Source organism: Cajanus cajan, chromosome 7, assembly GCF_000230855.2.
Source record: "Cajanus cajan strain Asha chromosome 7, NIPB_CcT2T_4, whole genome shotgun sequence".
Taxonomy (NCBI): Eukaryota; Viridiplantae; Streptophyta; class Magnoliopsida; order Fabales; family Fabaceae; genus Cajanus; species Cajanus cajan.
In genome coordinates this window covers 6,573,195-6,717,373 of record NC_138523.1, presented here as the reverse complement: position 1 = coordinate 6,717,373, position 144,179 = coordinate 6,573,195, and the positions used below count along the sequence as shown (strand labels likewise).

At 32.9% G+C, this 144,179-nt stretch overlaps 6 protein-coding genes and 1 pseudogene across 8 annotated transcripts; 4 read left to right on the top strand and 3 right to left on the bottom strand.

The window, feature by feature from the left end:
* The first annotated feature begins 27,171 nt into the window (after window positions 1-27,171).
* Window positions 27,172-45,176, top strand: LUH (LEUNIG-like protein). 2 transcript variants are annotated; one of them, XM_020377974.3, is made up of 18 exons: window positions 27,172-27,571; window positions 27,697-27,754; window positions 27,888-27,985; window positions 28,212-28,321; window positions 28,473-28,753; window positions 28,837-28,912; window positions 29,029-29,143; window positions 30,678-30,727; window positions 30,824-31,096; window positions 35,924-35,998; window positions 36,136-36,363; window positions 36,892-37,033; window positions 37,114-37,223; window positions 39,674-39,823; window positions 41,073-41,228; window positions 41,319-41,435; window positions 41,552-41,749; window positions 44,452-45,176. In XM_020377974.3, exons 2-18 carry the CDS (start codon window positions 27,723-27,725, stop codon window positions 44,593-44,595), a joined length of 2,355 nt encoding a protein of 784 aa, XP_020233563.1. In that variant the 5' UTR covers window positions 27,172-27,571; window positions 27,697-27,722; the 3' UTR covers window positions 44,596-45,176. The 2 variants fall into 2 exon arrangements, with proteins under 2 accessions (XP_020233563.1, XP_020233562.1); XM_020377973.3 differs by having other exon boundaries at window positions 36,886-37,033.
* A 17,883-nt stretch (window positions 45,177-63,059) lies between these two features.
* On the top strand, window positions 63,060-63,843 carry LOC145949783 (F-box protein At2g32560-like). Its single transcript, XM_083060664.1, has 3 exons — window positions 63,060-63,503; window positions 63,594-63,655; window positions 63,816-63,843. The coding sequence occupies exons 1-3, from the start codon at window positions 63,060-63,062 to the stop codon at window positions 63,841-63,843; spliced, it is 534 nt and encodes a 177-aa protein (XP_082916790.1).
* A 298-nt stretch (window positions 63,844-64,141) lies between these two features.
* LOC109813720 (F-box protein At2g26850) lies at window positions 64,142-67,449 on the top strand. The gene is made up of 4 exons (XM_083060494.1): window positions 64,142-64,501; window positions 64,733-64,807; window positions 65,401-65,582; window positions 66,801-67,449. Exons 1-4 carry the CDS (start codon window positions 64,315-64,317, stop codon window positions 66,828-66,830), a joined length of 474 nt encoding a protein of 157 aa, XP_082916620.1. The 5' UTR covers window positions 64,142-64,314; the 3' UTR covers window positions 66,831-67,449.
* A 12,918-nt stretch (window positions 67,450-80,367) lies between these two features.
* On the bottom strand, window positions 80,368-91,591 carry LOC109813728 (F-box protein At2g26850-like; annotated as a pseudogene). Its single transcript, XR_014428165.1, has 7 exons — window positions 90,911-91,591; window positions 90,750-90,811; window positions 84,822-84,994; window positions 84,404-84,478; window positions 82,980-83,161; window positions 82,509-82,584; window positions 80,368-82,292 (listed from the first exon to the last, which is right to left on the bottom strand). The product of XR_014428165.1 is annotated as an F-box protein At2g26850-like (transcript).
* Window positions 91,592-97,511: 5,920 nt separating this feature from the next.
* LOC109813729 (uncharacterized) lies at window positions 97,512-102,097 on the bottom strand. The gene is made up of 4 exons (XM_083060454.1): window positions 99,864-102,097; window positions 98,837-99,697; window positions 98,563-98,706; window positions 97,512-98,371 (listed from the first exon to the last, which is right to left on the bottom strand). Exons 2-4 carry the CDS (start codon window positions 99,689-99,691, stop codon window positions 98,132-98,134), a joined length of 1,239 nt encoding a protein of 412 aa, XP_082916580.1. The 5' UTR covers window positions 99,692-99,697; window positions 99,864-102,097; the 3' UTR covers window positions 97,512-98,131.
* A 16,172-nt stretch (window positions 102,098-118,269) lies between these two features.
* On the top strand, window positions 118,270-125,701 carry LOC109813730 (F-box protein At2g32560). Its single transcript, XM_029274437.2, has 7 exons — window positions 118,270-119,361; window positions 119,456-119,517; window positions 121,102-121,274; window positions 122,660-122,731; window positions 123,692-123,873; window positions 124,056-124,128; window positions 125,540-125,701. The coding sequence occupies exons 1-6, from the start codon at window positions 118,918-118,920 to the stop codon at window positions 124,107-124,109; spliced, it is 987 nt and encodes a 328-aa protein (XP_029130270.2). The 5' UTR covers window positions 118,270-118,917; the 3' UTR covers window positions 124,110-124,128; window positions 125,540-125,701.
* A 1,719-nt stretch (window positions 125,702-127,420) lies between these two features.
* LOC109813735 (pyruvate kinase 1, cytosolic) lies at window positions 127,421-142,319 on the bottom strand. Its single transcript, XM_020377982.3, has 16 exons — window positions 142,040-142,319; window positions 141,156-141,252; window positions 140,680-140,777; window positions 138,274-138,429; window positions 135,828-135,905; window positions 134,546-134,677; window positions 133,687-133,767; window positions 132,944-133,015; window positions 132,735-132,824; window positions 130,468-130,612; window positions 130,181-130,269; window positions 129,963-130,058; window positions 129,758-129,825; window positions 129,303-129,402; window positions 128,411-128,470; window positions 127,421-127,933 (listed from the first exon to the last, which is right to left on the bottom strand). Exons 1-16 carry the CDS (start codon window positions 142,106-142,108, stop codon window positions 127,781-127,783), a joined length of 1,584 nt encoding a protein of 527 aa, XP_020233571.2. The 5' UTR covers window positions 142,109-142,319; the 3' UTR covers window positions 127,421-127,780.
* Window positions 142,320-144,179: the final 1,860 nt, after the last annotated feature.

The window sequence follows — 144,179 nt, the reverse complement described above, 5'->3', positions numbered from 1 at the left end:
GTGGGTCGATCTTCCTTGGTGGAACATGAGCTAGAAGTTTGGCTTCTACTAGCTTCGGAAGGAGATCGCTATAAGTGGTCGGAAGTTTATCAAACTTCTTCACAGGGATGAATTGCGATCTTCCTGACTTCGAAGTGGAAGAAGCCGAGGATATGGTTATAGCATTGACTCCTCCCTCATTCTTCTTCCTGAAGGTCTTCTTAGCCTCGAATGATTGGGAAGGCTTAGCTAGCTTCCCACTTTTCAATCCTTGTTCCACTCTCTCCCCAATAGTGATGATGTCCGAGAAGAGTGTCGTTGTGTTCCCTATCATTTTATCGTAATAGGGACCAGTCAACGAGTTGATGAATATGGACACCATCTCCTTATCTGACAGCGGGGGTTCTATCTGTGCCGCCAACTCCCTCCAACGTTGGGCGTATGCCTTGAAAGATTCATCATTATTCTTGCTCAAGGCTTGAAGATCTGACCTATCGGGTGTTAGGTCGATGTTGTATTTGTAGCGCTTGAGAAAGGCGTCGGCCAACTGCCTCCATGTGTGTACTAGATTTCCATCTAGCTGCATATACCAGTTGAGTGCAGTTTCAGCCAAGCTCTCTTGAAAGCAATGAATTAAGAGCTTTCCATTGGTGGCATATGCAGCCATCTTGCGACAGTACATGGTGAGATGACTCTTGGGGCAAGTCGATCCCACATATTTCGGGAAATCTGGCACTTTAAATTTAGGAGGGAATTGAATGTCCCTCACTAAGCACATATCGGCGGCATCTTTGACATCAAAATCATGCCCCTCCATAGCCCTCAACCGATCCTCTAGGGCGTGGAATTGTTCTTTTGAAACCTCGGGCTCTTTGATCATAATTCCAGCCCCAAGAGGTATGGCATGTGGAGGATCTTCTTCATGCTCCTCCTCCTCTCCCTCATGATGGGACCCATGGTCACTGTGATGAGATCCATGAATGTTATGGTGACGCATGAGTTCCAACATTTGCGCCATCTGCTCTTTGAGCTGTGAAAGCTCGGTCGTGAGCTTCTTGTTTTGTTCCTCTAGCGCTTCCATTTTCTTGATTTTCTTTGCGCGTGTGAGGACAGAGAGATGACCAGCCACTTTCTAAAATGAATGTTTATTCTAATTAGCTTATTTATGATATGAATACATTCTTGATGTGAGCTTGATAATCTTTCATCTTTGAGGCGCTGCCTTTTTAAGATGAAAGTTTATCACCCTCCTTAGGCTATTATCTCTCCACAACGGAGAATCCAATAGTGACGGGTCTCTTTCACTCACATCGAGAGAGTATTAGTGAACCTATAAATGATGATGAGGATGCATGAGGTATTTTTGATAATGATGCCTATGCTCCTTACTTTTATTATATTTTCACACATTGGTTTTTCCTCTCATGTCATGACATTTTCATGCATGGGGATTATTTTTTAGACCTTATCACGAGGTTATTTATTAATGCACAAACAATTGCACATAAGCATTTACACAAACAATTCACTCATCCACGAACAGTCACGAGTGAATCACGAGGTAGGGGTCTCCTGCAGAAAAGTGCATATTCAAGGAGGATCTAACTGTTCTCACTTGGTCAAAGGCCCCCAAGGTGCCCCCATTATAGGGACCCAATTCCTCTCATCGTAGGTCGATGGAAAGCTCCAACGCACCGTCGGACTCAAGTTCATGGTTATCACCTTGAGTGATGTTTTCCGACAACGGTCTACGGGCACCTATAGACCCATTCGACAACCGGCCGTACTAACATCCACTCCCTATGGTTAATCACTCATGCCCCCGGGTATAGAGGGAACTGTTGTGTGCAAAGGTTTGTGTGCAGTTTTTATTTCAAACAATTGCGGAATTTAAACATACAACAGTTATTTAAAAGCCACATAGATAAACATGTTATCATACAAGCAAGGGGTAACGAAGTAATTTTAACTATTATTTGTTAAAAATAATCTGTCACTAAATGGGACTGACTCTCGAGGCTTCCCCAGTGGAGTCGCCATCTGTCGCCACCGGCCCAAACGGGCCTCGGCGGTCGCGAAGACGGTCGAGCTCGCTTATTATTTTAGTTTTGAAAATGTATTGGATTATTAGAACGACTTGTTCTCAAACTGAGACCTTGTCGATCTTATCCAATTTATTTATTAAAATGTCTCACCAATCCATATTAATCCCAAGCGGGACCCTCCATGGATTAGTGGTTTTCGTAAAAGGAGGGTTCGTGGAGTCGCCACCAATGTTTTACTCAAAACATTGGAAAAAGGGATAAGGCAATTGATTTTATAAATCAACTTTGGCCATTACAACCAGAGTTGGGTAAGGGAGTCGGTTACGCGTGGGGAAGGTGTTAGCACCCCACAGCGCCCCTTTCGGGTTCCCTATGACAGATTATTTTCTAAAATAACAGCGTAAAATTACTAAATTACCCCTATTTATTATAAGCGATTATAAATTAACTATCTACATGATGACAGTTTAAATATGCACACAGAAAGCAGTAAAAGGAAGGATTTAAGAAGAAACCTCTTGAAGCGTGCTTTTATATATTGAGTAAAACTGGGAAGCTTTTTGGCGTTCCCTCGCTCTACAAGCTCGCTCGCTCTCTCCTATAAAATTTTGACTATGGAAATCCGGAGGATTTCCCTTCGACTAGGTTCGAATCTCCAAGCTAAGTGCTCGGAATTCCAGAACTTCGTCGGATCGACTCCCAGAGAGATTTCTAGGGCAGAACACTGCTCAAAAACCCCAGAATACTCAAGGAGGGAGTCAAAACTGAGTGAAAAAGTGTGGAATGACGTCCAATTGACGTCATATTTATAGGGAATAGGCGCAATACGGCCTACAGGAGCAATACGGCCGTATTGAAATTTTTGAACTTCAATACGGCCGTATTGAGTTCAATACGGCCGTATTGAAGTTCAGAAATTTCAATACGGCCGTATTGAGTTCAATACGGCTGTATTGAAGCTTCAATACGGCCGTATTGATTTCAGTACGGCCGTATTGAAGTTTCAGAAACTTCAATACGCCGTATTGAGTTCACTGCGGCCGTATTGAAGCTTCAATACGGCCGTATTAAGTTCAGTACGGCCGTATTGGGCTTCATTCCCTCCACTTCCTTATTTTGAGCTATTCTAAGACCTCTAGACCTACAGAGAACCCTCCTAGGGCCTTCCAGGAGTCCTTCTGGCTGATCTTCCTTCAGTCTTCGAGAGTCTTCAAGCTTTATTTCCGACCCGGACAATTTTAGGGGTCTACATTACTTGACGAATTCTCTCTTCCACTGCTCTTTTTTGTTTATGATAGTTTCGTTTTTCATGATATTGAATTTTCGATTTGAATCCTAAACAAAAATAAGAAGATGTAATTTCATATTTGAAATACCCTAAATCTCCTAATTCAATCGATTATCGTTCTTGAATTTTGTTAGAACCATAAGTTTGCGATTGTAGTTCTTATTTTAATGGAATTCATAATCTAGATTTAGATTTTTGTATTGATTAATTTCGAATTGAATTAGGTTGATTGAGAATTTGTATTTGTTTTGAACAATGAAAATTACACCGTAGGAATTGAAACCTTGAATCGGTAATTGATATATTGAAATTCTATGTTGAGATTCTATCTTCTCTTTTTTTGTATTATTGTTTACAATCTTTTTGAAACAAAATCCCCCAAACCTGACCTAATTGCATGATAAAAACTGAAAATAGATTGAACTTGTGTCCTTGAGAGATGACATAGGTTAGTTCTCTGTATTACATAATTTTTTAAAAGCCTAGTTTTGTTTCAAAATAGACCTAACTAATACCTTATTTAAGACATGACATGCAATATTTATGGCATCAACCCAAAAATATTTTGACAAGTTATTTTCATTTAACATTGTTCTTGCCAATAAACAATCCACCAAAATTGAATCTTCTTTAAGGATGCCTTGTGAGTCTATTTTATTGTTCAAGAAACCCTGAGCTCATAGACCTTCTAGTCAAATTAAATATTGTTGAAACACTTGAACAAACGTATTACCACACAAATGAGAACTCTTCTATTCTAAAATTTGGAACTAAGAATTTTTCACTATTAAAACTATATTTAGGTAGGATTCAACATTGCCTTCCTCAAGAACTCACGCTCCAAGCTACTAAATAGTAGAATAACCCCCCATACCAGGAAGAATACATTAATACACACATATGAATGGGCAAGAATACATTTCCTCACCTAGGTACACGGGTCGCCCTCAAAGTAAGGGCAAATTACAAACAAATGAGCTTGAGAAGGCACAAACAATGCACAACTATCAAGCAATGCCACCACAACTTCCTTTGTATCCAAATGGACCTTATGCCAATTCACCTCACTCTTCACCCACTCATAACCTTCCTTACACAGCATCCCCTTGCTGTCACCTTTATCCAAATCCTCCTTGAAAGCTTTTGTGGTAGAAGTAGTAGGCTTAAAAACCTCCACTCGTTTGACGGTAACCAACTCCATGTTAATTGTCCTAGAAGCCCCCTCAAGAATAAGGGTCGAGGTCTATTTGCCAAGAAACTTCATGGCCTCCTCAAAAGAATCACTCTATCGATAATACCAAAGATTGAGAATGTGGAGGATCTTCTCCAATTCGAGAAACCCCTCTAGTCAACAATGAGCGTTCCTTTCCCATTAATGAAAATAGAGTGAAATGAAAACAATAAAGGAAATATCAATGAAGGAAAAAAAAGGAGTACCTATAACTCTAAGAATCCCATGAACGTAAGAAGAAATCTTGGCAAACAAAATGATGGACTCCTTCCACCAAGGGGATGATCAAACATTCAATGGTGAAGAGAAGCTCCTTTCCAAGGCCAAGATGGTGACCTTAGAGGGTGGACGTTACTTCAAGGGTGAGGCTAAGTGATGGTTGGCGTGAAATGTGGAGTCTTGGGCAAATAGGAGAAAGGTTGGGAGGATGGTGTTTTAGGTGTTCTAGTTGGCTCTCTTCACTAAGTGGAGGTGAAGGCCATTCAAGGTAACCCTAAACTCACTCTAAGGAGGAGATAAAAGAGGTAGGCCAAATTCACCTAGTGACTAAGCAGAGGATTTGAGGAAAAAATGCTCACTCAAATTCATGTATTCCAAAGTATTTACATGATGCATAGCCTAGGATATTTATAGGAGTGGGAGGCATCTAAGGTTGCATTTGGAGAGTGCATGGACGAAATTCACAAGCCAAATGCACACCAAATGAAATGCAAATGAACCCTAGATGGAACTTGGTGGCCAAGGATGGAATCTTTGGGATTAGTTAAGCTACATTTAGGTGCATGATAAGACCATGCAACCTTTGCCCTCCACTTGGGCCTAAGCCTTTCTAACACCAAAAATAGGTCCAAGAGCAACAAAAAATATGTCTAGGTTTTGTTCCCACCCTAATCAAATACCTTAGCCCAAAAATAAAAACCTATGATCTAAAGCACCCCATAATACAAGGGTAAAATGAGAAATATAAAAGAAAATAAATCCTATGACTAAAATACCCCAAAATACAACGGTAAAATTGGAAATACAAGTAAAATAGATCCTATGTCTAAGATACCCCAAAATACAAGGGTAAAAATGGAAAATAAAAGACAAGGGCAAAATAGGCATAAAGATAAATTCTAGGCTATCAAAGCTTAGGAGAGTGATTAATGTATTTTAATCTTGAGAAGCATGTCTTCTAAGGTTTTGACTTCCCTATCCTCTTCTACTCTCCTAGCCATTGGCTTAGTGATGGGTCTCACATGAAGCTCCATGGATGGTCCTCCATCATCCCCTCCTTCTTGAGAAGGATTTGACCACAAATCTTCAAGCTCAATCATTCCATTGGTACCTTCAAGAGATGTGAGACCACAATTAGGAAAAAAAAACTACTTAAAACTTAGCTATGCAATCCTTAAGTACACAATTTGTTGAATGAAAGTACTAGGGGAAGGAGAGAGCCAAAGAGGCATCACCATAAAAAGTTATTGACCCCATGTAATTCATTCACTAAATCATCTATCTTAGGGATTGGGTGCCTTTTATTCAATGATGGCTTCTTTTAAAAAAAAAAAGGTGTTCATCCTCCATTGCCATCTTTCTTTGGCACCAAAAAGAATGAGGATGGCACAAGGGTTAAGGTTCTCTAGAACCTAGCCCTTTTTCTTCAAAGGAAAAATTCTTTTTTTCTTTTCTTTTCTTTTTGTTTTTGTTTTTGCTTTTTTCCTCATCTTTCTTAGCTTTTAATTTGAGTTGGTCCTCATTCACTTGAGAAGGTGATAGAGGACACCACACAAATTTCTTTCCCAAGTGTTGGAAACTTATTTTATTGGTGAGGCCATCATGGATTGTTTTCTTGTCAAATTGCCATGGCCTCCCAAGCAAGACATGACTAACCTCTAATGGCACTATGTCACATAAAACTTCTTCTTTATACTTGCCAATAGAGATTGGTATGCTTGCTTGTTGGTTAACTACAACACCTCTTTCCTCATTGATCCATTGCATTTTGTAAGGTTTAGGATGATGTTTTGTAGTTAAGGCTAGCTTATCAACCAATCTAGTACTACAACAATTAGAAGTAGACCCACTATCTACAATGAGAGAACAAGTGCTTTCTAAGACCTTGCATTTTGTTTGAAACAAGTTCTCTCTTTGTGATTGGTCAATTTCACTAGATTGATTGTTAAGGAGCCTTCTAACCAACAATAAGTCTCCTTCACAAGGTAAGATTTCTTCTTCAGACTCTAAAACTTCTTCTTCATCACTTGACGATGAGGAAGTAGCTTCATCACGACTACTATAGTGATCTTGGCCCTTTAAAAGCATGGTTTTCTTGGTGGGACATTGTGAAGCAATGTGCCCACGGCCAAGACACTTGAAACACTTGATGTCACTTGTTTTAGTGTCTTTGGAAGATGCCTTAAAAGATGATTTTTCTTTTTCTTCCTTGGGAGAAGGTTAGGAAGAGTGACCCTCCTTCTTAAAACTCTTGGGATAAGAGGGAGTGGAGTCTTTTCGAAAAGATTTTCTTTTAAGTTGATGCTCCACCCTTGAGCAAAGTTGAACAAGTTCATTCAAATCTCTATATGGCAAAAGTTCAACTTTGTCTCTTATCTCAAGGTTTAGACCACTTTGAAATCTAGAGATTGTGGTCCTCTCTTCCTCCCTAATCCTAGCCCTCATCATTAGCAACTCCATAGATTGCCTATATTCTTCCACACTAGAGGATCCTTGTTTCAACCTTTGAAGCTTGTCCATAAGCTCTCGATCATAGTATGGAGGAATATGCCTCCTTCTTAAGGCACTACGGAGCTCATTCCAATATTGGATTGGGGGCTCATGGTTATTCTCCTTTCTTTTTCTAAGGAGGTCCACCAATACATAGCATGCCCTTGGAAGCTAAGGGTTGCTAAAGAAACCTTCCTATCTTCAGTCACTCCATGGCAAGAGAAAAGTTGTTCAACTTTCATTTCCCAAATCCAAATAATTTTCAACATTATCCTTGCCATGAAATGGGGGAAGAGTGATGTTAGGTTCCTTATTGGAGGACTCCCTATGTCTATGTTGCCTTGGGGTCTTTGATAGTAATCATCATTATGATGACTACTATAGAAGATACCACTTGGAGGTTGGGTATGATGCCCTTCCTCCTCATGAACACTTGAGGGTATCATATGCCCCTTGCCTTTTGAGGATTGAGGAGAAGTGACTCTTGGTCTTGAACCAGTAGCCTCTCCTCCCACAACTAGCCTAGTAAGCAACCTTTTTATTTCTTCATTATTTTTCTCAAATTCTTTTTCTCTTTTTCTTAATTCCTCATCTTTTTTTATATTTTCCTCTTCTTTTTTTCTTAGGTACTCCTTTAATTGTCTAAGTTCATCCCTAACACTAGACCTAGAACTACATGAGTTATGACCATGTACACTAGAATGATCACTCATCTTTGATCAAAATGGTTTTCACAAAGTTGTTTTCAAAAAGGTTTGAACAAGGTTTTCACAAAGAATGAGTGATAAAAAGGTTTTCACAAATGGTTTTCAAGGTCCAAGATAAGTAGAAAAAGGCCTAAGTGTACAAAGTGAACTATCAAAGGGAGGTGGACTACTAGGAATCACTTAATAACCAAGCCTTATCAAGTAAAAATCACTAAGCCTTTTCAACTTTTCTCACAAAACAATTTGGCACAAAAATAAAGTGCATGTGTGCACGTTACCCCTAGTAGGCAAAAGCAAGCCTTCTAAACGAAAATTGAGACAAAAATAAAGTCCTAAGCAATTATACTACTAAAAGCTTTAAAACATGCAAAAGAAAAACACTTAAAGCATATACTAGTCAAAGTCCTAGGTGAAGGTTTTCAAATCACCTTCAACTACACGAACTAAAACCAAAATGAAGAGGTTTAAAAATGGCCAATTACAAACCAAGATAAAAGAAAGCAAAGGCCAAAATACAAAAGGCCAAAAATTCACAAGAAAGAATCAATTAGGAAAACAAAATTTTCAAGTCTTCAACTCCTCCAATTTGGCTCCCCTTCACAAGGAACAAACAAAGTTAGTCCTCTCCTTTGGTGTTTGCACTCTTTGAGATATGATATCCTTCTCCAAAGCACTTGGGACCTCACGGATTTAGTCTCCACTCAATCCCCCAAAAAATTTTGCTAAGGGTATCTTGGAGATAGTACTTCACCTACACTCAAAGACAACAAACCAACCAAGAACAAGAAGGAGGCCAAAGGAATAAAAACTGAAAAAAGCTCAATTAAAAAGCTAAACTCAAAGAGAGATTAATGAGACAAACATAAGAATTTCAAGGAAGACAAGCAAAAATTAAGACACATTAAAAAGGCGAGCACTCAAAAGAGAAAATCCTAGAATGGCACTAGAATGGAATAAGTCTTTAAAGGTTTTGCAATTGTAAACTTAAGTCCTTTTTGGTAAAGGTCCAGCCACGGTTTTGTGTCTCAAAGAGGGTCCAATAAGGTCCAAAAATTCAGTCCAAGTCCAACTCCAATGTGCAAGGGTAATTAGGTTAATGTCCACAAGTCTAGCAACAAGTCTTTTTTGTTTTTCTTTCTTTTCTTTTAGTCTTTTTTGGTCACCTGTTTTTTATTTTTATTTTTTCTGTCTAGATTTTTCTTCTATTTTCTTTTTAAATGTTGCTTGGTTTTTACACTTGAGGGTGATTAAAAATTCAGCACATATAAGGAGTAAAAAATAGAGAGATAAGTGGCAACACATAAGTGGGTATAAAAGCATTTTGTGAGTGGAGTGTGTCTTGTACTATTTTCTTTTTGGTGCAGATTTTTTTCAAAGATTCCAGCACTCACACACAAAACTTATCACTCACACATGTGCATAAAAGGACAAAAGAATAATCATGTAACATGTGCATGGAAAGGTTGCCAATCATGTATGTGTAGGAAGGAAATAACACATAGATTTCAACACAAATTTGGAGCATGCCAAGGACTAGTTAACATGCATGAATGAACTCTAAATGGTGCAACAAAATTTCGGCTACCTCATGGAAAAACAGATACATTTCATATTCTCATGGTTTCATACATCAAATGGGTGCATCATACATCAAGATATTTGTCTTTTTGAGATGAGTGAGAGAAACACAACTTTTGACAAAACTTGAAAGGTAAAAAGATCAAAAAGAGATGTAATGCATGTTCTTCATGTTCTTGAAATATTTTTCCAGCAACAAGAGTAAAAACAAAAATGGCACACAAGAACCTAAAACTCAAGAAAAACCCTAAAGCACAAAAGGAGGCTCATGAACAATGAATGAACCATAGAATAATATGATGAGACCATATGGTAAAACTTTCATGGATGACAAGAAGACACAAAGATGACGCAAATCAAGACTCAAGAAATAAAGACTCAAAGAAAATGGAAAGGAAGCTAGTTACCCTTGAAGATAACCTAAGCTCTTGATACCAAATGATGGACTCCTTCCACCAATGGGATGATCAAACATTCAATGGTGAAGAGGAGCTCCTTTGCAAGGCCAAGATGGTGACCTTAGAGGGTGGACGTTCCTTCAAGGGTGAGGCTAAGTGATGGTGGGCGTGAAAGGTGAAGTCTTGGGCGAATAGGAGAAAGGTTGGGAGGATGGTGTTTTGGGTGTTCTAGTTGGCTCTCTTCACTAAGTGGAGGTGAAGGCCATTCAAGGTACCCATAAACTCACTCTAAGGAGGAGATAAGAGAGGTAGGCCGAATTGACCTAGTGACTAAGGAGAGGATTTGAGGCAAAAATGCTCACTCAAATTCATATATTCTAAAGTATTTACATGATGCATAACCTAGGTGTCGCCACCCGCCGAAACGGACCTTGGCATTCGCGACGATGGTTGGACTCGTTTTTATAGTTTGAAAAGTGGTGTATTGTTAGAACGACTTATTCTCAAACTGAGACCTCATCGAACTAACAATTTTATTAAATGATTCACCAATCCATGTTAATCCCAAGCGGGACCCTCCATGGATTAGTGGTTTTCGCAAAAAGAAGGGTTCTTGGAGTCGCCACCAATGTTTTACTCAGAACATTGGAAAAAGGGATAAGGCAATTGATTTCATAAATCAACCTTGGCCATTACAACCAGAGTCGGGTAAGGGAGTCGGTTACGTGCGGGGAAGGTGTTAGCACCCCACAACGCCCCTTTCGGGTTCCCTATGACGGATTATTTCATAAATAATAGTGTAAAATTACTAAATTACCCCTATTTATTATAAACGGCTATGAATAAGATATCTACATGATGAATAAATTAAACATGCGATGCAACAATCAGAAAGCAGTAAAAGGAAGGATTTTGAAGAAGAAACCTTTGAAGCGTGCTTTTATATATTCAAATGTTAGGAGGCTTTTTGGCGTTCCCTCCCACTACACGCTCGCTCGCTCCTTCCCTAAAAATTAATCTTTACTATGGAAATCAGAAAGATTTCCCTTCGACTAGTTCGAATTCTCAAGCTAAATGCTCAGAACTCAAGAACTTCATCGGATCGGCTCTCGGAGAGACTTCTAGGGCAGAACACTGCTCAAAAACCCCAGAATACTCAAGAAGAGAGTCCAAGAAGTGTGGAAAAGTGTGGAATGACGTCCAAATGACGTCCTATATATAGGAGTGAGGTGCAGTACGGCCTCTGACATCAATACGGCCCGTACTGAAGTTTTGAACTACAGTACGGCCGTATTGAATTCAGTACGGCCGTACTGAAGTTTCAAAAACTTCAGTACGGCCGTATTGGTTTCAGTACGGCCGTACTGAAGTTCAAAAACTTCAGTATGGCCGTATTGGTTTCAGTACGGCCGTATTGTAGTTCAAATTGTTCAGTACGGCCGTACTGAACTTCTAGGAGGCCGTATTGAGCTTCAATTCTCCCACTTCCTTATTTTTGGCTACTCTAAGACCTCTAAACCTACAGATAGTCATCCTATGGTCTTCTAGGAGTCCTTCTGACTGACTTTCCTTCGATCTTTGAGAGTCTTCGAGTCTTATTTCCGACCCGGACAATTTTAGGGGTCTACAGCTGCCCCCCCTTTACTTAGTCAAACGGCTTTTTAGTGTACCGGTTGACAAGTAAAGGAGTTGACCCAATTGTCCGGGGAATAAGCCATCCTTCCGACTTGTAGTGTCTTCCGGTGGAAAATTGTTGAGTAGCCTCTCCAGGTTGAGTACCGCCTCTCCAGGTTGAGTACCGCCTCTCCAGGCTCTGCTTCCGTTGTTTCTGACGACGTTAGCAGTTGCACACCTCCGTTGTTTCTGACGACGTTGGTGGCTGAGTACCGCCTCTCCAGGCTTAACTTTGCTCGACGCCCGAGCCGGAAACTGCATACCTCCGTGTTTCTAACGACGGGGGTAGCGTGAGTACCGCCTCTCCAGGCTCTACCTTGGTGTTTCTAACAACCTCAGTAGCGTGAGTACCGCCTCTCCAGGCTTAGCTTCGCTCGCCGCCCGAGCTGGAAGCTGCATACCTCCGTGTTTCTGATCACTTCGGTAGCGTGAGTACCGCCTCTCCAGGCTTAGCTTCGCTCGCCGCCCGAGCTGGAAGCTGCATACCTCCGTGTTTCTGATCACTTCGGTAGCGTGAGTACCGCCTCTCCAGGCTTAGCTTCGCTCGCCGCCCGAGCTGGAAGCTGCATACCTCCGTGTTTCTGATCACTTCGGTAGCGTGAGTACCGCCTCTCCAGGCTTAGCTTCGCTTGCCGCCCGAGCTAGAAGCTGCATACCTCCGTGTTTCTGATCACTTCGGTAGCGTGAGTACCGCCTCTCCAGGCTTAGCTTCGCTCGCCGCCCGAGCTGGAAGCTGCATACCTCCGTGATTCTGGTCACTTTGGTAGCGTGAGTTTGCCCTCTCCAGGGTTAACTTCACTCGACGCCCGAGCTGGAAGTTGCATACCTCCGTGTTTCTGACGATGGTGGCAGTGTAAGTTTGCCCTCTCCAGGGTTAGCTTCGCTCGACACCCGAGCCGGAAGCTGCATACCTCCGTGTTTTTGACGACGGGGTAGTGTGAGTACCGCCTCTCCAGGCTTAGCTTCGCTCGACACCTGAGCCGGAAGCTGCATACCTCCGTGTTTTTGACGACGGGGGTAGCGTGAGTACCGCCTCTCCAGGCTTAGCTTCGCTCGACACCCGAGCCGGAAGCTGCACACCTCCGTGTTTGTGACGACGGTGGCAGTGTGAGTTTGCCCTCTCCAGGGATTTGCAATGACTTTGTCTCCACAGTCCACGATGCTGCTTCGACGGTTGTTTTTGCTTTTGATGCCGCTGAGGGCTGGATAACGCAGGGATCCGTCTGGGGGATGTGCAGTTACTCATAGGTTCTTGTGTCCCAACTTTCCATTGCGTAGTTGGTACCCATTGGGGAATTTCTGATTCCTTGGGGTGTAGACACAAAGATGCTCTTTTCTGATGTGAGCGATGCCTTATGATTGGCTGACGTCCTTTCGACGTTGGTGGAGTATCCCGGTTATCCTTATTCGGGTGACTCTTTTGATTTTCCAGTTTTTGTTGCCTCTGTGTAGGCTGTTATCCACTGAGGGATTCTGTCGTTGATTTTGATTGGCATCTTCTGTTAGGCGGATCATCTTGACGTTTAATGATTGGCTCGATGCCGAACTCCGCTTGGGGAATGATTATTGATCTTTTCGATTTTTTCTCTTTTTGAAAGAGTGCCTCTGAGTAGGCGAATGATCTTGATGTTCAGTGTTCGGCTGAGTGCCGGATTCCGCTTGGGGAATGGTTATTGATGTTTTGGATTTTCCTTTTTTGGAGGAGTGCCTCTGAGTAGGCGAATGTGAATTGAGGATTTTATGTATCCCAGAGTATTATTTAGAAAGCCTCTGCAGGCTTAGCTTCACTCTTCGCTTGAGTTGGAAAGCTATCTTCCACTGAGGAAATCTGAGTCCTTTGACTCAGATATTTCGTTTGGATGATCATTGCTTCCATTGGGGGATCTTATTGATCTTGCTTTGATAGCTCTTACTGGGGATTTGGTCCAAGAGTGTGAGCTGAGAAGTCTCTGGGGAGTATTATTTCGGCAAGCCTCTCCAGGCTCAATTATTCTGTATAATTTTTGGATTTTCTGTTCAGCCCAAGAGTGCAAGTTGAGATGTCTCTTGGGGAGTATTATTTCGGCAAGCCTCTCCAGGCTCAGTTATTCTGTATGATGAGGGAGTATTATTTCGGCAAGCCTCTCCAGGCTCAGTTATTCTGTACAATGAGGGAGTATTATTTCGGCAAGCCTCTCCAGGCTCAGTTATTCTGTACGATGGGGGAGTATTATTTCAGCAAGCCTCTCCAGGCTCAGTTATTCTGTACAATTTATTGTTTTTCTGAATTTCTGCCTTTTTTGTTGATTTCGGATTTTTCTGTATTTTTGCCTTTTTTGTTGATTTTTGGCTTTTTCTGTACGGAAATTAAAGTGCTAAAGAATTTGGATTCAAAAGTGGGAAATTTCATTTATTAAATAGAATGAAATTTGTACAATGGAAATGAAGAGAAGTGGGGCACAGCCCGATCAATCAAATACATAAAAAGCAAGAAAGATAGCCGGTCTTCACTCCTCTACCGGCGGATCCTGTGGAGGGTCTGGGAAGCGACGGTGCAGCCAGACCGACAGGCTGTCAAACTCTTGTCTAAGGGCGTCGATACTGTGCTGAGCAGTATCGAATCGAGTGTCGATGCTCTGCTGCAAGGCGTCGAAACGAGCATCGAAGTAGGCCCTGTCCTGCTGTGAGGTGCCGGCCTCTGGCTGCGGGTCCACGTCACCTGGGAGCTCGATGTTCTCGAAGAGCTCGCTGAAGGTGTCGTGTGTGGTCGCCCGTACAAATTGCCTCCCTGCCCTGGCAATGATCTTCATGTTGATCAGGGTGGCAGCATTGATGGGCTTGGGCGCCAACTCCCCTGCGTCTATGCCATCGGGGCATCCCCAAGTCTCGGCGAGTCGTGAAAGGAACGTGGAGACCATGATGTAGCCTCGCCGAGCGTCACTACCCTCTCTTGCCCCCAGATTCTTTATGTGCTCGAGGAAAAGGAATCTGGGGTTGGCCTTTTGTCCAGTGACCATGCAATAGAGAGCCAGTAGATCCTGTCGTGTCACTGACTCTGGGCTCTTTGGTCTGGCATGGATGGAGCCAGTGACCAGCTTGTGGCAGATGCGGAGCGCTGTCGGGAGCCGAGTACCCTTCACTCCGGCGTGGTAGTCCATCTGACCCGTAAGCTCTCTCCACATTTCGTTCGTGGTCAAATTATCAGGGCACTCGCAGATGGCGTCCCGATACTCCAGCTGATCGGCTCGCTGGAAGCAGCCAGCCTAGACGTTGAATTCGTCCAGCGTTAGGGAGCGGTATCCTCCCATCATCCAAAAGTCCACTGAGTAGACCGTCGCACCATAACTTTTCGTCGACTCTGTCATGCCGACGGTAGCTAGGAACTCCTTCGTTGCTGTCGGATAGATCTTAGAGTGGGGGTCAAGGAGGAACCCCCATCTTATGGCGTTGATGTAGCCAACGACCTCATCCTCTCATTCCATCGCTCGAAGGATGTTGAGATCGAGCACCCTTGACGGTTGGAATATGAACGACTCAAGGAGTTCCAGCCTTTCTTGATGTCGCGCGGTCATCTCGATTTGCGCGGGGACCCTGTGCCTCTTTCTTGACGATTCGGCCATTTCTCGGAATTTGGGAAGATCTCAGACACACTCACAAAGAAGGTATGCAAAGGAGTGAAGAATGCTGTGCAGAAATGAGAGGGGAAGGGGCCTATTTATAGAAAAAAGTACGGCCCATACTGAATTCAGTACGGCCGTACTGATCTTATTGTTGATGTACAAAAGAATGGGCCAATATGGGTCGTATTGAATTCAATACGCCCGTATTGGTGTGGACGTTTATGGCCAATACGGCCGTATTCATTTCAGTACGCCCGTATTTGAGTTGAAAATTTGTTCATAACCCTAATTTTAGTACGGGTGTACTGAACATGGTACGGGCGCATTGTTTTTCTGTTTCTGAAGTTTATATATATTTTTTTTTTTTGTTTTTTTTTTGTTTTTTTGTTTTTTGTTTTTGAATAAACAAAGAATAAGTGATCTTCCATTACACCTATCATCTGTATGCATGTATGCGGTATGATGCACCTAATTCTATTTGATTCATTTTTCAAAAGAATTAACCGATGCGTTTCTCTGTTTGGATTTTTGCCATTCCTCTAGACGGGCTGTGCGATGCCGATTTCTGTAACCGAGGAATGATGCGTGTTATATTGAGATGGGCGTCATCAACCCAGTGATCCTCCCCTTCCTTTAGAAGACGTGTCAACCCTCCTATTGACCACTATATCTCCATGTTTCCACTAGATTATCCCAAAATCGTTTGGGACAAGAGAGAAAAGAAAGGAAAGATATTTTTGTTCTGAAGTTTGTGTTTTAGAGGGGATTTATTTTTCAAAAATGGTTTTTGTAAGAATGGCTGGCCAAGGTAGGCTTATGTGTTTAGGCTTGTTTGATTAAACACTTATGAAGTTAAGAAAATCTTGTTATTGACGTTGTGATTTGACAACTTAGATAGCTTTCCTTGAACCTTTCTTTTTGAATTCGGTTCATGGTACCATCATGGATTTCTTTTGCTTTTTGATAGTCCTTATTTTTTGCCTAAAACACCCTTTTGTGGCGTCTCAGCGGACCTTTGTTTTTGTTCTTTTTTGCAACCCTAACTTTTGCCTAGGTCACCCTTTCGTGGGATTCCTAGCGGGTCTCTTGCTCTTATTTTTGCGCAGCCCCCTTTTTGGGTTTCCTGCCGAGCTTTTTTTGTTTTTATGATTTTTGTTTTTAAAGGATTTCTTTTTTATCCATGATGGTACTTGTCGAGGCCAAGGAAAGGTGCTCCAAGTTGTCACACACACTTCCACATAAAAATGATGCGGGTTTATTATTATTAAGATGATTTTAACCTCATTTATGCTTATTCAAACAGGGTTAAATAATGCGGCCTAGAAGTTTATTGTAAGCAAGAAGAGAAGCAGTAAGAAATAATAAAGAATGATTTTATTATAATCATAATGGAAACATGTGCCCTATCGAGGCTCGGGGATCGGGCTGTCCCCGAGGAGTAATCTCTAATAGTCATCAGGTCTATACATCCCTATCAGAAGGAGAAAAACACTTGACGACGACGACCGGCCTTGACGCTTGTGAACCGGCCTTCCTAAAGATCTGGCTTAAAGAACGTCGAGAAGGTCCTTTGATCTTTATTAGGGTTGTATCCTAACCCTTGTTTCCCCGGATTATCCTTGATAGTAGGTAGCTCGGGAATTCCTTGGGAATCCTTGCCAAGTCCTTGTCCCGGCAAGTATCCGTTCTTGGTGAGCATGGAGGCTACCTTCTTCATTTCTCGGGGAAACGTTTCAACATTGGCAATCTCCAATGCTTGGAAGGCGGTTTCTAGAGCTTCCTCCGCTGCATCCACGTAAGGTATGGTGGATGGCTTGCTGATGAGTATATCGTCTTCAGCTTGTACAGTCACTAGCTTGTCACCCACAATGAATTTGACTTTCTGGTGGAGCGTAGAAGGAACAGCTTTTGCATCATGAATCCAAGGTCGGCCAAGGAGACAGCTGTATGCGGGAGTAATGTCCATCACTTGAAATTCGACGTTGAAGATGGTGGGCCCAATTTGGATTGGGAGATTGACTTCTCCCACCACTTCTCTTTTAGAACCGTCGAAAGTTCGGACGATCATGTTGCTCGGGCGCATTTGGATTCCCTTGATTGCCACTTGATCGAGCGTTCTTTTTGGCATTACGTTCAAGGAAGACCCATTATCTACCAAGACTTTAGCGATGTGATACTCCTTGCACTTTACAGAGATGTGCAAGGGCTTGTTATGATTTGGTCCCCCAGCGGGGATTTCTTCATCGGTGAAAGTGAGGTGATCATTAGCCGTGATGTGACTAACAATCCCCTCAAATTTGTCTTGGGAGATAGTGTGCGACACATATGCCTCGTTCAAGACTTTCAACAGAGCTTGTCGATGCGGTTCGGAGCTTAGGATCAACGATAATAGGGTAATCTTTGCGGGCGTCCTATGAAGTTGATCCACGATGGAGTACTCGCTCTGTCAGATAAACTTTAACAGCTCATCAGTCTCCTCCTCGGATTCTTTGTTTTCCTCGGTTTTCTCTTTTTCTTTTTCTTTTCCTTTATTCTTGGGAGCTTTATCATGAAGATCTTCGGGAGTGTAGATCCTGCCACTCCTAGTCATGCCCCCAAGTCCAGCGATGTTTAGAGATATCGCTGTCGGCAGAAGAATGGATGTCGTATATCCATGGCACAGCCTTATTCGATTCGTAGGGAAAAGGTCTTGGAGCAGTGATCCTTAACGGTGTCGGACCTTCCCCTTTGTTTGTCTTGATTACCAACAACGGAGTTGACGTGTGTTCGCTTGGCGCGGTTGTTGGCTTGCATTTAATAACAAATGGCGTGCGATCCATTCTGAACATACGCATCGCTTAATCCTTTCTTTTTATTACTATTATTAATGAATTACTAGGAGGGATGTATGAAATGCAAACCTAGATCCCTCCATGATCTTTGATAAGAATGCATGATATGAGATGATGGCGATGAATATGCATGCATTGTGTTTATTCAACTAAGCATTATCATGTTTTCGGGATGTCCCTAAGACGATGCATGATATTGCTTGGTTTGGATAAATAACCATTTTTTCTTTTTTTTGGGTATTTTGTTTTTTGTATTTTTTTGGGTGAAAAGGGAAACTACCTATATGAATGTGATGAAGGTAGATGTTAACACCATGTAATGGAAGATTCTTATTCCTATTTATTTTTATTTTAAAAGGGAATGTTGTATGTTTAAAGAATGCAATGTATGCTCAAACAATGTCACATAAACAATGCACAAACAATTCACTCATCCACGAACAGTCACGAGCGAATCACGAGGTAGGGGTATCCTGCAGAAAAGTGCATATTCAAGGAGGTTCTAACTGTTCTCACTGGTGTGAGGCCCCCAAGGTGCCCCCATTATAGGGACCCAATTCCTCTCGTCGTAAGTCGATGGAAAGTTCTAACGCACTGTCGGACTTGAGTTCATGGTTTTCACCTTGGGTGATGCTTTCCGACAACGGTCTACGGGCACCTATAGACCCATTCGACAACCGGCCGTACTAACATCCACTCCCTATGGCTTTCCACTCATGCCCCCGGGTATAGAGGGAACTGTTGTGTGCAAAGGTTCGTGTGCAATTTATATTTCAAACAATTGCGAGAATTTAAACATACAACAATTATTAAAAGCCACATAGATAAAACATATTATCATACAAGCGAGGGGTAATGAAGTAATTTTAAACTATTATTTTGAAAAGAATCCATCACTAAATGGGACTGACTCTCGAGGCGTCCCCAGTGAAGTCGCCATCTGTCGCCACCCGCCGAAACGGACCTTGGCATTCGCGACGATGGTTGGACTCGTTTTTATAGTTTGAAAAGTGGTGGATTGTTAGAACGACTTATTCTCAAACTGAGACCTCATCGAACTAACAATTTTATTAAATGATTCACCAATCCATGTTAATCCCAAGCGGGACCCTCCATGGATTAGTGGTTTTCGCAAAAAGAAGGGTTCTTGAAGTCGCCACCAATGTTTTACTCAAAACATTGGAAAAAGGGATAAGGCAATTGATTTCATAAATCAACCTTGGCCATTACAACCAGAGTCGGGTAAGGGAGTCGGTTACGTGCGGGGAAGGTGTTAGCACCCCACAACGCCCCTTTCGGGTTCCCTATGACGGATTATTTCATAAATAATAGTGTAAAATTACTAAATTACCCCTATTTATTATAAACGGCTATGAATAAGATATCTACATGATGAATAAATTAAACATGCGATGCAACAATCAGAAAGCAGTAAAAGGAAGGATTTTGAAGAAGAAACCTTTGAAGCGTGCTTTTATATATTCAAATGTTAGGAGGCTTTTTGGCGCTCCCTCCCACTACACGCTCGCTCGCTCCTTCCCTAAAAATTAATCTTTACTATGGAAATCAGAAAGATTTCCCTTCGACTAGTTCGAATTCTCAAGCTAAATGCTCAGAACTCAAGAACTTCGTCGGATCGGCTCTCGGAGAGACTTCTAGGGCAGAACACTGCTCAAAAACCCCAGAATACTCAAGAAGAGAGTCCAAGAAGTGTGGAAAAGTGTGGAATGACGTCTAAATGACGTCCTATATATAGGAGTGAGGCGCAGTACGGCCTCTGACATCAATACGGCCCGTACTGAAGTTTTGAACTACAGTACGGCCGTATTGAATTCAGTACGGCCGTACTGAAGTTCAAAAACTTCAGTATGGCCGTATTGGTTTCAGTACGGCCGTATTGTAGTTCAAATTGTTCAGTACGGCCGTATTGAACTTCTAGGAGGCCGTATTGAGCTTCAATTCTCCCACTTCCTTATTTTTGGCTACTCTAAGACCTCTAAACCTACAGATAGTCATCCTATGGTCTTCTAGGAGTCCTTCTGACTGACTTTCCTTCGATCTTTGAGAGTCTTCGAGTCTTATTTCCGACCCGAACAATTTTAGGGGTCTACACTAGGGTATTTATAGGAGTGGGAGACATCTAAGGTTGCATTTGGAAAGTGCATGGACGAAATTCACAAGCCAAATGCACACCAAATGAAATGCAAATGAACCCTAGATGGAACTTGGTGGCCAAGGATGGAATCTTTGGGATTAGTTAGGCTACATCTAGGTGCATGATAAGACCATGCAACCTTTGCCCTCCAATTGGGCCTAAGCCTTTCTAACACCAAAAATAGGTCCAAGAGCCACAAAAAATACGTCCAAGTTTTGTTCCCACCCTAATCAAATACCTTAGCCCAAAAATAAAAACCTATGATCTAAAGCACCCCATAATACAAGGGTAAAATGGAAAATATAAAAGAAAATAAATCCTATGACTAAAATACCCCAAAATACAGGGTAAAATTGGAAATACAAGTAAAATAGATCCTATGTCTAAGATACCCCAAAATACAAAGGTAAAAATGGAAAATCAAAGACAAGGGCAAAATAGGCATAAAGATAAATTCTAGGCTATCAAAGCTTAGGAGAGTGATTAGTGTATTTTAATCTTGAGAAGCATGTCTTCTAAGGTTTTGACTTCCCTATCCTCTTCTACTCTCCTAGCCATTGGCTTAGTGATGGGTCTCACATGAAACTCCATGGATGGTCCTCCATCATCCCCTCATTCTTGAGAAGGATTTGACCACAAATCTTCAAGCTCAGTCATTCCATTGGTACCTTCAAGAGATGTGAGACCACAATTAGGAAAAAAACTACTTAAAACTTAGCTATGCAATCCTTAAGTACACAATTTGTTGAATGAAAGTACTAGGGGAAGGAGAGAGCCAAAGAGGCATCACCATTTTTTGAAAAAGTTATTGACCCCATGTAGTTCATTCACTAAATCATCTATCTTAGGGATTAGGTGCATTTTATTCAATGATGGCTTCTTTTTTAAAAAAAAGGTGCTCATCCTCCATTGTCATCTTTCTTTGGCACCAAAAGGAATGAGGATGGAACAAGGGTTAAGGTTCTCTAGAACCTAGCCCTTTTTCTTCAAAGGAAAAATTCATTTTTTCTTTTCTTTTCTTTTTGTTTTTGTTTTTGCTTTTTTCCTCATCTTTCTTAGCTTTTAATTTGAGTTGGTCCTCATTCACTTGAGAAGGTGATAGAGGACACCACACAAATTTCTTTCCCAAGTGTTGGAAACTTATTTTATTGGTGAGGCCATCATGGATTGTTTTCTTGTCAAATTGTCATGGCCTCCCAAGCAAGACATGACTAACCTCTAATGGCACTATGTCACATAAAACTTCTTCTTTATACTTGCCAATAGAGATTGGTATGCTTGCTTGTTGGTTAACTACAACACCTCTTTCCTCATTGATCCATTGCATTTTGGAAGGTTTAGGATGATGTTTTGTAGTTAAGGCTAGCTTATCAACCAATCTAGTACTACAACAATTAGAAGTAGACCCACTATCTACAATGAGAGAACAAGTGCTTTCTAAGACCTTGCATTTTGTTTGAAACAAGTTCTCTCTTTGTGATTGGTCAATTTCACTAGATTGATTATTAAGGACCTTCTAACCAACAATAAGTCTCCTTCACAAGGTAAGATTTCTTCCTCGGACTCTAAAACTTCTTCTTCATCACTTGACGATGAGGAAGTAGCTTCATCACGACTATTATAGTGATCTTGGCCCTTTAAAAGCATGGTTTTCTTGGTGGGACATTGTGAAGCAATGTGCCCACGGCCAAGACACTTGAAACACTTGATGTCACTTGTTTTAGTGTCTTTGGAAGATGCCTTAAAAGATGATTTTTCTTTTTCTTCCTTGGGAGAAGGTTAGGAAGAGTGGCCCTCCTTCTTAAAACTCTTGGGATAAGAGGGAGTGGAGTCTTTTCGAAAAGATTTTCTTTTATGTTGATGCTCCACCCTTGAGCAAAGTTGAACAAGTTCATTCAAATCTCTATATGGCAAAAGTTCAACTTTGTCTCTTATCTCAAGGTTTAGACCACTTTGAAATCTAGAGATTGTGGTCCTCTCTTCCTCCCTAATCCCAGCCCTCATCATTAGCAACTCCATAGATTGCCTATATTCTTCCACACTAGAGGATCCTTGTTTCAACCTTTGAAGCTTGTCCATAAGCTCTCGATCATAGTATGGAGGAATATGCCTCCTTCTTAAGGCACTACAGAGCTCATTCCAATATTGGATTGGGGGCTCATGGTTTATTCTCCTTTCTTTTTCTAAGGAGGTCCACCAATACATAACATGCCCTTGGAAGCTAAGGGTTGCTAAAGAAACCTTCCTATCTTCAGTCACTCCATGGCAAGAGAAAAGTTGTTCAACTTTCATTTCCCAAATCCAAATAATTTTCAACATTATCCTTGCCATGACATGGGGGAAGAGTGATGTTAGGTTCCTTATTGGAGGACTCCCTATGTCTATGTTGCCTTGGGGTCTTTGATAGTAATCATCATTGTGATGACTACTATAGAAGATACCACTTGGAAGTTGGGTATGATGCCCTTCCTCCTCATGAACACTTGAGGGTATCATATGCCCCTTGCCTTTTGAGGATTTAGGAGAAGTGACTCTTGGTCTTGAACCAGTAGCCTCTCCTCCCACAACTAGCCTAGTAAGCAACCTTTTTATTTCTTCATTATTTTTCTCAAATTATTTTTCTCTTTTTCTTAATTCTTCCTCTCTTTTTATATTTTCCTCTTCTTTTTTTCTTAGGTACTCCTTTAATTGCCTAAGTTCATCCCTAACACTAGACCTAGAACTACATGAGTTATGACCATGTACACTAGAATGATCACTCATCTTTGATCAAAAAGGTTTTCACAAAGTTGTTTTCAAAAAGGTTTGAACAAGGTTTTCACAAAGAATGAGTGATAAAAAGGTTTTCGCAAATGGTTTTCAAGGTCCAAGATAAGTAGAAAAGGCCTAAGTGTACAAAGTGAACTATCAAAGGGAGGTGGACTACTAGGAATCACTTAATAACCAAGCCTTATCAAGTAAAAATCACTAAGCCTTTTCAACTTTTCTCACAAAACAATTTGGCACAAAAATAAAGTGTATGTGTGCACGTTACCCCTAGTAGGCAAAAACAAGCCTTCTAAACGAAAATTGAGACAAAAATAAAGTCCTAAGCAATTATACTACTAAAAGCTTTAAAACATGCAAAAGAAAAACACTTAAAGCATATACTAGTCAAAGTCCTAGGTGAAGGTTTTCAAATCACCTTCAACTACACGAACTAAAACCAAAATGAAGAGGTTTAAAAATGGCCAATTACAAACCAAGATAAAAGAAAGCAAAGGCCAAAATACAAAAGGCCGAAAATTCACAAGAAAGAATCAATTAGGAAAACAAAATTTTCAAGTCTTCAACTCCTCCAATTTGGCTCCCCTTCACAAGGAACAAACAAAGTTAGTCCTCTCCTTTGGTGTTTGCACTCTTTGAGATATGATATCCTTCTCCAAAGCACTTGGGACCTCACGGATTTAGTCTCCACTCAATCCCCCAAAGAAATTTTGCTAAGGGTATCTTGGAGATAGTACTTCACCTACACTCAAAGACAACAAACCAACCAAGAACAAGAAGGAGGCCAAAGGAATAAAAACTGAAAAAAGCTCAATTAAAAAGCTAAACTCAAAGAGAGATTAATGAGACAAACATAAGAATTTCAAGGAAGACAAGCAAAAATTAAGACACATTAAAAAGGCGAGCACTCAAAAGAGAAAATCCTAGAATGGCACTAGAATGGAATAAGTCTTTAAAGGTTTTGCAATTGTAAACTTAAGTCCTTTTTGGTAAAGGTCCAGCCACGGTTTTGTGTCTCAAAGAGGGTCCAATAAGGTCCAAAAATTCAGTCCAAGTCCAACTCCAATGTGCAAGGGTAATTAGGTCAATGTCTACAAGTCTAGCAACAAGTCTTTTTTGTTTTTCTTTCTTTTCTTTTAGTCTTTTTTGGCCACCTGTTTTTATTTTTATTTTTTATGTCTAGATTTTTCTTCTATTTTCTTTTTAAATGTTGCTTGGTTTTTACACTTGTGGGTGATTAAAAATTCAGCACATATAAGGAGTCAAAAATAGAGAGATAAGTGGCAACACATGAGTGGGTATAAAAGCATTTTGTGAGTGGAGTGTGTCTTGTACTATTTTCTTTTTGGTGCAGATTTTTTTCAAAGATTCCAGCACTCACACACAAAACTTATCACTCACACATGTGCATAAAAGGACAAAAGAATAATCATGTAACATGTGCATGGAAAGGTTGCCAATCATGTATGTGTAGGAAGGAAATAACACATAGATTTCAACACAAATTTGGAGCATGCCAAGGACTAGTTAACATGCATGAATGAACTCTAAATGGTGCAGCAAAATTTCGGCCACCTCATGGAAAAACACATACATTTCATATTTTCATGGTTTCATTCATCAAATGGGTGCATCATACATCAAGATATTTGTCTTTTTGAGATGAGTGAGAGAAACACAACTTTTGACAAAACTTGAAAGGTAAAAAGATCAAAAAGAGATGTAATGCATGTTCTTCATGTTCTTGAAATATTTTTCCAGCAACAAGAGTAAAAACAAAAATGGCACACAAGAACCCAAAACTCAAGAAAAACCCTAAAGCACAAAAGGAGGCTCATGAACAATGAATGAACCATAGAATAATATGATGAGACCTTATGGTAAAACTTTCATGGATGACAAGAAGACACAAAGATGACGAAAATCAAGACTCAAGAAATAAAGACTCAAAGAAAATGGAAAGGAAGCTAGTTACCCTTGAAGATAATCTAAGCTCTTGATACCAAATGATAGACTCCTTCCACCAAGGGGATGATCAAACATTCAATGGTGAAGAGGACCTCCTTTCCAAGGCCAAGATGGTGACCTTAGAGGGTGGATGTTCCTTCAAGGGTGATGCTAAGTGATGGTGGGCGTGAAAGGTGAAGTCTTGGGCGAATAAGAGAAAGGTTGGGAGGATGGTATTTTGGGTGTTCTAGTTGACTCTCTTCACTAAGTGGAGGTGAAGGCCATTCAAGGTATCCCTAAACTCACTCTAAGGAGGAGATAAGAGAGGTAGGCCGAATTGACCTAGTGACTAAGGAGAGGATTTGAGGCAAAAATGCTCACTCAAATTCATATATTCCAAAGTATTTACATGATGCATAACCTAGGGTATTTATAGGAGTGGGAGACATCTAAGGTTGCATTTGGAAAGTGCATGGACGAAATTCACAAGCCAAATGCACACCAAATGAAATGAAAATGAACCCTAGATGGAACTTGGTGGCCAAGGATGGAATCTTTGGGATTAGTTAGGCTACATCTAGGTGCATGATAAAGCCATGCAACCTTTGCCCTCCACTTGGGCCTAAACCTTTCTAACACCAAAAATAAGTCCAAGAGCCACAAAAAATATGTCCAGGTTTTGTTCCCACCCTAATCAAATACCTTAGCCCAAAAATAAAAACCTATGATCTAAAGCACCCCATAATACAAGGGTAAAATGGAAAATATAAAAGAAAATAAATCCTATGACTAAAATACCCCAAAATACAAGGGTAAAATTGGAAATACAAGTAAAATAGATCCTATGTCTAAGATACCCCAAAATACAATGGTAAAAATGGAAAATCAAAGACAAGGGCAAAATAGGCATAAAGATAAATTCTAGGCTATCAAAGCTTAGGAGAGTGATTAGTGTATTTTAATCTTGAGAAGCATGTCTTCTAAGGTTTTGACTTCCCTATCCTCTTCTACTCTCCTAGCCATTGGCTTAATGATGGGTCTCACATGAAGCTCCATGGATGGTCCTCCATCACAAAAGAACAAGAAGAAAACAAGTGTGATTTCAAATAGAAGATGAAACAGTGAAGAAAATGAACAGTTATTAAAATCCTTCTTTAAGAAGGAAAACCTATAAAAGTAACTGCCACACCTCCTCTCTTTGCACCAACGACCCACGTTCAAAGATAAAACCTCGATGAAAGGTCCAGATCTTATACCCTTTAAATGCCAAATCATTTAAAAAGTGCAACCATTGCTTATTAAAATAAGCATGAAATCATGAAAACGTGTAAAACACACCGCAACAACTCTCCTACCCAACCAACTATCTCACCCCTACCAGTAAGAGCTCAACATCTCTAGAGGGAAAGGCGACCTCAAAATTCAACTCATAAATCCTTCGCTCAAAAGGATCTCAAGAAGCTTATGTACTACCCAACTTGGATAGGTCAAGTTGACCTCCTACTCGCCCATGCTAAGGCCCTAATCCATCAACACTACAAGGCAAAAACCTAGACAATTTTACCCTTAACAACTATGAGAACATTTTTGCAATAGATATCTTCCTAGAATTCAAAATCACGTTATCAAGCATAATATCTCCTCCTAATCAACGAGAATATTTCTAAAAATCATGCAACTACATCTCCTCACTTAAAGATAAAATTAAACATATATTTATGGGACACCAAGTATCTTTTTAACCTTAATCATATTTTTAACCAAAATTCTCTTTTAATTTGAGTGTCATAGTGTATTTATCGTAACTCCACCTTAACACCCATATAGTTTAGGTAATAACAATTACAAATGCTTGAAAAAAGTATTTAAAGTTGCTAGCTGGTTAAAAAAGGTTGCAATGAAATCATCTCTACCGTCGAATTTTCTATTGATAAATCTGGATAAATGTATTATGGATCACCCTAAACCACATTTGTAAGTAGACCTATGTAACCCTCGTCCAGACCAAAAAAGTAACCAACTAAAATTAAATAAAGAGAGACATGAATGAAAACTTACGTTAAACTCTGTCCCAAATGAGACCATGCATCATATATGTTCAAAATAGATCGGATGTTGAAACTACCTCCTTTCTAATATCAGCCATACATGTGTCGGTCGACAATATCAACGGTCAAATATGCTGAATCGTAAAATGCCTTTATCTAAGATTTCCAAAATGTATTGTTATATATTATTAATCAGTCTTCAGTACGGAAACTCGCTACAACCGAACCTCCTCCTTAGCTTCGGTTCGTTAACGAGCCTCAGCTTCGGAACTCTATTCATTCAAACTCTTTCATCTTTCACCATAACTCATTGTTGAAAAGCTTGTTGAGCCAGTTCATAGTTCAAACTCAACTAGTCCTCACTGTCACCGCGTCACGAACCCTAATTCCTTTCCCTTTCCTTTCTCTTCGCTCTTTCTCTCCGTGATTCAGTGACAGCGGGTACGGAATTCACGTGATTTCTAATAGCGGCTCCGTTTTCTTGAAATAGACACGACTGTTCACCGTTTGCGGTTTCCGAAATTGAGAGCGATTCTTCGTCGGTGGTCATCGTTGGTGCATGCAGCCTCGGATTGGTAATGTGCGACTTTGATCCATCTATTTGTTGCGTTTTGAGGTTGGTTTCTCGCGATTCACGTGCATTCTGTTATTCTTTGATTTCTGTGATTCGGTTAATTTTGTCGTTGCTAGTTTTGAGACTTTGTTGAATTTGTTTGCTTGATATCCTGTCAAATTTTGCAGTTAATTTTGCTTCTGACCGGGAAATCATGGCGCAGAGTAATTGGGAAGCTGATAAGATGTAAGTAAAGTAGTTTTGTGTGATAGAGCCAATGGAGTTGATTGATCCGTGTAACCGATTCATTTAATAGTTATTGTTGTGTACCTTGAGTTCTTAATATTTATACCGCGATTTTTGTCTGTTTTGATGCTAGGCTTGATGTTTATATTTATGATTATTTGGTGAAGAAAAAGTTGCATAACACTGCTAAAGCATTCATGACAGAAGGGAAGGTTTCTCCTGATCCAGTAGGTGAGAGATAACTAATGTGGTAGTTTAATACTCTTATTTACTTTTTCCCCTTTATTTAGTTACTTTTTTATTTAGTGATTACTCAGTGCTCTCACCTCTACTTATATTTTGAAATACCCTAATTTCAATGGTTGCGTACAATGTTAGTATACATCTCCTGGGTGGATTTTTTTAGGGTAGCTATTATGCAGCAACTGATTATATAGCTAACACTCCGTAATTGCAGCCATTGATGCTCCTGGAGGTTTTCTTTTTGAGTGGTGGTCTGTTTTTTGGGATATTTTTATTGCAAGGACAAATGAGAAACATTCTGAGACTGCTGCAACATATTTAGAGGTACCTCCCTTCTCATCCTTTGGTTTGGTGTTAGATATAAAATCATTCATGAGCTTTCACCTAATAGTTTAAACTTTCAACTAATGGGTTATTTATTGATAATATTTATTATAGTTAGAGTAATTGTCTTTCCTTTTTTGATGACTTGCAGGCACAACAGATTAAAACGAAAGAACAACAGCAACTGCAAATGCAGCAGATGCAATTACTTCGTCAAGCTCATCTGCAAAGAAGGGATTCTAATCATCCTCCCCTTGGAGGTCCTGTAAATGCTATCACTACAGAAGGAGTGCTTGGGCAATCTACTGCCAGTGCTTTGGCTGCAAAAATGTATGAGGAGCGGATGAAGCACTCTAACCCCATGGATACTGAGACGTCCCAACCACTTTTAGATGCTAGAATGGCCCTTTTGAAATCAACGAATCAAACTGGGTAATATCATTGGTAACTTCTATTTAACTTGAAATATATTAATCTTGTACATGTTTACAAATTTTGTGCCTTTGCCCAAACAGTCAGATGGTTCAAGGAAATTCAGGAAGTGTGACAGCAGCTTTGCAGCAAATCCAGGCTCGGACTCAGCAAACCCCTGTATGTGCTTCTACTGTTCAGTGTCCATCTGCATTCTGCAGTTGCTTCCCAGTTCTTTCTTTCCTTCTCTTCTTCTCTCTATAGATTATGATGCTTATTTTTTTTTTTTTCCTCAGCCGGATATCAAAGGTGAAGTCAACATGGGTCCCATGCAGAGATCCTTGCCTATGGATCCTTCATCAATTTATGGGCAGGGAGGAATGCAGTCAAAGCCTGGAATTGCAAATGCAGGTATAAAATCAGTTCGGAAGAAAAGAAATTTAAATATGAAATAATTTAAAATAATTTGAATTCCCACCATTTTATATCATGTAAACAAAGGCAACAAAACGTGGTAGCATTGTTGTCAAACTCTCAAGTTAATTTGTATACTTATACAAGTTTATGATTCTATGGGGAGAAAATGGGTTAACTCACTGTCAAACTCTCTTTTGTATAAACTCGTGTAAACTAGCATAAACACTTGAGCCAAGAATGAGTCAATGAGTTTGAAATCAAATGTAATTTTTCCCCCTAGTGACCCCATCGATGACATTGTTTTATGCTTCTTGTCCATTGTTTTTTAAGCCAATGTAAATGTAACATTTTACTGGGGTTCTAATGATTTCAAGAAATTAACTCTTTTTTGAAATGTTTTCACTTTAGGAACTTATGTATTATTTGGTCGTTCATGTATGTTTTTAGGAATTTATATTTTATGTATGATTTGGCCATTTATGCTGTTTGTTTAATCCTATTTAATACTATTGTACTATCACACCTTATTATTGTAGTTTGCTGCTTTTTATTTTATTACTTTTTGATAAGCATTGTAGTTTTCTACTTTGCTCTATTATGGAGTTGAAATGTTGAATTATTGTTGTGTTAAAATCATTGTCACATAATTCATAAACCCTATTGATACGGGTATGCAGTATGTGACTGCACAAAGTATTGGTACATGGTGGTTGATAATTTTTTATTTAACTAAAATTAGTATAATTTAAAAATAGAAATAACATTATAGCATTAAAATATATATATATATATATATATATATATATATATATATATATATGTGTGTGTGTGTGTGTGTATGTATGTATGTATTATCACTGTTCATCACATCATGTTACACCTTCAACACAACAGCAATAGTAATTCTCAAAAATCAAATATATAGTACTGAATTGTACATTAAAGGACATGGTAAAAAGCAAAACAGCATTAAAGAACGTGGCAGAAGTAAAAGGCCTGAATTGTACATTAAAAACATGGTAAAAGGAAAAACAGAATTAAAGAAAGTGGGAGAAGTAAAAGGCCTGAATTGTGCATTAAAGGACATGGTAAAAAGCAAAACAACATTAAAGAAAGTGGGAGATGTAAAAGGCATGATACGAGACTGGGAAGGGACTGCCAACGGTTAGAATGTGCATTTATCCGTGAACTTTAACATCCCAAAACCGCGAATTGGTATGTGCTAACCAATTCATGGTTCTCTTGCATAAACAATGAATTATGTGACTATGGTTAAAAGTATGATCTTGTGCATATATGTCATTAATAAGTTATTTAAGTATTATTTCCATATTAGGTAAACTCTTATGAGTTTACCAGTTGAGTATATGGAAGCTTCACGAGTTTACACGACTTTCAAGTTTGACAACCTTGCATGGTAATTTAGTTTATTATGCTTTTCACAGTTTGGGGTTCTCGTAATTAATATGCATTTTCTTTGGCCAATCATATTGCTTGGTTTCATTATTCACTTTCTTCTCCCTTTCAGGACTAAATCCAGGAGTTGGTAGTCTCACATTGAAAGGATGGCCTTTAACTGTAAGTTCAACTATGAACCTTGAAGTCTCTTTTTTGTTTGGATATCTAGCAATATCTATTATCTTATCAATTTAAATCTATTGTAATATGATCTAGGGCATTGATCAAATTCGTCCTGCTTTTGGAGCACAAGTTCAGAAGCCTCTCCTTCAGAGTGCAAATCAGTTTCAGCTTTTGCCGCAACAACAACAACAACAGCTCCTTGCACAGGTACAGGCACAAGGAAATATTGGCAATTCCTCAGTTTATGGAGATATGGATCCACAGCGATTAAGGGGATTAGCTAGGGGAAGTTTGAATGCTAAAGATGGTCAATCAATTGCAAATGATGGATCAATAGGCTCTCCAATGCAATCTACTTCATCTAAGGTAACACTTATTTTATATTCATATTGACTTCATGTCACATGAATATGATAAGGCTAGAACAGTTCACATGATTTAAATCAACAAGTTTGCCTTATGCTAATGCTGTCTTGAGCATAATAAGGTCTTGCTGTATTTGTGGATGATCTGTAGGTTGTCTTCATACGAACAACTATCCACCCCACTTTATTAGATTATATTACTTTTACATGACAGTGCCTTTTCTATTCCACCCTAAAGAATGATACTTGTCACTCTTGTTGCTAAAAGATGTCGAAGAACAAGCATTGGAGTACAAAATGTTTGGTGGAGAATGTCATGTGATTTCATAAAATTATGAAATGGTTAAGAGAGATATTCACAAACATTATCACTATTTAAGTTGTAAAGTGCATATGGGAACAGAAGTTGATAAATATTTTTCATGGTAAAAGGACAGAAAAATTGAAAACAACTTACATCAATTTTTCATTAAAAACAATCAGTACAAGAATAGCCATTGATAAAAGTGACAATATTTTGTTCCCAAAGTAGACATAAGGGTGTTCAAAAGTTTTGAATTGAATTGTATGAGAGCTGAACTGAATTGGAAAAACTGTTCATTCAAACCGATTTGAACTGAAAAAACAGTTCCGGTGAACTGAACTATTTTATTAGTTCAATGAATTGTTTTGTCAAATTCGAACCAAACTATATTTTGAATCAAATTGAACTATTTTGTTATTTTATTTTTGCAATGATAGACATAACAAAAATTATAAGTAGAACTTTTACCTCTACAAAAATAGTTTAGTTCTCAAGTACAATATGTTCTTTATAGAAATCGTTCAGATCAGGTTTTTATGAAAATAATTTAATTTTTTAGTTCAGTTCTATTCACAACCAGTTCAATTCAATTCATTTTTTTTTGAACACCCCTAGTAGACACTGTACAACTAAGACTCCAAACATTAGAATAAATTAAAATGAAAGGAGATGCAATTCTAGTATTACCATGACTTTGTAATGAACTACAAACATGTTTTCCTGGTTGACATGACTCACAAGATTGAGTAGATGATTTGGAGAGACTCAACACCATTTGCTGTAACTTTTGAAGACTAGGATGACCCAACTGAGCATGGATAAGAAGAGGAGAGTCCGCCGTCAGACCAGTATGGGCAGAGGTTTGAAGTTGATAAAGCCCAAGGGACTGACATCCAGTACCCACCATCAACCTTGAACTTCAGTCAATCTAGAAAACAGTCTTTAGTGAATGAAATGATGCAATCAAGAGAATGAATCAAATAACTTATGGATAATAAGTTAAATGGAAACCCAAAAATATAAAGGACATTATCGATAGAGAGATTGAAAGGGATTAAGAGTACCAAGCTGTTGAGATAGTTTTTAGGACCTATTAGTCATAGGAACAACAAAAGGTAAATAACTAGAAGCCTAGAGTGGAGAAAAGGGACTTATTACCAGTGATCAAGGTTGTTAATCTTGAGAGTTTATGTAATCTTATTTAGGCTCTGTAAACTCAAATCGTAAACTCGTAAGAGTTTACTTAATATAAAAATATGTTATAATACTTATAAATAACATAATAACCCAACATTTCAACTCCTTGTTGAAGTAAAATAGCAAATTACAATGTTAAAGTAGCAATGTTTAGTAGCAAATCATGCAGAATTTCACACAAGACACAAGTTCTTAAAATGATAACTAATAAAAAACTTAGAAAAGATTAAAATTTGCTTTTAGCAACACAAGAGCCAAGATTGCTCGAGATTACTCAATAACAAGTTTGCTTCTGAGTTGTATAGGTGAGATTGACCAATCTTGTAAACTAGGTAGTTATTACGAGTTGTCACTCAAGATTGACAACCATGCCGATGATGTCATCAATAACCCAAAATATTGAACCCACAAACCATGATATGTAGCATGAGAGAGCCTGGGAAGGGCATTGCCAGTGTGTACAACAAAAGCAATGTAACTAGAGGCTTGGCAAATTTAGTAAGGATAGTTAGCATTGCCTAAGGTGTAGAAAATTCTAGTAAGTGTGTTGAGGAGGAGAAGATGGAGTAACATGTGCTACATTAGTAGTTCAAGGGGAACAACCGTTTAATGCATAGCACCTGACAGTATGGCTGACTGTTATAGTGCTCACACTTGGGATGTGGTTTGCTTGGTTTAGGGACTAACCACAATCATTATTTTGAGAGACCAAGGTAGAGAATCAATTACATAAGCCATGACTACATTAGTAGGTGATTGATTTGGCTAGGACATGTAACATGGTGCCTTCTGGCTATGGATTTTTGCTTATGTGGCTCAATTTTAATGTAGATCCAAGCCCCTCTGCATATACTACCCGCCTACAATGGGAATCAACATATTTTTTCATAGTTTGATAGGCTCTTTAGAGTTGGAACTTCAATTGTCGCAAAGCCTCATCTATATCTATTAAAACTCTTGCTAGTGACTCCACAAGAGTTTCTCCATTCAAGGAATGAATTACAGATAGTGGGGGCCTTCCATAGACTACCTCAAATGATGATTTACCCATGGCAATGTGATGAAGTGTTATACCAAAGTTCTGCCCAAGAAAGCTAGAAATGCCACTGTTTAGGATGCTCCGAAACAAAACAACACAAATATGTTTCCAAGCACATGTTCAGTACCTTTGTTTTCTCATCTGTTTGAGAATGGTAGGAGGTATTCATCCATGGGACAGTCCCTTGAAGACAAAAAGAGCTCTTTCCAAAACCTACTTAAGAAAAGGGGATCTTTATCACTAATTATAAATTTTTGGAAACCCGTGTAACTTGACTATCTCGCGGGCAAAAGCTTCAGCCACCATCTTAGCAGTAAAAGGGTGTTTAAGCAGAATAAAGTGTGCATATTTGGATAAACGATCAACCAACACTATTATAACCTCATACCCTTGCGACTAAGGAAGTCTAGTGATATAGTCCATAGAAATCTCTTTCCAAACTAGATTAGGAGAAGGTAATGGTTGCAACAAACCAACCGGATATAACGTTTGATATTTATGTCTCTGCCACACATCACAATTGCAAATAAATTCCATAAAATGTTTCTTCATGCCCCTCGAAAAGAAACTTCCAGCTATCCTTTTATAAGTTTTAGTGAAACCGGAAAGCCCTTCTGTTGGAGTTGAATGAAATTTCTGCAACAGGGTAGGGATCAAAGTTGAATTCTTGGGGAGTAGCAACCTTCCCTTATAGAATATCAACCCTTCTCCCCAATGGTAATCGGGCCTGCTTGCTGGATCAACCTTCAATGCATCCTTCAACTGAATTAATTCCTGGTCAACAAGGGCTTCTTTCTTTAATTTGAAAAAATTCGACCAATGAGGACTTAATAGTTGTGGCGTTCAATTCAGTATCCCTTCTTGATAAGACATCTGTGGCCTTTTGATAACTAATTCAATGAAAGCACCTTTTGATAGCAAGGTGAAAGGTTCTGGTTAGAAATCAATGTTCAGTTCTGAACTTGGCTTTGGGCTCTCCAACTTCAACTAGCTTTTGTAATGTGGTTCTTCCACGGTTCTTATCATCTTTGAATATATTTACTGAACCACCTCCCAAATATCCTTAGGGTTTGCAATATTCAAAAACAAACAGGTGTCACTGATTGCAGGGGTCGTCAAATTCTGCAGACTGCAATCGTGCCATAATCATCAAGTCTTCTTCATCCTATGCTTCAACCATGGGATCTCCTGACTTTGGTCTAGTACCTGTGAGATGACTCAGCTCCCCCTTTCCTTTCAGTCTGAACTAGTTGTGACCATGTCAAAGTTTAATAACTTTTTCTTTTCAGCATAGATACAGACTGAATGCTCTCTTTTTCTCCACTCAGTTGTGATCGACCCCCTGTGACTTGGATTGTAGTGGAAACATATTCATTTGACTTCTTGATCTGTAACTGATTAAGGCCTATAACATTGATCTATAAATTCCAGCAAAGATGAACGTGAATGTGAATGTAATGAATTGGAAATGTAGGTTGATTGATTTATGGGAGAAAGGGAAAAAATAGAAGGGGCTTGTCTTTTTTTGGTCCTGCCATGGGTATCCCTCAGCTCACTGGGCTAGAAATTAATTTTGCTCGTGATATTGTGACTGTCGTTGGCCTGACATGTTTTTTTTCACGACAAGGATTGAATTCAGGATTTCTTGTTAAATAGATTGTCCTTCAAGTATGATGGAAAATCAATATAGAGAGAAGGCATTCGGATAGCTTTAGTGAATACAGTGGAAGTCCCATATCCTAACTGCTGTAATGGAAAAAAAATATGGAATATTGTTCATAATTCCGATTTTTTTTTATCAGTAGGAAAGTGTTCATAATTCAGATGATATACACAGAAACAACCTTAAAAGAAAAAGAAAGAAACTAGAGTCACATCCCATGATTTTTGGGATTTCTTATCAAAATACAATTAAATGAGCCTATTTCTAGGGATACACTTTGTTACAGAATATTTGTTTTCTGAAAATTAATTACATATTCTTTGTGGTAATATAATGTGGCATCACGGTTTCTATTAAAACAATTGGAAATTAGTTGCACTAACTACTGGAGTGACACATTGTGTAGATAAAATCAGAGTTTCTGTCTCTGATGTGCTCTAGCCACATGAAAAGTTAAGGAATTTTCTATTAAAGGAACCCATAATTGTTAGAATATTTTAGCTCATTACTCACCTAATGGAAAATTTTGTTGATATAAGTTTGATATAAGAAACTGTTTTGGGTTTATAACAAACAATTCATTTCTTCTCTTTGTTAATATGATTATTTTGTGTTTTTTATGCAGATCACCATGCCACAGATGCAACAATCCACCTCTCAGCAACAACAGGATCCTTTGCATCCACAACAATTGGTGCAGGTAGTGCTTTTATGTTTATTTAAGATGATATCAGTCTAGAAGTTTTCCTTTTTCCTTTTGCCAAAGTTATGTAGGGTAGAAGATTTTAGTTAAATGCGTCTCTTGCATGTTCTGACTATTTTCTAACTATGTTTCAGAATAACCGGAAAAGGAAGGGGCCTACATCTTCAGGACCTGCCAACAGTACTGGTACAGGAAATACACTTGGCCCTTCTAATTCTCAACCATCAACTCCATCGACTCATACTCCTGGTGATGGAGTTGCTATGGCGGGTAACTTGCAGAACGTTGCTGGTGTATCCAAAGGTTTGATTATGTATGGTACTGATGGAGCGGGTGGTCTTGCATCGTCCACAAATCAGCTGGTAAATCAAATTGATAATTTTATAACTTATTTTACCCGAGGAGCATTTAATCTACTTCACTTGCATATGTTGCTTCCAAATAACATTTTTTGGTATAAAAAAAACTACATTATTGATTTTTATATTAAAGTACACTCGTAAAGCTACATCTGTTGTTCCATTTTTAGCTAATGATTTGTTACTCAAAATATTTTTTGTAGTAATTATGTTAAGACAATATGAGAATGGTTCATAGTTGATGGTAAAGATACCTGAATTATATAATAGTAATGTTATTTAATTATTCTTATGATTCCCATTTGGTGGATTTTGAACCACATGTTTTTTGTGTATGCTGCAGTTGCTAGCATTCATTCTGAGGACATGGATTATAATAAATATATTGCTAATTTTGGTTGTGTATGTAAAATTCTTGATTTACCAATGAAGACTTGAAAACTTCTGCACTATATCATCTGCTGAATCTTCTTATGTTACATATGATAATTAGTTCTTGAATCTTGATAATTTATACCCTTTTAGTTGCAGGACGAGATGGAACATTTTGGAGATGTTGGCTCCTTAGAGGATAATGTGGAATCATTTCTATCACATGATGATGGTGATGGAAGGGACTTGTTTGGAACATTGAAAAGAAACCCTTCTGAGCATGCTACAGATGCTTCGAAAGGTAGTCTAATGTTCTTACGCTTCCATAAATTTTAACCATCGACATTGACCAGGTTGCTGGTTATATTTCTTCCATTACAGGCTTTTCCTTCAGTGAAGTTGGTTCTATACGCAAAAGCAACAGCAAAGTTGTTTGCTGTCATTTCTCTTCAGATGGGAAATTATTAGCTAGTGCTGGACATGACAAGAAGGTAGAATGGATTTCATTCTTTAACTTAACTTCTTTAATGCAGATAGCAGAAAATATTTATAGTACACTAGAAGAACCAATTAATATATCTGCTGGTGAAATGAAAATTAAAGATCTTTCTTTTTTTTCCATATTAAAACTCAACAAGATTAATTGTTTTAAATTTGTTGGTACATTCAAATACACACGAATCAGCTGTAGTTTGTGATTTTGTATTGATGTGATAACTGCCTGCTCCTATTAGGCATCCATCCTTTCCGTTTTTATTATTTTCAACTTCATGTTTTGTCTTGATACTAGGATTATTTAACCTTATTAGTTTTTAGCTAATGTGAAATCTTATATAAAGGGTATACCATGTCATCTTAACAGGCATAATGTCCCTTTCCTTGGGGAAGAAAAACTAAAAATCTTACTCTTCATCTGCATATAACTCCTGGGACAAGAACCAGCATTAATCAGTTAACCTTGTTTGTTTTGGTGGAAATAGAGTGGAAGGAAATAGGAAGGAGGGAGATAAGATAGAAATACTAATTTTTCACCATTTCTTTAAGAGGAGAAATAGGAATGAGAGAATTTATTCTAGTGGGACCCACTAAAAAAAATTCCTTCCCAAATTGGAATGAAATGAGAGGGAAATGACCTCTCTCTCTCTCTGGCATTTTCTTAAAAAAATTATAATGTAATTTTTTTAAAAATAATTAATAATTTTATGTTAAGGAAAAATAATTGATTAAAAACTTAGATTTTTAATCATCATAATTTTTTATTTAATTCATTTATTTATTTTATTCATCCAAACAAAAGGAGAGAAATTCCTTCTCTTCCTAGTTCTGTTCATCTAAATAATATATCTTTTGATTCTTTTCCATTAGTGGTTATTCTAAGAAACAAATACCTAATTCACCAAGACCAATAAAAGTAGTTAGATTAGTTAGTTTTAGTTAATAACATTGTAATTAGAAATTTTGTTCCAAAAATATCCATAGAATTAAATGGTGCAAGTGGTAGTTAAATTTAATGAAACTACGCAAAAATCAAGGAATATTTTTTTTGAACCAATGAGTATGACTTATAGTGTTAGTAATCCAATAAATGCATTCACTTTCATAAAAAATGAGAGGATGACTCATTGATAAGATACACTAATAATAAATTAAGGGTATAAAAAGAAATTACCAATTAATACATTTGAAAGTAGATCTATGTTTCTTTAATTAGGACCAAAATAATATTCTCATTTGTTTCTTATATATAAGAACGAAAGTACTATTTGTTAAGAAAATCTTGCTTAACTAAAACTTGTTAAAATAGATGATTGGCTTGCAATAACAACAATAACAACAACAACAACAAAAGTCTTATCCCACTAAGTGAGGATGGTAAAATATAAATTGTTAGATACGGTTATGATTAATCAAATAATGAAGCTGACTTATATATGTTAGATATGATAACTTTTTTTAAACAGGATGTATCTCTATAGGAAAGAGAGGTATACCTGGGCCAAGGATGAGGTATCCTCAAGATGAAGATCTGAAAAGACTAAAACAATCTAATCAGTAATCAGAAATTAAAGGAAACTAAATTGCTTGCTTGTGGGTGATAGCAACACCAATTAAAGAGCTAACAATGTGTAGTAAACCAGTATGGAGTTAAGAACAAAATCCCAAGTAGATTCAAAGGCAGGGAGAAACACTAAAGATTAATGTATTGAGCTCCCACTTAATACACCATCAAGGAATTTTGGCCACCCTAGTATTACCAAAACTTTAAAAATGAATCTACAGAAGCTCTTTAAAAATAAAGGAACACACCTAGCACACCTAGTGCTCTTAAAAATCTGGAAAATGTTTTTTTCCAAAGAATTTGGGTATATTGCAGTGAACAAATAACTGTTCTGCTGTATCTGAATTTAAATTTCATAAAATTCATGCGTTTGTTTTGTCCCTCAGGTGTTGATGTGTTTTGCTGGGTTATCTGAAGATAGAATAAATTAAGGATCTTATCAGAAGATCACTTTTATTATCAGTTTGGTCTGGGAATAAAAATGAGAGGGAACAATTCATGTGTCAGTTTTTAATACTCTTTAATTATTAAAATTTAAGGACTTGTTTGGATGAACTTCTCTAGAAGCACTTTTAGAAGAGAACAATAAGAAAGAAAAATGAAATAAGTTTCTCCATAAGTTAAAATTAGTTTATGCATAAGCTAATTTGTATAAACTCTCCTATTAGCTTCTCCAAAATCTTAATTTTAACTTATGCATAAGCTAGTTTTAGCTTATGGGAACTTTATTTCAATTTTTTTTCCAAGAAGTGCTTCGGGAGAAATTTATCTAAACAGACCCCAAAACAAATCTATGAATTCTTTACCTTTATTTTTGGTCCCATTGTAACTGACCCTTACTGTGTAAAAGATATGGATGCTCATCCTATTCCTTGTTATTAGGTTGTTCTGTGGAACATGGAGACACTGCAAACAGAAAGCACTCCAGAGGAACACAAACTTATTATTACTGATGTACGCTTCAGACCAAATTCAACACAGCTGGCAACATCTTCATTTGATACAACTGTGCGGTTATGGGATGCTGCTGATGTAAGTTCCCTTTTACTAGTTATTCTCTTCTGATTGTTAATCCAGATCTTTCCATGTCTGTGCTTGGTATGATTAATAGTCCGCTGCACTTGATAACTTTTTATAGTATGTGAATCTTTGGATATTATCTTGTTGATCACACACATCAATTTTAAATAAATTAAACATTCGCAGGTGTCTAATCTTATAACAGACATTTACTTATATTTTAAAAGTAAACTATCCATTGAAATGAAGTTAACTGATAAAGCATATAGTTTTTAAGATTTTTGAAATTTTCAACACTAGATCAACTTAGTGAGAACTCTCAATCTACTGATTGGATTTATCAAATTCAATTTCCATCAAATGTTCTTTAGTGGAAGTTTACTAATACTATTGGAAGAAGTACATCTCTGCCCTTGCATAATTATATCTATGTATTGTATTCATTATGTAATTATGTTTATACTGAGTCCATGGTGTAGTTGACACGGTTTTAGCACATGTTCTCTATTCTCTCCTTCACTCTGAACAGTTACTAACACTTGATATCATTATGTCGTGGAAAGGGTTGCTTATTTTCAGGTTTCTTCTGAGTCAACAACTAAAAGAGATTGTATGAAAGTCTTGATTTTAATTATTTGTCTATGATTCCTAGCTCCAACAGATTCAAGGCAAAATATAATTATTAGTTCTTGAGCCCAATCCAATATTATGGACCTTGATCTATGTATCAGTCGTTTAAATATTACCATATTTTGCGCATTTATAAATCGGTAGTTAATTGTGATTATGATGACTGGTAAAATTAGCTAGTGATTAGCTCCTTCATTGATTCTATTTATTCCATAAATAAGAGACAAGTATGCAAGCCATGATGCATAGCTTTCACTAAACCTGTTTCCCGACCAATGATTACTAAAATGGGGAATATGGTAATGGAGAAACCCCAGTATTTTTGGAAAGTTATATTTTGGAAGTTGAAGCCCCTTTGGTCATTAGATTGATGGCTTATTCATGTGATTGCTGCCTTTCCAAAATATTGAAGTTTGAAGTTTGAACCCCTAGTCCAAAATAACAATTAACCACATATTAGGATCAGGTTTGATTATTGTTATTGTTGAATGTTTGGGTGTCCTTTAGAAGTTTTCGTTTCTACCCCTCGGTAAAACTTTTGAAGGGGACATGTATCTATCTTGTGCTGTAAACAATAGTGTTGGTTGGTTTACATGCTACTGGGACTTACCTTTGACTATTATTTTTGCAGACAAGCTTTTCTCTACATGCATATAGTGGTCATACTTCACATGTGGTGTCCCTTGATTTCCACCCAAAGAAAAATGACCTTTTCTGTTCTTGTGACGATAACAATGAGATTCGCTTCTGGAATATTAATCAATATTCTTGCACCCGTGTTTTTAAGGTCACTTACAAAATTTGCTTGATTTAGTTATCAGGATATTATGAATTATGCTTATCTGCTATTCTAAACCATATTAAATTAATCAACCAGGGAGGATCTACTCAGGTGAGGTTTCAGCCAAGGATTGGTCAACTTCTGGCTGCGGCAAGTGGCAGTGTTGTGTCTCTGTTTGATGTTGAGACTGACAGGCAAATGCACACATTACAGGTGAAAACAAGGACACCAAACTTCAGAAATCTAAAGAAAATAATAAATTATTCTTCTGTAAATTTTTATTATAATATTTTATATTTTGTAATAATTATAATTTGTTGTATTTCTAGGGACACTCTGCAGAGGTACACTGTGTCTGTTGGGATACAAATGGAGAATACTTGGCATCTGTGAGTCAAGAATCTGTCAAAGTGTGGTCACTTGCCTCTGGGGAGTGCATTCATGAACTTAATTCCAGTGGAAACATGTTTCATTCTTGTGTTTTTCACCCAAGTTACTCCACTCTCTTGGTTATTGGAGGATACCAGGTATATTTGTGCATATTAATCTATGTTGTATGTTATACCTTTTCACTCTACTTTATTATTTCATTTGCACTGTTTTTCAATTCAGTTTCAGTTTACTATCCTTTTCTTTTTCTTGGTTTTCTTTGCAATTACAACAAGCTTGGTGTGCTTACGAATATGGTGGTAAGCTACATTCCATGAACATAGGAAAGGTACAGGATATGTGATTTTAAAAAAAATTAGGATACCCTCCCGATAATTTTAATATATATATATATATATATATATATATATATATATATATTGTACCCTCCCAGTAATTTACTGACATGGTTGTACTGAATGAGGGTTGTTTAGGGCATACACCTGCAGTAGGTTGGCTATAATTCGATCTCTATACCCAACACATAGCCAATCAAACCGACATTGGCTTTATTGGGGTTAACCCTACCCATGCATCTGTCATGCACTTGAGGACAATTAGAACTTGTCCGACTTTAGCACCCAATAATCGCAGTTATGATATTGGGACAATTGGAATAAATCTGATCATATATTTGGTACAGAATCTTGTCATTAATACCCAATGATAAATAGCTACTTTATCGAGTCTCGAAATTCTCGATACCTATAAACCCATAAAAAGTGAAGTATAAAAATCCTAACCCCTAGAGCAAGGAAGGGCAAGATTACACTTTTGAATCTTTTGGCTTTGGTTGAGTGGCTAGATTAACTCTAATACTAGTTGAAATTTGATGTGAAATATGAGTTATTAAGTGGAATAAGTTTATCAAGACTTACTTTTGGAGTAAGTGAATTCCTTTTCTATATAACATGACTAAATTGTATAAAAGATAAAAAAAAAACCACAAATAAATATAAAAAGAGATTAAATTCTTAAATATGACAAAACAACATGGAAATGTTCAACAATAAAAATTATGACACTTATGCATGACTTTGATATCAGAATTCAACTATGATATCATTGTTTAACTGTGATATATCACACTTTAACGATTTTAATCTCATCATTTCTGTGTCCATCATTAGTGAAAAAAATTGCTTCCAACTCTAGTTCATCAAGAGAAAGTAACAACTTCAAGAATGCCAATCCATGGATTCCATTCATCTCCCTCTAATATCCCACATTTCGCTCTTACCCCTCTTATAACTTTTTCTTTCTTGAAAATAGACAAAGATTTTGTATGTATAAAAACAAAATCTTTTGCTATCTAAGGATTGAGCCTATTTCTTTTCATAGAATGGAAAAAAGACTATGTGCTCCAATTTCTCTCACAAGAAGACAATGACAATGGTTGTGAGAGAATTTTCAATGCAATAGATTTAAGTTTCTGGATTGCAGCACCATACATGACCCTCCAGTCCCTTGGCTTCGAGTTCCATCTACATTGCAAAGAATTAAATTGGCCGAGCTCTTCTCCAGCACTTGAGAATTTGACAAATTTTGTGGTTGCCTCTATCCTTTCCTTTGGATCTGAAAAGTAGCCTCTAAGGCATTTGTTTTCTCCCTTTACAAATTTCATTGTCCCTGTGTGGGGGAACTCGATTTGGAAATTTCTTAAGTCATTGCCTACAATAATACCTTTTATTCAAAGTATAAGCAATACATCCAAGTTAATATAATTTATCATAGAAAAAAAAAGGTAAAATAAATTCAAACTTGTAAATTAGTTAAATTTACCTTGGATTAAGTGAATGATCCAAACAATGAAGTTGTGTGTAACTTTTAGTCCATCTATCAATTAGAATGTTACACCACTTCATAAAAGGAAAAATGTTGATCCAAATCCTTTTCCTCATGTTGGTATGTTGCAGATTTCATTTTCTCTATTGTAGAATCCCTTTTTTAGTAAACTAAATGAAGGGTTGGTTCATCAGTATCACAAGAACGACACATGTCATATATGGGCTTTGTAAAACTTAGAACATAGTCTACTTGATCCCACCCAAGTCATTTAAAATTGTTTCACAAAAGCAGCTCTTGGCACATCATCTTCTCGATAGATGACCAATGATTGGAGACCATGTTTAATCGTTCTCAGTCTTTAAAGCATAATAACAATCGAGGCAAATCTAGTCTCAACATGACAAGTAATTTCAAATGATTAAATTAATTAAACATGAAAGTTTTTTTTTTTTTTTTTTCTGGGGCTATCTAGCTGTGAGAACTAAACTAAAGGGCGTTAAAAACTTTTTTAAGTTAGTGATAGAAGAGGATATATGATAGAAACTGGACCACATCAGAAGAGAAAATGTGTGGTGGAGTTCCAAAGGCATAAAACCATTTGCTTTTTTTTTTTTGACATCAGCTTAACCTTATGGAAGAGTTGGCTCTTGACATTGTATTAGAACCTTCAAGTTGTATGGAGTAGTGTCACATGGTTTGTGGTACAGCTTAGTACTTGGTGCGGAACTTCCCTTAAACTCTAGAAGAGAATATGCTTAGTCGATTTGTTATTTTAGTTTGAAATTCGATTAGGGTTGGATTTCTGTTCATGAACTTCAAAATAATGACAATATAGATTTCAAACACTAAAACAATAATGGTTTGAAATTCGTTTAGGGTTGGAACCCTCTTTTCTTCTAAAATTTCATTGGAAACATGTTGCTCTATACATTGTCTGGCTTTCTGGAACATGTTGTGCAGTATATCATATGATTGAAAACGTGTTTTCATTTGATTCGTCAATGCTTTGCAGTCATTGGAGCTATGGAACATGGCTGAGAATAAATGTATGACCATTCCAGCTCACGAGTGTGTGATATCTGCTCTAGCACAATCACAAGTGACAGGGATGGTTGCTTCTGCCAGTCATGACAAATCTGTGAAGATTTGGAAATAAAATTGATTATTTTGTGGTTCAAACAACCATATCAGGTGTGCTACCTGTTATGTTCTCTAGGTAGAAGAACAGCTAAAACAGGGTTGAAGAAATTACAAAGATGATGTGATAAGAATCCTCCGCGTATCCCCCACCCGCTCCCAATTTCTCCTTCATTATCTACTGTGATAAGGGGCTTAGTACATTTTCTCTGTTCACGGGTAGTTTGCCTAATCTCTTTGCTTTTTTGCTCCTAAAAAGAAAAATTAAATTATAAATCCTTGGTTGCTTGCCAGATATTGTGCAAATGAGGGTTTGTCATTGTTTTTAGCCTGTTTTCTTCATGTCCAAAATGCATTTTGTACAAGTTCATTGTCATTTTATTGATTAGCAAGTTACATCAATTAATCATCAGTAATGAATATATAAATTGATATGATATTAACTGGTTTGGGAAGTCCTCTGTATAATTTTAAATTCTTTCCTGTGAGATGTTGGAAACCCCTGTTTGCTGAGTGTATGATGGACTTAAACCTTTTAATTCGCTAACTCTTTCTATAACATCCTTAATGAGTATGACGTTTTGATTTGCACTCTTTTCATTTTCTTTGTAAATTTTCCATTATTGGTATCTTATCGTTCTTGCTCTCCGTCATCTTAAAAGATAGATGCGCTTTCCGTTGGTTATGTCTGTATGCTATACATTTTTCATTATTAGATGTTGTGTAAGTGTTCACATTTAAAATTTTAAATACTCTGTTTACCTTCGTAAAATGTTATCTGTCTGTATTGTCATCATTTACAGCTGGAGATAATGTGTTTACGGTGGCGATGCAATCTTAAATTGTGTCGTCAATATCATTGGCCTTGGCGTTATTGATTACATGTTTTATTAATTGCTAGATTAAAACTCATTTCATCAAAGAAAATTGCAATTAAGTTTGAATCATAGTAAGACAGGGTACTGCCAACATTTTTTTTTGTTCACTGAATAGATAGGGCCCTGCTAACTAGTTACAAAAATATCAGTTAAGGAATGAATAAAGAATTTCTTTTTAAAGTTTATTGTCACACCTTTCCATGAAACCAAGAAATTTCACTTGAGTTTTTAGCATGTCCTTTAAGGTTAGCATTTTTCCATAAGATAGCATGGAAGATATTAGATTCAATAAATTTGAAATTTTAAGCTTTCACTTTTTGAATATATTAGTTATTTACAGTTTTAAGCTTTCCATAAGAGATTGATTCATTTTAACAAATGTTATATATATATACACACACACATGGACCTAAAAATTGAAAGTCACATTTAAGAAAAAGTCGAATGTTAACCATGTTAAGATTTTGTTATATTTTTTTATAAAAAAAATTAAACTTTTGTAGATAACTAAATATAAATACTTATTTATGAAGTTTGTAAATTTGAATTCTTAGAAATAAGATAAGACTGTACGGTAAGGAGAGTATTAAAATTATAATGATTTATAAGATTTCTTTTACAAGATTTTTTTTTAAAATAATTTTGTGGTTTATATTTTAATAAAATTTTAAGATTTGGAAACACTATGAAATTATAAGATTTACAAAAGCAAAATGATACGATTAAAATAAAGAAAATTTTAACAAATGATTTTTTAAATATCTAACATTTTAATTTTTATTTCCATGACAAATATGAAACCTCACTTCAATTGGAGGATAAAATAACTACTGCAAAAGAAGTTAATTGGATCTGATGCAAATGAATGACATGAGGAACACCACCCATATATGGATCACTTGCAAACCAGTGTGGAGGATATAGTTGTGTTGTATTATGTAAAAATGATATATATATATAATCAAGTACGAAGACAACATAAGTTAAAAAAATTTGTTGCTAGAACTGCTTTACAATATTTGGCAGGATTGGGAGTGAATGATCCTATGATTTCTTTTCACCACATGGTTGATGAGGATAATAGACTCCAACACCTCTTTTTTTTTTCTCTTTTTTTTTTTTTTTTAATGACATCATGCAACTAGACTATGAAATATTTGGTGATGTTTTAGGTTTTGATGCGACTTATTGTAAAAATTAGTATGAATGTTTGCTAATTATATATATATTTTTTTTGGTATAAATCATCATAATTAGACAGTGATTTTTGTTGTTGCTACTATTGTGGCTAATGAAACTAAGGCGTCCAATGTCAATTATTATTGATGGAGATGTGATAAAAAAAATTCAATAAGAAGGGTATTTTTAAATGCTCGTGTGCATGAACTTACTACGCGATGCAACTAACATTGGCAAGGTAGAATTTATTAAAGAGTTTAGAAAATGCATGCACGGTGATTATGAAGTCGGTGAATTTAAGAAAAAATGCAGGAAATGATAAAGAAATTTGAGGTTGAACATTTAAAGCATCACACTTTTATAAATTTTAGAATATTATATAATTACACTTTACATGTTACACAATTATAATAAGCCAGCCTATTGCTACAAATGTTAATGAATATACAAATGTTAGAAATTTATCGACAGACCATATACTAAAGAATAAGTATTTTTCAAATAATTATAAATTATCTTCATATTTACACAATTTAAATAACTTTTTTACTATCTTCACTTTTTCTCCTCTTATGTTTTGTTGTGTCATGGTTGAGTTTGATTTCCTCCTTAAAGTCCAATATGACTAAACAAATTAACTAAAAAAAACCTTTAAGCCTAATCCAAACCCAATATTGGACTCCTCAATAGGCAGCCCAACTTGGTGTAAAAATAAAAAAGGGCAATCCAACTCATACTTTAATTCAAATTCTTTCAAAAATGAATTTTAATACTTCCCTAACATTCAATTTTGCCATAAAAACAATTTAATTTAATTTCATTCAATTTTAATACTTGACTAATGTTTAATTTTACTAATCAAATTCAGTATTATAAATCATAATATACAACTCCATTACAATTTCTTTAATTTGAAAATATATACTTACTATAACATTTAACATGTTAAATGATCAATAATTATATTCCAAAACTAGACCAATAAAAATCATTAAGGGCACCAAAAAATCATCTTGGTTCACACGTCATTCATACAAACATACATGGTTCACAACATAGCCCATTAAATACATAACAAATTAAATACAATCAAATTAAACCCTTTTTCAATTAATGCTCTAAGAATCATAAACTATTTTTTTTTTCAACTACACCTACCTTATTGAATTTACAACAATTCATTTATGTATAAAACATGTCATTGTCCATCGACATAATGTATAACACTTTTAAATTTGCACCAAAATGCTTAGTAAAAATATAGTCGTCTATCCATATATAATTCATCTCTCAGAAATTCTTCTTGCTATATCAACAAATTGTATGAGTTAATTACAATTCATTCTTTCATAAATCTAAAATTTTTAACTATGCAGTGTGCTTTGGTCACTAAACAATGTAGCTAATTTTGATAACTGATACAACATACACACAATTTTTCCCCTTTACAACTTACAACCAATATACTACACTCAATTATACAATCCTCCAATTGATTTCTTACTTTAAATAAAAGTGTAATATGTTCACCAACAAAGTCATTGTCTAAGGAAACCTTCTTATTTTCCTTCTAAACAATTAAAAGTTCCCCTTTTTAAAAAGGCACATTTCTAAGCTAGCACATTTGAATCCTTTAGAAGATTATCAAAAGAAAATGATAATTCTTTATCATTTCAAATAACTTAGGTTCAAATTCACATGCCTTTTCTTGATCTTAATTTTCCACCAAACACATATTTTCTTTTTATTATTAATCTTCATCAAAAGATGAATCTTCTAAGTCACCCTAGGTGACCATCATGGCTTTCTTCTTTCCTTTCTTCTCATCTTTCTTGAGTTTTGGACATTCTAATTTGCAATGTCCCAACTTGTTGCATTTATAGCACTTAACTTGACTTTTGAAGGTTTCTCTAGTTGGTGAATCTTTTCTGAAAGAGATCTTTTTCAATCATTTTCTCTTTTTGAGTAGCCTTTTAATTTTTCTTGTCAGAAGAGCTAACTCGTCATCTTCTAGGTTTTCTTCAACATCTTCTAATTTTGAGTCTTCTTAGGTCTTTAGTGCTTTAGATTTCTGACTAGCCTTTAGAGCTACAATTTTTCCTTTAGGCTGTAATTCATCTTGTAGTTCTTTCTCATGCGCTTTGAGTGATCCAATTAGCTTATCCATGTGAAGCATCTTCAAGTTTTTGCTTCCTGGATAGCTATGATTTTCGGTCTCCATATTTTTGGTAGACTTCTCAAAATCTTCTTTATATTCTAATGTGTTGTGTAATTTTCTCCCAAATCATTTAGGTCGTTCATTATAATAGTAAATTAGTTGTACATGTAGTTTATGGATTCCTATTCCTGCATTTTAAACATTTCAAATTGATGAGGCAAAATATTTACTTTGGAATCTTTTACCTGATTTCTTCCTTCATGTGCAACTTTCAGTTTCTCCCAAATTTCTTTTGTTGTAGTGCATTCTCTCACTTAATTTGTCATACTCAAATTTGTTAAGTGTATAAGTGAGATAGAACTTCGCTTTTGCATTAAGCAAACATCTAAACTTCTCATCACCCCTTCATTCTTGTTTTGGCTTTACTATGATAACCCTTGTATCCAAAGTTTTCTCGGTATATATGGCTTTTCTTCTACTATTTCTAGTGGATCTACATCCTGTGAATCTAGAAATAACTTCATTCTGTCTTTCCAATAGTAGTAATCATTTCCATCAAATATTGGAGGTTTGTTTGTTAAAGCACCTTCTAGAATAAACATTGTTGGATGTTGAACAACCATTACTTCCTTAGGATTTTTTCTCCTACACTGTTAAGTGTACTCAACTCTAAGATCTAAGTTCTAGTACCAATTGAAGTGAATGTTAGGACAAGAAAGGGAGGTTGAATTATTGTATTACTTAAAATCTGTTATTTAAGAAAATTTGTCCTTCAGAAGATGAATCTTCTAAGTTTTAAAAAAATTAGTTTTCTTATCAAGCTAACTTCTAAACAATTTTAAAACAATAATATATTATGCAATGTTAATATGTAATCCAAGAAAACAACTACAATAAGTAAAAAGATAGAGTTAAAGAGATTGAAAATAGAATTTTATATTGATTCACCCCAATTTAGGTTACATCCAATCCTTACACACTTTGTGAGATTTTCCACTAATACAACAATTGTTGTTCAGGTTATAACACCAGCCACATTTTGATACAATTCCACACTATACAGCCACTTACTGCTAGAGTTTTACACTTTGCCACCTACTAAAATTTCTCCTTCAACAACCTGTTGAGATACCAACACTTATAGCCACCTATTATGAGTTTCACAACACACTGGTTCTTTTCACTCCTTCCTACACCTTTGCACACTAGATCTAGGTAAGGAAGGTTTTATTTACAAAAGTAGGTTTCATGTATCCTTGCACATAACTATGGTTACAATAAATTCTCCTAATAAGAGCTTCCACAAAAGAAAGATTCAAACTTCGTTTTTCTATTACAAGAATGCTTACAAATGTAGAAGTGAAGATCTATGGAAGCTTGTATTTTGATTATTCTCTTTGATCTTGCTTGCTTGGAATTTGTAGCCTTGGTCTTCCTTTTATAGCTTCTAAAATATGTCCATTATGGGTAGCTTAGATTTTAAGTAGTGGTGATGTCAACTTGTACTTTCATTAGTACTATCAATAAATTCCTCAAAACCAATTATCTTTTGAAACTTCCATGTAAGCTTCCTTTTGAGCTTCGATCTGAACATCCTTCTAAGCAATCTTCCGAATAGAGTCTTCGGTACCAATCTTCTAAGAAGTTGAGTTTTAACTGAAGCTTCATGTTGAAAGAATTAGATCTCTGAACTAAGTCTTCAAGGCATCTTCCTTAAGAGAGAAAGTTCATCTTAAACTTCTTTGATCAATAGACTTTGCCTACTCATAGAATAACTAAGACCACAGTGCTTCATGTTAGCTTAAGTAGCTTAGTTACTTTTTGTTGGTGCTTTCGAGTTGAAATACCTTTGAAGCTTCTGAGTACTAACCAAAGTATATTTGAAACACTTGAACAAATCTGTTAGTACACCACACAAAAACTCTAGGTGGTTAAAACTTGAAACTAAGAGTTTGTCATTATTAAAACATACATTAAGGCAAGATTCAACAACATGAAGTCCTATACAAAAAGAAACTAGCAAAATGAAATCCTAGCTAAAACCTAATGTCACATCTTATAAGAGCACTCCCACACAAGGTCTAGGTCTCGTCACTAGCATCATCAACATCATGATGAGCCTCACCTACAACAACATTCATGCCAACGACAACACAAAAATGGGGAGTGAGAAACATCTCACTCTGGCTCACAACATAAAAATATCACCATCATATATATATATATATATACACACATATATATATATGTATATATATATCATATACATGTATCATTTTCCGATTTGTGTGCATATGATGCATGTTACATGAGACTCAATGCATATCATGTTATCACTCTGCATTTTCACAAGTTGCTAATTTGTCATCACATGACCCTCATAGGATCCACACACAACGATGTGCTTATACCAATACAATTTCACGTCATTTACAAATACCATACCTCACAATATCATAAATACATAGCCAACACATATCATTTCTTGGACAAGATAACCAACACACAAACAACACATTGTATCACACAAGAGTCGTATATTCACAATTCAAACATAGAATGTCCATGATATCACCCGATAACACCTCAAGATAGAATCATTATGAATCATCTAATCATATGTTAATACTTCAACCATACTCATTAAGAGATCATCATCAAACTAAGCATTTATGTTAATAACTTAACTAGTCTAACTTAGGCATCGATGCCGCTAAAATACCTTAAGTTATTAATAATCAACTCACATTATAACTTATTCACAATTTTTTTTTCTCATGATTTCTCTTTCCTAATCATTGATAAGGTACCTCAAACTATTCATTAGATGAAACACTTGAAAGGTAAAGTGATTCATCATTACCATTAACAAATTACATTCCCATAACTAAATCTTATACGATCTTATGTGGTGTAAACACAATACATAAAGCTACATACATCCTATCAAGTTTATATTAATTTTGCTAGAAAGCTAAGACAATTATCTATGACTTCTATGCTGACCTAAAGAGTTAATTTTGTCATCTACTATTTTTTAAAAATTACAAAATCGTAGCATTTTAGCCTAAATCTAATAGTTTGACCCTTGCTCACAAATTGGATTATAACTTGAATTCTACACCTCCTTTTTTAGTAATTCCAATGGAATTGGAAAGCTAACATTATATTTCCTATGAAGACTACAAAATGTAATTTTGAAACTATCATGCCTGGTGTTGGACTTTCACACTCGACACAGAGAGGACAAAACCCTCTATAACGCACCTATGCTTAATGTTATTGATGTTATACTCGGTGTGAAACCTCATAAGAACATTGTCGAATGGTCACGCGGCCCATTTGATGTATGATGTGATTCCAGTTCATGAGAAACCTATAGATTGCCCAAAAATTGCATAATAGGAATCCAAAACCCCAAAACTCTGACCCAATCAGTAAAAATCACGATTATAGCTTAATTATACTTTATCATACCATCAATTAATGATATCCAATCTTAATTTCACATATCATACAATTAACATCAATCTTCACTTTGCTCTATAAATCAAGAATTTCTTACAAGAACTATAGACACATATAGTTTCTCTAAAAATTCAAATTAAATGAAATTAACTATACATATAATTCAAACATCACATATAATGTACATCACACGAATTCATAGATTACAAGATAAAATTGGGATTTCTCCTTCATAGCATATAAGAACAAATAATATATTGGAAGTCAATATCACTACCCAATAGTTATCCAATGTCTAGAATGAGACTACTAACTCCCCCTTTATTTTGATGAATAGAGTTCGAATCTGTGGGTTGATCTCGAACGGTTTCTAGTTCTCTCACTTCTTTAGAGCACAAAATGTGAGAAAGAAAAGTGAGAAACATGAAAATGAAACTGACGTAACCCCTTCATAAAACTCTTAACCTATGTTTAACCTTCCAGTAACAAAATTAAACCATGGTTACACTTTCCTTCCCTTAAAATATTAAAACTTATAGATAAATAATATATAAAATAAATATATTTATCCCAACCCAATTATAAATAAAATAAAATAAAATATATAAAACAATCATAATATAAACACATTTTTTTAAAATATATTTAATTACATAAATAATTAAAACACATATTTTCTCCAAGTACTTTCTATAAAAAAATAATTTCACAAATCTTCTTTATTAATAAAACACTCATAATTATTAAAAACTTCTAAAATATTTCTTAAAACTAATTTAATTAATTTAATTTTTTTTTACTAATTTTAGAAAACTTTGGATATTACAATTCTCCCCCTTTAAGAAATTTTTTCCTCGAAATTTTACTCATAAGAAAATATGGATAGAAGAAAAGCCACGATCATACTTTTGAATAAAGTGACATAGAGCAACAACAAGAATGTTTGGTAGAGAGAAAGTAAGGCTACATAATAAGCAACTTCCCTCACTCTTGTTCAAGTATATGTATGAATCAATGAAACATGGAGTATGCTTGAGTGGTTCAATCAATTCCAATTCAAGAGTTTTTTTTTCTAGAAGACACGATCTCCCATAATAGACTTAACTCTCTTCTTCTTATGTCGTACCTTTTTTATCTTTTATGTTCTATCTCTCATCTTTTCTTAGTTTGGTTTAACCAGTTGATTGCACCTTCTCAAGTCCTAATACAAGGTTGTATGTTGGTTCTAACTAGCTCAAGGCATTCCACATTTTTGTAGTGCATTCTGATTATCTCAATCTTAGAACGTCACTTGTATACTACCTCAATACCATTCTCCTTTATTGATCCAACTCTAAATTGAAACTAACAATAGGGATTTAGCCTTTTTTCCTTTACTAATATCTCATCTATCAACCTTTTAGTTCTCATCAACATATTTAGCTTAGGATACTCTAAGGGTTACTCACATGTCAACTAAGGTTCAAAATTTGTCTTAATGGTTCAAATTTCTAATACTTAAGGTAGGTATGTTTAAAAAAATTTCTACTCAAGGTTTTAAAATCATATTTTTAAGAAACTCTAACACTCTCACTTGAATCATACTTAACACTTTTTTTATCGAAAGGTATCTAAGATCTTTGTAGCCACCAAAACTTCTAACTTATACTTCTTGTGGAGATAATATAGTCACTAGAAGGGAGAGGGGGGTTGAATAGTGAATATCAAAAACTTGTACTTTTTGCAAGAGAGTGAAGTAATATCTACAACGGATGAAGTGATGGAAGAGTAATTAAAAGAACAATGAAAAATTATACTAGTTGATCTTAAACATAGAGACTATGTCCAATTCTCAATTCAACTAGATTGAGTTTCACTAACTTTCTCAAAGTTACAAGTATTCTTTTCCAAGCCATTTATGGCTCTACAAAAAGTGTTCTTTGATTGGCCTTTTCAAGCAATTACCAATTATTCTTTTATAGTCAAGTCTCTTTAGGCTCTACAACAAGTGTTCTTTGACTGGTATTTTCAAGTCATTACCTAAGTATTCTTTTACAATCAAGCTTCTTCAAGTAATACCCTATAACAACAGTTATCAAGGTATTACAAGGTTGTTAAAATTGTCTCTCTAAGATGTGAATACAACAACATTTTGGTACAAAGATGTTTCTACAAGAAAGGAGGGGGGGTTGAATAGTGAATATAAAAAATTCACACTTTTTGTAAGAAAAAGAAGTAGTATATGCAATAGACGACGTGTTGGAAGAGTAATTGAAAGAACAATGAAAATTAATCTGGTTTGTCTCAAACACAAAGACTACGTCCTGTTCTCAATTCAACTAGATTGAATTCCACTAATTTTCTCAAAGTTACAAGTATTTTTTTTCCAAGCCACTTTTGGCTCTACAATAAGTGTTCTTTGATTGGCATCTTTAAGCCACTACCCAAGTATTCTCTTACTGTATTCTTTTACAATCAAGACTCTCTAGGCTATATCCTATAACAACAATTATCAAGGTATTACAAGGTTGTTACAATCGTCTCTCTGAGATGTGAATACAATTATGTTTTGGTACAAAGATTTTTCTACAAGACAAAAGCTATGCAGAAGAGATGTGTATGTGAATGTTCTTGTATTTTGATCAAAAGTTTCTTATTGTCTTGATCTTCAGAACTTCTTATATAATAGCTTTGGATAAGATGATCGTTGCAACACTTTGAGTCTAGCTCACAAGTTTGCTTCATTTGTCTTCATTATCTTCCTTATGGTGACAGGTAATTGTTTGACACATTTAATGTGAACATTAGATGCATTTCACCAAATAGTACCTCTTATTTGATCAAGGAGATCACTTATCAACTTTTCATACCAAACAAAGCTTGTAGAAGTAATGTCAGCAGAGTAGTTACAATAATGGCTTTATCTACTTTATTTTTGTGATTTCAGAGATTTGGTTCTGACAAAACACATGGTAAAAAATTTGTGAATTTCAAGACATTCTTTGATTCAATCTGTTATGGAATGAAATATTCAAAACAAATTATGTTATTAGTCTTAATAAATGATAAATATTAATGTATATGAGATAAACTATATGCTTATTTGATTAACAATCGTATTACAAATGATTTTTATCTTACACTTCATTTGATAAGCTTTTCAAATATACATTTCAAAGATGTTTTCTCAAGCATTTCTTCTATATAAAAACATTTTATTTGTTAGAATTAAAACTCTAATTTTAAGGGATCATCTTTTCACTTACAAATTCTAAAAACATTTATTTCAATCAACTAGTTCAACCTACCTAATTAACAGAGGATACTTACTTATCATGTTCACTAGCCTACCTAATGGCAATTCATAGCTAGCTTTATACAATTCTACCTTTCTTAATTATTAACATAAGCACTTCCAAAGGTGACATGCAAGGTCTAATAACTATATTCTACAAGTTCCTCTATTTCTTCCTTAAGTCACCCAAACACATAGGTACCACAACACCACAAGGTTTACTAGGATTAGGGAAATTAAGGCAAGTACAATAGTTTACCTTCAAGTCTTAGTAACTATCCACACATCTATCATATTACACAAAGGATATTCCTATTATACTCACAAAAAAACTATACTCTTTCACCAAGTGATAAACTAAACACGTTCTCAAGAAAAATATGTAGGGTTCTCTAACTAAAGGGATATATCACTTAGCTCATTTATATTTGCAAGTCTCAAATAAAAACAAAGGATCATGTATACTTGAATATTTCTTTTAAAGAAGTTTAACTTGGTTGGAAATCATAACTTTACATTTTTACTCTCATCAAGGACAACATTTTATCAATGCAAATCAATAGGATACGGTTGAAAGATAATCAATCTGTACGAAGGACTATGTCTTGTTGATTAAGAAGAAACAAATCATGTTAACTATAGAATTTTAATAAGCACTTGCAAAAGAAATTATAAATAGGAAATAGAAATACAAACAAGACCACTAGTTAGAATTATAATAATCAAATAACATTTTAGGGAAAGGCAAACAATTGAATTTTGACAAACCAATAGTCGACATACAGGAATAAGTTACACAAAAATCAAATAATGCAACTAAGAGGTTCAAAATCACACAAACAAGGATTTCTGTCAATCTCCAGTTGATTAGCATGCAAGCATCATCTACCACCACTTGCACCTACGCTAGCAACACAAGTGGTATGACCAATAACCACTACTTCCTACATAACCAAAAAGTATCAAAACAAGCAACCAACAAAGGAGTCACAGTAATTAAAGATATCACGAGACATAACCAATCACATATTAAAGTACACATAGAACACACAGTCACGACACATATCACATAGTCTGGTTTGAATCAACCAAGCTCTGGTACTTCTAAGTATGAAACCCTCTACCCCACATATCATATTAAGCATATAAAATAACTATAATGGATAAATGTTAATGTAAAACTAAACTTTATTGATTGAGCAAAGATTTGCAAATCCCCTTGGATAGAGGTATTACACAGTAACATGTCAACAAAAAGAACTAAAACAATTCTTCAATATGGCAATTACAAAAACAAATCTAACATGAAGTCCTAAACATAAAGAAAGCAACAAAATGGAATTGTAGTTAAACTCCAATGTCACATCCTATCAGAGCACTCTCACACAAGATCTAGGTTTTGTCACCAGCATTATCAACATCATGATGAACATCACCTACGACAACATTCATACCAAAGACAACATCGAAAACAGAGAGTAAGAAACATCTTACTCTGACTCATGTTGTAGAATTAGGCTAAATAGCCAAACATACAATAATAAAATAATCATATATATATATATATATATATATATATATATATATATATATACACACACACACACAAGCATAAACATAATTAAATTAATAACAACAAGGTAAAATTGGATCAACCATGATTCACCACATCACTCATCACACAATACACATTCACACACGTAATGCAATGAATACAAACTACGATTTTCTTATGCATGTGGCACCAATATATATATATATATATATATATTTATATATATATATGTATGTATGTATATACGTATCTATATCATATACATGTACCAATTTGTTGATTTTCCGATTTGTGTACATATGATACATGTTACATGAGACTTAATGCAATATCATGTTATCATTATGTATATTTACAATTTACCATTGTATGACCCTCACAAGATCCACACACAACAATTTGTCTATACCAATACAATTTCACATCATTTAAAACAATTATACATCATAATATATACCTAGCACATATATCAATATTCCTTGGACAAGATAACCAACACACACAACACATTGTATCACATCAAGAGTCACATGTTCACAGTTCAAGCACATAATGTCCATGATATCACTCGATAACACCTCAAAATAGAATCATTATGAAATCATCTAATCGTATGTTAATACCTTAACCATACACATTAAAAGTTCATCACCAAACTAACCATTTACATTAATAACTTAACTAGTCTCGTAACAATATTGATATCACACATTAAATCCTTAGGCATCTGTATCACCGAAACATTTCAAATCATTAATAATCAACTCTCATTATAACTTATTCACAATTATTCTCCCTCATGATTTCTCTTTCCTAAACATTGGTAATGTACCTCAAACCATTCACAAAATCAAACATTTAAAGGATAAAGTCATTTATCATCACCATTCACAAACTACATTTCCATAATTAAATCTTCTATGACCTCGTGTGGTCCTTACTCGATATCTAGAACTATATACATGCTATCAAGTTAATATTATTTTTTTAAAAAAATCTAGGACAATTATCTACAACTTTGATGTTGACCTCAAGAGTTAATTTTTCCATCTACTATTTTTAAAAATAAAAAATCGTAGCATTTTAGCTTAAATCTAACAACTTAATCTCCGCTCACTATTTTTATTATAACTTGAGTTTTACAACTCCTTTTTGAGTGTTTTTAACGGAATTGAAAAGCTAATATCCAAGACTATGATTCATGTGAAGACTACATAATGTGATTATGAAGTTATCGCGCTCACTGCTACATTTTTCACGCTTAACTGATGTTACACTCGGTGTGAAACCTCAGAGGAACAACATCAAAAGGCACTCGACGTTACCCAGTTGACTCCCGATGCGATACCAATTTGTGAGGAACATACAGATTGTGCGGAAATCGCACAATACAAACCTAGAACCCCCAAACTCCAACCTAATTGGTAAAAATTATGATTAAAGCTTAACACTACTTTATTATACCATCAATTACTCAAATCTAACCTCAATTTCACATATTCATGCAATTAACATTAATCTTCACTTTGCTCTATAAATTAAGGACTTCTTTCAAGAACTACATGCATTTATAAATTCTCAAATAATTCAAATTACAACAAAATTAATTGTACATATAATTCAAACATCACATATCATGTATATAAAAAGATTACATAACACAAATTCATAAATTACAAGACATAATTAGGAATCTCCCCTCACAACATACAAGAATAGATAAGAAATTAGGGGTCAATCTCACTATCTAATAATTATCTTACATTCAGAGTGAGACTACTCGGCCCCTATTTACCTCGATGAACAGGGCGTAAATCTCTAAGATGATCTTAAATGATCTCTAGTTCTCCCATTTCTTTAGAGTTTGAAACACGAGAGAGAAAAGTGAGAAACATGAAAATAAAACTAATGTAACTCCTTCATAAAACTCCAAACCCATGTTTAATCCTCCAACAACATAATTAAACCATGGTTACACCTTTCTTTCTTAAAAATATTAAAAATTATAAATAAATAATTTATAAAATAAAAAACTTTCTTTCAACCCATTTATATATAAATAAAATAAAATACATTAAACAATTATAATATAAACACATATTTTCTAAAATACATTAATTACATAAATAATTGAAGCACATATTTTCTCCAAATACTTTCTATAACAAAATAATTTCATATTTTCTTATTAATAAAAATACTCATAATTATTAAAAGTCTTTAAAATAATTTTTGAAACTCATTTAATCAATTAAAGTGTCCTTTTAATAATTTTAGAAAACTTAGGTTGTTACATAATCCACTTAAAAAATTATGTTCTATATTAAATTTAAATAATTTAACCGTTGAATTAAAAGTTTTAATATATAGATCAAATATGCAATTATTTTTAAAAAAAAATTGAAAACTATTTGGTATCCTTTTTAATTAATTTAAATCATTGTATAAAATATTTTTATGATTATCTGTCAATTTGAATTAATAAAATGGAGCACCGAATAGTTTTCAAATTTCTTTAAAAGTTTGTAGACTTGATATATGCATTAAGAAATATTAATTTAACGGTTAAACCTTTAAAATTTAATGTAGAACATGAATTATTAAGTGAAATAAGTTTAAATAGACTTACTTTTAGAGCAAGTGTATCTCTCGTGTCATATATTTAATAACACCTTTAGTTTCATAAAAATTGTCCATTCCTATATGCATTCAAGCAAAGTAAAAAAAAATATTTACCCAATATATACATTAAACTAATAAATATATTATAAAATAAAAAAGTAGATATTAATATGTGATCGTCAAATTTGTTAAGTGATATTTCACTTCATAAATTTTATGATTTGTTTCTATTTCCTTATATTTACTATTTTGGTGAATATTTTTTTGGTACTTTGTTAGAATATATATAAAATGGATAAATTTTATACAAATAAAGTTGTCATTATAAAAAAAGGATATGTTTCCTCTAAGAGTAAGTTATCTAAATTTATTCTGTTTAATAACTCATGTTTTACATCAAATATCAATAATCTAATCATTGAATTTAAAATTCTTAATGTATAGAAAAAGTTTACAAATTTTAAAAAAATTTAAAAATTATTTTATACTTCGTTTCATTAATTCAAATTAATGCATATAAAATAATTTTATAATTATCTGTCAGTTTGAATTAATAAAATAAAGTATTAAATAATTTTAATTTTTTTAAAAAATTTAAAGATTTAATCTATACATTAAATTTTTTAATTTAATGATTAGATTATTAAAATTTAATATAAAATATAAATTATTAAACAAAATAATAAAATTACTCCTAAATATATCTTCAATATATAAACATTATTAAGTGTTTCTTTTTTCAATTTAAACAAACGGTGGTCAATTCAAAGTTTAACCAAACCGGCACGACGTCTGTAATAAATGTAATTCAACAAATTCATCGACAATGAAAGATTATTTTTCTTCCTCAAATTTAATGATCACGTGTACATTACTAGAATTTCTCTTATTATATACAATTTTTTCTGTGAATTTTTATGAAAAATTTGCTGGAAACATTATTTCTATAATTTCTTTTTGTGAAATTTTATCTGCAGATAATACTTTCGTGAATAATATATTTTTGTAAATTTTAAAATTCGCAGGAAATTTTCCTGCGAAATTTCTTACAAAAAAAATTTATAGGAAAGTTTCCTGTAAAAAAAAATTGCAAGAAAATTTGCAGGAAAGTTTTCTGCAAATTTTTTTACAAAAAATTCTGCAGGAATATTTTTTACGAAAATAATTAAAGCAACTCTGCTAAAATTTAAGTAACCCATAAAGTGGGTCAGAGCTGATATAGCAGTAATGTAATACAGAGGATTACTTATAAGCAACCCCGTTACAGGTGTTCTAATAATAGTGATGGCAACATACAAGTGGTGCGGATTTCTCTCTCTATCCTTGTAAAATGTAGAGCAAGTTAATGTTTAAATTTTAAAGAGACAAATTTATATTTTAAAAATTCATTTCGATTGTCATTTCTTGCGAGTTTTGTTTAGTTTGCATCAACTCCTATGGATGTAACATATGTTTTTTTAGAATTTTAATTTTCTTATATGTTAAGAATTAAACTATATTTTTAATTAAACGTATAATTTTAAATTTGTTATTTGATTATTGTTATAATTTAAACTATTTAATTATTAGAATGATTAATTTGTAATTTTTATATTTATTAAAGTTATATTATTTATGTGTTTATATATATATATATATGATGAGGGTTCAAACGACACTGGTGTAACTTTAACTAAGTGTTACACCGCTCAATAACTTTATATTAAATGTGAATTTTGTAAATCCAACCGTTAGATGGAAAATTCATATCTCTTAGATCATATATATCAAATTTTATATTAATCTAAGAAGATTTGATACTTCATTCTCATAAAACAAAATTGACGTAATATATACATTTCAAAATATACTAAAATATGAACACTTTGATTACCTTCAAGTTGTTGTTCAATTTTAACAAAATTTGACATATATGATCTAAGAGATATGAACTTTCCATCTAACGGTTGGATTTACAAAATTCACATTTAATATAAAGTTATTGAGCGGTGTAACACTTAGTAAAAGTTACACCGGTGTCGTTTGAACCCTCCTCTATATATATATATATATATATATATATATATATATATATATATATATATATATATATATATATATATATATATGTTGCTGTGCTTAATAACATAAGGAGGTTTTGTCACGTAGGTCTTTTTAACAAAGTTTAAAATTAAATTTTAATAGTCATCACTTAATTGACATTCTCAATCAATCATACATCTCTATTGATACGACCTTTTACTTATTTATTATTTAAAAAATTAAATTATTCTAAATAGACATTTGCGTTAAAAAAAGTTTAATAAACAAAATTATCTTCTTCTAACTATGTACATCAAGTTTTGATAAGTAATTTAGCCACATTCTCTTCTTGATACTTTTTATATTATTGGTTGATAATTACAAATTTTTTTGTGTGAATTTTACTACTAAATTAAGAGAGAGCACCAATTTTTTACTTCTTGATAGTTTTTATATTATTGATTATAATTATAATTATTTTTTTGGAAGTTTGACTACTAAATTAGGAGAGAGCACAAATTTCTTATAGAGTGTTAGAGAAAATAGTCATTAGCATTCCTCATTTACAAATATTTTTAATATTAAATTATACTTTTAGTTTTCTATTATTTTTAAATTACAATTTTTGTTTCTTTATTTTAAAATAGAAATATTTAGTTTCTTTAATTTTAAAAATACAAGATTTTAATCCTCTCATCAAATTAACATATATTAATCGTTAAATTTTAATATTTACTCATATTTCAATGATGTCACATTTAATAATATAATATATAAAGATAAAAAGAATATGTAAACTAGATTTATTAATAAAATAAAAATTAATTAATTTTTGTAAAAATATATACAAAAAAGTTTTTTATGTGATTTTTAAAACTTTTATCTCTATAAATCACATTATTATTTCATATCATTTAAGTAATGATATATCATTAAAATGTTAATATTTAACGATCAATAAATATTATAAGACAAAAATTTCATATTTTAAATATAAAAAATTAAATATCTCTATTTTAAAATAAAGAAAAAAATTATAAATCCACAAAAATAAAAGAAATAAAGATGCAATTTATTAGCCTATTTTTAAACATTCACGGGTACATAGAAATTTCCAAATATTAGACCTGGTATTTGTCGCCTCTTTTGTTTCACTTACTAGCCAGTGAGACATAGCCGGCTAAGAATGTGAAAAACAAATAAATAGTGATAACATATCATTGGCAATACACACAATTCTTTGCTTGATATCATATCAAAGTTGGTCATCTATGCTACCTTAGTTAGGGTTAGATTGATTCATCTTCTCTTTTTATCCAAAACAGACATGGAGAACAATATTAACAATAATAGACCTATGTCTCTCTTGGATTTGCCTGAATCAACCTTGGATTTCATTCTGAAGCTCCTTTCTCCAATAGATCTTTGTACAATGTCAAAGGTGTGTGTCTCTTTAAAGGGTAGGTGTCAAAGTGATGACTTTTGGAAAAACCATATAAAAGAGAAATGGGGTAGAGTGATTGGTGAAGCTGTTTATAAGGAGTGGGAATGGCATATAACAATTGCCAAACAAGGAAATTTATTGAATCAACGAACCAATAATCAAATTCGGTCACTGGGTTCTTTTAGTGGTGTTTGGCCTAATCTATATCTTGGTTCATACTTGGAAGATCACAAGGCTCTTAATGGTCAACGGTCAAACAACTTCTTCATGTCTTTGTATTTCTCTCTTGAGAGTGGCATCTTCTGGTTTCCTGCTCAGGTCTACAAGGTAAAACTTGCAACTGGCTTTTTAATTTGTTAGTGAGTCATTTTATTAATGTCATGTATCTTTTTATTATCATCAATTCTTTCTTTGCAGGAGCTGATGATTCACAATGCCTTGGTTAGCTATGAGTCTCAATCTGATACTTTTCAAGCAAGGTATGCAAAATGTTGACCTTTTCAAAATACCCAAATTTTGATCTATGTAAAATGTGGAATTTTTCATTGATATGCACAGTTGCGTAAATATTTTACATAAATTTTAACTATATTTGATAATTTTTATCATGTCATCTTTCACATTAATACGATGTGACAGACAAGTAAGTTCTTACAACCAGATATAGTAAAAAAACAGTCTTATATCCAAAGTATATATAAATCAAATTCTTATTAATTTTCTTATAATAATCAAAAGTCTTAAAAAGTATCCGTAAAATAAGTAACAAAATATATATGATAATCTTTATTTATTATGGTTTTATTTTATAAACCTGTCAGTAAGCATTTATAAGAGAAGAAAATAAAAGGCAAAATGAATATCAAATTATTCCATTAATGATAGATGAAAGAGACTTTATAAAAATTAAAATGATTAAGTATTTATTGACAAGTTTATCTATTTACGTCTATAACTATGAAATAATCTAGATTTGGATATTGTTATACCTAACGGTGACTTTTTTACTTGAGTATATAAAACAGTTTTTTTTTTCCTGACAATACGCTGAGAATTTTTTTTTTTTCTTTTTCAAGTAATGTGAATGACTTGGTTTGCTGAGCTTATTGAGTATGAAGCCATTTTTGTGATTAAGTGAATGATTAATGTTAGGTATCAAAGTGGAGGTTGGGGATGTCTAGGGAAGAATATTGAGTGGGATATGGTGAGGGTTCCTGCAGTTGATTTGCCCCCTTATGTGATGTACGTCTCTGATTGTTTAGACGACTTAAAACCCGAGGATCATATTGAGATTCAGTGGAGAGGAGATAAACAATGGCCTTATGGTAAGTTATATAATAGAGGTGGATATTTCTGATTCTGACAGTTAACTATTATTTGTTTTTGACATTATACGCTAATTTTTAATCTCTGATATTGAATGACTTTATGTTTTCTTTTTTTACATTTTCAGTAGAGAAAAAGAAAAGTTATTACTCATGTAAAGAGTCGTGACATGATCTATTATTTTTGATATCATGTCATACAGTTATAACTTGTTATTAGTTGTATTGCAGATTGGTGGTATGCTGTTATTGACCACTTAGACTCATGTAATGAGAATGAGAATTATTGTCAGTGTCATCTTAGTGGTGAGAAATCTTTAATTCCTTGTTTTCTCTAAGGTAAATTTTCCTTGATATTATTAATGAGGATGGAAAAAAAAATGTTATGATAATAATGAACTTTTTGAAGACATTCACAATAATCTCACTTTGTTATTTTTAGTCTTCAGTATATTAACAGACGCCTATAAATTTCGGAGGAAGAGGCCAAAAATTTGAATAATATGATTGAGACAAAACTATATTAATTTTATAAATTATAGATCCGATTTTCTCATCACATTAGATCTAGTAATATAGTACTATTTTAGTTTTGGTAAAAAAAATATAAAAAATGTTAGAATGACATTTTTACAATCAAAAAATAATAAGTAAACGACTTGTGATAAAAAAAAAAATGGTATGCTAAGTAAAAAAAAATTTTAATTTACTTTTTAAATGCTTTGCAAAAACTTAGTAAATTTTAGTCTATTCCATTATAGAAATAGACTAAACATGTACAATACACGTCCATGTGATATTATGTTAATTTCTATGAATGTTATCGGTAACTAAAAGTTTACTTTTCTCTGATTTCAGGAAATGCCTAAATTGAATCGATAATTTTTTTTCTGTGATAGATACATTGATCGTGGAGTTCAGGCAATACCGTGAAACCTCAAACATGAGACGAATAAGGTTATCTAGGAAGAACTATGGGGAACAAGGTCATCAAACAGGAGGATACTATGGAGGAATTAGAAAGCTTCACAATGAGGATGAGATTGGAACTTGGAAGAAGCTCTTACCAGATCAAGTTCAGGTACACTATACTTGAAGTTCACATGTGGTCACAGTATAGCATAACACACTGTTCTACGTTCCTTTACTTGAATACGCTTAATGGGAAATATAGTTTAAGAGTAAATTATATAAATACTCCAACGTTTTTGAGATTTTACAAAATATTTCTTACTTTTTTTTTATTCTTACAATAGTTCTCTTTAATAATTAAAAAAAATCTATTAACATCCATCAATACAATAATCTCTATTAATTATATGAAAAGTATTATATTGTGATTTCGAATATGTTTGGTAGTTATTTTATAAGATAGCTGAAATAAACTTATAAGTAATAAACTAAGTGTTAAAACTAGTTGATTAAGTTTAAAGTGTTTGATAAAATTAACTCATAAGTTAATTAAGCTAATTGATAAATGTAAAATGAAAAAATGATTTTCATAATGAGAGTGTGAGAATGATAAGATAGACAAAATAGTTTCTAAATTATAAAGCATAAAAAGAATTTTAAGTATATTAATGAGAAAAAAGAAAATGAAAACTAAGAGCTTATAAGCTACTTTAATATTAGTGTATGAAAATAAACTATAATCTCATAATAAACTATCATACCAAATAAGTTTATTTTGATGAAATAACTTATAAACTAGTTAAAGAAATTTATAAACTCTTGAAATACCTTGACAAATACACTTTTTATGTGAGAGAAAGTTTACATAATCTCATAAGTGTCAAAGTAATTCACTCATAATTTAATTGTAGTGTATGTGTCTGGTTATATATATATATATATATATATATATATATATATATATATATATAAATAAATACTATTGACCAATTGGAATCAATTTTTAATATGATTTCTTTTAAAATAATTATTATAAAAGTTAATGAATTTATTTTGCATGAAAACATTTTAATAGACTGTAATATAAAGTTTTTATAGTATTGATGTATCATTATACTACAAAAATGTTTCATTTTAGAGTCGACTAAAAGTCGACTCTAAATAATACAAACTGACATAATATTGTCAGTTATTCGTTGGCTTTTGACTAATGCTAAATAAGTTGACAAAATTTTTTTTTGTGTTGGCTAAGCTGTCAGTAACAATTTTATTTATTTTAATTTTTTATTGTCGATTAAGCCGACACTACGTTGACACAAAATTTATTTTATTTTTTTTTTCTTCATCTTCTTTTTCTAATTTATCATTTATTCGTTTGTAATTTTAGCATTACCGAGACTCGATCCTAGAACCTTAACGTGTTAAGGGAACTTGATAACCAACTGCACCATCATACATTATGCATATGTAAGATTCAAAAAATCATCTTTATCTCTCTCAAAGCACATATAGTGTCAAAAAAATCAACATTATTCTTTAGAAATAGTGTCAGCTTTTCTGACGCTAAATTTAAATTGAATTTAGTGTTAGAAAAGTTGACGCTATTCTTTAAATATAGTGTCAGCTTTGTCTACACTAAACTTAAATTAAGTTAGTGTGGACAAAGCCGACACTATATCTTAAAATAGCTCGGCTTTTTTGACAATATTTGTGTCAGCTATTAGCTAGCGTTTATTTTTCGCAGCTATTTTTCTGTATTCTTGCAGTCTTATTAAATTAAAAAGAACAGTAGCGAAAATTTTGTATATGCTGGCTTGCTTTTGTAATGTTAAATCATTTTGGTTTCATATTTTAAATTATTCAAAAATGTTAAAATAATAATTTCTTTTATTTTTTTTTTGTAAACAACAGATGGCGCCTGTGATATATGGAGGTGTTTGGTATACAGAAAATTTTTTCATGCCCGAGATTCATGATTCATGAGAATTATAAATTCTCAAAACCATTATTTCTATTAATGATTAAAATGTGTTAGGTTGACCATAAATAAGAAATATTTTTTTGAAAATATTTATAACTGTTTCTTGAGAATCAAAGATTTGCATGAAATAATCAAATTAAGGTAAATTAATAACTTTTCTTTTAACTTGGGAAACTAAGGCTCACTTTCCTCGTGTGAATAATTTCACAAAAAACCTATATAAAAAAATTCATAAAAAATATTGTTTCCTAATACTATTGTTTTTTTTAAATAAAAAACTAAACACGAGAAACTAAAACTCTTAACTTCAACTTCTAAAAAAAAATTAAGACTTTTCATGTACCAAACATTCATATATGCCTTAAGTAGTAGCAAATAGTTCACATCCTCTACATTTTGAAGCCAATATAAGGTATATAACAACATGTGTTGTGTATTTTTCCAAGAAAAACACTATTTTTAATTTGTGCAACCAAGATGAATATAATTTTTCTTTGTTTAATTGATTTGTGATTTTGTACAATCTGTTTTTGTTAGTTTTTTTAAAGGCCAAATAATTTTATTCAACAACAATATAGTTTGAGCACAATGCAAGTTGTATCAAATTAAACATATCGAAGGCAACAAATGCATATATTAAAATTATGATCTAAAGCGAGAATCACATAAATTTGTCCAATTCAATGTATTATCCCTCCCAAAAATAATAAAATAATACCAATTTATGAATTATGAAACATTTAAGCCATTAAATTGTTGCTTCAGCCACCAAATGCATCATCGTTTCCAAACAAGAAAATTACGTAGCAATGTTTCAGCATCAACAACCTTATCAAATCTAGCACATGAAAAATATAACTTGCATACATGTTTCTGTGATCAAAATTAGATGAAAATATCATACCAAAAACTAAAAATAAATACAAGAAAAATTCAAAATAGTGGTAAAAAAAAAATTTCCTTTCGCTAGCAGCAACACATATTGCACTTAATTCAAAATTTTTAAAATTAAATTAAATAGCGACTGACTTAGTGAAAAAAAAAATGTAGTCGCCGTTTTTGTCTCAATAAGAAAGGTGGTTAGATTTGGCAAAGACGAACCTATTTTTGTTAGCTACCAAACCTTTTCAGTCACTACACAATGATTGAATCCATTTTGGTTGCTAAAATGGCGAAGCAACTAGGCTTTTTGTGACAAACTTGTTTTTGTCGCAATTTTGGTCATTACACCTTTTACTTCCATGTCACTCCAAACTTCCTGCAAGAACAATATACAAAATTGGAATTCACAATTCTATTTAACTTTTTGTTGCATTTAGTTAATCCAAGATTTGAATAATTTGGCATAACAAAAAAATCAATTTTCCTCCATCTATACATTATACCTTATCCTGCAAATTCTTGAACCTAAACTAGATTAATTTGTTATACACGTATTACTTGTTGCCTACTTAAATCACTTACATAACCAATAACTATAGTATATTTCATTTGTCCCACCGCGTTGCTTTGTCCGAGCCACTCACTCATAGACCCCTAAGTCACCCATCCAAGCCAACAAGCCTCCAATCTAACTTTGATCCACAACTAAGAAACAAATTAATATTAACCATTCCTTTTGAAACAGTGAAGTGGATTACTCAACTAATTTTGTAATGAATAACAAAGCCTCTTCTTCCTAGATTTAAACCATTACTAGGCAGAAGTCTTAGTTGTCTCCAACATATCATACAATTGAGTTTCCTTTCTTTTAAAAATCCTATCGTTTTGTTCCTTTTAAATGACTCATATGACAGTGAACCATATGACGCACCCTTTGTGAAATTGATTGTATCTCATGTCAAATAAACCTTAAAATTGTAGAAAGTTTAATGATATGTCATAATGTAATAATGGATATATATATCAAGTTATCTCAAACATCCCTCTACAATCAAACAAAACATTTGCACTCAAAGAACAAGTGAATCGTAGATTCCAACTCCCCACCACATCCTTTTTTTTAATTAAAAGATAGAAATGTTATTGCATCACTATATAGAAAATGATTCTAACTAGGTTAGCACCACAACCTATATCAATCATTTGCAATATTTCTAAAGTATTATTAAGAAAATATAAAAGAATACAAGAAAAGTGGGGAGGGGGTGGCACACCAAACCCACATAAGAAAATCAATAGTGTGGAAAGTCACACCTATCACTACTAAAACTATGTATCATAGAAATAGGTACATAATCCCACCAATGGTATCCAGTATTTCTAATACAAAAATTTGTTATACTATCAACATGAATTTCCTTATCTTTATATGTGAGAGAATCAAAATTTGATCTTCTTGGTAAACTTCAAACTATTATGCCATCTATTTCTCAAAGTCTAAGGTGCCAAAGAATGACCACAAAAAGAATTAACATTCAAAGATTTAGTAAAGAATACAACCAAATCTGCATTATAATATATGAATATAGTAGTAGAATAATAAAGTTTTCCATGCTTTACATATGTTGCATCAGTATTTCCTTTAATCCAACCCTAAGGACGAAGAATTTAGTCAACTTGTATGACTTTCTCTAGTTTCCTTGGCCTGCAAGAAACAGAGAATGCTTTAAAATTTTGAATTCACATATCGTAGATCACACATTACCTGGTTGCAATAGAACAAAAATTATTTATAGCAAAAAAAAAATATATTTTTAATATGTTGGCAAGGCATAAAAGTATTTTCAAACTTGATTTGATTTCTGCTATCAAGATTTTTGTCAAGCCATAGGTAATAATAGCAAGCAATACAATGCTAGCAAGATCAATACTCAAGTTTTATTTGATACTATATAAATAATATCTACACCTATGAAAGATTAATCAATGATTACAGCTAACCAGTTCCATTATTGGCCTGCAAATGGACAGTAGAAAAAAAAGTGATATGTAGTTTGTTGAGTGTCTTTTATGCATGATTTGCACTCAACTTTTGGCACTCTTTTTGGGTAATTGTAGATAATATGTATGTTATTTCACCCCTTTAATTTAAAGAATTAAGTTATACTATAAAAGTAAATGAGTAGTAGCAATCTTAAGGAATTTCCTCATTTTTTGCAGGATTTTTGGCTAGGCAGAGATCCACAGCCATAGTTGTGGATCTGGAGCTCGAGCTGTGGAAATCTGGGGAGAAATTGTGAAGGTCAGAAACTTGCAGCTATAGCTGTGGTTCTGCAGCTATAGTTGTGGAAATCTGGAATGCTCATTTTTGGTTCCAAAGACTTGAAGCTATAGCTGTGGATCTGGAGCTCGAGCTGTGGAAATCTGAAATACAATTTGAAGCTCCAGAGAGTTGAAGCTAAAGCTGTGAACTCAAAGCTAAAGCCATGGAGCACCCAGGACCCAGAAAAAACTCTAGAGATCCACAGCCATAGCTGTGGCTTCACAGCTGCAGCGCTGGAGGTTCCTTAAGATTGAAGGAGTTGTCATAGCTATAGCTGTGAAACCACAGCTGCAGCTTTGGAGGTTTCTTCACCCTGAAGGACTCTCCACAGCCATAGCCGTGGATCTACAGCTGCAGCCGTGGGAGGAAAAATCACTCTTTGCCCCTATTTTAAAGCTCATATAAAAGGGGAAAAGTGAAGAAATAGAGGGAGACGAAGATATACAGAGAAAAACAGGGGAGAAGCTTAGAAGAAGGAGGAACGAAGGGAAAACAGAGATTTGGAAGCTGGATCCTTTGGGAACGAAGATTCACTCCAGTTCTTCATCATTTGCTTTGTAATTTCTTCTTTTCACTCTTTGATCCTGTAATGGCCATGTGTGGCTAAACTCCATTAAGGATTGGTTGGATGTAACTACTAACCCCTCTTCTTCTTAAATGTATGCATTTTGATCTCATTATTTGTGCTTGATTCTTCTCTTAATGCTTATATCGGCTTGATCACCCGTTGTATGATTTTTGGTTTTTGAATCCAGTTGAAAAACGTTTTCGAAAACCCGAACTGAATCTTGCACCTAATCACTTCTTGTTCTAGGAATAGACTTGATTTGGTTAGTCACATTGTTCAAGTCATTGTTCTTAATGCGAAGTGTTAAACTTAAAACATAGAGGAATCATGTTTTGAGCTTAATGACTTTAGGATTCAATCTTGAGGAATCTTGTTGGATAACTTAATGAACGTGGAAATAATGGAATTAGAATCGCATTTATTTTAAGAAGATCTACGAGTTAGCAAGTACTTCTGAACCAATCCTTGTTTCTTAATCATTGTCTTTACTACGTTTATTTTTTGTGTTGTTCTAATCTGTTTTCACTCATCTGCAATTTTAACATCACTCTCTTTTAAATCATTAGAGCAAGAATTACTAAACACTCAAATCCCTGAGGACGATATTTAATTACTACATCGAAACTTGGTTCACTTGCCAAGTGGAGAGATTGTGAAAATCTTCATCATAGTTTCATGGGCATTGTAATAGTTTAAACAAATTGAAGTAATTACGATCCCCCTCTTTCGTAACATATCCTCAATTGGTATTCTTTTATGAATTAATCTTCAAAAGATAAAAGTCTTTGAAAGAGGAATGTTCTTGTTCCAAGTTTTCTTGCCCTACTTAACCTTGGACTATGACTTTCTAACAAAGGAATAGGTATCCTTCTAGGTCATGTTCTCATTGAAAATGTGTTTCCACCTAAGACAATCTTTTTGTAACAACCTATGCAATTTAGAATTGCCTTCCTACACAAATTATCCTTAATTGGGATCCTATTTTGTAACAACCTCCATATAAAAATTGTTACTTTTGATAGTGAATATTTTTTCCACAAGCTACATTACTTCTCTACATAAGATGTTTCTTTTTCTTCATAAATTACCCTATATGCAATTGTATTGATATACACCATCCCCTTCCAATTTCCATCTCTAATTATCCTCTTTTCTTCTTGTAATTTTCCTTTTACTACCACCCCTTTAAAAAGTTGAATCATATCCTTCTCCCATTGTAACAATGTATTCCTCCTATCCTAAGAGGCCAAGACCACAACCATGACCCTTCAACCTATTTTCCAAAATCTCCACTTTGCCTCTTTTTTGCTTGACATGGAGTACAACCTTGGAAATTTATTTCCAACACTCCATCCCCATCCATGGATCCTCCCAAAATAAAGTGTCTTACTCATTTCTATTAAAACTTTCTCAACCAAATTCCTCTACCATGATCTTTTTTGCATTGCCTTCGTATATCTTGCCACTATACTGACCCATTTTTCTTTCCTCATTTTTACAATTGTAAACCCCTTGCAACACTTTATAGCACAAGCTATCTTTTTCTAACAACAAACACCACCTCTATTTTTGTAATAATTCCATGTTGAAAACTCTCATATTTTTTTACTCATAACCCTCTAACTTCTTGTTCTTTACAAATCTTATCTCATGCCATCAAATGAATCTTTCTTTTAGCCTCCTCAACCCCATAAGAAATTTTTGAATAGAGATTTAATTTCATAAATGATACCTATGGAATCCTTGAAGAAATATAGATAATAGACCAATATAAAATATAAGACAAATCTTATTAAAACACTACAACCTCCAAAAATTAGTTGTTTACTAGACTAGAATGACAAACATTTTTGAATAGTTTTTACCACTTGGTCCCAAGTAGATAAACTCCCTAGATTGGCACTGATTGGCAAACCTAAGTATTTCATAGGCAATTTCCCAACTCTATAATTTAGAACCAATGTTGCCTCTTAAAGACAACTAATTTCTACATTAAACTCCACTAAAAGACATTAATTTTATGATAGCTAACTTTCAGCCCAACTACCATTTAAAAAACTAGAACACTACCTTAATCACCCAAATACTAGCCCAACTTTTAACCTTGGATGTCAAAGTATCATTTTCAAATTGCATATGTGAAATTGGATTTTACATCCTTTTGAATAGGGCCCCTACAAAAATATTTTGTTTCCACCACTTTGTGCATCATTATGCTGATACCTTGTACTACCAAAAGAAATAAAATGGTAATAGAGGAACCCTTTGCCTAAAACCATGCTCCATCCTCATCTCATTTGTTGGACATCCATTTACCAAAACTGAGAGTAAGGCAATGAATAAAGATTCTTTTATCCATCTCCTTTGTGTCATTGGGAATCCCATTTTTCCTATAACAAAATCACGTGTTAAGTCGAAAGACGATCTTAAATCTTACAAAGTTTTCAAGTTTTAATGATAACAAATAGAATGATTTTCTAAAGGAAAAATATTTTTGCAAAATACACATCAAACGAAGCATAAGACGTAACCCTTTAGACAAATGATGCGTTATTAGACAAAGTATACAATCTTATTCCATAAAGTCTTAAATATGTATCATTTATTATGAGTGATGACTATTTAGTTCATGACTAATCGGCTCCTTAACAAATCAAACAAAGGAAGCTCATTGGAACTCATAAATATGTTAAAGTGAATGAAGTTATGTTGTGCATAAGAAACAAGGACAGGTGAATCCTTGAAATTGTAGAGAAAGTCAATAAAAGTTGATGTAGAACCTACTATTCGCTGACACACGCCACATAACATCCATTTGGTTTCTTAAAAAGTTGATTAGTAGCTTCCTTGTTTAGATAAGAATGACAATTTGGTGAAATGCAATTCAAGTAAGTATTTAATGCTCCAACAAACAATTCTCACCTCAAGGGACTCAAAAGGAAGACAGATGAAATAAGCTTGTGAGGAGCCCTCAAGGTGTTGCAGCGATCATCTTCATCTAGGTTACTATCGAAAACCAAAAAATCCTGATCTTTCCCACATATGGTTCAGACTTTATTTTGAAAATTTCATCTGTTTAGGAATACTTGAGGACTAGATAATTCTTCACCAATAGTTTTTTTGAAAAAAGGTTTGAAGGAGTCACTTCTAATATTTTACTCAAAACATTAGAGAAAGGAAAGAGTTTCAAAAATAGATTACGACCTTCATAGCCAGAATCAGGTTCGGGGTCGGTTACTCTTGGGGAAGGTATTAGGCACCCCACAATGCCTTAACTCGGTACCCTTATGATGAATTTAACATAATAATGAATAATGATTAAATATTTACCCCTTTTTTATTGGTCAATTGAGTGCTTATTATCTACATTGTTACTAATTTATCACATGCCAATAGGGTTATAAATGAAACAATTAAATAGTGAAAGAGAGAAGAGATAGAGAAAGAATAGATAAAATCCTCCCAAGTAAGCTTTATAAAGAGATCTTCAAATGTCATGGTACAAAGGTGCATTTTGGCAGCCTTTTGCTCTAAAATGACCTCACAAACACTCAAGAAAGTATAGAGAAATAGAAGGAAATGTTTACACAGGAACTTCTCAACCGTGTGTGAAGTGTGGAAGACTGAGCCCTGGGCACGCTTACGTAGGCTCCCAGAGGCTGGGAATTGTTGTTCCCATGCTTGGAATGGTCGTTTTGGCCCTCAAAATTACACTAAATTGGGCTTTGTGAATAGACTGCTCCCAATTGGGGTTATAGTGCAATTTTTCTATTAGGAACGATAGTTCCAAGTTTGGGTAGGGCCATTTCTAACTAGGGTTTGCTATGTAAATTTTGAATTTGGGAATAGCCATTCCAAGTGTGGGAACAGTCGTTCCACGCCTTAATCACTAGCTTCAAGCCTTCTAGGCCTCTTGGTGCTGCCTTGGATCGTTTCAATGTTTTATTTGGCCTTGAAGGGTTGCTCTTCAAGTCCTAGTTGAAGGGTTGCTCTTCAAGTCCTAGTGTCTTTTCGTCCTTAGCGGGGTGGCCCAAATGAAATATGTCTACAACTACTATATAAAGAACTTCAAAAACAAAAATGAAGAATGATGGACTAACTACGAAAAAAGAAAACATCTTGTACCAAAATTTATTCATTCTTTATGTAAATACATTTGTACTTAATTAATTGTATCACGTCTTATTTGTAAGATGAAATAAAACTTGTAAAACTTTACCCAGATATAACTTTTGTTATAGGGTTGAGCTTGGAGAGATTCATCTATAAAAGAATGCTCGTTTGACACTCAAAAATTAAGGTTGAGTATTGCAATTTTAAGTAGAACATAAACAAGAACATAAAGAAACCAAAAAGAGTGATAAAGAAAAAACTAATCATACCTCCACTTTCTCTTTCATCTAACTTCCACCATAACTTTCTTCTTATCTCTCTTTTTTTTTCTCTCATCACATCACTTTTCATTTCTATTATTTTTTCTCTCTAATTTTTCTTGTATCTCTATTTCTTTCATACTTTCACTCTAAACCACACCGGAATGGGGTGGATAGATTCCATTACTCATAGAAAAATCAATAAGTGTGAGAAAAAATCAAAAAGAACCGAAAATCAGGAATTTCTATCCATAACACTCAATGTTATTAAAGTCAAACCAAACCGTCTAATTTGATCGATTACATTGATAGCCTGACCTATGTTTGGTCTAAGCTCTTAATTCGATCAAACATGTATTTCCCCGTGCTAACACCATCAACTCAAGCTTGAATTGACCAAAGTTGAAAAACCTGTCCATTTTTGGGTTGTGACTAAGAGTTTTTATATGTCTTTTCCACATCTTCTCCTTGAAGTGAATGTTAGGAAACAAGAAGGAGGTTGAATTATTTTGTTCATTGAAAATCTATCTTTCAGAAGCTAACCTTTTAAGTGTTCAAAAAATAATTTTCTTACGAAAAAACCTTCTAAAGAGTTCAATTTTGATAAAATATTATGCAATAATATATATATATATATATATATATATATATATATATATAAAGCAATGAAGTAAATGTAGCAAATAAGTAGATAGACTTAAAGAGATTGCACACTGAATTTTTATAATAGTTCATCCCAAACTAGATCTAGTCTTTACACAACCTTGTGAGATTTTCCACTAACACAGTCATTGTTGTTCAACTTACATCTTCAACAACCTATTCATACAGATTCCTCACTACACAACCACCTACTTTTAGTGATTTCCACTTAACCACCTGTTGATATTTTTCCCTAAACGACATATTGATCGAGATACCCAACCTCACAACCAGCTCTTATGAGAATGCAAAACCACCTAGTTTTGACTTCTTTCTCTCCTACTTACACCTTTACAACTCAGATCTAGGTATGACAGGCTTTTACAAAAAATGGGTTAATGTATCCTAGCATTCCACTATGGTTACATCAGCTTCTCCTAATTGGAGCTACCACTAAGGAAGATTCACTATTCATTTTCTCTATTACAAGATTGATACAATTATAAAAGTGGAGTTCTCTACAAAAATTTGCTTCAAAACTTATTGCCTTCTAAGTTATCTGCTGAACAACCTTCTGAGTAGAGACTTTAGTACCAATCTCTTGAGAAATTGAGTTTTAATTGAAACTTTTTGATGAGTGATTCAAAGAAGTGAACTTCTAAGCTTAACTCTTTAAGGTATTTTCCTTGAGAGAAAATGTTCATCTTGAACTCCTTTGATTAGTAGTCATTGTATGCTCATCAACTAATTAAGACCATGCTGCTACATAACAACTCAAGTAACTTGAATGCTACCAGTTGAAGCTTTTGCGTTATAACACTTACTAAGCTTCTGTACCAAATAACATAAATTTGGAACACTTGAACAAATTTGTAAGTACTCCTCATGATAACTCTTCATTATTAAAGCTTGAATTAAGGCAACATTCAATAATGTCCCTCGTTTTGATAATGACAAAACTTAAATACAAATGTTAGGAAAAAATTTATAACTTTCTTCTTTTTTTATATATTTTTTAAATCATTGAAGTTATTTCACAAATTTTGTATTACTCAATCTACTTGTTATTCAACTTTATTGCCATATTGACTTACTCAATTTGGTTATCAACCATATTGATTTTCATTCTTGCTTATCATCTAGATTTACTTTCATACATTGCTTATTGATAGACCAATTTTTGTATATCTTTCTATGCATTATTTTTGGTTTATTTGACTTTTATTAGTATCATATTATGATATATTAGCTTTGATTTGTTCTAATGAGTGATTTTGGTCTTGATTGTAAATTTTAGTTAATTTTTGTAACTCTTTTTTTTACCCCGTTTTGACATTATTTCTTATGCAGACCATATCTAGAGTTTCCAACATTGGATTTGGTGTCACGTAAAAGAAAAAAGACATTTCTATAACTTCTTTGTTGAGAGCAAATGCCAGTTCAAACATTAAGTGACCCAAAAATATGTTGCAAAGTTGTAGCCATGTACAATATTTTACTTTTATTTTTAGAATGTAATGTTAGGATTTGTTTGGTGATGTATTTAGTTAGTTTAGTGATTTGGGTCTTTGATTTTTTTTTTCTCTCTCTCTCTCTTAGATTTCCTCTCCTACTTATACAAATTGGATTGTTACAACATGATTATGATGCGTGACTACTTTGTTAATCAATTCAAGCTTTCAATCTATATAATAAATTTTGAGTTCCCAATCTTTTTACTAAATGAATTCTCTATTTCTCTTCTTCTCTATTTTAGGTTTTTCATTAATTCATTTTTCATGATTATGAATTTTATTTTGAATCTAGAACAAAGATTGAAGATCAATTTTAGATATAAATTTAGATTTAGACATAAAACAACCTAAATTCCCTAATTCAATCGTTCACCATTCTTGAATTTTATTAAAATTGTAAAATTGTGATTACATTTCATGTTTTGATGGAATTCATAGATCTATATTTAGATCTATGTTTTCGATTAAATTCGTATTGAATTAGGTTGATTGAGAATTTGGATTTATTGTTGAACTATGAAAATTTTACTATACGAATGAAATCTTGATATATCGTACTTTTGCAATTGAATTTTTTATTCTTAATTATCTATTTTGTTGATTAAATACTGTGTTAAAATACTAAAACTTCCCTTGCTAATTGTGTTTTAAAATACGAATTAAATGTGCTTGTGTCTTTGTAAAAAATGACCTAGGTTGTTCCCTCTATTGCAAATTTTTAGGAGATATCTAGTTCACTTTTAATAGTGATTAGGCTTCCTATCAATTATTATTCAAATTTATTTTCATACTCCCCTTTGATCTAGCAATTTGTATCTCTAATAGGCTCCGTCTCAATATGCGCATTTCCCAAATTTCAATTATTCATACCGTAATTATACATACAGTAACCCAAATGTATTAATTAGTTAACTTAAACACAAATATTAAAGTGACCATCTAAAGCAACAAATATGGGAATAACCATGAGCATCATATTATAAACAAAATACAACATGAGTTGATGATCCAACAAAAATTGAACATCAAGTGCAACTAAATAATTGTCATATTATAGTCTTCCCAAAATAACTTGAATAAATAAAATCCTAAAAATTGAATCTTAGAAACTCATGAAATCCGTAAAATTCTCTAAAATCCACCCCCTTTTTTGACATTATAAAAAAAAGGTCTTCACTTTATGTTGGAAAAGGAAGAGTTCTCTAAAGATTTAGAGGAAGGGTTATCTACCTCTCTAAAGGGAGGTGGAGCATATGAAGGTGGAGGAATATCTAGAATAACCCTAGAAACCAATTTAGCAACCAACCATTCTTTAAAGATAAGAAACTTGTCCCAGAAAGTCATTTATGTGGTGTTGGAGTTTAGCCTGAGTCGAAAAGATAACCTTGTTCTTTTTTTCAATAAAGACGAGTTTACTTCTCCATATCTGACAACCTTTTCCAGGTGGATTTAGAGGCTCTAGGACTAGTAGTGGAAGGTTTGGTTTCAAGCTCAAATCCCAAAAATTCTTCTTCTGAGGTATGAGAGGATGGTAGAAACAACCATTTAATCAAATATTAGTTCTCTCAACAGTAGGCACATGTGATGTTCCTCCTTCATCTGAAAGAAGTAGATGAAAGGGAGAAAAAGGTAAAAATTGAAAGGAAATTTCCTTAGTAGGAATTCCTTGAGCAGGTATTAACCTGATAAATGTATAAAAGATGGGGGATTGTAAAGATAGATTCAAATTTTCAGTGTAAAACATTAAGTCCTTGCTAGAGATTGGAGTGGAGGATCAACAATGAGAGCAAAAGGTTTAGAAATATGAGTAGTAAGAGGAGTGACTTCCTCAATAGTAGTGGTAGGGTCATTAGTAGGCTTATCTTCTAAAGGAAGATCTACAAAATTGATTGAAAAGTCCTAAGCTAGGTTAGATCAACAACAATAAGAGAGTCGGAAGCATACATAGGACATGTAAGGTTTTCCTTAATAGGTCCCGTGGGACATGAAATAATAATCTCCTTGAGAGAAGAATCACTCTCAAGCTCAGGATAAAGTCTAAAGGGTTTCTCTTCTTTTTCTTCTTCTTGAAGGATGTCTTCTAGGAAAGCAACATAAACTATCATTTTCTATCAAAAAACCCAAGAGAGCAAAAGATTATTGGAATCCAACTAACATTTACATACTAATGAGGACACCATCACTTTACAACAAGTACTTCATCCTTTTCATCGATGATTTTTCCAAAATGATGTGGGTCTACTTCCTTAAAGAAAAATCATAAGATTTCAGAATCTTCAAGAAGTATAAAACTTTTGTGGAGAAGTAAAGTGGAAAACATATAAAAGTAATTAGAAATGATCGAGGCAAGGAATACAACACACACGAATTCAACAAATTTTGTGAAGATGAAGACATTGAGCGACAACTTAAAGTTGCATATTCTTTACAACAACATGGTGTCTTAAACAAAAAGAATTACACTTTCATGGAGATGGCTAGATCAATGATAAAGGAGAAAGGTTTGCCTAACACTTTTTAGGCTAAACATCTACCAACTAGATTTCAAATATGCCTTTCTAGATGGAGTGTTTGAAGAAGAGATTTATGTTGAGCAACCACAAGGCTTCATCAACAAAGGTAATGAATGCAAAGTGCTAAGATTAAGAAAAGTCTTATATGACTTAAAGCAAGCTCCTCAAACATGGTACAACAAAATCAATCAATACGTCACTAATCAAGGATTCAGGAGGAACAAGAGTCAATATGATCTCATTTTTTCCTTATACGTCGATGATCTTATCTACATAGTAAACAATATGGAAATGATTAAAGAATTTAAAAGAAGACATGATGAATACATTTGAGATGATCAACCTTGGCTTAATGAACTACTTCCTCGATATAAAGGTGAGATAACAAAGAAAGGAATATTTATCTCTCAAAGGAATTATACTAAAGCTCTATTGAATAAGTTCAAGATGTACGACTCTAAACCTATTACTACTCCATTGGTGGTAAATGAAAAGCTACAAAAAGATGATGGAGCACCATAAGCAGGTGCATCATACTATAGGAGTTTAATCAGGAGTCTACTATATCCCATAGCCAGGCATCATATATACCACAAGTCTTCTATCAAGATTCGTGTAGAAGACAAGCCAGATTCACTATGGAGTAGGAAAAAGAACATTAAGATATCCACAAGGAATGAAAAAGTTTGGTATATGCTATAAAACCATGAACTCAAAAATGATTGGCTTCACTAATAGTGATTGAGCATGATCAATAGATGACATCAAGAATACTTTAGGATATGTCTTCTCACTTAAATCAAGAATTTTCTCTTGAGCATAAAAGAAGTACGCACTAATAGCACAATTTGCAACAAAAGCAAAATACATAGCAATTTCTAAAACTAAAGTCAAGTAATATGGCTACAGAGAACACTTGATGAAATGAGCGAACAACAAGATGGACCAACAATAATCTACTGCGACAACAAATCAACAATTGTGATGACAAAGAATATCCAATCCATTATCAGATAACAAAACACATATATAGCCATTAAATATCACTTTATTATAGAAGTAGATGCAACTAAACAAATCCGACTAGAACACTTCACAATTAAAAATCAAGTTGCAATATATTTACAAAAGCACTACCAAGAATAAAGTATGAGCATCTACAAACTATTCTTGAAGTTTCCAAAATTTGCATTAAGAAGGAGTATCAGAAGTTGTTGCTAATTTATAAGCATAAATACTCTAGAAACTACCAACAAATATAGTAACGTGAATTCTCTAGAAAAATATAAGAAGAAGTAATACTAGAGAGATCAAGTAAATTTTAGAAGAATTAAATACAACTACTACTAAAATTTTCTAAATTAAAAAATCATCACATCCACAGCCATTAATAAGGCGGTGCAGGGACATGTGAAAGAAGCCTGTATACTGGCAAGAGCTGTAAACAATGAGTGTGAAGAAAAATACAATCAGCACTTCCATCGATAGCTCGTCCAAAAACAAAAAGCATTCACCTCCACACTCTGATTAACCTCCTATTCAAATAAATTATACTCCACCATTCCTCTGGTTTTTACTATTCCTTTGTTTCGAAAATACTATCATATTTTGCCTATATTTGCAGGATGTCGTTTGTTCACAGAGAGACCTGGCCACCGCAGTGGAAGAGGGACTGAAAAAAAAATTCTAGTACATACGAATGTATCATCCTATTGTGGGTATAGTTGAATCCAACGGTTCATAAAAATGGTACACAAGTCACATAAAAAGGTTGTCCACTCTAACATTCATTGCAAAGTAATAACATTTTATGTTGGAAAAACAAACTAGTGAAAAAACTGGAAATGTTATATTATGTATGGAAAAAAATAATAATCACTGGGATATAGCTTTAGAGCATGTTTAATTTCAAAATACCCCACAACCTGTTACTTAAGATGTTTCCTTTTCAGGTGAAATATATATATTAGAACATGATGTTTTTTCCTTAACAATCGGCTTCAGCAGCTTGTTATTTGCAAAGTTGATTCCCAACTAATTTCTTCACGAAGAAAGCAGTTGAAACCCTGGGATAAAATCTTGCCTGTTAGAAACCAGAAAAGGATAATGTGAATTAGAGTTTAATAAACATGGTTACGAGTTATCAGCATAAAGAGAAATTACAGTGTAAAACTAAAAGGTTCATTCAAAATACCACAAAAATTATGTAAATTGTGCGTATGTAGTTCAAACTAATGAAATGAGAGACTTTAAAAAATAACAAACCCAACAAAGAAAAAATAGATTTATTGTTATATACCTGACATTAGCTTCAAAATCTAGGGGATTTGGACTTGTGCTGCCACCGGAGCCATATGCATCATAGGCACCAATTGCTGTTTAAAAATAAAAAGATTAAATAGTTCATTGTTTTAACATTTTTCTTTTAGCAATAATTTTGAAAATGAAATCAAAATGATTTAACATTAATTAGTCAGCGTGATCAATCTCGTTACCTCGAGTACAACGATTATTATACATATGTCACTTATTGCTTATATTATTTTTTCATGGTGTATAACCAGGTGTCTATTTACCCATTACAAAATGCAAGCCAACATATACAAAATTCTTCTGATTCTTTATTATTATTATTATTATTTTAATTTAATTAGAGTACACGACAACTAAATTTAAACTATTTTCCCCCCCTTAAGCCTATTCAAAAGAAAGGAATGTAGAACCATGAGTTATGCAAAATTGTGACAAGTGAACTCCTAGTATAGTATACCCGAACTTGACGTGGGAAGAGCTTCTTCCACGTTCCAATCTCATCTTCATTGTGAAGCTTTCTAATTCCTCCATAGTATCCTCTTGTTTGATCACCTTGTTCCCCATTGATCTTCCTAGATAACCTTATTCGTCTCATGTTTGATACTTCACGGTATTGCCGGAACTCCACGATCAATGTATCTATCACAAAAAAATTATCAATGCAATTTAGGCATTGACTGAAATCAGAGAAAAGTAAACATTTAATTACCAGGAACATATATAGAAATTAACTGGATATTACACGGCTATTTGTTATACAACCCTCTCTCGCGAACCCCCCAACCCATTTACTATGCCTAAATCAGTTTGCCACAATCGTTATTTGGTTCGGAAACACCAACCCCTCGGGAACATCATGGGACATTCGTTTTTCTGCTCTAGTAATGGTAAAGCTCACATGGCCATTGGCCATTAGATACTCCTTATGAGTCACACAACTGGGGGCATGCAGTGGAGGAGATTTCCTAGGCGAGATAAGAGTGGAACCGGTAGATAAGGAAAAGTTCAAGATAATAACAACAACTCTTTAGAAATTAAATCTCTCTAATTACAATCGGCAAGGGGTGAAAAAATTATAGAAAGTTGGAAACATGAATAATCAAATGTAGTAGATGTAGCATATCATTTATAGGTTAAAGTTAATCTAACGAATAAAATTCATGAACTAGCATTAACTACCTATTAAGGTGGTACACTTTAGCCTTAGTCATGAAAAAGGTTATAAATTACTCTCCTCCATTATATAATAAAGGTTGCCTTAGATTATTTTATATGATCCGAAAAAAATTAATAAATAAATAAAAAAACTATAAATTTTATAAAATTTACTTAAAAAAATGTGATAGATAATCTGTTGTTAACATTTGTTAAAAAGTAAATTAAAACTTGTATTTGATGAAATCATATATCTTTCACTCACAAGAGATGACTTTACTTTAGTTCAATGATCAGAATTGGACATTTCTTCAAAAAATTTAATATAAAAAAAAATTGTTTATCTTACATAGCATTTTTCCCCTCAACTCATTTACTTATTTTTTATTTTTTAATTAGATAAACATAAAAAGTCATTCTAACATTTTTTTTTATACCAAAGGTCACTCGACCAAAATAATATTACTACATCTAAAGTGAGAAAATCGGATCTGAATTTATTAAATTATTAGATGTTTGTCTCAATAATATTTTTCAATAGTTTTGGCCTCTTTCCAAATTTATTGGTATCTATACTAATATCTTGAAGACTTAAATAACAAAAAGGTTATTCTGAATGTGTGTTGAACAACTTAGTTACTATCATAATGCATATTTTTTTCCCATGCTCATTGGTATCGAAAATTCATCCAAGAGAAAACAAGGAATAAAAAAAAGATCTCTCACCATTGCTATGACATTGACAATAATTCTCATTCGCATTACATGAGTCCAAGTGACCAATAACAGCATACCACCAATCTGCAATGCAACTTACAACTTATAATTGTATTACATGATGTCGAAAATAATAGATTATGTCACAACTCTTTACATGAATAATAGATTTTGTTTCTCTAAGGTAAAACCATTCAATGACGTTTGTACATAAATTGGTTAAATGAGCCATTGATATATATTTAACAGTTATCTTAACTTTGTATATAGGTTGGAGTTTCCTTTGTACTCCCTTTTTTAATATTATGTTTTTTGCTTATAAAAAAAAAAAAAAAACATTCAATATCAAAGATTAAAAATTAGCATAAAATGTTCAAGACAAAAATGAGAAAGTGTGAGAAATATCCACCTCTATTATATAACTTACCATAAGGACATTGTGTATCTGCTCTCCACTGGATCTCAATATGATCCTCGGGTGTCAAGTCTTCCAAACAATCAGAGACGTGAATCACATAAGGGGGCAAATCAACTGCAGGAACCCTCACCATATCCCACTCAATATTCTTCCCTAGACTTCGCCAACCTCCACTTTGATACCTAACACAAATTATCTTAATCACAAAAATGGAATCATACGCAATAAGCTCAGCAAACCAAGTCATTAACGTTACTTGAAAAAGAAAAGAAAAAAACTGTTTTAATTTACTTGAGTAAAAGTTCATCATTTGGTATAACCATATCCCAATCTAGATTGTTTCATAATTATATAGGCATCGTGTTTGGATAAACTTTCCAGTATCTACTTTTACATTTCAACTTATGCCTTTCAACTAACAAGGCTCGTTCATCTATCTTCTTCAAAAGCTGAGATGTATGAATTAATTTTAACTAATGAAAGAAATTGGATTCATTTTTGTTAGAAGTGATTAAAACATTATAAATACCACCCTTGTGCTAAAATGTAATACATTGAATAAGAAAGCATAATTTTCTCTCCCTTGCCTCTGTGAGTGTGTGTTTCGTGTTACGTTTCACCTCTTTCCTCCAACAAAATTGGTATCCAGAGCCAAGGTTTCGTTCAAGGGGTTCTCGAGACACACGATGGGTTCAACGGGTACGAATTTTCCGGCAAATCTTCCCGTTCTCAATGGAAAGAACTGGGATCGGTGGCGTGTGCAGATGAAGGCGATTCTGGGTTATCAAGAAGTTGCAAAAATCGTCGAAGAAGGTTATCCAACGCTCACTAAAGACTCGACAGATGCACAGAAGGCGCTTCACAGAGAAAATAAAAGGAAAGACTGTAAAGCGACCTTCTTGATTCATCAATGTGTTGATGAGGCGCACTTTGAGAAGATTGCAGGTGCTGCAACTTCGCAAGAAGCGTGGAAGATCCTGGAGAAATGCAGTGAAGGAGCAGAGCAATTGAAGAAGGTGAGATTGCAGACGATGAGGCGTCAATACGAATTGATGCAAATGGAGAATAATGAAAAGATAGCTGAGTTCTTCAACAGAATCATCACCCACACGAATGCCATGAAGAATTGTGGTGAGAAAATCACAGATCAAACAATCGTAGAAAAAATTCTGAGAACACTCGATCCCAAATTTGACCACATTGTTGTTGCCATTGAAGAATCAAAGAAGCTCGAGGAATTGAAGGTAGAGGAACTTCAAGGTTCTCTTGAGGCACATGAGCAGAGACTCATTGAAAGAGGTTCAGTGAAGTCTGATAATCATCAAGCACTGCAAGCTCAAACCTCAAAAGGAGGACGTTACAACTCCAAAGGAAACTCCAGAGGACGAGGCCGTGGGAGAGGATTCAGAGGTGGCTTTGAAAAAAAAAAATAATCAAAGTCAAGACCAAGGAAAGATTGAACAAGATCAACCAGAAAACTCAAATAGAAGAGGGAGTTTCAATAATTGGCGAGGAGGAAAGAAAAAGGTAATTGATAGGAAAAGAATTAAATGCTTTAATTGTGATCGAATTGGACATTTTTCTGCAGAATGTGAAGTTGCACCAGGTCGCACAGATCAACGGGGGAGTCAATCACATGGTGATTATCAAGCACACATGGCCAAAGAAGATAATGAAGCGAATCTTGAAGAACAACCGTTGATGTTGATGATGATCACCAATCCAGAATCTTACAACAATGAAGAATGGTACATAGATTCTGGATGTTCCAATCATATGATCGGGCATCGAGATTGGTTTGTCAATTTCGATCCAAAGAAAGAGAGTATTGTAAAATTTGCAGACAATAGAGCCACTCAGGTTGAAGGTTCTGGAAATGTATTAGTCAAAAGAGAAGATGGAAGACAAACAGTGATTACAGAAGTACTGTATGTTCCTGGAATGACCACGAATTTGATCAGTCTGGGTCAACTTCTGGAGAAAGGATGCTCAGTAAACTCAGTTAAAGGATTTCTAGAAATATATGATAAAGCAAAGCCTAAACACCATTGAATCTCAATGTCTTTCCGCTGCTATGTTGTCAGATGATTCATGGTTATGGCACCTTAGATTAGGCCACTTAAATTTTAGAGATTTGAGTCTCTTGAAATCCAAGGAAATGTTAACTGGTCTCCCTTCAATTAAAATCCCTAAGAAAATGTGTGATAACTGTTTAATCAGCAAACAACCCAAGAATCCCTTCAGCAATTTTACTGCTTCTAAGGCTAGTGAAATACTGCATGTTGTTTACTCAGATGTTTGTGGACCTATTGACACTCCATCATTAGGTGGAAATAGATATTTTGTTTCTTTTGTTGATGACTTGAGCAGGAAGGTGTGGCTCTACCTAATCAAAGCCAAGAGTGATGTGTTCAGCATTTTTAAAGATTTCAAGGCCCTGGTGGAGAAGCAATCTGAAAAATGCATTAAAATTCTGAGGACAGATGGTGGAGGGGAATTCACATCTGGAGAATTTGAAGGCTTTTGCAAGGAGCATGGTATAGTCCATGAAGTAACTGCTCCTTACACTCCCCAACATAATGGCACTGCAGAAAGAAGGAACAGAACAATCTTGAACATGGTCAGAAGTATGCTTAAAGAGAAGAATCTTCCTCATAGTTTCTGGGGTGAAGCAGCCATGACAGTTGTGTATGTTCTGAATAGGTGTCCAACCAAGAGGCTTGGCTCCATGGTTCCAGAAGAAGCTTGGTCAGGAAGCAAACCTTCAGTCAAGCATCTCAGAATTTTTGGTTCTCTATGCTACAGACATGTTCCTGATCAAAGGAGAAAGAAGTTGGATGACAAGAGTGAGGCAATGATCTTTGTTGGATATAACTCCACTGGTTCATACAAGCTATTCAATCCCAAGAATCAGCAAGTTTTATTTAGTAGAGATGTCTACTTTGATGAATCAAGTTCATGGGCAGAGTTTCAGTCTACTTCTGATATAATACCGAAGATTCATTTTGAATGGAAAGATGAGGATCTAGTTGAAGAGACACATCAAGAAGTGGTCAACAGTGAACTTCAAACGGTGGCTGACAGACCTACAAGAGTCAGGAGCTTTCCTTTAAGACTTAGAGATTATCAGGTCTATCATGATTGTGCAATTACTGAGGAAGGTGATTTGGTTCAGCATATGGCACTTATGACAGACACGGAACCCATTACTTTTGAGGAAGCTATCTCTAAGGAAGTGTGGAGATCAGCAATTGAGGAAGAACTGAAGAGCATTGAGAAGAATGATACCTGGGAGATGGTGAATTTACCTCAGAATAAAAAGGCTATTGCTGTTAAATGGGTTTTCAAAACTAAATTCAAATCTGATGGGTCAATTGCTAAACACAAGGCTAGGTTGGTGGCAAAAGGCTTCATGCAGAAGGAAGGGATAGATTACTCAGAGGTGTTTGCTCCTGTAGCTAGATTGGAAACTGTGAGGCTGATTGTTGCTTTGGCTAGTTGGAGGAACTGGAAGCTGTGGCAGTTGGATGTTAAGTCAGCGTTTTTAAATGGACCACTTGATGAAGAAGTTTTTGTCGCACAACCTCCTGGTTTCATATGCAAAGGTAAAGAATTGAAGGTTTTGAGATTGAAGAAGGCCTTGTACGGCTTAAAGCAAGCACCAAGGGCGTGGAACAAAAGGATTGACTCCTTTCTCACTGGTTTTGGCTTTCAGAAATGCTCAGTTGAGCATGGTGTGTATATCAAAACAATAAGTGAAACTAAGATCTTGGTACTGTGTTTGTACGTTGATGATTTACTCATCACCGGTAGTAGCTTGACCGCTATTGAATCACTCAAGCAAGGTTTGAAGAGTGAATTTGAGATGACTGATCTAGGCATCCTGTCCTATTTTCTGGGAATAGAATTTGCCTACACCGAGAAAGGCATCTTTATGCATCAAAGGAAGTATGTGTCCGAAGTTCTGAAGAGATTTAAAATGTTGGGGTGCAAACCAGCAGAGACTCCAGCTGAATTGAATGTGAAGCTTGAGAAGAGCGAAGATGAAGGCTCTGTTGATGGAACTATGTTCAGGCAAATTGTTGGTAGCTTGAGGTTTATTTGTCACAGCAGACCAGAAATAGCTTTTAGTGTTGGGTTGGTCAGCAGATTTATGAGTGATCCTAGACAATCACATTTAGTTGCAGCTAAAAGAATCATGAGGTATCTAAGAGGAACACTCAGTTATGGCATTTTGTTTCCTCATCACACTAAAGGAGATGATAGTTTACACCTTGTAGCCTATTCTGATTCTGATTGGTGTGGTGATCTAGTTGACAGAAGGAGCACCATGGGACAAGTTTTCTTGCTGTCAGGATCACCTATATCCTGGAGTTCTAAGAAGCAGACAGTAGTAGCATTGTCTACTTGTGAAGCCGAATACATAGCAGCCTGTGCAGCTGCCTGTCAAGCCTTGTGGATATCCTCTCTACTTAAAGAATTAACGGTGTTTACTGGTGAAGCAATGGATTTGCTGGTGGATAGAAAATCAGCAATTGACTTGGCTAAGAACCCTGTGTCACACGGTAGAAGCAAGCATATAGACACGAAATTCCATTTCCTCAGAGATCAAGTAAGCAAGGGGAGGATCAGACTTCAGCATTGCAGATCTGAGAAACAGCTAGCTGACATTATGACTAAATCCATGAAGAGTGAAAGGTTTAAAGAGTTGAGAGAGTCTTTGAATGTTGTTAGTTTGTAATTGGTTTGAATCAAGGGGAGGTGTTAGAAGTGATTAAAACATTATAAATACCACCCTTGTGCTAAAATGTAATACACTGAATAAGAAAGCATAATTTTCTCTCCCTTGCCTCTGTGAGTGTGTGTTTCGTGTTACGTTTCACCTCTTTCCTCCAACAATTTTATCTTTTATTTTCTTCGACTATAATTGTTTACCGGGAGTTTTATGAAACAAAACTATAATAAATAAAATTTGTTATACTTAAATCTTATTTAAACCACTCAATTTGATCATATGGTTGATATTACTCGTGCTGTTTCGACACTTTTACCAAATTTATTTTAAAAAAATTAAATCTCACATAATATATAATTAAGTACAGATAATCATCATCTCATAATTGTGTTGTAAGGTAAAATTAGATCTGAACTCATTTTCTTAGATAATTTAATGATGCAGTATGTTGATCATATAAAAAATTATTTGATATATTTTGTTACATATATTTCACATTTATGGCTTGCAATTATGATAATAACATTAATGAGTTTATAATTTATATACTTAATCTAAAACATTTTTTTCGTACATCAGAAAAGAATTCACTTGTCGTCATAACTTAATAATAATAGTAAAGTCAACAAAAAAATATAATTAACTAGAGATAATTATCACCTTAATTATAACTGTGTTGCAAGGTAAAATTAGATCCAAACTCATTTTTTTAGATAATTTAATCAGACAGTATGTTGATCATATAAAAAATTATCTAATATGTTTTGTTACATATATTTCACATTTATGACTTGCAATTATGATAGGAACATTAATGAGTTTATAATTTATATACTTAGTCTAAAACTTATTTTTTTCATATATCTAAAGAATTCACTTGTCGTCGCAACATAATAATAGTAATAAACTGATGTTGTGAAAGAGTTAGCATTAAACTCATTTTCTAAGATAATTTGCATCATACAATATATTTATTATATATAAAATTATATCATATGTATAATCATAAGAAAATTAACAAAAATTTAATTTATATACATAGTCTGTCTAAAACCTTTTTAGTTGTTGTCGCATCATATTAATGAGAAAGATCACAAGGTAAAATTATTATTAAATCTCATTAAATGTATGACCAAAAGCATATTAACGAAAAGTTCCACATATCCATTTGGGATTTTTGAAGATGTCGGCTTTTTGCATACCTTGCTTGAAAAGTATTAGATTCAGAGTCATAGCTAACCAAGCCATTGTGAATCATCAACCCCTACAAATTAAAAGAAAGAATTGTTTAAAATAACAAGATGCAATAAATTAAAATGTTATTACACATTCAATATATATACTAGTTCCAGGTTTTACGTACCTTGTAGACCTCAGCAGGAAACCAGAACTTGCCACTTTCTAGAGAGAAATACAAAGACATGAAGAAGTTGTTCGACAATTGACCATTGAGAAGCTTGCAATCTTCCAAGTATGAACCAAGATATAGGTTAGGCCAAACACCAGTAAAAGAACCCAGTGACCCAGTTTGATTATTGGTTCTTGATTCAATAAATTTCCTTGTTTGGCATTTGTTATATGCCATTCCCACTCCTTATAAACAGCTTCACCAATCACTCTACCCCATTTCTCTTTTATGTGATTTTCCCATAAGTCATCGCTTTGACACCTATACTTTAAATAAACACACACCTTTGACATTGTGCTAAGCTCTATTGGAGAAAGGCGCTTCAGAATGAAATGTAAGGTCGATTCAGGCAAATCCAAGAGGTACGTAGGTCTATTATTTTTAATATTGTTCTCCATGTCTGTTTTTGCACAAAAAGAGAAGATGAATCAATCTACCCTGAGTCCTGACTAAGGTTGAAGTGATCACCAACTTTAATATGATATCAAGCAAAGAATTGTGTGTATTGTCAATGATATGGTCATCACATTAATTTCTTTGTTTTGCGCTCACCTACTAATAAGCCGGCCATGCCTCTCCGTTTAGCGAGTGAGACACAAAAGACCCGATAAGTTCAACGTCCAATTCCAATGTTTGGAATGTTTAAGAATAATAATAAAATAATTGGAGGATGATTGTGTCTCTTCATCATACTGAAAGAGAGGTTTTAATTTTAAACTACATATAAAAAAATTAAATAAAATAAAATAAAAAAGCTTCATTCAAAGAGACAAATTAAATGTACTTCTGTGGTCCTTACAATTGTAAAGGATTAATCTTTAGTTGTTGTTATAGAAATGAGAGAAATGAATTTTTAACATCCTATTTACCTGAAGACATATTTAATTTAATACTTATTTATTACCTGTTATATTTATTTATTTATCTATCCATATATATATATATATATATATATATATATATATATATATATATATATATATATATATATATATATATATATATATATATATATATATATGTATATATATTTTTTCTCTTTCGGTGATATTTTGAGTATTCAGAAATCATATTTCACTACAACAAAATTTGTTATTAACCATAATTATTTAATAATAATAATTTAATTGTCATTATTTAATTATATAATAAAAATATTAATGACTAATATATAATAGTCACTAAAAATGTATTTATATTACACTAAAGTTTACTATTAGCAATAATTATTTATTAAAAAAAACTTAAGTCCCACATTGATTAGAGATAAGATAATTAAATAATATATAAGTGAGTAATAACTATCACCTTACAAGTTGATTTTATAGGGTTGAGTTAGACTCCTGATTCACTATTTTAAATTGGTATCAAATCACCTACTATTATCAAGTTCAATAGTGCTACAAAACAATTAGAGAGCAACTTTCACCTTATAAATCTCACATTTCTTAAGAGACACACTACAAGAAAATGGTGAAATAGCTGCAAAAAATAAGCATCGGCTAATAGTTGATGCAAATATTATCGGAAAAACCGACGCTACATCTTAAAATAGCGACAATATACGTGCTTTGAAAGAGATATAGATAATTTTTTCAATGTTATATACGCATAATTTGTTCTAGTGCACTTGGTTATCAAGTTCACTTAAGACCTCGAGTTCTGGGAACGTTAAAAATACAAATGAATGTTAAAAATACGAACGAATAAATGATAAGTTGGAAAAAGAAGATAAAGAAAAAAAAATTTGTGTCGACATAGTATCGACTTAACCGACAATAAAAAAATTAAAATAAATAAATTTGTTATCGATGGCTTAGCCGACACAAAAAAGTTGTGTTGACTTATTTAGCGTCAGACAAAAATTGATGAAAAATTGACAATATTTCGTCGATTTACGTCGATTTTTATGATTCAGAGTCGGTTAACAAGCAACATTTTTGTAGTGACAGGACAATTAAAAAAATATATAAATAGAAGATAACACTCATCTTACAAATCCCGCATCGACTAGAGATAAAAAATTATATAAGTTATGAATTTAGGAAAGAAAATTATAGGAATAAATTATTTAACGTTTTACTAGCAAAAGATAAAAGTCACTAAATGAATGGAAAGGAGACAATTGAAAAAAAATAACTTTTAATAGCCTTTAAAATGACTACTAGAATTGTCACTAAACAAAAGTTTTCCTGACAATTTAGTAAGTCTTTACCAGCATTTTATATAAATACCGGTAATAGTATTAGCAATCCTGGATACACCAGCCATTATTTAAATGATGGTAAAAAAAATAATGGTTATTTATATAATCGCTAAAGAATAAATTAATTGTCACAAAAAATTAATTTTGGTGTATTATTTGTAGAAATAATTCTAAATTGCCTATTGTACAGATGCCATGACGGTTTGGTTAAACTTTGAATTGACTGCCGCCGTTTGTTTATTTTTTTTATTTTTTATTTTAAAAGGATAGTCCCATTATTTATCTTAAGAGCAATTAGATGTGCCTTGAAACCGAATTCATGAATTCAGATTAAAAGATGTTACATGGAATTTGTTGCATTGTATGTACCTACCAAAAATTAATATGCAAAACTGAATTGAATTATTCATATATGCCATTTCAAACAATTTAAAGTTTCTTGGATTTCTTTTTTTTCCTTTGAAGCTTCATATTAGAGGAAGAAATCCCGAAAATGTTTAGCAAAGCTAGAAAATGTAATTCATACAAATGCAAAAATAAGATATATTGATGTAATAGGAGATATAAAAGTGTGGTGACATTTTTTAAAATTAATGTCAAATGATACACTAATAAGAAAGTGGTATTTTAAATTGGTTATTTTGGGTGAAATAAAATTTGTTTTGGAATCAACTTTGTTTTTGAGCAATGTAGTTAGATGGTCATTTCAACATTTTTTTTTTACTGACAATAAAGTCAGTTAAAGTTATAACCCAGTTTATATAGTATATCCTAGAAGTGAACAACACCTCAAACACTTCATCATTAACATCAGGCACAGAGGAACATCAAAATACTACAACAAGATCAAAGATACTATTTAAAGGATAGCACATAAACCAATATTTTTAGTCTTTTAAGAGAACATGAACTTCATAAGCTCATTTCTCTAAATTCTAAACAGATGTTTTAGATAGATAAATTCTTAAGACAATGAAGATCATTTCTTCTTCTGACTACACCAAAAACATCTAGATCCTCCCCTAAAATTGAGATCAAGTGGTAGAAGCTTGCATTTCAACTAAAGAGGTTGGAAACGTAGATAGAAGTTGATCCCTGGGGGTTTATTGAGTTTTGTTTTTTCTTCCTTTTCTCCTTTCTTTGATAAGAAATAAAGGTAAAGGAAGTTTGTGGTTTAATTCCTTAAGTTGTTTTTAAATTTTTATTGTTTTTGTTGAACCTACTCTTGGCTCAATTGTTGAGAATTACTAATGTTTAACCAAGTTCTGAAGTTGAGGTTTTAAGAGAAAGAAACCTTGAAACCTAAGGATTTTGAGATTATGATGAATTTGTGTTACATGTTGATGAAATCATGCCTAAGGCACAAATACAAAAAGAACTAAAAGGAGTGAGCTAGGCTTGAAAGAAAAAAGCCTAAGCTCCTATTGAGCTTTGGATCACTCTTAATAATTTACTTTCTTTTATTTGTAAATATTTTTTCTTGTAAATATTTTCTTAATTTTGACCTTGTATTTTTGTATCAGATAGTTTAGTTTATTTCTTTGTAAATTTATTTTTAGATGTGTATTTACTAATTTAGAAGGATGCAACTAATACTTGGATATATGCTTATTGGGCTCATTTGGCCTATAAAATAGAAGGGTATGGTAGTCTAAGAGGTGGATGTCCACTTTCACCCTTCAAGTCCCTCTCATTAGTTCAAACAAACCCACTGATGTGAATCAAGAAGAAGCAATAATGGACTAGGAATTTAAGTAGTTTGGGACTGAATAATTAATAAGTTCATTATCTTATTTTTAATGTAATTTTCGTTTTATTTTATTTTATTAAATAAATATGATAGGTTGCCTTGCCTTTTAGGTTGCTAAGGGGAAATAAATGCTAGTGGGAATTTATTGCTTAGTTAGTGGGCTAGTGAAGAGTCAATATTAAGTGTTAGTGGGAATTTATGTCATCTTGCCCATCTAAGCTTATAAATAGGAACCATTTGTAAAAGTTTGGAGAAAATGAATTATTCAGAATTTGGATATTTTTCCAATTGAGAGGATTTTCTCTCTCTAGGTTCTTAGGAACTACTTTTGATTCTTATCCTTGAATTTCCTAATTCAAAGTGGCGAATCTTCCTCAACTTATCAATCTTTAGGGATTGTGGCGTTGTTCTTCCATTTCTTACCTCAATCCATATTTTTTTCTTTTAATTTCTTAATTATGAGCTTTCCAACCTAGATAGATCCGTAAAACGAATCCATCCCTCTGGGTTCATATCATTTGGTATCAGAGCTTCGGCTCTGGGTTTGGAATGGAAATGGAAATTTACTATACAAGATGTTTGGTTGACGACTCTCTATTCTTGGTTGCAGTAGATGAATTTAATTTCAGAAATGTCGTGAGCAGCAGGGCGGTTGAGAAATTATGTCTGCCCACTACAAATGGACAAGCAATGATTAAATTCTCTATTGGAACATATGAAGATGAAGTTCTTTGTGATATTGCCCCCATGGAGACATGCCATATGTTATTAGGGAGGCCATGGTTGTATAATAAAATTATAAATCCTGAACGACCTTCTATTTCTTTTGTGCATGGTGGACGAAGGATTAAGTTGATATGTCTATCATCCGACGATGTACATGAGGATCAACTGAAATTGAAAATAAAGATAGAAAAAGAAAGAGAAGAGAAGAGGAGAGTAGAAGATGAGATACATAGAGAGGAAGATGACAACTCTAACGTTACATTTTCTTCTTTTGATGTGTCAAATTTACAGGAACAAGAGGACAAGTTTTCTTGTTTGAAGAAGCATGTAAACATCATTCCTAATGCACCTTTATACATTCAGTCCACCTTTCAAAATAAAATTCAAGAGACCATGCACCTGGAAAATGGAGTTGATTTGTTGTTTGAAGTTACTATTTTCCAAAGCTGCCACTTGAATGGGATTCAATTCCTATTCATTGAGTACGTTTGTGGTTATGAGTTTGAAGAGGTTTTATTTGTTTCATTGATGATTAATAACTTACCAACAGGTGAAGCTAGAGATGGATACAAGCGAGATGTCTTCGACCCAGGAGGAAGCATTTACGTTTCGGCAGTAGTTAGTGAATTAAATAAATTAGGAAATAAATAAAGTCTAAAGATTCGGGACGAATCTTCTCAAAGAAGGAGGGTATGATGTGAATCAAGAAGAAGCAATAATGGACTAGGAATTTAAGTAGTTTGGGACTGAATAATTAATAAGTTCATTATCTTATTTTTAATGTAACTTTCGTTTTATTTTATTTTATTAAATAAATATGATAGGTTGCCTTGCCTTTTAGGTTGCTAAGGGGAAATAAATGCTAGTGGGAATTTATTGCTTAGTTAGTGGGCTAGTGAAGAGTCAATATTAAGTGTTAGTGGGAATTTATGTCATCTTGCCCATCTAAGCTTATAAATAGGAACCATTTGTAAAAGTTTGGGGGGAGAAAATGAATTATTCAGAATTTGGATATTTTTCCAATTGAGAGGATTTTCTCTCTCTAGGTTCTTAGGAACTACTTTTGATTCTTATCCTTGAATTTCCTAATTCAAAGTGGCGAATCTTCCTCAACTTATCAATCTTTAGGGATTGTGGCGTTGTTCTTCCATTTCTTACCTCAATCCATATTTTTTTTCTTTTAATTTCTTAATTATGAGCTTTCCAACCTAGATAGATCCGTAAAACGAATCCATCCCTCTGGGTTCATATCACCCACTAAGTCACATGTTCCATACACTAGTCACACTTTTTGGCATGCTTGCTTCTACACTCTTTTTTCTACTAATAGCCCTATGTGGCAAGCTCTTATTTGTTATGTTAGATCAAGGATAATGTGGATAAAAGATAAACATTAGAAGGGAGTTAAATAATATATATCAAAACTCGCACATTTTATGCAGCAAGGTAGTAACGCTAGTCAATTGAAGTAAAAAAGAGCAGTCAGATAGAACATTGAGTATTTTTATACTGGCTCACGTCAACCACCATGATTATGTCTAGCTCTCAATCAAACTAGATATTAAGTTTCACTATCTTTAAACAAGGATACAAGTATTCTTTTGTTTTAATAGGATGTTGAGGTTCAATAGGGTCAAGAGACATAATGGTGTGCTATTATATTTTTGGATAACAATTGTTGTGGATTATCCCTGAGATCTCAATTACATATGTATATACAATCACATATCCAAATTTTGTTTAAGAATGATAGTCTTAGGGTAGATGAAGTCTATGTGATGCTTTTTGTGAGTACAATCCTTGTAGTGGTATATATATATGTCAGGTCTTTATAGATGATACCATGCTAAAGGTCAAGATGCCTATAGAAGCTAATTTTCCTCATGAAGTTTTAGTTTAAATGTTCATCAACCATTATATGGTCAATATGGATGAAGAGGAAGAGGTCATGGACTTCACCATAATGCATGTTTAGAGTAATAAAGTGTTCACTTATCTTTTGCTTGATTCACAGTCACCCAATAAAATATATGACTACAAGGATTAGTTTCATTTAAGTTTTCTAAATTACTCTAATTTTGAAATTAAGCCGTTGAACAAAAAAATAAAAAAGTAACAATTTTTTTAAAAAAATTTAGGTTTCCATGGTAACTATGTCTTAGCGTTATTGTTAACATAGCGATAGATGTGGTTGTTCTACATTAATATATTGAAACACACATTAGTCTTATAGTTGTCCAAAATAAATGATAGTTTAGTAGTTATTTTAGCACATGGAATTTAGAAAGCTATTGAACAAGCTTTCTAGTTGGTTTTCCTTATTGTAACTTGCTTTTAATTTTTATATTATAACCACCTGATGTGATATTGAAAAAAATAAATTTGCCTTAAATTATAAAAGGGCAAGAGGACTTAAAAAAATTATTTTATTAATAACTAATTACTTTACAGGATAATTAAGTTATTAGCGAAAGATACATGAATATATTCAAATTTAATCTTTAATATCTTTGTTTGGAAGTTGTTCTGCCAAATAAATGTAGAAATGTCCCATGGCTCCTGTACGAAATTTGTTTTCATATCTGGATTCTAGAGTCAAAATTTCACCATCTTCAATCTTGATAGAACCTACTTTTGGATAACAAACAGACATTCCAACTAGGTAACCTTTTTCATTTCCAGCTTCTTTTCCTCTTCCATATTTTGGTGTTGAAGTACATAAAACTCTTCCGTCCTAAGTTCATCAAAAGCATAAAATTAGAGATGATGCATTAAAATATTTAAATTCTCAATAAAACTTAGAAATAATCAAGAAAAATTATTGCATAGGAAAATCTTAGGCATGTAAACGTTATTTGTGATAAATGTTTATAAACAACAAATCATAAAGATTATACAAGAATGATTACATATATTGAATATCACCTGTCCATATAAAGTTGCATTTACAACACCAGTATGCATATGAGCAGTGCCATAGATAAGATAGCCACCATTTTCCATTGGAATGTTTGCTCTTTTCACATTTGGTGAGTCACTATCATGTATTCTTGGAATAGTATATTCCACCTATAACAAATTGAGAAAAATATGTTACTTATTTCATCTCAACAGACTACCATTAGGATTTGGAATTTAACTGAGATTGAAAAGTCTAGTTATCATCTATAAAATATTGTATCTTCCATAATTTATATACCTGACAATCATGAATTGTTGTAGAACCGTTTGATTTCACCCGATCAGTTGAATCAAGTATATAAAACTTAAGTGGAAATTGGTGTTCATCCCAATCAACCCACCTTATTTTGTATCTTAGGGAAAGCTTTCTCCTTGGCCCATCGAAACCCTTTCTTAATTTGCATTGAAAGTTATCTTGACAACAAAGTAGTCCTCCTTTATAACTTAGGGACAATGGTTGCCCATCAATGCCCTTTGTGACATTGTAAAATTCCTTTGGTAAATTAAAAAGATTACATCTACATTCTGTGCAACCTTTTCTATCGTATGCACCGCGTGTATCAATAGCCAATATGTTAAACAACCATTTTTCTGTAAATCCATTTGGAATTTTCATAGGGTTACCTAATTCTACTGCAAATGGATCCGGAAGATTTGAGGATGTTCCACGCGATTCAGCTCCTAAACCCCAAAAATGTGGAAGCATATATCCTTGGCATAAACCATCATTTCTCTGGAAAACAACTCCATTGCGAAGATCATGATATTGTTCAATGTTGCGTGATAATGTAATATTTTCAAAGTATTTTATAGCAAACCAATGATGAAAGTAAGTTTCATACAAAGGTACAGAATTTCCCTCTTCATCAACTAGTTCAACGTCAAAACTCTTTACTCCAACATGACCTTTTGGAAACTCAATATCCAAAAATGTTTTTGCTGCAATTTGTCCCGGTCCTACTTCAAACTTTTCAGACACAAATGTAGCCGACTTGATATGATTTTCAGGCTTTAGATAAAGTGAGTATGTTGTAGTAGATAACAACACTATTATTGATAACAAAAGTACCACTGCCTTGGAAATATTCCTCATAATAACCTGTACATAAATTATTAGTATTACATAATTATTTATTAAAAGTGTTGGCAATGTTTTTTTTGGAATTTTGTTGATAATTCAAACAATTGCTTGAAAATTGTAAAATTAAGTAAGATTCAAAATAAAATAGACAAAGTATTGGTGCTTCGATGAAAAAATTGCTTACTGTATAGGAAAAGGTTTAGGGAATGTGCGTGGAGAAAATTGGGTTTTCTCTAAAAGGTCACAATTGTTTAAGTTTTAAAGGGGTAAATTTATATGTATGCTAAAGTCTTGGTTTTATATATAGTAAAGGACCCAATAATGGTATATCTGGCATAACAAAATGCCAAAACAATACATATGTTAATTGGCTATTTTTGATGGATGTTTAAGATGTTTGAATTTACAGATCAATAACTAAAAATTTGATAAGCATTAAACTGGCTATGTAATTATGCAAGCTATTAGTAGATGTAATAACAACTTGATATAACAATCTTTTCAAGCAAACTTGCATACATAACAACCTGTTTTAAATGGTCTAATTTTTTTTACTTTTTTTTTTTGCTTTTTTTATAAACTATAAAATATGCTCCAAAGTAAGGATATTTTTTAACAAAAAAAATTATTAAAATTAAAGTTTATTGTAAAAATATTTAAAATTATAAAAGAGAATTCATATGAATAAGTGATTTAACTTTGGTAAGGAAAAAATTAAAAATTAAAATTTTTATAACATGAGTTAATATTATGATAGAAAATAAAATTATAATATTAAAATAAATTTCTAATAGAGGTGTATATTTCTTACAATTTACTATTATTCGTTTTGAACATTTTGTTCTAATTTCTAATCTTTGATATTGAATGACTTTACCCTTTTTTTGGGTAAAAAACAAAAACTATTAGTTGTGACATGATCTACTATTTTCTACATCATCTCATACAATTATAACTTTTGAGTTGCATTGTACATTAGTGGTATGTTGTTATTGGCCACTTGGACTTATGTCATGCGAATGAGAATTATTGTCAGTGTCATGGTAATTGAGAGAAATCTTTTATGACTCCTAGTTTTCTCTTGGGTGAACTTTTAAATTATACTAATGAGAATGGGGAAAGAAATATACATTATGATAGTAATTAAGTTGTTGAACTCAAATTCACAATAATTGTTTTGTTATTTTAGTCTTCAACATATTAGTATAAATGTCAATAAATTTTGAAAGAGGCCAAAAATATTGAAAAATATTATTGAGATAAATATCTAATAATTTTTTATAAATTTGCGATTCAACTTTATCACATTAGATGTAGTAATACTAGTTTGGTCGAATGACCTATGGTATTAAAAAAATGTTAGAATGTCTTTTTATGTTTATCCAATTAAAAGATGAAAAAATAAATAAATAAGTTGAGAGTAAAATAAATAGTATGATAAGATAAACATATTTTTTACATTAAATTTTTGGAAAGAATGTCCATTACTAACCTATTCAACTAAAGTAAAATCCTTTCTCATGAATGAAACATATATTGTCTTATCAAATAAGAGTTTTAATTTACTTTTTAAGAAATGCTAATAATACATTACATCACATTCTTTTAATCACATTTTATGTCATTGGTTGAAATTTATTGAAATACAAAAAATTGGTAGTTTCACATCTAATTTAATGATTCTTTCTCACGTGATTTCGTACTTTTCAATAAATTATAAGCAATAAGAGTGGTGAGTATGTTAGAAAGAGTGTGTTAGAGAGTATATTGCTAGTACTTTTCTACTTTTCAAATGTTTTAAAAACCTAGTATCTTTATGCCCATAATAGGTATTATGTTAGCTGTTTAATATAGTATTAATTACTTCTTGTCTATTTATACTTCTAATAATATCTTCGAAATGTAGTTATTCTATGTCATCATTTCTAGCAAAGAAATTAATAATAAAGTTAATTTTCTAAAACTACTAGTTTATTTCATCTATTTATTAGTTTTTCTTGGTTTATGTAAAATAACCTAAGGCAACACTTACCATGTGATGAAGAGAGTAATTTATAACCTTTTCCATGACTAAGGCTAGGGTGTACCACCTTGATAGGTAGTCGACGTTGGTTCATGAAATTTATCTATTAGATTAACTATAACCTATATGGATCATAATATGCTACATCTACTACATTTGATTATTCATGTTTCCAACTTTCTAAAATTTTTCACCCTTCCGAAGTTGGTCTCTCATCCTTAAGGACCCAAACACGATAGTCAATCACCTTCATATGTCCTAACCCATTATTTTTTCCCTCCCCTTGACTCCACCAATTCCCACTTCAACCTCCCCCAAGAAATCTCCTCCACTACATGTGCCCTATGGTGTGGCTTAGAAAGAGTGTCTAATGGCCATGCATACTTTACAATTATTAGAGAAAACAAAAATCATGTCATATGGTGTTCCTGAGGGGTTGTTGTTTTGTGAACCAAATAAGCATTAAGGCAAACCAATTTAGGCTTAATAAGGGGTTGGAGTTTGTGAAACGTTGTTGTATAACAGATAGCTATTTAATATTTTGTTGGTTTCTATAAAATTTCTTGGGAAATCTATTAAAAGTGAAATCAAGAGAACTTTCTATCTTAAACAATCCATTGTTCCACCACTCAATGAATTGAAGAACATTCCTCCTTCTTTATGGGATGGAAAACTTGAGCATACTTCTTAACCTATTAAAGGTGAACTCTTCCTTGCAAATGTTCTAGCTTTCTAAACATTTCTAAAACTTTTGAGCTAGAATATCAAGCATCTATATTAGGCATGAGAGTTGTTTTGTTTAAGGGTGGGCATCCATCCTATTGTTTTTCTTAAGATAACTCATTTTGGTTCAACTCTCAACTAACCCACCTATAACAAAGAGTTTGATTTTCTTTTCCAAGTCTTCTAATCTTGGGGATAAGAAGCTTCTTAGTTATAGTGACCCTAAGTTGCTTCATTCTTTAGGAAGATAAGGAAATTTAGTTTTAAATAGTTTCATTTTTAGGAGCCTAGGTGATCACATAAGACACCCTAGAAAAATCCTTTTAGAAGTTAGTGAAAAACCTTATCTAAAGAAAGTAGAAAAATATATTTTGAGTTTAGATATATTAAAAAGGGTTGAAGAGAACCCTAAACAAATAAAAGCTATAAAGAGGATAAATAAAGGATAAAAGGGCTAGGCCATTTTAGTCATCAAGAAAACAATACTTTTAATGCTTGCAATTTAATTTTTCGTAGATCTTAAAGAAGGAGATGAAAAGGCTTATAATTTTAGGATAAATCCTTTTGAACAAGAAGGGGATGATAAAATCTTATCTAAGGTCCAAATACTAAAAAACAAACACAAGAGGAGTGAGCTAGGTTTGAAAAAAAAAAAAAAAAAAAAAAGGCCAAACATTTATTGACTTTTGAGTCACTTTTTGTAGTCCACCTTCTCTTATTTGTGAATATTTTTCCTTGTAAATATTTTTTTTGTTTTGACCTTACATTTTTTGGTCAAATAGTGAAGGAACTTTTTTTTTTTGTAATTTTCTTTTTAAGGTTGCATTTAGTAATTTAGAAGGGGGGTGCCATTAGTATTTAGATATATGTTTATTTAGTTTGTTTTGCCCATGAGAGAAATGGTTGTGGTAGTCCAAGAAGTGAACGTCCACTTTCATCGTCCATGCTTCTCTTATTAGTTCAAACAAATGCACCAAGTCATGCTCCACACACTAGTCGCACTTTTGGCATGCTTGCTTTTACACACCTTTTTCTACTAATACACCCCCCATTAGACGTTTTGAAGCTTGCCATGTGGAAAACTCGTATTTGCTATTATAGATCTAGGATAGAGACATTTTTAAGAAGAAATTCATATTTATATTTGAACATGAGTTAGTTGGCTTGAGTACAAGTTAACGTAATGTAGATTACATTTAACCTTGGCTAGCTTAACTTGCACCACAAGCTATCAAACTCTATATATTCATGTAGATACCATTTGGGACTTCACTTTGAGTTTGAATAAGAATAAAGTTTCTCAAATTCTCTCTTCAAAGTCACTAGTTCTTTCTTTGGAGCATTTCTTTTCTAAAGAACATTTATAAGGAATTACTCCTTGTGATAAGTTCCTCATCTCTTGCTTATCTTGCACTTAGAAGTTGTGCACCTTCACCTTCTCTTTGATTCCTTATTTGTTTGATTTCTTTTGCAATTAGAGCCATGGATGAAAATTGGAGAAACTAGGAAAAGACTGTGGAGGATTCTACTACCTTTCTCCATAGGAGTTTCAATCACATTTGAAGTTTTATGTTGAATTTAGGTTGTTTAAGTTGTTTAGATGTGTTTTAATGGATTATATATGATAGAATCAGAATGTGGTGGTTGGATATGTTGAGATAAAATGAATTTCCATGTAGGAATTTCATATGTTACCTAAGCAGAGTGCATGCTCACCAAATGTTCATTCATAGCTATTGATCCACTACCCAGACTTGTATTTTTGCTCTATGGCATGCTTAGTGCCTAGGGAGAAAATGAATTTGAGGTCACTCTCATGAGACCTTTTGATGGAGGACCATCCTTGAGGATGCATGTGGGTCTCATCACTAGGTCCATTTCTAGGAGAGTGGAAGAGGATGGAGGAGAGACTACCTTAGTTATAGCTATGCTCATGATGATCATTAAGTATTGAGTCTCTCCTAGCTCTTTTGTAGAGTAAGGTTTATTGATTTATTTTGTATTATCCATTTTACCCTTGTATTTTGGGGCACCTTAGTTGATAGGATTTTATTTTATTTTGTTTAATAGCTAGGGTATTATATTAGGGTTTGAGAGATAGGCCTAGACATGTTCCTGGTGTTTATTGAAGTTGTTTTTGGGCTTGGTGAAGCTTAGACCAAGGAGGAGGGCACCTAGGTTGCATAATCTTATTATGCACTTGGATGTAGCTTAGCCAAACTAATGATTCCATCCTTGGCCATCAAGTAGGCATGACATCTAAGGTTGCATATGGCTTACATTTTTTATGCATTTCCTTCCCATTTAGCATGGAAATGCCCACATTTCTAGACCTAGCCTCCACCCTCATCATTAGCGCATGACCTCACATCCTAATATATAAATACCCTAGGCCATGCTTCAAGTATTTACTTTGGAAGATATCGATATTGAGAGAGCCTTTGTGCCTTAGTATCATATCCTTAGTCTCCTTGGTCTAGTTGACCATCTTGTTCTTATCTCCACCTTGAGAAGAGTGAACCCTAGTGGGTGGCTTTAATCACCCATGGAGTGAGCCAAAAACCCTAGAGCACTCTCTCAAGCATTACCACAAACACCTTAATTCCTTGCTTGTTTATGTGTCATATTCATCACCTTGGAGCTAGTATTGCTTGGAGAATCAAAGGTCCTTGGGGAGGAGGCTTCACCATTGATATATCGTCCATCAATGGCTTGGGGTTTCCATCAACTTTCCTAACGCAACATAGCACACTCATTGAGAGAACCCATAAGGAGTCTTGCTCACTTAGCGAGCTATGGTCACCCAACAAGAGAAATCGCATGAAGTTAATCTCACTCATAAAGTTATGGACGCCCAGTGATAAGCTCTAGGGAATTTTAGTAACTTGACAACCTAGGGCCTGCTAGATGAGCCATGTCCTTCCAGGTGAGGAAAGCCATAAAGAGATTTTATTGTACAGTAAAAGTAGCTTGCCCAACTAGAATCTCCAAAGAGTTTTTGTCACCCAGTGAAACAAATCCTCTCCTAAAGAAACCCCTATTTTCTGAACTTGATATATTTTTCATCTTTACAAGCTATGTTGATAAATATTATTGTTAGAGAGGTCATCATACCTAAAGTTGTTTTATACATGCTCATAATAAGGATTAGACATTATTTTATAATTGACCCAAAGATGACAAGTCAAGCATTGTGGCTCGGTAGGGTCAAAAGATTTATTATTTAAATAGGATGTTGAGGTTCGATAGGGTTAAGAGACATGATTCGATGCTATTATATTTTTGGATAATAGTAGTTGTGGATTATCCCTGAGATCTCAATTGCATACGTATATATCATCATATGTCCAAGTTTTGTTTATAAACCCCTATAGTGGTATGTTAGTTCGTTAAAGATAATACCATACTAAAGGTCGGCACACCTATAGAACCTAATTCTCCTCAAGAAGTTTTAGTTTCAATGTTCATCAACCACTATAAGGTCAAAATAGATGGAGAAGTCATGGACTTCACCATAATATATTCTTAGTGTAATAAAGTGTTCACTTATTTTTTGCTTAATTCACAATAACCTAATAAAATATATGACTAAATGGTTTAGTTTCAATTAAGTTTTCTAAATTACTCTAATTTTCAAATTAAGTAGTTGAACGATAAAATAAAAATAGTAACAAAAAAATGTTTTAAATTTAGGTTTCCATAGTAACTATGTCTTAGTGTTATTGTTAACATAGCGATGGATGTGGTTGCTCTATATTTATATATTGAAACACACATTAGTCTTGTAGTTGTCCAAAATACATGATAGTTTACTAGTTGTTTTAGCACATGGAATTTGGAAAGCTATTGAACAAGCTTTCTAGTTGGTTTTCCTTGTTGTAACTTGCTTTTAATTTTTATATTATAACCATTTGATGTGATATTGAATAAAATAAATTTGCCTTAAATAATAAAAGGGTAAGAGAACTTAAAAAAAATTATCAATAACTAATTAATTTACAGACTAATTAAGTCATTAGCGAAAGATACATGAATAGATTCATATATATTTAATCTTTAATATCATTGTTTGGAAGTTGTTCTACCAAGTAAATGTAGAAATATCCCATGAATCATGTACGAAATTTGTTTTCATATCTAGATTCTAGAGTCAAAATTTCACCATCTTTAATCCTAACAGAACTTACTTTTGGATAACAAACACACATTCCAACTAGGTAAGCTTTTTCATTTCCAGCTTATTTTCCTCTCCCATATTTTGGTGTTGAAGTTTATAAAACTCTTCCATCCTAAGTTAATTAAAAACATAAAATTAGAGATGATGCACTAAAATATTTTAATTCTCACTAAAACATAAAAATAATCAAGAAAAATTATTACTTAGGAAAATCTTAGGCCTGTAAACATTATCTTTGATAAATGTTTATAAACAACAAATCATAAAAATTATACAAGAATGATCATTTATATTGAATATCACCTATCCATATAAAGTTGCATTTAGAACACCAGTATGCATATGAGCAGTGTCATACATAAGATAGCAACCATTTTCCATTGGAATGTTTGCTCTTTTCACATTTGGCGAGTCATTGTCATGTAATCTTGGAATTGTATATTCCACCTATAACAAGTTGAGAAATATATGTTACTCATTTCATCTCAACAGACTACCATTAAGATTTGGAATTTAGTTGAGATTGAAAAGTCTACTTATCATCTATAAAATATTGTATCTTTAATAAGTTATCTACCTAATAATCATGAATTATTGTAGAATCATTTGATTTCACCTGATTAGTTGCATCAAGTATATAAAACTTAAGTGGCACTTAGTGTTCATGGCAATCAACCCACATAATTTTGTATCTTAGGGAAATATTTATCCTTGGGCCATTGAAACCTTTTCTTAATTTGCATTGAAAGTTATCTTGACAACAAAATAATCCTCCTTTATAACATAGGGACAATGGTTGCCCATCAATGCCTTTTGTGACATTGTAAAATTACTTTGGTAAATTAAGAAGATTACATCTACATTCTGAGAAACCTTTTTTATCATATGCATCACGTATATCAATAGCCATTGTGTTAAACAACCATTTTTCTTTAAATCCATTTGGAATTTTTGTAGGGTTACCTAATTCTACTGTAAATGGATCAAGAAGATTTAAGGATCTTCCATGCAATTCAACTCTTAAACCCCAATAATGTGGAAGCATATTTCCTTGGCATGAACGATCATTTCTCTATATAACAATTATGTTGCAAAGATCATGATATTGTTTAATGTTGCGTGATAGGGTAATATTTTCAAAGTGTTTTATAGCAAACCAATGATGGAAGTAAGTTTCATACAAAGGTACAGAATTTCCTTCTTCATTAACTAGTTCAACGTCAAAACTCTTTACCCCAACATGACCTATTGGAAACTCAATATCCAAAAATATTTTCACTGCAATTTGTCCCGGTCCTACTTCAAACGTTTTAGACACAAATGTAGCTGAATTGATATGATTTTCATGCTTTAGATAAAGTAAGTATGTTGTGGTAGATAACAACACTATTATTGATAACAAAAGTACCACTCATAATAACTTGTACATAAATTGTTAGCATTACATAATTTTCTATTAAAAATGTAGGAAATGTTATTCTTTATTGTAATCTTGTTGATAACTCAAACAAATGCTTGAAAATAGGAAAATTAAGTAAGATTCAAAATAAAAAAAGGGCAAAGTATTAGTGCTTCGATTTAAAAGTTGCTTACCATATAAGAGGAGGTTTAGGGAATGTTCATAGAGAAAATTGGATTTTCTCTAAAACGTGGCAATTATTTAAGTTTTAAAGGGGTAAATTTATATGTATTACATATTGTACCTCGAAAAAACACTTTTATGCAGATGATATATGCAAAATAGACTCAATGAATTACATGCATGGATCCATAGTTTCACATTCCACATATTCCTCATATCACATTACTCATCATTCACGTTCATATATTCATCTATAGATATCAGTCCACATTCACATCAACATCACAATACAACATGGAATTTAATAGAAGAACAATAGGGAATTCGTAAGTTGAACAATGCCTACTAGTACACACGTCATGCCCAATATGGTACCTCCAGAAGACCACATTGGTCTCTATTTGGACTACACCTAGCATGACCAAGTCCATGTCTAGAAAAAACACCACTAAGAGCTCTTTGGACTATGCACGCCCGGTGTGAGTCAACTCACATCAAACAGAAGCGTCACGAGAAATCCTTAGAGCTTCCACACCAAGCAATGGTCATCCCATGCCCAATGTAAGAGACCCTGAGAACAAGCATTACTCTCGACCTAGACGATGCCCGATGCACACCAAGTGGTACCTGACGAAGTATCAAAAACAACACGCATAGTAGAAAATACAAAATTATGAGTCACACTTCAATTCAACAAAACACATAATTCTATCTATAAACATGCTCTATAGCATACAATTAATATTCCATATTACTCAATTTGCACATTCAACCAATATCTATGCACTACCATGACAACAAGTTCCCTTAGGATTTCCCATGGGAACCCAAAAGGACCTCAAATCATGAATTACAATCTAAAACATACAATTGATTAATCATTCAAACAAATCATGTCATTATGAATGTGTAGGAAAAATAAAAGACAAAATAGATGCATTTGGGGAAAGTCCCTCATATGTAGGCATACAACAGAGACATGATTGAGGGTCAATCCTACTACCTGGTCTACAAACCCACACCTAGGGATGACAAATATACCCATACCCGCGGGTAATACCCGAACTCGTCCCAACTTTGACGGGGAATACCCGGTTTGACCTGGTACGGGTACGGGTACAGGTATGTACTTACCCGCCCCGTACCCGTCCCCGTTTCCATTTTTAATTTAATATCCACTTTCAATTTAATTATATTAAAGAATTTTAATATTTTTTTATGTGTGATTATTTATTATAATATGAGATAGAGAAATAACTTAATTATAATTATAATATAATAAAAAAAATAATTTAAAAATATCATATTTTTTATCAAAAATAAAAAATAAAAAAATTGACGGGTACGGGTACGGGTACGGGTATACCCGATACCCAACGGGGACGGGGATGGGGATGAAAATCATATACCCGACGGGTACGGGTACGGGGATGGGGATGGGTTTAACTCGCGAGAACGAGGACATGTATCATGAAACCCGTACCCGACCTGCTCCGTTGCCATCCCTACCCACACCTAGAGAGAGGTTTCTCACTCCCTCCTTACCCTGGTAATCAGAATAAGACATATGCACAACTCCAGGATGATTTCATTCTTGCTCTTGTTCTCTAAGCTCAGAAATGCGTACATAAAATAAAAATGTAATAGGGTCTGATCAAAAAACTACTCTTTCAAAAACCTCAACCTCTTTTTAACCTTCTAGTTAGAACATTTAACCTTAGTTACTAATTCCCTTCCCTCTTAATTTAATTAAATAAAACCTTTAATGATACACCTTATATTATATTCCAAAATAAATCAAATAATTAAATAAATATTAAACAACTCCTATTAATAAAAATAAAATATCAAAACTATTAATAAAATGCTTATATTATATTTCATAAAAAAAACATGAGGTGTTACAACTTTCCTTCCTTTTAGAAATTTCATCCCTAAAATTACCTAAAGCAAAACAAAAGCGGGTACGCTTTCAGTATTTGAATCTTTAGCTCTCACATACCACTTTTTTCAATATTTCCACCCTAAACAACCTTGAATAAAGTAAATTCCTTACCTCATTGTTGTTTCACCCTTTTTTCCTTAATCCTCAGAGGGATAGTTTCATAGGTGAGGTTATCCTTCAACTGAATGTTGTCAAATTCAACAATATGGGAGGGGTCATAAATGTATTTTTGAAGTTGGGAAACGTGAAAAACATCATGAAAATGAGAAAGGGACAGAGGCAAAGTGATTTGGTAAGCAAAATTACCAATCCTCTTAAGGATTTGATAGGGACCAATGAATCATGAAGTAGGCTTGCATGATTTAAGTGGTCTACCAACTCTAATCCAAGGAGTTACCTTAAGGAATACATGATCACCCTCTTTAAAGTCTAGGTCTTTTCTTCTCTTATCATGGTAGCTCTTCTGCCTACTTTGGGATGCTCTCATTCTATCCTGAATTAATCTCACCTTCTCAGTGGTTTGCTAAACTACCTTAGGTCCTAACATGAAACTTTCCCTAGGTTCTACCTAACCTAAGGATATTCTACATCTTCTACCATAAATTGCTTCATACAATGTCATCCCAATATTGGAATGGTGGCTATTGTTATAGTTAAACTCTATTAAAGGTAGAAAATTATCTACCCCCCATGTTCTAAGGCACATTCTCTAAAAAAGTCCTCTAAAGATTGTATGGTTCTCTCAGTCCAGCTATCTATTTAAGAGTGATAGGCTAAACTCAACCTAAGCTTGGTACCTAAAGCCTTTTGTAAGCTCTCCTAAAATCTAGAGGTAAACATAGGGTCCCTGTTAAATCAAAAATCTTGTTTTAAGATTACAGACGATCCCTTAAATTTTAATTATGACAAACAAAAAGATTTTCCATAAGCAAATGAAAGCATTCTTTCAAAGATGAAATAGATCAGACAAAATGTAAAGATAACACATATCATCTATAAGATAATAGAAATTAAAGGAAGCATACAGTTTATCTAACTGACATTAAATGAACATTGTTTAATACGATTGACATTGCACTTCATTTAATGTGATATTGCTCAGCATATTAAGCAAAAATAAGCTTTCAAAGTCTTGAAGAGATTTAATGAGGAAAAAGATAAAATAACTGTGAAAAGCCAAAAAGCAAGATCCCGGATATCACGGAAAAAGAACTAAAAAAAACTACTCTACACCAACCCCAACTGCTCTACACTGACACTCTCTACTACACTCAAAGTAGAAGAAAATGATGATAAGTAGTTGACTGGATCAAATAGTTAAGAGGTACCTTCATCCTGAAAAGCATTTAATGCTCACATTAAATGCATTAACAGTACTCTCTAAGATTAGCTAGGAAGATAGACAAAGCAACACATGAACAAATATGAACGTTTAAATTTGAATGTTGCTGCAATGGTCATCTTCTCTGAAGCTACTAATAAGGATCAAGCCTTCAAAATATAAAAGGAGGAGAGATAGACACAACATATACATGTACAAAGAAAAACATTGTACATGCAATATTCATTGAGCAATTTACCTTAATCAAATACTCTGAAAACAAGTTGAAGCACTACAAAGAACATCTATTTTGCAAATCTTGTATCCAGTTCTTTACAGTCTTTTTGTGTTGTATCTTCATAACATCACATCTAGAAGAGACAAATTAAGCTATTCTTGTAACTCTTGTTAAATTTATTTGTAAGGGTTGAGCCTGGAGAGAATTGTTGAAATAATACTTGGGTTTTAGCTAGAAGTGGCTTGTAAAGAATACTTAGTGTTTATCCAGGAGTGGCTTGTAAAGAATACTTGAGTTTAGCCAAGAGTGGCTTATAAAGAATACTTGGTGTTTAGCCAAAAGTGGCTTGTAAAGAATACTTGTATCTTTTTCAAGATAGTGGAACTCAATTTGGTTGGATTGAGAACTAAACATAGTCTCTAGGTTGGAGACAAACCAGTATAAAAACACTTGTTCCATTTCGTATGTTTCTGAGTGTTTCGTCTGATCACCCTTTAGTACTTCATCTATTTTCATTTTTACTACTTCACTACGAAAAGAGCAAGTTTTTGATATACACTATTTAACCCCCTTATAGTGTGTATAGTATGATGAGTAGTAATCTCAGGATGGTCTGTTGAAAAGATGCTAGGGGGGCTCTCTAAAAATATAAATTTTGCTTTCAACTCGTGACTTTCGCCCACGGTCACGAGTTCATACTAAAATAAGGGCTTGTAAAAAAATTTCCTTCATCAATAATAGACGTCATTATTTCAACTTATTGTATTTATTATTTTCCCCCTCATCTCATACATTAAATTCTAAAACTAATTACAGAATCTAAAACAAACATGACTGAAGATAATGAAATTAATCAAACTCCGAACATCCATGATGCATTGTCTAAGTCTAAGGCAGATGAGGAGGTCATTTCTCCAGAAATACAAAGATTATTGGATAGAGAAGCTCGAATAATCCAACCTTATTAGGAGGAGGTTGAGAAAGTAAATCTTAGATAGGGAGAGGATAGTAAGGAAATTAGTATCAGCATAAAGATTGATATGAACGACAAACATCAATTAATTGACCTACTAAGAGAGTATGTCGATGTTTTTGCATTGTCGTACCATGATATGTTGGGATTGGACCCCATGATCGTAGAACATAAACTACCCCTAAGGGAAGGGTTCCGCCTCATGAAATATAAATTAAGAAGGATTAAGCCCGAATGGTCCCTCGAGATAAAGAAGGAGGTTCAGAAACAATTAGATGCGGGGTTTCTAATTGTTTCGCATTACCTTGAATAGCTTGCAAATATAGTTCTAGTATTGAAAAAGAATGGAAAAGTTCAAGTCCGCCTAGATTATCAAGACTTGAACAAAGCTAGTGCCAAAGACGATTTTCCTCTACCACACATCAATGTGTTGGTAGATGATACTGCGAGGAATACCATTTTTTCATTCATGGATGGATATTCAGAGCATAACCAAATTAAAATGGCTGGTGAAGATCGAGAGAAGACATCTTTCATCACACCCTAGGGCACGTTTTACTATAGGGTGATGCCATTTGGTTAAAAGAATGTCGGAGTTACCTATCCAAGATCCATGGTAACTCTAATCCACGATATGATCCATATAAAGATCGAAGTCTATGTGGATGACATGATCGCAAAATCTAAAGGCGAACATGATCATTTTATCCATTTGAGAGAATTGTTCAATCGTCTCCAGAAGTACCAACTAAAGCTAAACCCTACCAAATGTACTTTCAGAGTTTGATTTGGAAAACTCTTTGGATTTATCGTTAGTGAGAAAGAATAGAGCTAGATCCAGATAAAGTAAAAGTTATCACTGAAATGCCTCCTCCTAAAATAGAAAAAGAGGTTAGAGGTTTCCTTGAAATAGTAAACTATGTTGCGAGATTCATCTCAATTGATGGATACTTGTGCACCTATCTTCAAGCTGCTTCGAAAAAATCAAACAACGGAGTGGAATGAGGAATGACAACAGGCTTTCAACAAGATTAAACAATGTTTGACAAGTCCACCAGTGTTGGTGCCTCTCGTTGAAGGCAAACCTTTGATTTTATACCTCATGGTGCTTGAAGATTCTACGGGATGTGTATTGGCCAGCAAGATGAGACTAAAAGTCAAGAAAGGGCCATATACTATTTGAGCAAAAAATTTACCAATTACAAAACACGGTATTCACCCCTTGAAAAAAACCTGTTGCACTCTGGTTTGGGTTACTTAACGACTGAGACAATACATGCTTAGCCATACCACTTGGTTGGTGTCCAAGATGGATCGCATCAAATACCTATTTGAAAAGCCCATCCTTACTAGAAGGGTCGCCAGGTGGCAAGTACTGCTATTAGAATATGACATCGTCCATGTCACTTTGAAAGCAATCAAGGGCAATGCCCTAGCAGATTATTTAGCACATGGACCAATAGACGAATATCAATCGTTGCAAGATGAATTCCTAGATAAGGAAGTCTTAGCCTTGGGCAAGGAAAAAGATGGACATATTGATGGCAAAACCTAGACCATGTTCTTTGACGATGCATCAAACTTGATGGGGCATGGAATAAGCACCGCACTAATCTTGCCCGAGAATAAGCACATCCTAGTTACGGTAATACTGGATTTTGATTGTACAAATAATATGGTTGAATACAAAGTGTGCATATTGGGCCATTATGTCGCTCTTGACAATGATATCACTAGATTGAAAGCATATGGGCCTTCATGTAATAAACAAACAATATAAAGGGGTAAAAATTCAATTACACCTTATTTTGCTAGATTTGTTACTAAATGGGTCTAAAACTCTTTTAGCTTCCTCAGTGAAGTCGCCATTTGTTGGAATCCGAAAGATAAATTCCGACACGGCCTCACAGCTAACAAATGGTTTGGACATCTATTTGAAAAATCTCATCAACTTCGGATTGTCCGAAGATCGGACTAATCCTCTGACCAATAATTTTGAAAATGGTTCAAAGGAGTCGCCACCAATAATTTACACAAAATATTAGAAAAAGGAAATTGTTTTCGCAAATATTTCACTTTTACTAATATTTTAGCATATCTAATGTAAAGGCATGTGTATTATATGTAATTAAAATTTATAATAAATCATATATGTAAATAAATACTACATTTGAATATATAAACTATATCTAAAATTAGTATACATAAATATTTTTAAACATATAAATTATATTTTAGATTTATGATAAATAATTTTTATTATAACAAAAAAAAATATTTTTTTATTGATATTTATTTTAAAATATTGATATTTAATTTTATGAATAATTATGATAAATAAAAATTAAATTAAATAAAAAAAATTTAAAAAAAAATTATAAATCCTCTCATTGAAAAAAAAAATCCTAAAAATGATAAAAGTTCATATTTAATATATAAATATTGATTTTTATTTTTTATTTAGATAAAATACATAAAGACACCAAGTACTTCGACAATACTTGTAATTTATAAAACAACAATATATTCAAGAGATGAGCGAGAAATACTAAAACCAGTACCAACAATTAACAATAATTGTCATTATAAAATGATATTTTTTACCGACTATTATATATTGGTACAAAATCTTTAGATTAAGGAATAAATTAGTGGCAATCAGATCATTTTTCGTTGTATGGATCCAATTAAATTTAATTGGGTCAAATAAAAAATAGAACAAATCCTATTCAAACCGATCAATAGAGTTAATGAATAAAAATAACATATTATAAAGGGATATCAAAACCTTCAATCACTTTTTGATTTTTATTTTATTAAGAGTAATTTATTCCTCAAAACTTCCACTCACTTATTTCATTCCATTTCTTTCCTCTTTCATTTTTGTTATACCGATCCAATTAAATTTAATTAGATCGAATAAAAATAACACGCAAATTCAATCTAATGATCTACAGAGTTGATGAATAAAAATAAAATAAGCTCTCTTTTTAAAAATATACTTCTCTATAATAAAAAATGCCTATTTGGTTGCTTAATTAAGTTTATAACTAATGTTAAAATTGATTCACGTTCACTAATGAAAGCATCTACTTCTGCTAACTTGTTCTTTGGGGGATTTATTCCTCTAATATATGAAGCGTCAAAAAAAAAAAAAAAAAAAAATCCAAAAAAATTTAAATTATTTGATATGCATGCTTAACCACAGCAAACCTATAACCCCAAGTGTGTGGTTCAGTGGTAGGGGTTGATCCACGCTTAAGCAAGGTCAGGGGTTCGAATCCTGTCTTGTGTATGCAGCCGCGTTAAATTTTGGGAGCAAGTTTGTGATTTTATGAGATTATAGAATTCTACTTTAGTGAAAATAACTACTTAAACAGGTTTTTTGGCGTTAGAGATGAAATTCTTTTAGTGGGCCTTTGCTAACTTTTAATTTAGTAAATAAAATTTTGGATCAAATTGGGTATGGCATGTCATTGACTCCTTGTCCGATAATTATGATGCGTGTTATCTCCTATTTATTATTTTTACTTAAAAAAAAAAGAGGTTAAATTATATTTGTAGTTCCCTTATTTATTTTTAGGATTCAGTTTAGTCTCACTATTTTTAATTTGGCCATGTAATTTAAAAAGAATCAATGTTGTCTAACATTTAAATTAACATTAACGACGTTAATTAAATTATAGATAAAAAAGACAACATTGAACTTTTTTTGCAAATTAGATGACCAAATAAATTAAACATTTTAAAAATAGTAAAACCAAATTGAATATTTTAAAAAATAGTAGGATCAAATTGAATAATAATTTATCTTACAATTTTTTGTCTAGATGAATTTGGATTTTTTTTTTACTTACCTTAACAAGATCATGAATAACAACAAATTGAGTATTTGAAATTAGAAAAACAATGATCACAAAATGAAGAAGTTATCTAATAAAAGATATTATTAGATACGTAAAATAAAATATAAATGTATCTAGACAAAAAAAATTAGATAAATTTTTTTCAATTTAGTCCCTTTATTTTTGAAATATGAGATGTTCAATTTAGTCTCATTATTTTTAAATGAATTAATTTGGTCATTTAATTTTCAAACAATGTTTAATTTTATCCGCTTGTTTAATTTCATTAACGTCAATAATGCTAATTTTGATGGAATGATAACATGGAATGTTTTTTTTCAAAATTAGAAGACTAATTTAAATTATTTAAAGATAGTGAGATTAAATTAAATTTTAAAAATAAATAGATGGTCAAAAAAGTGAAAAGTTTTAAAATCTTAAAAATTTTAATATAACTTAGTGAGAAAAAAAAAATGCAGCCTTTCAGTTTCAACTTTCAAGGGACCATATCTTGTTACTCTATAAAAAAAAGTGCTATCCATTAAAAATAATCAATAATTAAACAAACGGCAGTTTAACCAAACCGGCACGGCATCCTACAATATAAGTAATTTGGAATTATTTCTAAAAAACATATGATTTTTGAACACTAAAAACAAAATGCCAGGAAAAAAATATTTAGATGTAATAGTTTATATGATAAAAATATGTGTATATATATAAATTATAAAAAAAAAACGTTTAATAGGTATTCGACAAAATGAGTTCAAAATTTATGACTTCAATTTTCATATGGACAATAAAAGATTAATTTTTTTTATTTTATAAACACCACAGTAGATTTTCTGTCACTTTCAATGAAGTTTTTAATTTGGTAAACACAGTTAAAAATTAAACCTCTCATTCAATACGACAAAGAAACACAATTATCTTCCAATTATTTTATAATTATTTTAAACATGAACAAATACAATGACTATTCCAAATATTGGACCTTGAACTTATCGACTCTTTGTTGGGCTTTTTGACGAAACTGGGGTTATTTTAAAAGTTTATTACGTAAGTGGGGTTGTTTTAAAACTATTTACGCCTTTGGGGCTATTTATAACGGTGTCGCTATGGGCCATAGCGACACCGGTGACACGTGGCATTTTTTTTTTTTGGTCTTGGTTGGCTGGAATGAGCCACATAAGTGTCGCTATACCCCATAGCGACACTCTGTAAATAAAAAAATAAAAAAACAAAAATAATAGAAACGTAAAATAAAAATAATAAACTGAAGTATTTATTATATATTTATAAAAAGAAAATTAAGCTTTATAAAAATATAATTTTAAATTAAATTATATGTATTTTTTTAAGAGAGGCGCTATGGGCCATAGCGACATGGTGTCGATATGGGCCACAGCGCCACACAATATGTAATCCTGAGTCCTGAATATGATATGAAGTTGCAAATTTTCTATGAATTCTAAAATTATATTGATTGATACTGATGTGGATGGGGCCTATATCTGACTCTGCTACCGACGTTTTTCTTTAGATACCAGGTAAAGTATACAGGAAATGCTAGCAAAATGAACCCCTGCGTGGAAGATGAAAGCCAAGCAAACTCTTAGTCTTGTATAAGAAGATAAATCAAAATAAATGATCAAATTTCAAATTAAAAGTGGCGCTGTGGCCTACAGCGCCACAGCCCACTATATTTTTGTTTTTTTTTAAATTATTAAATAAATTATTTTTAATTATATTTTAATTTATTTACGAATATCATAAAAATATGTATTTATATATTTAGCTATTTCTAATTTTTCTTTATTTTTTATATATTTATTTTTTTATTTACGTTTTTAAATTTTTAAAATAGGTGGCGCTGTGGCCTATAGCGACACAGTGTCGCTATAGGCCATAGCGCCACTGTATTTTTGTTTTTTTTTTAATTATTAAATAAATTATTTTTTATCACATTATAACGGTGTCGCTATAGGCTATAGCGACTTTAGTGAAACTATTTTGTGGCGCTATAGGCTGTAGCGACACTATCAATATGGCTTTCATGGCTTTCGTGGAGTTTAAAAAATGCCACGTGTCACTAGTGTCGCTATGGCCCATAGCGACACCGTTATAAACAGCCCCAAAGGCGTAAATACTTTCAAAAGAACCCCATTTACGTAAAAAACTTTCAAAATGACCCCACTATGGTCAAAATCTTTGTTGTGTCTCACTAGCTAAACAGTGAGGCATGGCCGGCTTAGTATATGAAAAACAAATAAATAGTGATGACCATATCTTTGGTTATATACACAGTTCAACTCTTCATATCATATCAAAGTTGGTTCCTCTCTGCATACCTCAATTATCTTCTCTTTGTCCAAAAGAAAATCTTAGCCTAATAACAACCTTAGCCATATATGGAGAACAATATTAAAAAAAAGAGACCTATGTGTCTCTTGGATTTGCCTGAATCGACCTTGGATTTCATTCTGAAGCTCCTTTCTCCAATAGATCTTTGTAAAATGTCAAAGGTGTGTGTCTCTTTAAAGGGTAGGTGTCAAAGTGATGACTTTTGGAAAAACCATATAAAAGAGAAATGGGGTAGAGTGATTGGTGAAGCTGTTTATAAGGAGTGGGAATGGCATATAACAATTGCCAAACAAGGAAATTTGTTGAATCAACGAACCAATAATCAAATTGGGTCACTGGGTTCTTTTAATGGTGTTTGGCCAAATCTACATCTTCGTTCATATTTGGAAGATCACAAGGTCCTCAATGGTCAACGGTCAAACAACTTCTTCATGTCTTTGTATTTCTCTCTAGACAGTGGCATCTTCTGGTTTCCTGCTCAGGTCTACAAGGTAAAACTTGCAACTGGCTTTTTAATTTGTTAGTGAGTCATTTTATTAATATCATGTATCTTTTTATTGTAATCAATAAATTTTTTCTTTGCAGGGGCTAATGGTTCACAATGCGTTGGTTAGCTATGACTCTCAATCTGATACTTTTCAAGCAAGGTATATGTGCAAAAAGTTTATTTATTATATGTATTATGGGTGTAAATTTTGGTTTGCTATGCACACTCACACACATATTTATTTGTTACATATTGTAAGTGGATCAAAGTGGAAGTTTTCTTTGAATTTAATATATATGTGAGTGCAATTATTTTTTATATAAACATTTGATAAAGTTTTATTATTTTATCATATCATTTTTTCATTAATTAATATGGTTTAGTAAGAGGATGAATTGTTATTAAATATACATGTGCAAAACAGATTTATATTGACGGTGCATGTAAATTAATTTTTCTTCATATTTATCATAAACATGTCATAAATAAATGTGGAATATCTTTGAAATATGTAACTGAATATTACTGAATATTATATATATATATATATATATATATGAAGCTTTTATAGAATTTTCTATATAATTTACTTTATGAAGTGTATATTAGGTGAAAGTGAGAGTAACTAATATTGACCATATATACAATCAAAATGAATAGTTTAAATAAGATTTAAGTGAGAAACAAATGTCACATCTAACGATTTTGTTTTGATATACTTCTTAATAAATATTTATAAGTGAAAAAAATAAATATTTTAAATCAATGAAATTTTTTTCACACGTTAAAATCAACTTAAAAAAATAAAAGACTAAATTTTACTTTTGATCTCTCTATTTTTGTCAACCTCCAATTTTGATACCTTTATTTTAAAATAGAAACACTTAGTCCATCTATTTTTATAAATACAAAATTTTAGTCCTAATATTAATTTAATATTTATTTATCATTAAATTTTAATATTATTTTGTGATGTGATTTGTCATCACTTAACTAACATGATATTAATTAACATGATATTTAGTGACATGACATATATAAATAAAAATTAAAAAAATAATATAAAAAATTCTCATTGATATCTATTTATAGGTGATTAATTAGTATTTATTTTATTAATAAAAATCTTATTTATGTTTTTTTATTTTTAAATATTTTGTTATTAAACTCATATCACTTAAGTATAAGTTAAATATTAAAGTTTAATGATTAGTAGATGTCAAATTGACAAGATGGTCAAAATTCTATATTTTTTTAAATTAGAGGAACTAAATATCTCTATTTTAAAATAGAGAGACCAAAATTATAAATTGATGAAAATAGAGGATCAAAAGTGCAATTAGTCAAAATAAAATAAATGAATGAATCTTTAAAAAAAAGATTAGAGTACATAAATTAATTTTTTTTAAATCATAAATTAATTTTAACTCAATAATTTAAAATTTTATATTATTTTATTATTTTCTTTTTCTATAAGTGGTTATATATTTTATCCAACCACAATTTATATCTAAAATTTCGAGAGCAAAAAAAAATCTAAATTTGGATGGTTAATGACCTTTTTCCTTTAGCAAAACAGTTCATTTCCCTACACTATGCTTATGCTTTCACCTTTCTCAAGTTACGTTGAAGGTAAAGTTTTTTTTTTCTTTTTGACAGAGAAAGTAAAGTTAATGACTTATTGGTTTGTTGAGTTTTATTGAGTAGATGCCACTTTTGTGATTAAGTGGATGATTAATGTTAGGTATCAAAGTGGAGGTTGGCGATGTCTAGGGAAGAATATTGAGTGGGATATGGTGAGGATTCCCACACTTGATTCACCTCCTTATGCTATGCACATTTCTGACTGTTTAGACGACTTGAAACCTGAGGATCATATTGAGGTTCAGTGGAGAGGAAATACACAATGTCCTTATGGTAAGTTGTACATTTGGATATGTCTAACACTCTAATTGTTATTTGTCTTTACTAACATAAAAACATAATTGTTTATATATTATCTCATGTGACACTTTAAAATATATATATACATGTTTAAATTAAATGTTATGTAAATGTCAAAAACTAAAAAAAATAAAATACTTTTTATTTTAAAAAGATAAAAATTAAAGAAAAATGTCTCACAAAGACTAAAATTAAATAAAATCATTTTTCATGGACTAGACTTTTATGTAGAGTTTATTTTTGACCATTAAGCTATATTATTAAAATAAATAAATAAATGATTATGATACACTAAATAATGATTAAATTTCATCAATTATTAAAATACATAACAATTAAAAATAATTCTAGATGGGCGAGAGGCATTTTTTTTGTCTCTTACTCTCACCTTATACTCTTAATGAAAATTAAAATAGAGTTGCTGTAAGATGTGAGTGAAATGAATATAAAAAAAAAAAAAAATTATATATCTTTAAAATGTATAATGATAATTAAGCTAAAATGCATTGTGGTAAGATGTTAAATGTTGTTTGGCAATGTTTCGTGCAACATAATTTATATATTATATTAATATATAATATTTGACATTAATAGAATGGATTTGCCTTAATTATTTTAGTAGAAGAGAAAAATGCATATATTTTGATTTTTTTTTCTTAGTTTGATCTTCTAATAAATTTGAAAAGGTTCACTTTAATCTATCTCTTAAAATAATTTTATTAGACTAAATTGGTCAATGTCAATTTCTTGTAGTGAAGTGACAAATTAAACTTCATATAATGCAGCATCTCTCATAGATGGTTGCAGAACCAGCTTACCCTACAAAAGAAAATGCTAAGAAAAATTTACGTTTTGGAATTATCATCATATTCATTGAAACAGAAATCTCATAATTTAAACAAGTTATTTGGACCTCATACCAAGATGACAACATAGAACCTTATGGAAAACAGCAAATCCTAAGACAAGTCATAATAAAGCCCCAAAACACAAATTACACATAATCTTTCAATCAAACTGAGCTAGATAACTTTCTCTTGGGCCTAATCACAAAAATTTGGATCGGAAGTGTGACACTAACAATCTCTTATAGTTTATCAAATATGACCTAGTTATTGTGGTAAATTAACCGAATGACTATTTTAGTCTTGATAGGTACTTTAAAGACTAAAATAAATCCTTTTAAACTTAAGTGAATGAACTTAAAATGAATAATAATAATAATAATAATAATAATAATAATATGACGAAACAAAATGTTTTTTTTAGCCAAATAAAATCTATTACCCATGTAAGTTGCGACAAGATTCATTATTTTTAACTTCATAGCATACAATTATAACGTGAATGTATTTCAGATTGGTGGTATGCTGTTATTGGTCACTTGGACGCGTGTCAGAAAGGAATTTATTGTCAGTGTCATTGCAGCGGTGAGAATTTTCTTTTTTTTATTCCTTGAACCCTGAAACACTCTGGTTTTCGGGGTGAATTTTTCTTGAAAGTAATAAAGAGGATGGAAAAGAAAATATTAATATGTTAGTAATCGACTTGTTGAAGACAGTCACGACAATCACTTTGTTGTTTTTAGTTTCAGCATATCAGTAGACGCTTGAAAAAATTTTAGGAAGAGAAAAAAGATGTATAATATATGATTGACACATATGACAAATATATCTATAAAAAAATTGGGATCCAATTTTCTCATATTAAAAGTAACGTTGTTTATTATCAAACATGTGGATCAACTAATCATTTAAAATTAGTCTAATGCTTAAATGAGGAAGAGTTAATAATTAAAAGTAAAAAATCTAAATTTAATTTTCATTGTGATTGTTTTTATAATAATTTTTATCTTTATAAAAAAAAATAAAAACATGTGGATTAACTCACTTGATAATTTTGATTTCAAGTTTAGCAACAACATTAAATAATCAAAGTTAAAATTATTTATAAAGATTTTACTTGTTAAAACTTTACTATCTATAATGATTTTACTTGATTTTACGTAAGTTGTCTTAATTAAAAAATATATGTAGTTTATACCTATAAAAAAATAGTAATGCTATGTTGTCCCATTGACATACGGCAAAGTGTGTTGGAATAAATTTTAACCAATCAACAAAATTAATGTAAATGGCTGAGAGAGAAAAATGTTATCCTAAGATAAACAATTTTTTTGCTTCTAACGAGTTTAGTAAAATTTAGCCTTTTTCTTAATTCATAGATTGGACTAGAAGCAAGTGAAATTGCATATGTTAATATCTATGGATGTGCTGTTTTTAAATACAGATTTACTTTGGAATAAAAAATAAAAAAATAAAAATTTAGTTTCATGAAATTTGAGGCAATGGGTACCTATCTAAATTGCACCTAGTTTCTTTTTGAGATAGAAACGTTGATCGTGGAGTTCAGGCAATACCCTGAAACATCAGGCATGAGACGAATAAGGTTGTCTAGGAAGAAGTACGAGGAACAAGCTGAACGAACTGGCGGATTCTATGGAGGAATTAGAAAGCTTCATAATGAAGATGAGATTGAAACATGGAAGAACCTCTTCTCACGTCAAGTTCAGGTACATACATTTCTTTTATTTTTAATAAGCTTAAGTGTAAAAAGTTTTATATCATCCATCAATAAATAATTATCATCTTCAACATGATTTTTCACGTAATTATATATGTAAATAAACTTATTAGTAGTAATAGAAGTATCACCTTTAAATTAACAGTTTAGCTTTTTGTATCTTAACAACAGATTTCGCCTGTGTTATATATGCCTCCAGTAGCAGCACCAGTCCAATTCTTCTAGATTTTGAAGCCAATCTCAGGTACATATCAGTGTGTTATGAATTGTTCAATGAAATTGAAAACTCTACATTTCATTTGAGTAATAAAGATTAAAAGCTCTTTAATTTCCTCCTGACTTAAATATATATATATATATATATATAAACTGAAATATATTTTTAATCTATGTAAAATGAGTAAGTTTTGATTTTGGTTCTTGTAAAATTTTTGCTTCTTTTCATCTTTCTAAAATTTTTAAACATTGTTTTTAGTTTTTATAAAATATTTTTAGTCCTTGTAAAATAAATAATTTTGATTTTGGTCCTTGTAAAATTATTATTCTTGTTCTCTAACGATGATTTTAAAATGTATAAATAATATTTATTTTAAAAGTCTATAAAACTTTTTAGAGATGTCGCACACTAATATAGTATTAGTGATAGTTGTAGGTAGTACCAGAGATAATTACTTAACCTTTTAATGAATAAATAAGTAGTTAATAATGATTATACAATAATAGAAACTAAAAATAATTTCTAAATTTTAGAATGATGAAAAATAAAGAAAAAAAATTATAGAGATCAAAATCAAAACATGTTCATTTTTTAGAGACTAAAAACATATTAAAGTAAAAAAAAAAAACAAGATTAATGAATAATAATAAAATTAGATATAATTTTTTTAATTAATTTTACTCTGTTTAATATCATTATCTTCAAATTACCTTTCACTTTATTGAGATTATATTTTCAATGACTCTTTTATTCTTAACTAGAATTTTAACATGTGTGCACAAGTTTAATGTTTTATTATATATAATTAAAATTTAATATAAATTATATTTAAAATTTAAATAAATAGATATTTTTAAATATATAAATTAGATTTTAGATTTATGATAAATAATTTATATTATAACACGAGATTATTTTTACTTTTTGATAATTTATTTTAAAAATATTAAAATCTAATTAACAAATAATTATGATAAATAAAAATCGAATTAGATATGATGATAAGAAAATTCTTAAAGATTCTTTCGTTGAAGAAAAACTTTTAAAAATAGTCTCAGGCAAGATGGTCATTCATGTTTTATATATAAGGATAGATGTCAAGTTCTAATAAAATGTTGTATAAGAAAATAAATATATTTTAATTAAGATTATCAAAATTAAATGATGTTAACTAATTTAATGAAGTTAATTATTTTTGCTTATAATTAAGTGTGGTGGTAGTATAACTTTTATCCCTTTTGTTTGGTTTGTGATTTTGTACAGTCTCTCTTTTCATTAGTTAGAATTATACGTAATACATAGTTTGCAAAACTTTGTGGCGTTCTGGCTGAATTACATTGCAATATCTCCTTATGCAGAGAACTTGTAACAATCTTTATTGAACACTGATTCACATTATCCTTTTTGTGGTTTCTAACTGGACTAGATTTTATCCCAGGGTTCAACTGCTTTATTTGTGAAGGAAATTAGTTGCAATTGGCTTTGCAAAACCAAGCTGTTGAAGCTAACTGTTATTAAAGAAACGTTGATGCTGTAATATAAATTTCACCCAAAAAAGGGAACATTTTAAGTAACTGTTTCACGGATATTTGTGCATTCATACTTCATATTTTTACTTGACTGTTTTTCTAAAATGTGTTATTTTATTTTCTCGTATAAAAAATTCTTCACTTACATTTATGTGTACGAGTAATGAGTAATGCTCAGTAGCATGGACAGGAATTTGGGATTTTGATTCCTCCTGATTTTTTCTCTCTTACATATTTAATATGTTGCGTCATCGTCTTGAATTTCTCAAAAGATGGTTTCATTTATCAGCATTGGTTCTTTATGTCAACCAACAATAAGACTTACTAATTAAATTGATAAACCAAAGTAACTTTGATGAATAATGTTAATAATGTTAAGAGTGTAGAATATAAATTTGAATGTGGTAAGACTCTTTTATTTAATGAACTCATTTATTGAATTAGACTCTCTTTATGTATTTAAATCTTAATAATTGGTGTTGCTGTTTAGGATTTAAATACATAAAGATAGTCCAATCCAAAAAATCAATATGTAATTAACAAACTGTGACCTTCACAATATAATTATGTTAAAAAATATTATATATGAAAACTAAAATGAGATTAAAAGGTAAATTTTAAAGTATAAGAATCAAAATAATAATTAAATCAAGCAACATCTTTTGCTTTCGATTATGTTCAATTTCATGCTCTATAAGATAGGTTCATGGTGACTAAAGTCAATGTGTATCTTGGACATTGTTCTTGAAGCCCTCATAATCATGATAATTGACACATAAGTCTTATTTGGTTACTAACTCAAAAGTCGATGCGCAACTTGCATAAATCTTATTTGTTTATTGCTTCTTATCAACTATGTTAGGACTACACTAACTTAGGTTGATGTAGGTCATGGATGCCTAGGGATTAGAATCTTACTGGCATGAACATATCTTATTTAATTCTTGCTCCTTATAGGATGTGACTAATTAGGGTTTCATGGACTTAGGTTGGCATCTACATTGGACACAAATCTTGAATTATTCATTGTCAACAAAAAAAAAAGTTGATTAACAATTCTATAAATGTTAGTCCTTTGATTTCACATCAAATAAATATGTTGGATGAAGTAAAATTGATTGAATGAAATGAATATAAGAATCAACTAAAATAAAAAAAGAAAAACTTTCCGACTCCGAAATATTTGTTCATAAAACATTCAACTTCCAAGAGTTATTATATACATATTTATAGATGAGATACATGTGATTTAAAATTATCCAAATAAAATTTTATCAAGTGTATTTTTATTAATTTGATAATAAAATTATAACCATAAATCACCTCAAAATTGAGATTTGAAATTTAAGGAACTAAACAAATTTATACATTATCTTGGCATCAAGATAGTTCATTCACGACCAAGGTCACTAATTAGAGGTTCCAGGAAATAAACTAGTTGAAATATCCATCCATCAAAATCTTAGTTAAGGTGAATTAGCTAACGATGCAGTTGTTGATAGAAAATCTCAATAAACATATTAAGATACAAAGTCTCACATCTTTATAAAAGAAGAAATATGGATTCATAAAAAGGTTCATACCCCATTGATTTAAGGCCTTTTAAGTGATAACAAAAAATAAATTCATGAAGATTTAAAATTCAAAGTGAACAATATTATGAACTCTGGGTAAAAGGGATATTATTAATGAAAAAGAAGAGAACTTAGTGACATGAAGAAAAAAAAATGTAGCAAGATCAAGTGCAGGACTTCAGAACTCAAAATAATTCTTGGTGGTGGAACATTGAATGGAGAAGACCTGTGAATCATATTGTGACAAGTTGGAAATAAACATTGCTCTTTGTCTAATACACCATGAAAGAATCAAGCACATGGAATTAAGATAGATACATCAGTGAAACAATCTATACTCCGTTTTATCCACTGAAAATGAACCAGCATTATGTACTGACAAAAGGGTCAAATGGCTTTATTCTACAATCAGTTGGCATGCTGGCAATGGATGATCTCCATTACCCGAGAGCATTTCTTCCAGTGTAATAAACCCATTATTAATATACCTTTTAAGTTGGTTCATTATTACAACATACAACAGAAAATACTAAAACAAGGACATCTTATAATGCAACCTTGAAAACGATCCAACTTCTAATCGTCAAGCTCAATGATCTTCACAACTGAGGAGTCACCAACTTTCTGGCAAACAACAACTCGATCATGTGGCTTTATTATACCAAAAGTTTTGCCATGATCTAAAGCTACCTTCAAAATTGATTCATTTGATGTACTTTTAGACTCAGCCTGTACCCAAAAGACATGCGTACATGTTAACATGTGCACGACTACAAATATACCCTAGCAATACCAAATAAACTTCACTTTTACAGTTTTGTAATGGCTAACCCAAAATTTCATGGATTGAAGGATTATTCAAATCCAAACTAGAGTGACACTCCTAGATCAAAATAATCCTAGAATTGCATGTGATGAGGGAAATCAAAAGACAGGACATTGGTTTATATCAAGTTTCAATTATGATTGAGATTTAGGTAGTAATTTGGAATTGGCAATTAGATTTTGGGCCTCGGAATATCTTACTTTCAGTTGGACAAGTATTTTATTTTCTATTCTGCATGTGGTTTCTTAAGTTAGGTTTGATAGTAGAATCTCTTTTAATTGATTTGCACAATATAAGAATTTCCGAGGTTTTGAGATCTTCCATCGGTTTGCATTCCCCATTTTACATCACTAAATTAATTAACATCAAATCATTCTTACAGGATGTCGGGGATCTGCCAGCATAGGGAAAAGACCCCTCACAATAAGTGATTGCCTTGCCTGCCATAGAATCATGAAAAGAAACAGCAAACCAGTTTAGTTTAAATGCAAAATGTTATAATAAGTCAAGAAAATAATGAAAACAAACAGTTTGTTTAAATAACTAATGTTTAAAATCACAGAAAAATAGCATTTTTTTTTCTTCTCCATTTTCCAATCAAGTTTGAATTACATTTGTATAATGGCTTCTTTACATGGAAATGAATACAAACAAGCAAAGTTTTTATACTCTTAAGGATTATCCCACAAGGTTTCCAGAGCATTGCTTGTATGAATAGTTTATAAACCAAAGGAAGGTTCACCATAGTGCTTAAAGAGAAAAAAAAAATATATATATATATATATACACAAAAGTCAAAGTTAACTAATCAATATTCTACTGTATCTAAAACTAAAGTTATCAATGGTAGAAGAAGCTGATACAACTGAAAACATATTCCTTTGAATCAGTTTAGTTAGGAAAGAAAAAAAAACACATTGTGACATTTTAACATATCTATCTTTTTAAAAAAATATAAATAAATAAAAAATGAGTAGCCTAAGAGAAGGTAATTCAATCAGGCTTTAATATCAAGCACCAATATAGAAGAGAAGATATAAAGTATTTCAATCAGGCTTTAAATAAATTTTTCTGGTGAAAAATACTGGGTTGACTCAAGGAACCTAATCATGCTGACTCTCACTCAAAACAGATGGTCAGCTTCAGGATTCATACCAAAGTTGATGTCATTTAAATTTCTCCTAATTTCAACCATTCACTAGCATCATTTTAATTCTAACATCTATGTGAATACTCCATGAAACAACTCATGACAAGTTGTCAATTAAATACCTCAAAAGCTCCAGTGAAAGTCCATCGAAGTTGATTTGTCTTTAGTTGAGGAATGACAACAGATATCACAGGCATCGTTGGTCGGTACTTAGCAATCAGCCTACAGATTTACACAATAACAGATAACTCAAATGATTTGTTAGCAAGACATCAGAAGTGCAACAAAATAACAAGCAACTGTCAACTCAACCCAACATAAACTGAGAAGGTATTAACATAATAACTTAATATTAATTATTAATAAACAAGAAATGCAAAAAACATTTGCATTGATGCCTAAGAGTCTGTTTGGATATAAGCTTAAAGGTGCTTTTGAAAACTTCTACTGAAAAATATTCTTTATTTTTAATAGAGAAACTCTCAAAAACACTTCTAACTTGTATTCAAACAGGCTTCAAAACATTAGAAAGCTCTTCAAATTATAAGAGGGGAATGATAAGAAAGAGAAATGAAACCTTGCAGCCCTTCCAGATGAAGTAAAGCAAATAATGACTGAAGCCTTAACCTTGATGGCTGCCCGAACCTGCATGTTGACACAACGAAATTATTCCCAAATATGTATTTTACTAAGCACAAATTTCTTTAAGCATGTGCATAGTGTAACAGAAGTGAGAAAAAATTTGAAACAACCACATAAAATTTAGTGAAAAAGACAAGTACCGCAGAGGAAGCTATTGATTCCAAATGAGTCATTGGCTCTCCCACAAATTTGACAGCCTTCTTGAAATATAAATCTTGATTATAAACTTTCTCTGCCTGCAAAGAGCGGCTGGTTAAGAGAATGTCTTCCTAGCACCTTAAAAAGCATTCGGACACTCCATGTGTTTGGGGGACCTTAGTTAATGTTTGGTTAAAAAAGAATACATTCTAGTTCCTACCTCAGCACAAATTTTTCCAACGGTGGAAATAGTCTCTACAGGGTATAATCCCCGCAAAGTCTCTGCCCCGAGAACAATTGCATCACTGCCTAAACCAACAAAATAGAAAAAACAATTAGAGATGATACAACCATAAATAAACACTATAAAACTAGAGTATTCCTAATTAAATAGACACATGTCTTGCATCCAATGCTAGTTTCTAGATAATGCATAAATTCATCAAAATTGAAACAAGACTCACCAAATATAACAAAAAGGAACTATATCAGAAAAATAAGACATACCGTCCAACACTGCATTGGCAACATCAGTTGCTTCAGCACGAGTAGGTCTTAGGTTATCAGTCATAGTGTCCACAACACGTGTGACAACAGCAGGTTTTCCAGCCATGTTACATTTATAAATAGCCGCTTTTTGGAATAAAAACACCTGCCAAATCCATTCAGAGATATGCAAGATTTGAGTGAAGTGTTGTACTGAACAGAGTAAAGAACTTAGATATAAAACCATTTTGGATATTAAGCTTAACCTTGAAGTTTAGCTGATCCATGAAATGGTATCAAAGCCTGATATAGTACAAGAACCACCAAAGATATTTTCCTACTAAGTGAAATCAACAAATTTGCTTTGTTCTATCAATTATCACATCTTTCAGAAAGACAATCTAGATCTGTCAGTGTATATACTTCTAGACTCGAGTGACTCTTTTGGAGTCAGCTCTCTAGGTGTGTTTACTTCTAGTTAGTTACGTACAGTTGTGTGCAGCTGTCAGGTTCAGTTAGAATCTGTTAGGAAGTAGAACTCAGCTACATCTAGCTATGCAACTGATTCAGTATTTCTCAGAGTATAAAGAATCTGAAATTCTTGTACACATTATTATTTATCAATAATAATGTTTTCAGTTTTTCTAGGATTCACTCTTTAATGCTCTCTATACTTATTCTTAATTACTCTGTTCTTTTCTTATACTGTAAAGAGTGTTTTAAAATCAGACAAAACCAAACAGTCCGACCGATTTAACCAAAAACCCGCCCTATATCCAGTTTGGTCCTTTATTCAGATTGAAAATGAATTTAACTAGTTTAAACTAGGGAAACTCAGTTACAAACCAGCTACTACGCTCAGTTTGTATTCGAACATCATACATTCTTTATGTGTCAAATTTTTCCTGCATGCACACTTCCCAAACCACACAATTTACAATGAGTTGTCCATTCAACTTTTCCTGCACCCACACTGCCCCCACTGCCCATCTACCTGTCAACTGAGTTGTCCAATCACTTGGCTTGCTTGGCAATTTGAATTTAAAAGTTTGCAACAGTGGGTTTCAAAACATGGTTTCCGTGGATGCTTAAAACACTTACAGTCAACAAGCTATAGTATTTAGTTGAGATATGTGACAATTTTTATTTATATACAATATATGTTGTATAAATTTTACATATTTATTTATATGGGTTTAGAGGTTCAATTAGTAACCTACACAGTTAACCAATGACTCATTATCTTGACCAAGTCAAAAATCAGTCCTAGTTTTAAAACATTGCTGCAAAGTTCTCTAAACTATAATTGTAACAATCTACTGTGCTACTTAGGTTACTAACACTATTTTAATTCTAATTCATTTAAAACTTACTAATTTATTTACAAAAATATGAGGGGATTTCTTTTAAGCATATAATATAGAACTAAAAGCAGAAGATGAAAATATGAAACGTACTACCATAATCCAAGTCATAAGAAACATAACTGTTCAGTCATCTGCTAGTGGACCACCTACAAATGTCCATTTTTGCAAACTTCACGCTCAAGATGTTTAGTCTTTAGTGTGAGAAGAGGCTGTTGGAGATACCACATTGACTAGTGATATGGCTAAAATGTAGCATAATAAGTTAGGGTAGTCCTTACGTTACAAGTTGGTTTTGTAGACTTGAGTTAGGTCCAAGCTTACATTCTAAAACCTAGGTTAAGCTTTTGTTAGCAGTTTACCACCAAAATTCAGTACCATAAAGCATCATTGATCTCACGGCCATGCAGTAAACTTTTACTCTTAGTTTGGGAGGCACAAACACCTATCACAAATAACACAAAGCATACTTCCATTTCATTCACCCAATTGAGTTCTGTGATTTAAATCTTCCTCTATTTCTCTATCACTTTGAATGATAGATCCATCATATGTAAACTGTGTAACTTTTGGTATGATATAATCTACAATTTTCACCTCTAATCTAGTGCTAGCACACATTTTGTCAAACTTGCATTCTATGTTCTAGTTTTTGCTTCTACTTGAAAGAAAAACCGTGTCATTAGTCATTACAAAATTGTATCATCTATCCAGGTCATAAAATTTCAATGAGTATAAACTAGGATGTGTTATCCGTTCTGGAGTTGTCAACAACTTTGATATTACGCTTTAAAAAAATAATAAAAATGACTGCTATGCTGAAAAGGACACACAAACAAATGGGAAAATATCATATTAACTATTATCTCCTTGTAAATGAATCATAACAAAATTGGATTCTTCTGTCAAGAATTAAAAGCAAACCTTCTCAGGTGGAAGATCTATGCCCAAATTTCCACGTGAGAGGATGATACCGTCAGCTTCTCGCAATATCTCATCAAAATGTGTCAATCCCTATAAGAATTTACAGAAAAAGATTCATTTCAAAATCGCTATAAAGCATGCACACCAAACAATCTTGAATTTCTGCTTATATCTGTAATAATCTTCAAAAAGATTTTGAAGTTCCTCACCTCTATATTTTCAATCTTTGCAAAGATCTGAGTCTGTTTGAGGTCACCAAATTTAGAGAGAAACTCACGGGCCTGCCAAATAAAAAATACTGACATTTTCTTACAACGCTTTGAGGAAAAATAAAATAAAGAAAAAGATTTAATTAAGCAACAATATTGTACAACTAAACAAATTTAGAAGTTAAAAGAAGTAAATTACTCCCCCTTCCTCTTTACTTTGTATTTACTATACAGGCCCCTGTTCTTTTGAAAAACATACCCAAAACACCCTTGTATTTATGAAAAGAAAAAACCATAAGTTAATAACTAAAACCTAAACTGTTGTTATGCTGCCAAATTTGTAAAAAAAATGGTTGGTTATATATAATATTCAGTAGTCAAATTTCATTCTGGCCATTTAATTTTTAGCCTTGTATATGTTGAGAAAGGGGAAGAGTACATTTTGTGTAGTTGAATCTTCAGTTCAAATGTTTGGAAGTTAAAATGAGCATTGCATTCTGCTTTCTGAGTCTAGATAAGGCTGGGAATAGCAATTGATAAGAAAGCATCATAACCACCACTAGAATTTGTCAGATGCCAGACAGCATTTTGGATTTACTGAGTTAGTTACAACATGTCACATTAATACAAGATCTGCACATGCTTTCATACTAGAGGGGAAGTATTTGTAGTAAACACAAAATATAAAAGAGTAAACTCAATACATAAGCAATAAGATAAAACCTATCAGCAACATCCCTTACATGGCGAATATCTTCAGCGTGCCTGGTGTATGATAATGAAAGGAAGTCTATATTGTTTTGAGCACCCCAAGTGCTTATCACCTGATTAAGTGAGTAAATGAAAAAAGATAAACACAACTATAAGAAACTGACAAAAAGGTATTTCTACATTCATAAATGTAGAAACTTAAATCAAGATAGTCTTGTGGTTGGAGCTGACAAAATAATTTATCATGTTGTAAATACATTAATAGCATGTTTGTTTTACCTATACAAAATTGATTTCAAGTTTCAACAGTAAATCAAGCTATTTGCTCTATTTACAAGGTGAAGAAAATCAATATGTGGAATATAGAATTGATTTTGAAAGATGTAAAAAAAAATTTTAAAAAAATTCAAGGCGAATATAATTGATTCAGGGTGTGGGACCTAAAAGGTGAATCTATTTTATGTCTTCACCATCCAGACAAAATACATTCTTTAAACTCACTTCTAGAATATCATTCCCAAAAACATTTATTTTTTTTATGAGAGTCAAATTCTTCAAAAATTATTTCTTTCAAAATCAATTCAACCAAAATCTCAACAAAACTAACCCTAATTCTTTGGAATACCAATTAAGCAAAACCATTTCCATATTCACAAATTAACATAAAGACATTTCTTTTTTAGGACAAAAAAAATGAGCAGCAAGTATTGCTAAAATCAAGCTATAATTTCAACAAAGAGATATAATTCCAATTCCACCTGCAAAATCCCTCCATGAATATAGATTAAAATAAAAATTGAAACATTCATTCTCATGTACAAAAGTAGAAAAGAAACTTGACAATACAATGTGCATCTCATTACTTTATGCACACAAATTTCTTGTAGTTACCTCCTTATCCTTACTGGCAAGAGTAGGAAGGTCAATACGAATTTGAGAGACATGTAAAGTATACAGTGACCCAGCAAGAGTAGCAGAATTTTTAATGACACAAGTGACATCATCACCATTAACTTCACTGACCTGCATTATGAAATCAAAACTAATTGAGTGACAGTAATGAGTTTATGACTATGAGCATAAGCAGTATTATACTTTCTGCATTGTTTATAAAACAATTCCTTAGAAAAGCTAAGTGAAAATAAGCAGCAAGCATGTGGTCACTCTTATGCGAAGCAAAACAGACCTTTTGCCCATTTTAAGGGTACTCCACTACTCTGGGAATAGATATCCAATGGAGGTGCAAAGGTGGGGACTGAAGCTCAGAGGATTAGAGCACATGGCTACGAACCACAGTGTCGAATCCCTCCTTGCTCACAACCAGCCAAAAAGGGAAGGACTTTTCCCTCTAGAGGTAGGAAAATCATGATCGGGCTAGCAGACCAAAAGCTATGCAACTCGTGGGTATTTTGTTGAAATGGAATGGCCTTACCTTACTGTTTTCTGTTTATTACAGTTACTAATATGGATTCAGTGATCAAGAACAAAGAAAACAACAGAGATTAAGAGGGAAAAGAGTGTCAAGAAATTTTGGCTTCATACCTTCTTTGATTATATTATCCTCCATAAATAGTACAAACTCATTCACAAGTATTAGTGATAATTGATTTTCTAAATTGTACAGCCCAATTTAGGGATACAGCAGTACCTATTAGAATCCAAAAATGTCAAAATCCACACCAGACAAGAAAGAGAAGCCACAATAGCAATTACCCAGTAGGCCTCACCTTTTACAACAAATAAAATTTTAAATATGAAATCTTAACAATATTATAATAATTTCCCCTTGATATTTGTTAAATACAAAACCAATCAGGGGCCTGATCTACAATTGAATTTATTGAAAACTTTATCTTCGTCATAATATTTGGGCTATTAGTCTTATCATATTAGTGGTTTTAGCCTTGTACTAGTTACACTAGTACTTGACCTAATTATTAGTATAGATAGGAGTATTAGTATATAATGTTACATCACATCTAGAAACAGGTCATATCAATCCAATATCAAGTTTTTATAATGATGAAAACATATCAACCTATCATCATATTATTTGAAATTTCCTTTCTCTCTTCAAACTTTCCCTATCTAAACCCTATAATTTCAAAATAATTAAAATGATCTATTTGCACAAGCATAGAAGATAGAACTAGTCCATCCAAGACTGAATTACCTCTAGCCACACTGAGGTTGTTTCACTTCCTGTAAACAGGTATTGACCAATAAAAATAGTATCACCCTTCTTCACAGCCTGCAAAATTATAGATTCCTGTTTAGCAAACACTATACAGTACAGACAATCAAACAATATGAGATACGAAGCTAAATTTGCAAATCCACATGTTTTCATTATAATTTATCTAACCATTTTAAATAGACAAGGTTAGAGTACTACAAGTGTGAGAATTCCTTGGTTACTTATGATTAGGACATTACATTATACACAGCATGTCTATTCTAGACACCTAAAGTAACATAAAATAAATCATTAGTTACAGACTTACAGCCTATCTCACTAAATTTCAAATCTACTCTGCAGCCTCTCTTTTATTGGGATCTTTAGGCATACATTAAACAACCTCTCTGAGAATAAAGAAAGAGACAAAAGAAAGAGTTGGCATCAGTTCAGAAGTTCCCACCAGTTATAAGAATAATTTTCTATCCTATATATCTTAGGAGAATAATGATTTCACATAACTTCTTCAATTTATATACTTTTAAATCAATATGCAAATTTCGGAACATATCTTAAAAATCATTACAAATATTATAAAATGCAACATTATAAATATCAAACATCAACCATTAAAATGCAGCCTTTGCCTAAAATGGAGGAAAACTGTATTATATTTCCTTTTGATAATAAACAACAAGATTTGGCCTTGGGTCCATCCTTGAATGTCAGTTAATCTAGAAGGAGATTTATAGGGTACGCAAATTATAAGGCATCTCTTCCTGTTACTAAGTTTTCTTTACAGATTATACATCCACAGGCCCTTGAACATTTTTAGATTTTTTTAAACAGGTCCTACAAAATTGGTAATTGAGTCCTTAATCTATTCCAACTTATGTAATTTGGTCCCTAGGGTCAAGAGAGAATAAAGAATATCTTGTCGAAGTTAACAGTGTGTAAACAAACCATTAACCTCAGGGACTTAATTACAAAATTTGGAAAATATTAAGGACTGAACTACAAATTTTTTATAGTTAAACCATAAACAATTAAACAGTAGTAGAATAAATAGGAAAGATTGTACGCTAATCTAGGAGCCTAAAAAGGGAAGGAGAATAAACCTCTAAATAACCAAAATAGAAGTAGTATGATATAACAAATTGCTTAAAAAATAGACAAATAAAGCTACAGCCAGCAGGACTTATCGCATGTTTGGTGAGGATTTATTTTTTTAAAATTAATTGCTGATTTTAACCAAAAAAAAAAAAAACTATTGACATACAGAGGATAAGAAATCCTCAAGAACCAACATCCAACACAACAATGTATCTAAATGTCTAACAAAGATAGCCATTAAAAAGGTCGTTAGCAGAACAAAATAAAAAGGGCAGCTGAATGGCTCAATCCCAAAATAACTAGTGCAGCAACCGACATCCAAAAAAACAGAATACAGAATGTCTTTTCAACCAAATACACAGACAACTACAAATTGAGACAGCACTAAAGCCTTTTAACATCTTTGATGGAGCCAAATCCTCTAATATTAACACATAGGGAGAGCTTGAGATCCTTGGGGCAAGCCCAATCTTCGCCAAAATACTAAACAGGTTATCCATAAAAAAAATTTAAAAAAAAACTTCTGAGCAATGCATAAACAAATGAGAATTAGTTTCAGAACTCAATCTGCACATCACACAGTCAAGAGATAAAGCTGTTACAGGTCTTCATATTTGAAGTAAATCATTCATATTAATCCTTCCTAGAACTGAAGTCCATACAAAGGATTTGACCTTAGAGGGAGCGATCGATTTCCAAAAAGACTTGTCCAAAAGGTAAAATTCATTGTTGAGATGAAGTAAGAAAAATGAAAATAGGACTTGCATGAAAATGAGTCCAAGTAGTCAAGAGAATAAATCCTTGTCTGGATTAAGGGAAAGATGGATTGAATCCAGCAATGCCAAAAGGAATTACAGAGAATTCCCCATCATCAACTTTTTCTTTTCTAAAGAGGTGATCAATCTCTAAATTTTTTTTTTTGTCATGATGAATTAGCTTTGTAGCAATGATAATAGCAGGTTATTATCAAAAAGACTTTCAAAGAAATTCCTAATTACTTGAGCATTATTGCAACAAAGTCCTTCATATATATACTACTACCCAAAGCCCTAAATCCTGCTTCAATTCAGCAATGCTCCTAGTTACCACAATCTACTGCTTGCTTCTCCAAGTAACCATGTTGCCCCTCACATGATATTAACATGGATGAAACACCAAGATACGACAAGTAAACAGGTGAAAAACAAATGTGCAAAAAGACAACTTGCATGTGACTACTATACACATATTTACCTAAACTTCAAAAATATCCATTATTCAACATAATTATAATAAACCCCCCCCCAAAAAAAAAAGTTGTGTTTAATGGGAAAGGTGTACTATTACTTACCTTTGAAAGCCCGCTAAAATTTACAGGTAAAAGATTTGAAGTAGCTTCTTTGTTCTGATCAGGAGTTAAGACAACCAATGTATCAGCCTGAAGGGAAATTGGGTGCTCAGTTTTGTTGACAACTTGTAGTTCTGGACCCACAGTATCTAGCATGACCTGGAGTTAGACAAAAAGGCATATTTACTTTTATATGAATTAACCTTCAGATAGTATTTGCACATTTGGAAAGCATATTTAAGGATAAACCCCAATGAATTAATATCAATTATTTTTATGATATACCATGACTCATCTCATGAATGTGCAAGGAGTAAGGATCACTGTAAATCTTAGTTTTCTTTTCCAAACTTTTACATTAGATACCTATAAATAAACAGAATGAATGTCTACAAGGCTTCAGACTCAATTGGAAAAAAGTCAACTTTATGTCATACAAGTTGATAACAGTTAAATGCGGTATTAATGCATGGTAATTCTGTTTTGTATTTCTGTTATTATATTTCTGACTTGTATCCTTTTTTATTTTCATCCCTACAAGGGATTATATAATTCAATCTGATGAATTTCTTTCAATATAAATAAAGGTGCTGAGGACCTTCTCAAGCATTCTGATTAAGTCATAGCCTTATTTCAAGTATAATATTAAGGAATGTGTTAGAGGAGCTAATCAGCAAAATACAAATACAAGTTGTTAATTTAAGGGAATTTGATGCTTTGCCTGAAGACCTATTATGGTTTAAGAAAAAAAAATTGAATCACTAAGGGTCCATTTGATTTGTTAAAATATAAAGTGTGGCAGAGAACAAAAACCACTGTGCCACATTTTGATTACAAAAATAGAGTAAGGATAGCACGAAAGAAAAGGTAAAGGACACAACAAAAACTTAAAATTTTGTTGCTTACTAAAGTAGGAGACAACTTTTTGTCCCATGCACAACACTCCTTAAAACTCAGAAACAACCCCTTTTTTTCTTTCAAATGTAATCATATTCCCCCATGATCCCTTTGTCTTCTCTTGCTCACCAAACCTCTTAACTGTTTCGCCAAGTACAAGTACCCTGTTGACATCTAAGAATATGCCATGAACTACCATTTTCATCCAGCATGGGCTTACAACATGTGTAAATTTGTTCCGGTCATTCCCAGTTCTTTCTCTTGCTCCGCAAATTTCATTTTATGCCAAAATTATTCTGCCTTGAATGCCACTCATTACCCTTTTTCCTTCCTCAAGTACAAGAGGCACATCCAGAAGAACAATAGACAAAGGTTTGATAAATGTTCCTTCAGGTTGCTAATGGGGAGATGCTATTAAAATATTTGTATTTAATTTGGGCCTTTTGGAAGTATTGAGAGGAATTGATCCATATTTCTTTAGAAATGCATATAGTTATTAAAAATTATATTATATATAAAAAAGATAAGAATAATCTGATTAGAGTGTAAACCATAGTTGAATAGTAAATATTAAAATGTCAAACTGTTGTTTGTTCTTATTTTACATTTTAAAACAAATATCACACAATGCAAAAGGTATTGTAGTAAAATTTATATTGTTTTGTCTACTACTTAATCATATCAAAGAACTTACTGTACAAAACTGTTTGTGTTGTGCATCAACCATCAAATAGATAACATAATAAAGTTGTGTTGTGACTCAATTAGTTGTGCCATACAGGTGGAGTCCATCTTGTAGATGAATTGTCCCACAGTGTGTATCAAACATACTAAGTATCATAATGGTACATGTTAGAATGCTACACTAGATTCATTAGCATATTTGGCACTTGTTAGAATATCGGCAATTATTGTTATTACATATCTATTAATAATATCTACTATCTATAATTAGTCTTCAGTAAGCTTGTGTAGTTAACACACTCTTAGTATGAACAAAATCGATTGTGCATGCACATGACGCATTATTTCTCTTCAGCACTCTTAGCTTATTTTCAACAACTACAAGACACCAAATGAAATGAGAATGTGACACTAGATGCACAAGCAACAAGAAAACTTAAGCTTAAAGAACAAACATCAGTGCTTTGGTTTGGTTTAGATTTATGACCACTTGTATTATATCATAACCTTTCTCATCAACAAATCATATAAATTAGGTTCTAGTATTGTCAGTAAGTTGTTAATTTAGTTAACTTTTCATTCACAGATCTACTCCTAGGGGGATCGAAGGATATCTTTTACAACTTTTTTATTAGCTTTTGAGCTTATTGGGCTTGGATTAATTAACTTCAGTTGTTGTAGTCCCCTCTTTTATGTTTAAGCGTGTTAGTAGACCTCCAATAAAGACGGTCTACATTAGAATAAATATGCAGGAAGAAGGGCTGCCTATTAGAGCTTGAGTGTTTACAAAAATATCAAATAAACAAATAAAAGGTAAGAAAAGTTTACCGCACAGAGTTTCTTGGTACTTTTGATAGCAGCCCTTAAATTTTCCAATGTCTCTTGGTGGTATTCTGGATCACCCCATGAGAAATCAAACCTTGCCACTGGCACATTGTAAGAAAAGAAGAATAAGATGACCAATGGAAGACTCAAGCTTGTCAACAGTCACAGTAGACAGAAAAGGGCAGCTGAAAACTAAGAAGAAGCAACACGAATATTACTAGATGAGGATGTTTCTTTCCCATCGCATGATTGTAAATGTTTGAAAATACAAAGCCTTCTAAGTTCTAACTCTAAAATAGTTGAGTCTATTAGACAGAGCTATTCAAGTTTCCTAACAACAGTAATTACAAAAACAAAATACCACATACCATTCTTTACTCAAAGCTAGAAATCAAGAGGTCAACGTGACCCAAAAAAAAACATTTACAGTCAATTGTAAATAAAGATGACAAAAGAATCAAAGGTTGCAGGCAAAATACCAGACATTCCTGCTTCAAGGCAACGGGAAATCACATCAACTGATCGTGACTTCGGCCCAAGTGTGCCAACAATCTTAGTCATTGCTGGAAAGAAATTCTGCAGAGTATGTCAACAACGACTTCACTCAACCCAAATTGACAAAGGAGCAAAAATTTTCTAAAATAGAACTAGCATGTTCTCAAGTTCCACACAAAATAAAAAAATATACAAATCTGTAAAAACAACGAAACATATTCCTTAGTACCTGCCCATCTCTTCATTACAACTTCTAATTTGATTTCTTTTTCTTGTTTTTATTTCAAAGGAAGATTAAAATATGAAAGAAGAAAAAAAAACAACCAGGCATATATAGTGCCAGTGCCAGCGACTATAATGGAAGAGGTACAATACATTACACTGAATTTGTTTTCCAAATTGAAATACTTTACCATAAAAGGTTGCCAACTAAAAAGGGTGTAAAAGTGAATTTTCCAAAACTCAGTGACCAGAACTCGAATTCCATTCCAATCATACTAAACTCTTTCTCGATCTGCTAAATATTAAAATCAAATTCTAAAATGAAGATGCATGTATACAATAACCCTGAAAACAATTTCATGCATCTTCACTTTGTAGTTTTCAAAGCACTTAATTTAGAAACAATTTTCGAAACAAAATAAATCTGAAACTAGAAACTGATTGTTGAACAGCGTAGAATTGCGTTACCAAACAGATACTAAAGTCAAAAACTGAGAAGTATAACAACCAACGTTTCCGATCTGCTAAATTACTTACTAGCACGCAAACTCAGCAACTTCAAAACAAGCAGTGATTATTAGTTCTTTTTGAAGCATCAAAAAATAATAACAAAAATGGAAAGGAAAAAGAGGAGTTGGAGACTGACAGGCTTGGATGGCTCGAGGATGGAAGACATCCTGATGGGTTCCTCGAGAAGCAACGGACTGGACTGCATTTTGTGTCAGAACCGAACTCGAAGTGGCAGAAGAACAAGGGAGAGAGGAATCTTATGTAGCGAGTGAGCGAGAGTGGAAAGCAAGAAAGAGAGAGAGAGACAGCATCAAAATGATATGATGGATGGATTAGAAAAGAAAGATAGAGACCAGCCACGAAACTTGCGCTAACAGATCTTGTGCTACTTTATATGGGACCCACCCTTCTGTTTCTATTTTCTACTCTGCTTTTGTGAAGTTTAAGGTGTGTTTATTCACAAAGAGAAATAAATATGTAAGAGCATAGTGTATTCTACACATGGAAATAGTTGAAAGAAATAGTGGAGGACCTTTTTTTGTGAAAGTGGACAAGTTTATTTTTTATAGGGAAATATGACGAAGGTTTTATCATTTTGGAATGATATTTTTGCATACTTCACACATGATAGATATATCTATATCACGATACAGATTAATAGTAAGACTAAACCCCAGTTTGTTTCGAGGGATTTAATGTTTACGACGAACGAAAGACGAAGAAACTTCATGTTTATTTCTGCTGATTTGCACCGATTTGTACCAAAAGAAAAATGAAGAAAAGTGGGAGAACGTCCTTGCGAAATTGTGAAGAAAAGAGATGAAAGTCACGTAAGAAATGAGAAAACCCGATAATACCCCTGCCCCAAAGGCTGAAAAGAGATGAAGAATGGAGGCACATAATCGATTATGAAGAATGGTGACATATTTTCGCAAATATGCGAACTCAGAACGGACCGTTTCACTTTGGAAACGGGTCGTTTCACACATGGCCGTTGTGGGTTAATTTATAATCTCGGGCCGTTCTGGTCTGAGAACGAGCCGTTCTGGATATAAAATTTTTAAATATGTTTTATTTAGTTGCAACATTTTTCATTTCTATTATTTTATGTCATGTTTAATTATTCTTTACTTAATTGATGACTGAATTATATTTTCTGTTCCATTTTACAAATATATTATTACTCATTTACTTTGTAATGTTAAAAATTTCTTAATTTTTTAATTGATACAAATTAACTTGTACAATTAATAAATATATCTCCATTTCCTTCTAATTTATGTCAATGATTTATCATTTTTTTAATTTATTAATTAACTTTCAAAAATTTAATTGTACATTTTTTTTATATTAAGAAAATTCTATTATTTAACTATTGACATCAAAAAGTGGAAATATAAAAAAAATAAAGTAATACATGTTTATAAAATTAAAATAATAACACTTTCATAAATATTAATAAAATAATATTAGAAAATATAATTATCATAATATATTTTCTTATTATTATTTATTATTATAAATATTATTATTATTAACATTATCATTAATATTATTATTATTTATTATAATTAGTATCATTATTATTTATTATGATTCTTATTATTTTTCTAATATTTATTATTATTATTATCATTATTTATTATTTTTTAATAAATTATACCTATTAATATAATTTTATTGTAATTATTATTATTTACAATAAATAATATTCTACTCATTTTTAATCCAAGGGTAAAAGTGTAAATTACATATTCATCTATTAAATTTTTAATTTTTATCTATCCCATCAATCAATTTTTACACAAATTCTCACAAACTTTCCACTCACTTTCCACTATTTTTCCCTTAATCCAAACAACCTCACTTTCCACTCTCTTTCTCTTCAAATCTTTCTTTTTCCACTCCCCCAAATCCATCCTTCAATCCAAACACAACCTAAAAGATGATGATAATGGGGAAAGACGGTTCATTTCTTAGAAAGGTATGTCAATAATTTTAGAAGTACAATGGAGAGACAGTCTTGATTTATGAAATTTATTTTAAAGAAAATTAGGAATAATAAGACACGACTTTAAAATTTTTAATTTTTGAATTTCAATTAATCTTTTTTTTCTAATTTTACTTTCAAATTGTTAATTTCTATCATTTTCTCATAAATCAAATTTCTATTCCTTCATACTTAAAAATAATGATTAAATTGGTAATTGCTTAAAATTAGTCCTTTGGATGATATATTGACTTTTTTCATTATTATTGTTATGATAAAGTACGCT

Excerpts from the sequence above, each read along its gene's own strand:
- LOC109813735 (XM_020377982.3), bottom strand. The coding sequence starts at position 142,108 with ATGCAGTCCAGTCCGTTGCTTCTCGAGGAACCCATCAGGATGTCTTCC. Across the intron at positions 141,253-142,039 it reads TCCTCGAGCCATCCAAGCCT|AATTTCTTTCCAGCAATGAC; the intron begins GTCAGTCTCCAA and ends CATACTCTGCAG. Across the intron at positions 134,678-135,827 it reads CAACCTCAGTGTGGCTAGAG|GTCAGTGAAGTTAATGGTGA; the intron begins GTAATTCAGTCT and ends TTCATAATGCAG.
- LOC109813720 (XM_083060494.1), top strand. The coding sequence starts at position 64,315 with ATGATTAATGTTAGGTATCAAAGTGGAGGTTGGGGATGTCTAGGGAAG. Across the intron at positions 64,808-65,400 it reads TTGTCAGTGTCATCTTAGTG|ATACATTGATCGTGGAGTTC; the intron begins GTGAGAAATCTT and ends TTTCTGTGATAG. Across the intron at positions 65,583-66,800 it reads TCTTACCAGATCAAGTTCAG|CATTACCGAGACTCGATCCT; the intron begins GTACACTATACT and ends TTGTAATTTTAG.
- LUH (XM_020377973.3), top strand. The coding sequence starts at position 27,723 with ATGGCGCAGAGTAATTGGGAAGCTGATAAGAT. Across the intron at positions 28,322-28,472 it reads CTGCTGCAACATATTTAGAG|GCACAACAGATTAAAACGAA; the intron begins GTACCTCCCTTC and ends GATGACTTGCAG. Across the intron at positions 41,229-41,318 it reads CTTGCACCCGTGTTTTTAAG|GGAGGATCTACTCAGGTGAG; the intron begins GTCACTTACAAA and ends TTAATCAACCAG.
- LOC145949783 (XM_083060664.1), top strand. The coding sequence starts at position 63,060 with ATGGAGAACAATATTAACAATAATAGACCTATGTCTCTCTTGGATTTG. Across the intron at positions 63,504-63,593 it reads TTCCTGCTCAGGTCTACAAG|GAGCTGATGATTCACAATGC; the intron begins GTAAAACTTGCA and ends CTTTCTTTGCAG. Across the intron at positions 63,656-63,815 it reads TCTGATACTTTTCAAGCAAG|ACAAGTAAGTTCTTACAACC; the intron begins GTATGCAAAATG and ends ACGATGTGACAG.
- LOC109813729 (XM_083060454.1), bottom strand. The coding sequence starts at position 99,691 with ATGAGGAATATTTCCAAGGCAGTGGTACTTTTGTTATCAATAATAGTG. Across the intron at positions 98,707-98,836 it reads CAACAATTCATGATTGTCAG|GTGGAATATACTATTCCAAG; the intron begins GTATATAAATTA and ends AATTTGTTATAG. Across the intron at positions 98,372-98,562 it reads ATGCAACTTTATATGGACAG|GACGGAAGAGTTTTATGTAC; the intron begins GTGATATTCAAT and ends TGATGAACTTAG.
- LOC109813730 (XM_029274437.2), top strand. The coding sequence starts at position 118,918 with ATGGAGAACAATATTAAAAAAAAGAGACCTATGTGTCTCTTGGATTTG. Across the intron at positions 122,732-123,691 it reads TTGTCAGTGTCATTGCAGCG|AAACGTTGATCGTGGAGTTC; the intron begins GTGAGAATTTTC and ends TTTTTGAGATAG. Across the intron at positions 123,874-124,055 it reads TCTTCTCACGTCAAGTTCAG|ATTTCGCCTGTGTTATATAT; the intron begins GTACATACATTT and ends TCTTAACAACAG.